Source organism: Prionailurus viverrinus, chromosome D3 (assembly GCF_022837055.1).
Source record: "Prionailurus viverrinus isolate Anna chromosome D3, UM_Priviv_1.0, whole genome shotgun sequence".
Lineage (NCBI taxonomy): Eukaryota > Metazoa > Chordata > Mammalia > Carnivora > Felidae > Prionailurus > Prionailurus viverrinus.
Window position 1 is genome coordinate 80570191 of NC_062572.1, and position 144179 is coordinate 80714369.

A 144179-nucleotide genomic window follows, 5' to 3' on the forward strand; every position below is an offset into this window, starting at 1 on the left:
TTGGCAAGGTCCTGATCTATTCGAGGCAGAATGAAGTGCGTGTGTGTGTGTGTGTGGTTTGCTTATTCTACTTCAAAGCTTCTCTGTTTTCTTTGTCCTCTTCTACACCATCAATTTCCCCACCTCTGCCACCAAGCTTCTAGCACATCCACACTCCCACCTAACAAATCAAATTCAGACTCCAGAATTGATTCTAGCACCACCAGAATCACATTCAATCAAAGTATGGATTAAGCGCCTATTATGTGTCGGCAGTTGAAACTACAACAGTGATCAAGACGCAGTCCCTGCCCGGAAGGAGCTTACATTTCACATCTTAGTGTGAATTTGGGCTGTGTGCTGCCTTCTCAAGAGTATTTTGGAAGTAAACCCTGTTTCTTGTAAATCAAATTTCATGTATGGCTAAGATGCTGGTAATAGTTTCAGTGATAAAAGAGCCTTCTTGCTGCCCTCTCAAATCTCTCTCCCTCCCTCCTTTGTCTCTCTTGCTCTCTCTCATCTTCTATCCCAAGACACATTCTCAATACCTATATTAAGACTTCACAACCGCCCCCCCCCCGCCCCCGCTGCCAGTGTTTTCTAATTTGCTATGAAGGAAAAGTATATTGAGTGTCAAATTCACCATACTATTTATCCAATGAAGAAATCAACAATAAAATGCTTTTCCAATGTAAAGTCTGTGTTGCATAAAAATGAGGAGTATCTAAATGAAAATAGAGACAGAACAACACTGTGGAAAATATATTTTGAAACTGTACTCACACAGTGAATAACTTATGACGGCTATAGACCATTCTAACCTTTATCTTCAGAAGGGAGCAATTACTCACAGCCACGTGGTGTATATGAATTATCATTACTCACTTGTGAAAGCAAACGTGTAAATGTCACTGTAGGCCCTAACAGTCACGCAATATCACTTTACTTTTAATAGAATATTTGTGCTGATACAGTTAATAAATTTAAAAAGATATTACTTTTATGCCATAAAGAAACTATTTTATTATAAGGGAAAGGCAAAAGAGAGAAAAACAAAAATCAACATGGAAGAAGACAGGGAAGAGATGAAAAGTAGAGAAGAAACATAATATAACTCATACTTAAGTGGTTGGGAATGCTAGGTGTTTTTACATGGATTACCTCATCCAATATTTATTTCTGGATCCATAAAATAAGTGTTATTTATCTATGTGTTAGTGTTTCCAGAGAAACAGAACCAACAGAATGTATATATGTAGTATGTATACATAGAGAGAGAGGCAGAGACAGAGACAGAGATACAGACACAGAAAAAGAGACATTTTAAGGACCTGGTTCACTGGATTGGTAAATCTGAAATCTGAAGGGCAAGCCAGAAAGCTGGAAAATCCAGCAAGTTGATTTTGTCTGTAATTTTGAGTTTGAAGGCCAGAAACTCAGGTAGAATTACTATGTTGTGGGCTACAGGCAAAATTTCCTCTGTTTCGGAAGACCTCAGTCTTTTCTCTTAAGGTCTCCAACTAACTGGATGAGGCCTACCCACAATATGGAGGATAATCTGCTTTACTCAGAGTATACTGACTGAAAAGTTAATCACATCTTAAAAATACTTTCACCACAGCATCTACACTGGTATTTGACCAAATAGCTGGGCGTCACAGCCTAGCCAATTTGACACACAGAGCTAATCATCACAGCCTCATTTTGAGAAATGGGAAAATGGAGGCTCAGAGATGTTAGTAACTTATCCAAGGGCACACAGCAATTTCAGGAAAGGAGCAGTGTACAAGCTTTGGGAAATGGTCTAGGAACACATCCCAGCTGCAATAGTTACAAGCTGTGGGAACTGGGGAATGAACATGCTCATACCCTAGTTCTCCCTGCTGTAAACAGGATTAGTTAGCATACTCCCCGTGGTTCTTCTAAGGACTCAATGAGATAAAGTGAGTAGGTACTATGCATGGAATACACGAGGCCTCTGATAAGCGGGTGCTTCTCTTTTACCATCCCTCACAGGGCAGAACCAGATTCAAATTCAAGGTTGGCTACTAGCTTCAAGCTAGTCTGCTAATTAATAAAATACCTATCCCAATGTCAAGAATATAAAATAGCAATTGGTTTCACACAGAGTTATCATATGCTGTGTAATTATGCTATTCCTTTAGCGAACCTTGGTGTACATCACCTCATGGGGACCTGACGCCTCCCATCAGGTCTGAGAAGAGAAGGATAGAGGGCAGCATACAGAATAATCATCCAAGGTAGTCAGTACAGGGTTATTACCCTCAGAGGAGCTTACAGTCTAGTCTGGAAGAAAGCCATGTTTGTAGCACATGAGGTCCAGAACTGGGCAGCTCATGGGCACACCGGAGCCCTGTTATCAAGGCACATGCCACATTCAAATATCCCCTCATCAAAATGATTGACACCAATAAAAAAAGAATCATGGGTCCATTATCATTTCCAATATTTTTGTGGAAACAGTCTCTGCAGGGATATAAGGACTCAGCTCGGAAAGGCATGGTAAACACAACGTATACAGCAAATAAAACCGTTAGGCCGTTATAGATGTTCATGATACCATAGTAATACCCCTAAGAAATTACAGTGGTTAATGACCGGCTTGCTTAGCAGTAGTGCCCACTTTTTACTTGTGTGTTAAATAACAAGCATTAACCTGCTAGTCATGATCTGTTCTGTTGGGATTATTATTTAGGAAAGCGTACTTTCGGTGTAGATGTAGGTAGGTGCAAAGGTACAGCGCTTTGCAGTGAGCAATCTGTTTTCCTCATTCTTCAGTTTAAATAATACATGTGACAGGAATGCTGCTCTGCTTTATGTTTTAACCCATTACATGCACGAAAGAAGAGAAAAAAATAAAAGCAGTTAACTACAAATTTACAAACCCCCCTGGTCAAAACCCCCTAAAAGGACAACGGACCGCTCTCCTCCATGTTGCGGACACCTTCCTACATCTCACAGGTGATCACCGTATTAATTAATAATCATAACGCCCTGCTATTTAAACACAAAGTGGAACTTCACTCACAAAGGCTTATGTTCTCTTTGAGCCTAATGTCATTTATCGTAAGTAAATGACCGTTCCAGTGCAATCTTCGGCTCCCCACTCTCTCCTACTCCATGCTGTCCACCCTCCCTCGGGTGAACTTGTGTTTGGAGACATTATTCAGTTATTCCCTCCTCTTCAAAGTTTTTTTACACCCGTTCCCCCCGTATCCAACCAAACGGTGGCACTGATTTCTCCCCCGTGCGGACCCCTTGTACACTGTATGTATAAAAGTGTATCGAAAACACTTTATAGCACTCTTTTGTTATGTGGCTGATTCCTAGCAGACTGTATGTTTCTGGGGGCCAGAGACTATATATTTGATTCATCTTCTATCCCCAATGCCTCAAGTGTATCTGGAATACATTAAGTAACTAACAATATTTGATAAATAAATAAATGAGAGGGAATATCATAGTTGCTCCCCAAAGTGCTTGGACTGCTTCCAGCTAGTAGCTTTTGCACTGGAGAATTCATTGTGATGGATGTGAGCCTTGTGAGTCACAATATTAGAGACAGAAGAGACTTCAAGAATCATCCAGTGCCTCATCTTGCAAATAAGGGAACCTTAGCCCTCAAAGATTACTTTTCTAAGGTGACCCAGATTGCAGGTACCACTGCCAGGGCCAGAATTTACATCCCCTAACAATTTGTCAGATACTCTTGACCCTCTACTATGTTGTCTCTCTTGAAAGGAAAATGAAGTGCATTTCCTTTCAAAGATGTTGTATACGGATGTACCTATTAATTCACAACAGCCTCCTCTCACTTACAATCAACAAGCTTGTGATTACAGCATTAATTCTGCTTTTTCCCCCCAAAGATCATCTCTTCTTAAAAAGATGCCTTGAGCTAGAGCTCCTTAAAGAGACCTACTCAGACTTTTGAGTTCCTGTCTTACCCATAAATACTGAGTAGATAATGTCATTCTTCTAGGACAGATGTAATACATGTGTAAAATACACACATTTTACCAATGTAGGTCTTTTTAAAAAACAATAGTATGTAGCCTGCTGTGCTCACATCATAGTGTGCACTTAGGGACATCTTTTGTTACTGTCTATTGTACTAGCCTCAATTGTAAAAATAACAGCTTTTTTAGTTTTTAAACTAACAGTTCACTTTACTGAAGTAAATTTATCTGCACAGTAGGGCTTTTCCAACTTTTGAAAATTGAGTCCTTTATGATTTAATGGCTAACATCATCATCTCTAGGTCTGGTAATTCCAGGACTTTGATTCCCACGTGTGCTGGTAAGACCCAAGAGTAGCATGCAGGCACCCTCAGCAAGAATAGAGATCTCAAGATGATAGATGATAAAATGCCAGTGAGAGGATTCTTTCTTTTAAAATGTTTCAAACACATTTCAAAATCTAAATTGTTGGGGTGCCTGGGTGGCTCAGTCGGTTAAGCATCCGACTTTGGCTCAGGTCATGATCTTGCAGTTTGTGAGTTTGAGCCCCGCATCTGGCTCTGTGCTGACTGCTCTGAGCCTGGAGCCTGCGTCAGATTCTGTCTCTCTCTCTCTTTCTCTCTGCCCCTCCTCTGCTTGTGCTCTGTTTCTCTCAAAAATAAAGAAACATTAAAATCTGAATTGTCAATTTCAAAAGAGAACACTTTTATATGTTTTTATATTTATATTTTTATATTTGTTGAGGTTTAAAAGTTTCTATCACGTCAGCTTTAAAATGACAAGGAACTGTTGGCCTTCAAATAACAAACCAAGATGTAGGTTTGGAGTTGTTAGGATGTCAGTCATTTTGACTGACGAATTTCACTGCTGAATTAAGCTTTAAATTCTCTATACATTTGACTGCCAGTTGCAGTGTTTGATGTAGTCCCCGATTCTTTGTAAAAATGCTGTTTTCAATGGGGAGTCAAAAATGTTGCATGGCTAGTAATGGCGGTACGTGCATACGTCAGATTTGCTGCTGGACTGCTGCCCACATGTCATTTCATGGGGCGAAGTGACCACCTTTTCACTGAACTCAATCGAACATTTTCATTCTGAACACCAGCACACTAAGAAAGCACTGACAGAAAACTGTACTGTGTAGCACAGAAGTTGAAAGACAAATCATTAAAATTATCAAACACAACCCCCAACATACCACAGACAGAAGTGAACAAACACATCACTAGTAAGTGCCACGATGGGGCCAAAACCAGTTTTCCCAATTCTCTCCCTGATGCTCTCTCCTCAGACCTTTTTCATGTCCACACTCTCTTATGACAATTCTTGCCTTAAAATGTCTTAGGTATATCCCCTCTTTAATAATTTAGTAGCATAGGGGCGCCTGGGTGGCGCAGTCGGTTAAGCGTCCGACTTCAGCCAGGTCACGATCTCGCGGCCCGTGAGTTCGAGCCCCGCGTCAGGCTCTGGGCTGATGGCTCAGAGCCTGGAGCCTGTTTCCGATTCTGTGTCTCCCTCTCTCTCTGCCCCTCCCCCGTTCGTGCTCTGTCTCTCTCTGTCCCGAAAATAAATAAACGTTGAAAAAAAAATTTAAAAAAAAAAAAAAATAATAATAATTTAGTAGCATATGTTTTAAATATATTTTTTAATATTTATTTTTGAGAGAGAGAGTGTGAGTCGGGGAGAGGGAGACACAGAATCTGAAGCAGGCTCCAGGCTCTGAGCTGTCAGCACAGAGCGACGTGGGACTCAAACTCATGAACTGTGAGATCATGACCTGAGCCAAAGTCAGTCGCTCAACCGACTGAGCCACCCAAGAGCCCCCGTAGCATCTGTTTTAGAGTGAACGGAAATATCCGAACCACGTACCCAAACAGAGAATTCAGAGATGGAATTCCAGGCCACAGTTTGTGGAAGATTTCAGCTGAAACACTTGATATCAGTCTTGAAAAACAAAATAAGAATAGATTTTAGTTTTTCAGCACATTTGATGAAATGTATTTGTTTGTCCCTCAACAGCGAGGGAGACTGTTGACATGGCATGACCTCTGGAAGAACTGGAACGCAGGGTAGTGACCATGAAATGAATTCCTGTCAAAGATATATCTCGATGATCTAAAAATTAATGTGCTTGTTTATAAAGCAACTAGACGGTAGCCTGTAAGTGTAAACAGTAGGAGAGGCAAAAGATCACAGTCTCTATCATCTGTGCTGTGTTTTGAGTTTCAGAAAAATACAAATTCTCAGTAGAAACGTAGAATATATTTACATGTGTGTAAAGTTAACCTAAAATTATTTTACTCAAGAAGCGGAAAGCCCAAGTAAATGATTTGCATAGATAATTTACAGAGTACACACAACTGATGATAAACATAGGAAAAGATGCTTGACCTTACTACCAGTTGGGCAAAAGTCAAATAAGACACAAGTTTTCACCGATACTACTGCAGAAACTATAAAGATTAGCAATAATTACTATGAATGTATTATGGGGAATCAGGCATTGACATTTGGAGAGGGTGAACATAAAAAACAGACCGAGCTTCTTGGAGAGCAATTTAGTATCATCAATCCAAATTTTAAAATGTACATACCCTCTGATCAAGCAATTACATTTCCAGGGATCTCTCCTCCAGAAATATTCACATGTGAACAAAGCTATGTCTTTAAAAATGGTCATTATAGGGGCGCCTGGGTGGCTCAGTCGGTTAAGCGTCCGACTTTGGCTCCGGTTAAGATCTCACGGTTCGTGGGTTTGAGCCCCGCATTGGGCTCTGTACTGACAGCTCAGAGCCTGGAGCCTGTTTCAGATTCTGTGTCTCCCTCGCTCTCTGCCCCTCTCCCCGCTCACACTCTGTCTATCCCTGTCTCTCAAAAATAAATAAAAAAAAAACATCTAAAAAAATAAAAATAAAAATGGCCATTACAGTATTGTCAAAGTATAACTTTAAGAACATTCTAAACGGCTTCTGATAAATACAGCATTGTGCATATATGTGGAATACTATGAAGCCAGTGAGAGAGATGAGGAGATCATACATGTGCAAACGTGGAAAGATCAAAAAGATCCATGAAACAAAAACAGCCACAATATAATTCAGCCACAAATATACTTTTACATACTTTAAAAACTACACTCGCATGCCCACATCTATCATTTAAAACATGTTTTCTGGGGGCACCTGGGTGGCTCAGTCGGTTAAGCCTCCGACTTCAGCTCAGGTCATGATCTCATGGTCCGTGAGTTCGAGCCCCGCGTCGGGCTCTGTGCTGACAGCTCAGAGCCTGGAGCCTGTTTCCGATTCTGTGTCTCCCTCTCTCTCAGACCCTGCCCCGTTCATGCTCTGTCTCTCTCTGTCTCAAAAATAAATAAACGTTAAAAAAAAAAAAATTAAAAAAAATAAATAAAACATGTTTTCTGTACACTTATGTTTCTGTAAACATGTTCTATGTTTATAGAAATATAACTGTACAGAAAAGGTCTAGAAGTATATACAACCAAGTGTTAACAGTAATTGCCTCTGAGGAAGAAAATTGAAACTGAATAAAGAAAGGAAATGCATTCACTTTTACTATCATATAAAAATAAACTGCTCTAATTTTTTTACAACACGCATTCATTCATTACATATATATGTTTGGACACACACAGATTTTTATTTTTTTTAACGTTTTTTTATTTATTTCTGAGACGGAGAGAGACAGAGCATGAGTGGGGGAGGGGCAGAGAGAGAGGGAGACGCAGAATCCAAAGCAGGCTCCAGACTCCGAGCGGTCAGCACAGAGCCTGACACGGGGCTCAAACCCACAAACCGCGAGATCATGACCTGAGCCGAAGTCGGACACTTAACCGACTGAGCCACCCTGGCGCTCCACACAGATTTAAACCACATTAACCAAGCGCTGACTGGTTTTTCTAATTCATACAAGTTATAAGTAATTAGCACAGAAATTACTTATATTTAACAAGCCAGGTGAAATTTTCAGAGGGTGCTTAAAACAAGTTTTCTAACAAGATAGGCTCTCTAGGAGTTTGCTTATATAATTTAGACTCATAACCTATAAAGGATTTGTGAAGTATATGGAAGTTTCTATTCAAATTCTGTCATCATTACTAAAAGTCCCAAATTTCTAGAGCCAAGATTAATGGGAATTTACTGAAATGATGCCATTTGCATTTGTGGATATTAGTGAAAAGAAGACTTGAACCTGCCTGTGTAAAATATATAAGGCTACAAAGTTTCCTCTAATATGGTTTTAGCTACATTCTACTTTAAAAAATTATTTGATTCTCCTTTTTGGAATTTTTTTATGATCTAGGTGGAAAGTGGCCAAACTCTTGACAGATGACCTTTAATTATTAATCAAAAAAAGACTAAAAATAAAGACTAAAGACTACTCAACCTAATAGGTTATAAAAATAACAATAAAAATTAAACTAAAATTGAAGAAGAGACATAATTCTAAAAAAAGTCTAAAAGTTAAAATTAAGAAAGCACTGATATAAAACTGCACTGTGCAGCACATGAGTTGAAAGACAGATCATTAAAATTATCAAACACGACCCCAACCATGTTTTATTCATCATAGAACCAAAACCAGCTCTTTTGAAAGATTAAAAACATAGTGGAAGGCGTGATAAAGTATCAGACAAAAGGAAGTATTTGCAATGGACGAGAGAAAAGATAAACAGGAATCATATGTGAGATGAGTACAAAATTAGGAAGAGATGAATAACCTAATAGCTTTTAATCAGAATTGTGGATGTGAGCGTTGAAGCAATTCACTGCAACATCCCCTTGCTCCCCATTGTTTTACATCTGTCTGGTTCCTTTTTTTACTTCAGCTACCTGGCCCCTGAAACAACTGAACTATAAAACCCTGGGCAAAAAATATGAACAGGCAATTTACAGGAGAAAACTATAAAAGACGTAAATAAATTCCAGAAAACACATATTATCTCTCACTCAGCAAGTTGGCAAAAATAAAACTATTGACATTAACCAACAAATACTGGTGCGGTTGCGAGGAACAGAGAATTCTTTACTTTATTACATCACTGCCATTTTTTGGAGGACATCTGGTCAGTGTTTATTAAAGATTTTCAATATGTACCACCTTCAAATCCGAGATTCCACTTTCAGGTACTTACTCATAGAAATCATACAAATTCACAATGATATCAATTTATGCATTTTTGATGATAGTAAAAAAATAAAAATAACTTTAATGTCCACCAAGAAGGGGCTGGTTGAATAAATGAAATGAAATACTGAGTACTATTCAATCATTAAATAAAATTAAATAGATCTGTACTACTGTATGGGAAAAAGTTGCAGAAAATGTTCACGATACGGTCTTACTCTAAAGAAACTAAATGACACAACTCTGCTACAAACACCAAGTAAATGGGATATTGCAGGCTGCTCAGCTGGCCAATCACAGGACCCAATCCCGCTGGCCAAGTTAATTTGCCAAATATGAACAAATGACTTTCTGGCTGAGACTATCAGGAAAAACTAGCCGCCTCCAAGGACGCCCCCTTTATGCAAATAAAAGTACTCTTTAAAAATTCTAACCAGTGTGCAAAAATAGTCAATAAACATATGAAAAGGTGATTATTCCACTGGCCATGAGGGAAAAGAAAATTAAAACCATAATGCAATACTATTACACACACAAGAGAATGGCTAAATGGAAAAGAGAAAACATTTGTAAATGTTGGTGAAGATATTACGCCACCAGACTCTCCTACCTGATGGTGGAATACAGTTGATTTGATCACTTTAGAAAATTGTGTCTACCACAAGTGATCATTTGCATATATTTTTATTTTGGACACAAGAGCATTTAACCAACCAAAATGTGTACTCTCCCCAAAACATACACTGGAATATTCATAGCAGCACGACTGCCATAGCCACAAACTGAAAACTATAGAAATGTCCATTTACCAAAGGTATAGTATAGAGTGCCCCAAAAGAATTCCGTTATCAAGCTGAAGATTTTAAATGTAAGTAAATTGGATGATGATCATGAAGAAGCAGAGTTAAAAGAGGAAGTGTTTATTTCATCCTGTGGTCTGCTTATGTAAAGATAACTATGTAGCGGACCAATACACCTTAAAGAATTCCAGAATCCTATTGCTAAATACTAAATAATGGAGGACGTCAGGGGGAAAGCAATATAAAAATCATCGCCCCCTTTTATTCTCTGCTCCTCTGCTGTCTGCTCTACACATGATATGGCAGAGGAATTCTAATTTTGTCACTTAGTCGACAATATCATGCATCATTTGGCAGACACGGAGTTTTCCAGCATCTAAAGGAAATAATACGTATGAGGTAGTCAGAGCAGTTCTTGGCGCATAGTGAACACTCACATTAAACATGAATTGCTCTTCTCTTTCCTATGCTAAGATATGGCTGAAATAATGATTTGGGGATGGTTAGATGAGATCAGATGTCGTTATCTTGTCATCTAACTCTTGTTTCATCAGTCCCTGAAAGATGCACTCAGCGAGCTCTTTGCTTTCTTCCTCTGGAGCTTCTGTGTCTCACTTTATTTCACAAAATTAGTCTCATCCATTGACTTCCAGTAACATCCAGAAAACACCTGGGCTGTGTGGGATGTTTGCACTCCTAGAGAACACTGGACACTGACAGTGAGCAGGGACCAGGGTAGGGAAGCGGCTTTTGTGCAATCTGTGTATTCTACTTCGTGACCCGATTCCAAATAAAACAACCCATTTTATCTTACACTGCATGATAATAACCACCTTTATTTTACAATAAGTAATGAATATAGCATTAATTATTGTTACTTAATCATTTTAGAATACTATAAATGTTTCAATAAGAATTGCTATGCTAATCAAAATATTTCCTGTTTCATTAAAACTATGAACTGTCCCTCATGACTGCAAAATGAGCAATAAAGTTTGACAGCATTGGCACAGCCAAGATTGCCTATTGGATAAGGGTGATTCTTCTCAAAATGTGTTATGTGAATGCATTAAATATTTGATGCTTAATAAAAGCAAAATAACATCCCTTTCCACTAAGCTGCCTCAAATACCAATTATATAAGAAAGATTTGCTACACTAATGATTTTCTAAGTAGCCGCAAATGCTTCTTTAATTCCTGATGTGTTCTTTGTTCCTCAGAATGAATGTGAGTTGTTGTTTTCAATATTTGGTGGCATCACTTTTTTAGAGCAAGGATTTACTTAGCAAAGCATTTTATTCTGCCTTGGATTTCATACTGATGCTTCTAACAGTGAACTAGCAGGGAACCCTACCTCAGACATGAAAGCATCAACACAAATCCAGGACTTCTGTATCTCTTCACTCGAATTATGTGTCTGGACTGGTCTGTCTTCATCATATTTGAGGACATGCCAATATTTGTAAAGGATATGGCTCCTAGTCTATCGTTGCCTTGTTCCCTTAATGACTCACTTCTCCTGGCATCTCCCTCCTTGTGGAATCCCCTCCCTCTCAATGATTCTGGGATCGGCTAGGGAACCTTCTAGCAAATGCAGTGCAAACAGAAGCTAGATAAGCGCATACCCATTAGGTCTTACCTTCTGGGGGGACCTCTCTGCCATGTGGAGCCACCACATGGATTAGCACTAAGGTAGGCTGGCTGACTGCCGCAAGCAACCGTCAAGGAGTGAAGTGGCTCAGCACAGGCCGGCCCCAGCCTACCTACGAAATAAACACAAATGCACACCTGAGCCCACATCACGTGGAGCAGGGATGAAACCATCCTTGACGAAGCCAAATTGCTGACCAGCAGAACTGGGAGCAAAGAAATGGTTCCTGTGTCAAACCACTAAACATCACAAGACTCCCACTCTGTTTTTCCCTGTTTCTCTGAGCCAGAATAGGGACATGGGGCTGATGAGCAAGGCTCAGTTGGAGGGACCTCTCAAGACAGAAATGTAGAGTGTTTTACCTGACCAGGATAGGTCAAATAATGGGTGACGGGCATCTCATCGGGGGCCAATGTGACTAATACCTGTCATCAGACTGGTGTACTAATATAAGTACTGAACACTCTGTCAATATGTCAGCCACCTGAAATTAAATCTAACTCAGTGAGAGCGACACCAAATTGTTCTAATTGTTTCTACCAGCTGAATCAGTTCTCAAAATAGAAATCAGGCTAGGAAAGATAGTTATTTTTTGTACCCCTAATTTATAGGATAGTTATACAACACTTCAAGTGCCTGATTTCTCTCACTAAAAACACAGCTACTGGAGGACATACAATTCTTTGTGTTCCCCCACTGCACCAGCATATAACTGATCAATTACATGTGACCATTACTGACTGACCCTGGCAGTGCTCTCTTCTTTCTTCCTTATTCCAAACATTTAACAATTATTTCCTGTGTGTCTTCCATGTGCCCAGCACTGAGCTAGATATAGATAGAGAAGAGAAGCAAGGTCCTCACGGAACTTCCATCCTGGAGGACAAAAATGGACAATTACCCCAAACACTTTAGAAACAAGATTATTGGGGCACCTGGGTGGCTCAGTCTTAGTTAAGTATCCAACTCTCGGTTTTGGCTCAGGTCACAATCTCATGGTTTCATGAGTTCAAGCCCCATGTCAGGCTCTGCGCTGATGGTGCACAGCCTGCTTGGGATTCTCTCTCTCTCCATCTCTGCCCCTCCCCTGCTCGTGCTATCTCTGTCTCTCTCAAAATAAATACATTTTAAATAAAATAAAATAAAATAAAATAAAATAAAATAAAATAAAATAAAATAAAATAAAATAAAATAAAATAAAATAAACAAGATTATTAAATATCAGAAGTGTTCTTAAGGAATGAAACAAAGAGATTTTGAGAGACAGAGTGCTTAGAGAGAAGGCTTCCTTAAAGGGGTATCAACAAAGACCTGTCTGAGGACAAGATGTTTAAGATATAAAGCATGAGAGGGAGCCATCCAAGTATAGTCATCCCAGATAACTGTAGGTCTAAAAGTTGTCATGATAATGACATGTCCAATGCGGCCTCACTTTCACACACTGTCAGCCAACAGTGAACATGGCAGAGAAAGACAAGGCCCTCTTGCTGTAATCAGGGAAACTTGACAATTTATTTTAAAAATATCTGATATTACGCAGATCAAATTACCTGGTTGGATTGGGTGGGGTGTTTGTTTGTTTTTTTTTTCACTTTTCAACCAGCTGTGATGAAGTTTTATGAAAAGACAAGCCTATCTTTATGTTGCTATGTTACTTCTACTAAGTTGTCTATTTACAAATGTTACTTATGATAAAGCTAGACTCCTTCTCTAAATCAGTTCACTTGCATGAATCCTTCCAATGAGTTTGAGTTGATAATACTATATATATATAGATGTCTACTGTACCATTTTGCAGGTCAAAAAAATGAAGCAAATTATGAGATGTCTATTCCAGAATGAGAATTGGCACGGGTTTGTTTTGCACATGAAATGAAGAGTCTAGATCTCTTGACTTCTAACATTCAGCTCATCAATCTGAACCTTTTCCTCATATTCTTCTTAAAAGTGTTAGTTTCACCCAAGAGAAGAATGTTATATTTATATTTTGGACATAAGAGAGAATTCTTATATAAATCCTTGGCTGAACTAAGTCCATAGAAAAGAAACATCCCAAGTGTAAAAATAGAGTGTAGAAGCAAGCCGTGTACAGTAATAGCTATTTCACACTTCCAGAAAGTTGATTCCAGCATGGTTTGCAATTACAGGAACAGAGAGACATAAGCTAATTAGTTATTGAGTCTCTATGTTCTTCTTTAAAGAACGCCATTGATCTTTGCCCTCAGAAAGTTATTTTTACACAGTCACATGTGCAAGCTAGTGGGTGACAGACCTCCTGTGGGGTCCTACTTTCAGCTTTGGTCTTTGAAATGAAAATAATCATATTTTTATTTACAGAGCGTTTGAGTCTTCCAAATAGTCTGAAATATGGCTATAGTCAGCAAGTGAACCATATTTAATTACCTATGGCTAATTACTTGCGTAGCACTCAAATTTATTTAATATTATCATTTCAAAGCGGTGTGGGAAGTCTTTTAACTGTGTCCCTTTAAATCTTGATAGCAAGAGTCCTGTGGCTATAGTTGTGTGTATTATTGCCTCCAAAATGCTGAGAAGAGAAGAAAATCAGATAAGAAGGTTTAAGAAGAAACCTATTTGGCCACTATGAGCTTAATAAGAGATTACATCTACTTTAACACTAAAGATACTTTTGTTCTAATATAGTTCCTTTGAAACTTTGTGTGTTTCTAGCCCAAGTGTGCGCTCATTATCTTAAAAATAAGACAGATTAATGTACTTATACATTCTGCAGTCTGCAATTATATAAAAGTAAATTTTCTTACACAGAATATTTCAATGCATTCGATTTCTCATCCTCTATTCTATTACATTACCAAAACTTTTGACTAACATTGAAGGTCTAGCAATCGTTTATTAGAGGCTGCTTGGAAGTAGAGTGAGGTCTGGGCTCTGTAGCTACTACACCTAGAGATGAAGGCAGGATCACACAAGGTTCTGGCTCCCTACCCTGGTATCCATCAGAAAGAGAAAGCATAGAGAGAATTCCCTTAAGGCATCACTGGACCGAGCTCCTTCCCATGGTGTCTCACTTCCACTGCCTGATGAGCCTCAAATGGTGAGAGCAACTCCCCCTGGTAGGAAGCGGCCAGAGTCACTTTGCCATACCAACTGCATGGGACTTTAAGAGACTGTGTCGACTGTCAAAAACGCAGGTCGTAGTGATCCCAGGGCTTGTACCATCTTTGCGATCCCCACGGGAAGCTCTACTCATTTGTGTCACAGCCCACATCTGATTCTTCAGTGTTACTAGGGGAAAGTGATGAAAGAGAGAGTCCTAGGCTCTCCTTCTCTTATAGTTCAGACTGTACATTGACATTGCTTACTTTCGTTACTTTTTTATTCAGCTGAATGGGCTTAAAATAGAAGCCAGAGGTCTTCCTGTTCTCCTAAAGGAAGGAGATGGGTGGCATAGCCAAAACGCCTTTTCAGCAGCGTGCAAGGTATTCCTGAGTCCAACAAGATGGACAGGTCAGTCCCATGGATCTTCAGAAATGTCTCCTGAAATAAAAATTTTAATCTGCTTCCCAGGCTCTCCCTAAGCTTCTAGAGCCTCCATGCTAAATTCCCTTTGTTTATTTCTATCTCACTTTTTAACTGAATCAAGTTTATGAAGCAAAGTTGCAGCATGGCTGACAGATAACACCCGAATCCAAGAGATGTAACATCATCTCATAAAATATGCCAATTTTCCCCATCCCAGAATCCTCTCCTCTTTTCTAGTCAGCCCTTTGTTCCACCAAGAAACTAATGCTCAATCAAATAAATCTTGGACCCGTTCACACAAGTAAGTATGTGTCAAGTAAGTGTAAGAAATGGGCAAAAGCATCCCACACTAGCATTTTCATTACCAAATTCCCAGTGTTCCCCCTACTCCAAGCCTACTGTACCCATCTCCTGCCCCACCTCAGGAGATGCTCATTCCTTCCTTACGGATTCTCACACCAACACACTTCGTTCCTGTCTTTCTCTCATGCTGCACGTCCTTCCATCAGCAAATCCTACTACGCTACCTTCAGTACAATACCCCCCAATCCAGCCACTCCTCCCCACCACCGCTACCCATTCCACTGCTACCACACCAGACACAGCCTCCGCTTTTCCACCCTTGCTCCCTTACACACAAACGCTACAAACTCGAGAGTGTGTAGCCAAACTCTGTAGTCAAATGATCAACTCGTGCCATCTCTCCACTCGGATCCTTCACGCATCTCCCCATTTCACTAACCTAAAATCCAGAATCCTTACAGCCGCTGAAAGTATTCCTCGATGCCTCTCAGATCTCATTTTCTGCTACTCCCCCCCCACCCCCTGCCACGATGGCCTCTCACATTCCTCTAACGCACTAAGCACCTCTGTCTGGAAGGCTCACCCTCTCCATCAGACCTGCCCGAGAAGGCTAACCTCTCACTCATTCAAGTCGTTGCTTAAATGTCATTTTCTAAATGAAACCTATTCACAATGCCCAGTTCAACACTGCAGACTGCACCCAGACCTTCACCCCTAGCATGCTAATCCTTCTTACCCCACTCATTTTTCCCCCAACACATATTTCTTTTTACATTTTTATTGTTTGTCACATTCCACCAGAATACAAGTTCTAGGAGATAAGGATCTTGGCTATGACCACATAGAAGAATGCCTGACACAAAGCAGGTGCCTCCCCAGCATCTGTTGACTAAATTGTCTCTGATCTGGCTCCATCTCAGCTTGGAGGGAGTCTCACCCCAGTTCCCGGATGGGGTCTGGGTCTTTTCTTGAGCAACAGCAGTCTGGGGCAACTGTAGCCCTGAACACTTCCACTGAAAGTTATGACGGACTCCTCCAAATTGTTGAGAGTTCCCAGGAGTTGTCAAAATACATATAAATAAGACCCATAAGATTTGGAAACACACACAATGTCAGAACTAAACATGATCAGCATAGCAGTCTGCAATTTTGAAGATAGTTCTATTATTTTAAAGTCTAGACCAAGAAATCTCACATTTATGTTTGGTGACAATGCTGGTGAGATATGACTGTCACATATGCAGAGCACTTCCATCTGTGTGCCTGAGATTATGCATAATTCCTTGCCTGATGACACTACGCCAGTAAGGCTTCCGCCTCTGTCCTGGAACCCAACAGAGAAGTGAGAAGTCCCTATTCTGAACTCTCCTCTTTCCTGTGAACAGGACAAACCCCATTATAGCATGCGAGCTTCTAAACCCCAGGCCCTGATGTTCTCTGCGGTCCCTATCTTTGGCTCTTCTTTCAGAATCTCTCCACCAGAGTACAAAGTCTGACCAATTCTGCCATTCCTATAATCATAACTCTCGTTCAGAACTGTTTTCAGCTTGTCATTTCCAATTACCCAAGTAAAATCTCCACGTTATGTCCACATGTGGGTTGAATGCCTCTCCATAGGCTTCAGAATTGGGCACACCACTCTTGTTTCTTCCTAAGTCTTCCCTCCCAAGAAACCATGAGAAAAATGCACGATACTCCCCTCCCGCTGCTCTCCCAAACGGCTTCTCTCAGCTTTGAAATTCACTAGGACATGAACAACTTCTGTTTTGATGGTCACATAAAAATTGCTAGGTTAGCCGCTTCTGCAGCTACATATGGATCTGACCCTTCTTCCCTGAGGTCCTAGGTTCACTCAGGTGTTCCCTTATCCCTTCCACTGGGCTTTATAAACCTTAAAACTATTAATAGAGTAGGAAGAGCACCATCTTCCGAATCTGAATGTCTCCTGACCCTGCTTTTGTTTCCCAGAGATTCTATATTGAATTCAATAATCATTTTTTTTTCATTGATCCTCTTTCTTCTTGAATTCCCAGAGATCTCCGTTCAAACTCAAAGCAACAATTTTGTTCACATGCAAATAACCATATTATGTGGTCAAGAAAACTTTCACAGTTCCCTCCAGTTCTAGGAACTGGGTTTCCTCAGCAGCAAGAAGTCACAAATTCTGGTTCTCTTAGAAGTTCTCATTGAACTGTGAACTGAAATAAGTAAATCGTTGGTTTAAAAAAAAATCAAGAAAATCCCCTTTATAACAAAAGTCCCCCATGGTGGATAGTCTGGATCCCCAAATTTGGATTCTCATAATGAGAGCAGAAAAACATCTCATTTCTCACCCCTGGCTAAAACTTAGGAAAACAGAAAAGATAACACGGGGTAACGAAGGCATCCCAGTCAGCAAACCCAAATATATGCGCAATGAAAGTTTGCTGGATCTGGTGTGAGCCCTCTCTGGAAAACAAATTTCCATCCCTTCCAAGACTCCATTCCTCCTTATTCTATGTGGGATGTTACCCAGCAGACATGCAGATGCTCTCGCAGAGTCTGTTCTGGCACAGAAAATGAATTTCCACCCCTGTCCACATGAGTTTCTGCCTATCCTTCTTCCAGCACAAGAACCACATTTCCTCCATATGGAACATTACCTATAAAATTTACAGCTGTTTCCATGGTTTGAGGTTCCCAGGAAGATCTCCTTCCCAAATTCCAGACCTCTGTGCATGTATTTCCCTTACTCCACCAATTTATGGCAGTCATTAGCATCTCCAACTTCCCTGTCAACTAAGCCTGTTGCCAATTCGCATCAGGGTTGTGCAGAGGGCACACAAGCATACTGACCTTGTTCATTACGATCCGTGTCTTTGAGCCCTAGTACCAATGTGTTTCACAGGCTGAATTAGACTGGAAGTGAACCACAGAACTTCTTGACCCATCAACTTTAAAGCCCACATAAGAGATAAACCAGGGAGTCACTTTGATCCTTTCCCTTAGGTCTCACTGATGTTCTAGCCTTCTGAATCCCATCATTCTGATAATGAGACAGAGACATGGACATGCTAGTATAAAAAGAGTCAAGTTTATCATAAATTATTAAACTAGGCAGTTACTTGGAGCCTCACCTATGTAAGGGCAAGGCTAGATTTCAGGCATAGAGTAAGATAAACATAAACATCCTCAAGAATGCAAATTGTTGTCCATGAAAATAGTTCCACTCCACTCCTCAAGTGACTCTCATGTTAATTATACATATATGCATGATATATTTCTGAGATGAAATACATACCCATCTCTGAGTAGATACAGCAAAAATAATACTATCGGTGACACAGTTTGCACAGAGTACAATGAAAACTTACAAGCTTAAGACTAGTGAGAAGAGACAAAGACACAGTATTACAGTAACTTTCCCCAGCATCATGCTTACATTCTTTTTTTTTAATTTTTTTTTCAACGTTTATTTATTTTTGCGACAGAGAGAGACAGAGCATGAACGGGGGAAGGGCAGAGAGAGAGGGAGACACAGAATCAGAAACAGGCTCCAGGCTCTGAGCCATCAGCCCAGAGCCCGACGCGGGGCTCGAATTCACAGACCGCGAGATCGTGACCTGGCTGAAGTCGGACGCTTAACCGACTGCGCCACCCAGGCGCCCCATCATGCTTACATTCTCTTAAGCAACCCACGTGGAACGGCTCTCTGTCTTTTCCATATGCCTTGGCTCCTCATACCCCTAATGTGTTTGTTTATTTATCTTTATTTATTATTCCTCTTCCCGTTCTCCAAACCTGAATCTCAAGTGTATTTATTATCATGTTTAATGGCATCTCTGTGTATACTCCAGTGCCCACACAAGGAACATCAAATCCTCAATGTCTCTCATCCAACAGCTTATACATTGATCAGTTATTTTCTGAGCCCTATGTTGGATATGGAGATACACAGATGGAAGAGAACCAAATCTCTGCCTTCCAGACCCACACAATCAATTATTATAACACAACTGAGAAAGGCACTATGGGAACACAAAGAGAAATTGCTTAACTCTGCCAACAAGCACAAAAAATGTCTTCCCAGTAGAGCCAACATTTGAGGTGATTCCAGAATGAGATCAACCTACAGATAAAAGGATACCTGCCATTATTGACAGAGGCAAGCATGTGGCAAGGGCACAGAAGCATAAGACAACACAAGATGTTGGGGAAACTGTAAGTTTTGTGAGGACACCCAAAGTCATCAACCTGACTTTCACACAAGTCTTAGTGGGGAAAAGTGGTGGATGAGATAGAAAAGGCAAGTGGCAGAGAACAGCCTTAGGTATCATAGTATGAAATGTGAATTTGATTTTATGGGGATTTAAGAAAGACTTCTAATGAAATTTTAAACAAGTAAAGTGATTGAAAAGATCTGCTTTATAAAAATCCCTCTGGTCTCAGTATGGAAGGTAGAAGTAGGTTGGTGGAGACTAGAGGCAGGGCTTGAATTAAAGCAGTATGACTGCGAAGCCATTGTGAAGTGCAGGAGGGGTATCATTAAAAGGCTTATCATAGCTCATGTGCAACAGGGGTAACTAATCCCCCCTAGAATCCTTTGTCATGGAGTACTTCAGGAAAGAACAGTCACCCTACCATCAAGCAAGGACTCCAGAATATCAATTGACCTGATGACCCACATTTCTCTAAAATTCTACCACATAACTTCTTCCCCTCCTCTCAAATGTACTAACCTTCCTTACTCTATAGACTTCAACTCTGATTCCACCCCCTCCATATTGATGGGAAGAACTGTCCCCAACTCCTCAAAAAAGAAAATCCCTCAACCTGTACTTCAAATCCCACCCATCCATGAACTTCTCTTCTATAGGTTTATCTTCCACAAGCCTAAATCTTTCCCAATTTACAAGCTCATTGTTTTCAGCCTATAAACTTGCTGTAACAAATGTCCTTTCTTTACATTTTTCCCCTAAATTCCCCTCCAGGCAGGTCAATGCTCTCTACTTTCCTTCCCCCAAAGTCTTCCTTTCAAAAGGTGGTTACATTGTTGTCTCTATCTTACATTTCCTTCTTAAAATTATGAAGTAGGCGAATATATAATATGATTATCTACCATCACCCCTCAGGCCCTCAGGCCTTGGATCTCACCCTCCCAATTGCTCACATGCATCACATACCCTAAAGCCTCCATGTTTTTGTTTGTTTTGTTACGCCAGCACAGAGTGTCTTTTTCAACCTCCTCTTCCTATGAAAATGTCATTAATCATTCAAAGCGTAGTTTAGAAACCAACTATTCCATAAAATCTTTCCTGGTTTCTCCAGTCAGATTAACAATTTTTCTCGTCACTTGCTTTTACCTCTGTTGTTATGCCCTTGCCTATTCTTCCTGGAATTACAGTTTATAATTCAAGGCTGAAGGTCATATTTCATAATTTATAATTCAAGGTCATAGGTCTGACACCCAAAATGAATTATAAGCTTGTACAAGAAGGACACTTATCTTCATTTCCCCCATAGTAGAATCTAGGACTATGCCCAGCTTGTAACAGATGCTTGTTTACTTACATGGTCGTTAATTAATTAAGAGTGAATCAAGAGAAGGATGAAGATACATAAATTACTAAATAAAATCGCTTCTGCTCAGCTTTTGGATTTAATAACATTAGATTTTTCTATACTGGAATTGTTTTCTTCAAAATGGTTCTAGATATTTAATACTGTCAAAATAACGTGATCAAAATTTATCAGGTCCTTACTTATTCAGTGTACTATTGGTTAATACTGAGCATAAAAAGAGAAGCTGAGAGTGAAATGTTCTTCTACAGGGAAAAAGAGAGAGAAATACAGACTGACTGACTTCCAAATAGCCAACGAATGTCCCATCTTCAAATTATAAGTCTGTAATTTTAAACCTAGGAAGGAACTAAGGTAATAATTAATTCAGTCCATTGAGCTATATCTGATACATTTACTTTTTTAAGTTTATTTATTTTGAGAGAGAGAGAGAGAGAGAGAGAGAGAGAGAGAGGGAGAGAGGGAGAAGGAGGGAGCACCTGTGCACACAAGTTGGGTAAGGGCAGAGAGAGGGAGAGAGAGAATGCCAATCAGCCTCTGCACTGTCAGCACGGAGTCTAACACAGGGCTCAGTCTCGTGAACCATGAGATCACGACCTGAGCTGAAATCAAGACTTGGACGCTTAACCAACTGAGCCACCCAGGGGCCCCTGGTACATTTAAACATAATATTTATTTCTCAAGATTGATTTTGCTTTACAAGTTTAAATGATGCATGTTAGCTTTGAATGCCTAATGAACCACCCCAAATCCTAGAGGCTTTCAAAAGTCAACAATTTATTTAGCTAATGATTCTGTGGGTTGGCAATTTGAGGTGGGCTCAGCTGGGTGGTTCTTCAGTTTGGGCTGTGCTTGCTCATGTGCCTACAATCAGTAACCAAGTCCAAGGAAGGCTGATTGGTCTAGGATGGCCTCAAGTGGAAAGATGCATTTCTGATTCTGTGTCCTCTCTCATCTCCAGCAAGCTAGCCTAGGCTTATTCACTGGGAAGCTGGGTAAGGATTGCAGAGAGAAACTGGAGTTCACAAAGTCTCCCGAGGCCTAGGTGCTGAGCTGACACATCACTTCTGATACATTCTATTGATCAAAGAAAGTCACATAACCAGCCCAATGTCAAGAAGGGAGGGAACAGACTACCTCTAATAGGAGATACTGCAAAGCCACAGTGCAAAGGGTATGAACATAGGGAGGAGTAAAGCCATATCTACCACAAAGAGTCAAAACTCTGCAATTATATATTGAACACTTAATATGAGATTGTCCTTAACTTCAAGAAATTATAGCTTAGTATGGAAAATAGGCATTTTAACAGTGTGAAAAGTGGTATATGGCTGTTTCCTCTGCTTAGAACACTCTTTCTCCTTCAGTTCTCATGGTGTCCCCTTAAGATCTCAAATAAACATCCCTTCTTCTGGAAAGCCATGACAGAGAACAATCTTGTCCTAGCAGTCCAAACTGGCTATTTGGCTATTTCCCACATGACAAAATTTTTCATGTGAATCTATACAGAATTGTCACTTAGAAGGTGTGGTACAGTGAAAGATAGGCCATTCTACTGCCAGAAATCCATTTTAGAAAGTTATAATAGAAAGAAAATGAAATCAAAATGTTCCTCATTCGTTGTCATACATTATATCATGAGAATTTTGTATCTGTGCCATGGTAATACTATCTCCGTTAGACAACAGATGGAAGGCACAGAGGTTTTAAATAGCAGGGGGTGTTATTTAATCCAATTTGTACATAAGAAAAATCATTTGTCCTGGATTGTATGCAGAGAACCTTTTAGAAGCAAATACTACAATCTCAGTGAGAAATTAATGGGGCTGTTTGAAGACAGAAAGAAATTGCAAATTTTGAGAGCTATGTCTGATGTTAAACCCACACAACACGACTGGTTGACTGGACGTTGACAGTGCCAAGGGAAATAAAAGCAAAAATGACTTCCTCGATTCCAGCTCAGGACACCGAGACCAATCAAGCTCCTCAATGAGTGGGAATTTTAAAATACATGTAAACTTGAGAGGATACAATGAACTCTTTCAGAAAGGGCTAACTTCCTGATTTGGGCACTAGATATGGGTTAATGAACTTATGAACAAAATGTGGCTTATCACTGTCATCACCATGATACTTTATTGGTGATGAGCAGAGGTCTTAAACATTTAGGGTATGAGCTCTTTAGTGAACTCGATAAAAACAAAGGACTCTGTCACCAGAAAAAAATATCGTGAACCACACAACTTAGTAAGTTCACCAGCCCCTCGGTCCTGGACCATTGAATCCTATATCAAAATTCCCTGTTTGGGAAACTAGATGTTTTAACAATAATGGAAGCTGGATCCCCTCCCAAGAAGAGAACACGTATGAGTAAAATTAATAACTCGGTAAATTCACGTGTGAGTGAATTAATAACTCGGTCTAGTAGTTTTATCATCCAATAATGATTTTTAGGACACTAAAAATATCCAATCCTATGCTTAATTTTTTTATTTACTTCATTTCTGTCAACACCTTATCTATAATGAGATTGGGACTCAACCATTTTTGTTTAAAGAAGATCTGTTCAAATGTTTCTGCAAAAGTGAGCATCTGAGTCCCTTTTTCATGCGTCATCACCACCAGGCTCCCCTCCTCCCTGAAGAAAGCATTTTTGGAAGTCTGTGGAATGTCCATGCATTGAAGGGTTACACAGGGCTGAAGAATGTGCTAGCAAACAGACGAATTCATTGTCCTACTTGAATAAGAATGCTAAGGTTAAAGTCACTGGGATTTAACCCTATAAAAATGCAACACCTTATTTAACATACTAAATCCTATCAATTAATCACTGAAAAATAAAATAATTACTTTTCACATTCGTGACCTGGATTCCAATGAAAGCACAGTATTGTAATTTTAAGTTGTACATCAAGAGCAAAACAGCCTTGGAGGAATGATAAAATTAATCAAATTTAGACCCATTCTCTAGCAAACAATTCTCTGTTTTTCATACAAAGTCCACAATACCTAGGTTCGTTCAAGCAGAATTCACATGAAGTGGATGTTGATGATCAGGTCATTAAACAGGTAACCCGGACAGTGAGAAATTGGCTTTTTATAGTGCCAAAGACATTGGGGGGCAGCTCAGCTCAATATTTTCTAAACCAGCTCACAGATGGGAGCTTTAATGATTGAATCAATGTTCTGAAGGAAGAGCATCCAGTTTTTAAATTATTGCTTTTACCCAACATATTTATAATGCTTTTCCTTTTCGGTATATAAACTATCATGATGACATATCACAATGATTTAGTCAGGAACAAAAAATGTTCAAATCCCTCCCTTGTGAATTTCTATGTAAGGAATAATGAAAATACAGTCATTTTTGTTTGCATAGCTATTTCATGTTCTGTTGAATGATCTTTAAGGGAGTTACTATATTTATGCTCTTTTTTTTGTCTTTTACAAAAGAAATTTCTCATCTATAATTAGTTATATAGTAAAGGATTTTCTTATTGAATTTTCTTTTTTGACAGAATTGATTTCTTTATTGACTCCAGAAGTGAAAACCAGTAAGCAGACTCTGGCATAAAAGGAGTATTTGGCCATATGCTTGTATCATTTGCTATAATCTGATCTCAACTGGAATAGTAATTGCTTTTGGCCTCCCATCCAGATGTAAGGGCACATTTACCAAAGGAAGAGTTAGTGACTATTCCAAACAGGTAGATAAATCCACTCCAAGAGTCACTGGGATCTTTAACTGAAGAAATTATGCAAAGGAAAACCAAACAAGAGATATTTGCTTGGCACGGTTAGCACCATTCTGGCTGGAAGAGAATTAGCACGTAGTACAAGAAACTAGATACAACACTGTTCCCGTCTGCTTTTGTTATACGGCTTACAAATGAAGACAATGAATGGCCATGGCCAGGATACTGGTTGGCTGGAAAACAACCCAGGAGGTCCAAATAACTCTCTTCATTTCTGGATGCAGAAGAAGGGCCAAGGTTTCTAACAAAGATGCAAATTGAGCCTTAAGAAAGGCTTCCTTGGAGACTAAAGATGTCTCAGTTTATCTCTGCGAACAGTATGAGAAAAATAAAAGGCACTACTAAAACAATATGGTATTTGGAGGGTTATTGTTATGTCGAAGGGATATGTTCCATCTGGTGAAGGCCAGTTCTCCTAGTTTGAAATGAGTTTGGTATCCTTGTCAATTTGGCACTATTCGCTGTTCCCTGAGATTGGTGATGATAAGCTTATTTGTAATCATGCGAATTCCTTCCTGCCTTTTGACAGGCAAGCTTTGAGTTATTTGAGGTGATGAGGGTAATGATTTACCAGTGACACTGTACTGTCCCTTCAAGAAAAAATGGCATAATTCTTACATGATGCAGACATGAAAAAGATGCAGCCAGCTGAAGACTGTGACAGAAGAGGTCTCCTAATAAAACAGCAGACCATGATGCACTGCGTTTTGACTGTATTCGTATTGTTATAACAATGGCATTTCTTTGTCTTTGAACTGTAATAGGCTCTTATGTAATTCTGAGACACGTGAACCTGCAATGTCATATGTTTTCCTCATAATGACAGTTATTAGCAACAATAAAAGGTTCATTTACTGGTTCAACATGAAGCTGTAACACACTCATTTTGACTCAATATCCTGCTCTCTCAAAAAAATTAAAGCCATTTGTAGCAGGTATGGCCCTGCTTAAATACACAGACAGATTTTTCTTAAAAAATAAAAATAAAAACAGTAGTCAAATTTTAGGGGACGGGCAAGTTAGGTAAAAGAAAAATGGGAGGAAATACATTTTATTGAGCCAAATAATAAAAGATGTTTTTGTGTTTCTTGGGTTATATTGTGGAACATTCTGTATCCACCAATAACTGTTCTTGTTGATTTAAATGGTGACTCTGAAAATGGGCAAGGGCATAACTCTGATGCTTATTCTACTGAAAGCATGAATAAATATCAATATACCACAATCTCGGGTAGAATCAGTGCTGAGAATTTACTCCCTCTGAAGGGCTGCTCTGTGTCAAGGTTAATTCTGGGCAAAAGAATAGTTTAAAAGCAACGCTAACCACTATACCTCTCAAAAACACCTCTACGTGGATAGTAATAGTGTACTAAGATCCACGCATCCTCAATAACCTTGGTCCCTTATGCTACCAGACAGCACAAAACTAATACAAATAATATTTGCCTTCCAGAAGCTTAGAAACCATGTGTCTACTTGAACTTCACTATACCACCAAAGCAATGTCTGGGTACAACCTGAAGCGAGAAAATTACACCTTCATTAAAAATTCATGATCTATGTTATTACACTGACTTTTTTTTAAGCTTATTTATTTAGAGAGAGAGAGAGCACACAAGTGCACAAGCAGGGGAGGGGCAGAGAGACAGAGAGAGGGAAGGGGGGAATTCCAAGTGCTGACAGCACACAGCCCCACGTGGGGCTCAATTCCACAAACCACAAGATCATGACCCGAGCTGAAACCAAGAGTCGGACACTTGAACCCACTGAGCCACCCAGGCGTCCCTACACTGCCTTTTTTTTCTGCTTTCAACTAGTTCCTTCTATGACCTAGGATCTCAGAATACAAAAGGATCATGGAATAAAGTTTCTCACAGCTCCATGTTCATGTATCTTTTGATATCCCATGACTTCCAATATTGCCAAAATATTAATATTATGCTTTTAAGGGTCCATGTTTTCTGAACTCGCATATTAGTTAGTGATACTAGATTGACGTGGAAAAAATGTAGGAAAAATAGGAGTTACTTTCTCAAAATAAATTGTTGAGGCAATAAAGAACCAGCTAGAAGACTATTCTGCAATAATACGGGCACTCTAGGCTATTTTACCTTACGTAGAAAATATCAAATGTTTAGCAAAGTAGGTACAGATGTTAGGGATTCACATATTTTTGCCTTTCTGTGTTCGTATTGTTCATTTAAAATATTAAATCTCCTAGTGATCTCTGTAATAATTCCTATACTACTTAATTAATATTCCTTCACATTTGGTGTGAATCTAAGCCATTCAAGCAAGGGAAAGGAGGAAATCAAAAGGGAAAAGAAAGAAAAGTTTGTATCAGTGGCATATCTCCAACAGTGCTAAAAGCTATCAATTCTTTCAGGGGATTTTAGACCAAACAATGGAGATTATAAGAGATAGTCTACCCAAATATTCTATTGAGACCCAAAAACTGGCTAGAGGTTCTGAAGAAAGTTAAAAGTGACTGTGAGAGAGACAGAGAGAGAAGGCCTAGCTAGCATGGACCATAGTGCATTCTAGTCATGATTTTTTTTTTTTTTTTACTTAATGATTTCCCAGGATAGAAAAAGCACAGATTTAGAGTCATGCAACTCTGTCTTAGAGATCATCCAAATGGTTTAGAACACAGAAATCATCATCTTTAAAAACTAGTTACATTATTATAACTTAAAAAAAAAAATTGGGAAACAGTTACTATACAAAATCACTTAGGTCCCGATGTCTCAACAGAATATTGACATTCGTGAACCAAATTTGGCAAATAGTATTACAATTTCATTTGAATATTGAGTTTGCCAATTAAAAACTGTCCATTTATGTCCCTCGGTGTTGCACTTTTCAGTTCACAGTAATCCCATATTCAGCTTTTACTTTGAGGTTTGCCAGTATAAACCTGTAAGGGCTCTTCCAGGAATACTGCTGGCTCCCTATGCCCTAAAGCCAAAGCAAGCCAACTCCTAAGCTCCATAAATGAGCAGACAGTAACATTTCATTGACAGAAACAGTCAGATTTCAGATATAAGAAAACAGTCCTGAATCTTCCTCTCACCTGGAAAAAAAAAAAATCTGCACTAAGAAATGGGTCCACAGAGCGTATTCTATGGCTCACACAGAACATCTCTAAATTAAAACAATCTGGATCCTCTATCTTTCCCCTCAACTACCGATTTGTACCGCCATCCAACAAATTAGAGGAGCATGTAATACTACATGCATCGAGGACATGGAAAAAGGAAGACCAGAATCCACAGTCCCATCAAACTTTTTAGTCAACTTTTAATTTAGTCTTGGAACTGCACAGCACTTTCCATCATTTGGGGATTTTCAACATTGCCCTCCAACTTACTTTTGGAGTACCTCTAGAGCTTTCTTGATTGATTCCTTTTTTTTTTAACTCCAAAAAAGTATTTTCTTTCCCCCTAAAGCAATAATGTCATTTTTTCCTTCTCCATTAAGAAAGTTTTTTCTCAGTTTTTATAAGCACAATGAGAACACTCCCTCCAGTGCTTACTTTAATTTCTCTCATGATACAATAGCTGCACTAACCTTTAGAATAAAAACAGTTCAGAACAGGCCCATCTTTTTTGATATTGAACTTTCTTTCGCGTTGGTATGATCTAGAGGCCTTGAAATAATGACTAAGCAGCATGAAAATCAGGACTTTCTTTTGATCCAGTGCAAGTCTCCCTGCCCACTTAAGTTTTCCAATTATTGGTCTCAAATACCAACACTCATTGATAGTATTATAAGACAGCCACTTCGGCAGATTCCCAGAGTTGCTACATTCTCTTGTAGTCGAGGATCCTTAGGATCTTGTGGTCTTAAGCGTTTTATCCAACCACGTCAGACACAGTAAAGCAAACACTACCATCAAATAGGAAAAATCTTTTAGGGCCACTTTTCACAAATGAGGTTAAGAACTACTGTTTTAATTTTCAAAAGAAGTCTTACTTCTCCTTCTTACCACCCACATATATATACATATATATCATTTCAGACAGTTCTTCAATAGAGCAGTAAGGACGTGATGTCTTTTTCCAGTTGATGGCTTCATAGATTCATTGCCTGTCCCAAATGTCTTGTTGAAAAGGTTAATATAACCTGCTCCATCATCATGTCCACACGTGGGGTTTTTGCACCTCTGTCACTCCATATCTAAGAAAGGAATCATACTATCTCTTTCTGTAATTCAATAACTTCAAACAAATATATAGGCCACTCTTTTTTCCTGCCAGAGACAATTTTGGGTGATTGCAAAGATTGAGTCACATACACTACATGAATCTAAATGTTACTGTATATCACAGTCAAAGGACAGTAAGAATCTAAAAGTCTATTCCATGAGAAATGTTACAGAAATTGAGTCTAAAACTAACTACTAAACCCAAACGACTTGAATGACTTATCTTGTGTTAAAATCTGCGACTTACTGAAAATCATAAAAATGATACTGTAAATCAGGAATTTATTAAAGGAATTTTGCTGCTGAAGTACAAGCAGTGTTGATTTAAGTAAACACATTTAAGATTCATCAAGAGATTTTCATTTTATTTCATGTAGTCCCCCTAGAAGTTAGACAGAAATTAATGGTGATGATAGGAGAGATACAACTTTCTTTTAATAAAAATTGTAGACATTAAGGTGTGCAATATGACAATTTCAAAAATAAATTTTTCAAAGTAATTCACGTACTAAATTTATGTTGTATTAAAAGGTTTATAATGAAAAATAGCAAACCCTGCCCCATTCCTCCCCACTCCAAATTTCCACACCCTCGGACCAATGACTGTTAACTCTTACGGTGTTTCTTCCATTATTTACCCCTGTATTTTCCTTCCAACCCCCTTTTATTTCTCTTACACAAACATCATCTCACTTGCACTTACCCATCTACCTATACACTCTCAACTAACATGTATGCGTATGTTAATAGACTAGATAAAAGTCATTTATTATTAGTCATATTATTACTTAATATGTAATTTAATAAACAGGCATACTACTGTTAATATAGATTACATAAAAGCTAATATATATTACATAAAAGCATTATCATGTCTAGAAAAGTACTATAGTCTTGAGTGATACCTACATAAATATGCACATACATATAAAATCTCATGCATCACTTCAGTTAATTTTCTCCTGCAGTTTTCCTCCCAGAGCCCCTCAAAAGTTTATTTCAATCTGGACTGTGTGCTTTTTGGCCCTGCTGCACTGTAGTGGTCCTAGGATTTCCCTTTACTGACATCCTTGGATGTCCCTGTGTTGGGTCCCCTCTTCATTTATCCTCTGTCTTCCACTTTTTTAGGTTATTCCTTATTCTGCTGAAGTAGAGCCCCCAGTTTATTTTTTTTTTAAGAAAAGTAAGTGTTAAAAGTTATGGGTCCTGAATTTTTGCATGCTTGAAAACATGTTTTTATTATCAATACAGTAACAATCGTTTTATTGTCTCTTGCTCCCAATTTCAGTGTTAAGAGATCTCGTTCCATTCAGATCATTTATATGTGGACTATCTTTCCCCCTTCTGGAAGCTTAAAAAAATCTTCTCTTTATTTCTAAGTTATTAAAATCTCATGATAATGTAGCTTAATGTTGGCTTTTTTTTTTCTTCCACTGTGCCAGACTTGTCACTTGGAGACTTCTGTCCCTCAGTTTGGAAAGTGTTTCTTGTATCATTTCTGTCATAACTTCCTTCACTTTGCTTTCATTGCTCTTTAGTCCAATTAGTCTATAATCCAATTAGCAAGACTTTGAATATCCTAAACCTCTATTCCGGTTTTAGTTTCCCTCTGGTCTTCTTGGGTTATTCTTTGAAATATTTCTTTGACCTTATCATCCAACATTTCAATTTTTTTTTTCATTTTGACTAGTCTATTTTTTTTAATTTAGGAGGGTTTTTTGTCATCTCAATGTACCTATTTCATTTCATCTTCATTTTGTTGGCAAAATTAGTATGTTTTATTTATCCAACTTAGAATACTCCTTGAAGATATTTTTAGATGTTTTCCCTATTCCTTCCTCCTCTGCTTCTTGCTTTTTTTCTTTTTTCGGTAGAAAGCTTTCCTCAAAAGTCTTGCGATTGTTGGTCATTCACTAATATTTAACCTGGAGCACGAATAAGTTAAGTGGATACCGAAAGGGAGGGAGGAGGGACTCCACTAATTATAATTGTAAAGGTATTTTTTTCTACTAAAAGGACATCCAAAGCACAGTATCCGGGTGCCTGTTTTCAGGGATCTGTCAGCTCTCTAAGAATAAAATCTCCATTTTTCTCCCTACTGAGGATATATGCCTGGCTGTAAGAATCCTGCCAGGAAGCATACCAGAACCCGTACCATTTGCTAATTCTTAGGTTCCAAGGTTCTGCAAAGGAAATCACCTGGCTTCTCATCAATATCTCCCTATAAAATCCATATGGCTGCTTCCTCCTCTCTGCTAAGCAGCTATTCTCCATGTGACTTCCATGGTAAAACAAAAACAAAAACAAAAACAACTATTGTGATCGCTTGTCTGATGTTATCTTCCCTCTCATTCTATTGGTCCTATTGCACTCATAAGTTTTTATACCTTTATTATCATTTAATTAAGTAAGTGTGTATGATCAATTGACCATGCACACTTATCCTGAAGCATTAATATTATTTTAACATATACAAAACAATTTTTAAAGATATTCACGTTATTTAACATTTTTAAACGCAATTCCTAAGATCTCAGGTTTAAAAGGGAGGGAAGGAGGAAGAGAATGCCTTTTACTTTAGAAAAAAATTAACTAATATGATAACTAATAAGAAACTCAGGTACTATTTTTCTTTTCTATTCCCCCAATGAAAAATTAAAATATAAAGAAGCCCACTGAGTTCAAAATACTTAATCTTTATCAGATAAAAACGCAACAATCCTGACTCCTTATAGCACTTTCCCAAGTAAGATGATAATTAACTCACAGAAGATATGAAGACAAGAACAAGGCAGGGTGATGATAGCAGTAAGGTTGTGGAAACTAAAAGTTCAATCATGAATATTACAGCATATTCCTAAGATGGAATACTGTATAGCCATTAAAGTATGACTGAGGTCAAAATTTTTAAATTGCTCTTCAAGACAACATTAAGAAAATAAAGATGCAGGCGCACCTGGGTGGCTCAGTCGGTTAAGCTTCCAACTTTGGCTCAGGTCATGATCTTACAGTTCACGGGTTCAAGTCCTGCCTTGGGCTCTGTGCTGACAGCTCAGAGCCTGGAGCCTGCTTTGCATTCTGTGTCTCCCTCTCTCTCGGTCCCTCCCCCATTCATGCTCTGTCTCTCTCTGTCTCTCAAAAATAAATAAATGTTAAAAAAAAAAGTAAAAAAAAACAAATAAAAGAAAAAAAAGATGCAAGTCAAGGTACAGGGTAGAAAAAAATCATTGCAAACATGTATACGATAAACGAGTTGTATGTGAAATACAACAGTAACTACTAGAGTTCAATCAGAAAATAAGCAGCTCTACTCAAAAGGAGTAAAATATTTTAATAGATACTTCATCAAAGAAGATACACGAGTGGAAAATAAGCACAAGTAGAAATATCCAACATTAGCAGTTAAGGAAAATGTAAATTAGCCTTCAACCATATAGCGCTACATACCTACTAAAATGAGCAAATTACAAAGACCCACAATACTAAGTAATAGCAAGGATGCGAAGCAACTGGAACTTAGAAACTGGTAGGAATACAAAATGGTACAGACACTTTGGAAAACAGTGGCAGTTTCTCATCATGTTAAACTTATAATTACTGTAAGACCCAAAGATCCCACTCTTAATCAGTTGCCCAAAATAAACGAAACATATGTCTACAACAAAACTTGTACTCTAATGTTCACAGAAGCCTTACTGATGGGAGAGCAAAAAACTGGAAATAAGCCAAACAGCCTACAACCAGTGAATGAAAAGCAAACTGCCATCTATTTCTACAATGGAGCATCACTCATCAATTAAAAGGAATACTGGATGCACACAACACCAGTGATTAATCTCAAAACCATTAAGCAAAATGAAAGAAGCCAGGCACAAAAGACATCTTGTATGATTCCATTTACGTGAAATCTTTTCTAAAAACGCAAAACCATAATGATGGAAAGGTCAGTAGTTGCAAGACGCTGGAATAGGGAGAGAGAGTTGTCCAAGAGCACAAGGGAATTTGAAGAGTAATGCAAATGTTTATCTCATGAGTGTGGTGGTGGTAGTTACATATCTGTATCTGTCCGCCAAAACTTATCAAGTTGCACACTTAAAACTGGTGAATGTTACTGTATGTAAATTACTCCTCAATAAAGATGATAAAAAAAAATGATGTAGGTCTTACAACATATGCCCATGGAAAAGCATTTGCAATATGTTAATAAAGTAAATGGGTTTATTAGAGGACTGCCAAGAAATGTGTACCTTTGTCAGGCTGTTTAATAGAAGAATTTCATTTGTGGGCACCAATTAATTAAGGTATGGGAAGAACAGAAAGGACAACTAGAGAAAAATCAACATCAGGAGGTTACTACAACACCTCAGGCAGAAATAAATTAAAAAAAAAAAAAGTTGTTATCAGATCTCAGGAGCAGGGCTGTTCCAGAGGATCTAGAATAAAAGCAGGGGTTTCCCTGCAAGAACACCATAGAGGGCAGGGCTCTCTGGAACCACTGCTAGAGACACTGACAATTTTATAGAGGAGAATGGCAAGAAATAGCCCAAGTTTCTCCTTCCTCCCACCTGCCCACCAGGGGCCTTCCTTTGGCTGAAACTAGAAGAAATCATTTGGCAAGGCAATCAGTGGAGGAGCTGGCAGGGTTCAGTTGCCTGTGACACACACCAGAGCAGAGCAGGGAAAGGATGATTTCAAGATGCACAGGGAAAAAAAGCAAAAATGTGGTCACAACCATTCTTACCTGTGGTGGAATTATGGGTAGTTCTTAATTCCTTTCTTATACTATGTCTTTTTTTTAAGTATTTTTTTAAGGTTTATTTATTTTTGAGAGAGAGAGAGAGAGAGAGAGAGAGAGAGAGAGAGAGAGAGAAACAGAGCATGAGCAGGGCAGGGGCAGAGAGGGAGGGAGACACAGAATCCGAAGCAGGCTCCAGGCTCTAAGCTGTCACCACAGAGCCCACCGTGGGGCTCGAACTCACAGACTGTGAGATCATGACCTGAGCCAAAGTCAGACACTTAACCGACTAAGCCACTCAGGCGTCCCTTTTTTTAAAAAAACATTCAATTCTTTTACAATGAATAAATGAACAAAAACCATACAAAATTCATTCAAGTAAGCTTGAGGAATTTTCTGTATTTTGATGAAATCAAAAGGATTGCAACAAAGAGTCCAAAGTTTTCCATAAAATTTTATTTTCTCTTCTTTAAAAATACAAAGATGAAGCTTCTAGGCTCAACTTCCAGACTTGACTCCAGCTAGCAAAGGCATTAAGTCTTCAGTCATCCCTACTAAATTACGTTATATGCAATGTTGTTTTAACATGTTCCAGCAGAGATTGGCAGGGTGCTGCTCTCCCATCCAGCCAGCTGGAAAGACCACCATTCCAGAACAGAGCCAGGGAAAGCGACAAGCACAAACAGGGAAGCACATGGGCAATCCACTCTGTGGCCAGCTGCCTTTCACAATTTAACCAAAGATACTAGGTAAAGATGATGAATTAGGGGCCAACCAGACCTCATGAAGTATATATGGGTGATTTTTGCATAGATTGATAAATAACATCTTCCTAATTTCACAAGCAATGATAATTGTTCTCAGCGTAAAACACATGTAAAGTGGGGTGACAGGATTATTTTTAAATCCCAGTGTATCTGTCAAAGGTCAACCACATCAACTTCTCCAACAGGAGTTACACACACACACACACACACACACACACACACACATACACACATATATACATATAGAGACGGGGAGAAAGAGATTTATTTTAAGGAATTGGCTTACACAATTGGAGAGCCTGGCTAAGCATTTCTGAGATCTGTGGGCATGCAGGCAGGAAGAGAAGGGCACAGGCAAGCTGGAGCCCTCCCGGTACAGGCCAAAGCTGCCGTCACAGGCAGGGAAGGGCAGATCCAGGAAAGGGAAAGCAACTGTAGACTCAGTGATGTCAGGACTCTCTTTTTCTAGGAAGAGTTCAGTCCCTTTTAAGGGCTTATCTGATGAGGTCTGGCCTAGCCAAGGATAATCTCCATAGTTTAGGGTCAACTCTTCAGGAACTTTCATTACACCTGCAATGTCTCTTCACAGAAACACCCAGATTAGTGTTTCATCGAATTAGTGGAAGAAAGTATGTGTATGCTACAAAATACTGCTGCCCTCTCCTTTATCCCCATAGTTTAGCCTACCTAATAAGTTGACACATCAAAAAAAGTCATCGTCAGAAACATATATTTAGGAATACATATAAACATATACATTATCATCCGTCATGGTTTTAAGAACCAAAATATCTCCCTACTATCAAACGGTACCTGTATTCTTTCTACTTGTAAGTCCCAATGGTGCATGGTAGGTGCTCAATAAATACTGAATAAATGAATGAACGACATATTCCTCTATAGGTGTTGCAACATCAAAATGCATGCTATGTCCACTACTTTAAAATCCACTTTATTTTGAAAACAAAATAAAAATTAGACTATACAAGATATAGAAAGAAAAAGTGGCATGAAAAATGGCATTCTTATTACCAAGAAGAGTGCTTTAGGCCTTTCCTTCTCATCCCATTCACTTCTGCTTCATTCCTTAAGCCTACCTGCACTTCTTCCAGCATCACTGATCCAGGACATGTATGTACTCTGTGTGGCCTACAGACAGTCTATTTCACAGAAGAGTTTCATAGTCCTATGAATCATTTAGGAGGCTTCTTTGGCTTTGTCTGTATTCCTTTTCATAACACAAAGTCTTTCCTTACACATGGTGCTTGACGTCCCTAAACCTATCCTCACTGTGAGTTGTATCAAGCTCTATTAGCATAGGCCATTGTCAGGGCACCTGGGTAGGTCAGTCGGTTAAGCACCCAACTTCAGTTCAGGTCATGATCTCACGGTCCGTGAGTTCAAGCCCTGCTTCGGGTTCTGTGCTGACAGCTCAGAGCCTGGAGCCTGCTTCAGATTCTGTGTCTCCCACTCTCTCTGCCCCTCCCCAGCTCATGCTCTGTCTGTCTCTCTCTCTCTCTCTCTCTCTCTCTCTCTCTCTCAAAAATGAATAAATGTTAAAAGAATAGGCCATTGTCTTGTGTATCTCAGCCCCTTCTGCTGTCAGCTCCTTGTCAACAGAGGCAATTTTGTTCACATGAGAGCCTAAACCCAAGCTCCTGGAACATACCAGGAGTTCACTGAATGAGTGAGACAGTGAACGAAGAATGAATTCTGCCCTTGCCTTAAAGTCCTGAAGAACCCTTGCTTCTTTAAATTGGTAAGTTCCTGAGTAAACCCTTTCCTTCTTACCTCAATCCCACCCATAATCCTAAAACAGGGACAAAAATAAATCTCAACTGTCCGTGGATGTGTTATTGGCCAGGAACGGATCTGCTATTTCTCCAAGGATTATGTATATACCTGGGAATTTTTTTTTAATTTTTTCAATTAAAAGTTTCTCATCTTGATGAGCTCTGCAGACTCAGTGTGAAAAAGCTAGGTATTGATTAATGGAGGCATTTAAGTCTGGGGGAACGTGGTCAAATAAATAAACTCCAGGAAAGACTCAATGAGTAGCCTCATATATCAAAGATAATCTCTTGAGAACACAAGTCTGGATTATGAAAGGTTTCATGCTTGTCTTCCCTGTCATACGCTCAATTTTCTCTCAGGAGAGCAATTGGGAAAAAAAAGAAAAAAAAAAAACTCAGGGATAGGAAAAACAACCCATAGTATATTTCAGGCTTCTTAGTGAAAAGCGCTAGCTAGCAAGCTTCATTCTGCTAACAAACTAATACCAGCATAAAGTCAGAAAGCTACCACATTTGGCATTTAAGTTCCCTGCATTTTCCCTTAGAAAATTTTTGAGGTTAACCAGGTGAATATTTAATTGAATTCCCAAATAAGATAACTTTCTACCAATTTGTTATGAAAGCTGAAGTTCTCAGTTACTAATTTATAAATAAGCCTATTGAGCTGAATGCATTCATCTGTTCTTTGAGTTTTGGGGTGTCTCATAGATGCTTACGTAGTGAAAGCTGCTAAGTTCACAGGGAGAATATTTTAAGAGACAGACATCTTATTAATTTCATAATTAAGGCATCAGAATGTCTTCTTCTGCTAACTGTTGGCAGGGAGAAACTTGCCTTTATTCTCAGATCCTAAAGCTAAGATGCCCTAGGCTCCCCTGCCCCCAAACGGAGTGTCGTTCCAGACTTCAGCCTCAGTCACTGGAGGTGGAACACTGAAAACACAAAGCTAAAACATACAGAATAGGGACTTCTAATACAGCCCCCTGCTCTTTGGAAAGGGGTGTGAGGACCTCAGTTGGCCCTTGATCCTCCAAGATTGTGACGGGGCCGAGTGCAACACACAAATAACCCAAAAGAGTAGCAACCAATCCATTCACAACTGATACCAAGAAGAGAATTAGTCATCTGCTGCTGTGTAACAAAAAGCCACAATCGTTCAGGTCATGCATTTTCTCTACAATCTACCTGAATCATCTCCTCTCTGAAGCCCTCCCAGGCTTCCAACAGTGTGTTCTAGGTCATCCTGGATTATTGATTCATTGTTTTCCCACAGATTGCTCATTTTTCAAAATTAATTATAAGCTTCTTGAGGATAGGGTATACAGCATCGAATTCTTCTGTCTCCCCCAAACCCAGGAAAGACAGTATCTTTAGACTATAAGGTGCAGTACAGAAGTCTCAGAGGTCAATTTAAAACTGATGGCTTGATTATACATAGAATTAGAACCATGAGACTTTATGATACAGATAAGTAAAAAAAAAAAAAGTAAAGGGATTTCATGGAGAAATGAATGACTAATGAAAATAGGTTTGTGTGGATCCCTTGTTTTACCCAATTAATCAGTTCAGAAAATGTCGTATGTAGTATGGCATGGTCCTGGAACCTCCAAAAAACAAAAACGAAACAAGAAAGTCCTCTGGGAATCACTTCCTTTGGTACCTGGAAGAAGAAATAATTTTTAAGAAAGTTTGAGGTCTAGTTTCCAGTCGTTAGTTTGTTGTGTGGCTTTGTTCAGATCCTTCCGTCACTAAGGCTTTATGCCTTCTGCAGCTGCAATGGGAAAGGCTGATATGGATGATTTTACTGTCCTGTACAACTGTGTATTTCCAGGCTAAGGATTTCTAACCTCACTCACAGTTTAGAAACTTGTACAGTGTGGCACTTAAACGGCAATGAGGGTGCAACTCAGACCACTGATGAGGGCTCTACCGTATACTCTGTTCCGTTGGCCATTGTGTTTCGAGTGATTGCCCGCAATGAGATGCCTTTAATTAGCTTCCTATGTACCCTAAGGTCTGCACCGAGACTGTAAAAGCTTTCCTTCTGTTTCAATGGCCTAGTTTGTTGTTGTTGTTTTGCTTTCTATCTTAAGTGCTTCTGCAGAGGACAATTTTAATACTTATATGTGTGTGCCTTCCTAAGCATACCTTTTCACCGACTTGGAAAATCAAGCAAATCATGAGAAAATGCCAGGAAATAGTGAAGTTTCTGAAATGAATGAGAAACAACGCAAGAAAGAAAGAGATTAAATACATTATTTACTGGTTCATACTAGATCATACCATCTCCCTGCTTTGAAAAAATTTTAAGAGAGATTCTTGTGCCCAGGTTCCTTGCTTGTTTCCAATCTTAGAGAAGTTCATATGTGGCATCAGATGGTGTTACAAGGTGTCACAATCTGACTGTCAAATGTCTGTGTCAAACAGAAAGCTTTTCAACCATCACTTGGAATTGACAACTTTTTTGGGGGGGTGGAAAGTGCTAGAGTTAACCAAGTAAGTCTAGAGAAGGCATGTGGTACAGTCAATCCCTAAATGTGAAGCAGAGCAAGGAGCCTGTGCACTTTTAAACCCCTAAATGGAGATTAGCAACTGAGTAAATACATATCAAACTATCTTTACCATCCAGAATGCAACTGTTACAGGGGACAAGCTCTGAAAGTTAGAGTCGCTTTAAAGTTGCCTCTGGTCAGCACCAGGTAGCGCTTGGCATAAAATGCCAAAACGGGACTTGCAGGGCCGCCTGCTACCGGCCTAAAAGAAAGGCACTTCTTCTGTTGAGAAAACAAATGCTTGATAAGTAGAATGTTGAGACTTGGTACTGATGACGGCCTCCAGCTTCATCTGTTTATAAAAGAGAGGCTATTTTAGAGCAAGTCATACACATACGCTAGTTGCAGGGAAGCAGGGTGGAGATGGAAAAGGATAATCTCCCTGAACATCTGTCATGATTACACATAAAACCTTACTACAAAGTCAAATGCGATCTGTTTGGTACTTTGGACTGTTCAGCCTCAGCTCTGCGAATGGGTGCTTGCTGTCCCCGCTACACGTTTTATCTGTTTTTATGACGCCTATCACTAGAGTCCCGGGCAATCAAGGGAGGCATAACCAACATAATCAACAGGTCAATAGAGAAGACGCATTTGACCATTTAAGACAGAGAATGAGGCACACATCATCCTATTCTCTTGTTCATTTCCAAAAGGAGTCAGGCGGAGAAGTAAACATTCTTGCCATTAGGGTAGCTGCCAATTTCCTACGCCTTTCTCAATTGATGAAGCTGCAGGGCACCGTCACTCTGCATCTTGTCAGCAAAGATGGCAGTGGAGGCACAGCAGCGGCCGCCTTCCCGTTCCCACCACGGTGAAGGAGGGATGGCGGTTCTCCCACAGAGACAGCACATGTGGTGCTAACTCAGACCCCAGCATGGCCCCTGCAGGCCTGGCTGTCTGCTACACAGTAAGGGCCTTTGTAATTTATTTAGAGGCACATTGACCTTATTTTCCTGGCACTGTCATAGGAGAACGTGTTCTTTTGAAGGATTTGGGGAATGGCGGGGGGGGGGGGGGGTTGCTCCTGGCACACCGTCTGGCTCAGTCCTCTCCAGTGCACCGGGACAGAGCAGCTGGCTGGCTGACTTACCTCCCTCCATCCCCCTCAGAGCATCACCATCTATGCTGGAGATGGTGTTTTCAAGCCTTCCATTTATATCAGAACTTTAAAACATGAGGAGACACAAAACAGAATATTTGGGCGTCATTTATTATGCTTTAGACACAAAAATCAAGTAATGGCTTTATTTTTCTTAACATATTTTCTGGCCAGGTTTTTTTTTTTTCCCAAAAGAACAAATGTTCCTGATTACAAAATAATCCTCCAAACCCAGAAAACCATGGGTATTTGAAATGGAACAACACTGTGATTCTTTTCTTAGACAGATACCCCATAATACTGAGTTTTAAAGGGCCCTCCCCTGTACTCTTGATAAACAGACATCCTTTTATGAATCATAACAGAAGCTGCCATGGCTTTCGAGTCAGTGTATCACCCTTTCTCAATCCATGGAAAAACATACAACAATTATCTTTTAAAAGGAGTTACTTCCTGATGACTTTTATTCTTTCCTCACATTATGCCACAGCTTATAACCTACAGGTAGTGTTTAAATTCGAGAATTCTTCTCACCCTGTATTTTTATATATTCAAACTGATAATCATTTATATTTAAAGCACAGCAATTATTTTACTTTATCACAAATTGCCAATGTCTATATTTTCAAAACCACTTCTGGACTAGGACGCGAAAGAAAGACACGTGTATCACATTTATGCTTGACATCAAAAGAGTTTGAATAGCTGTAATACTATGATCCAGTGGTTGTAACAGAGCTAGAAGGGACCCAGAGTTTAGTTCCTAGTCTTTCAATTCCTCCACGAGACACAGAAAAAATGAACTGGCCAAAATTACAAAATTAGTCTTCTGAATTTGGCCAGCATTTTCCATAATACCAGCATGCATGGCAGAGCCAGAACTAAGTGTACGTGTTGTATTAAGTCCTAATTGGAAATTTTTAATCTTAGCTCATTATCTCTCCCTCGTCTCCACTGTTGCTCTCAGACTTCCCACTGTTTTCTTTTCCCCCACTGCCCTTAGCGGCATGGAAAACTACACTGTGTATGTACTCAGCTGCTTGCTCATTTTCGATCTCCCCCTCTGGAACAGAAGTGCTATGGTGGCACGAATCATGCCTTCCTTCTTTCCTGCTATAGCCTCACCAATGAAAACAATGCCTCGCACGTAACAGGCACTCAGTAAACACTTGAAAAATTCATCAGTCAACTTACAGTTGAGATTTTAGAAGGCCAGCGTGCACTTCCCTGACCCCAGAAATCATGCAGCAGCCCCTTAGGAGGAAACCTGGATTGAAACCCAGCTTTCCCCCGTATCAACCTCAACGCAAACTGCAACCAAGTTCCCGCCCCTCCTACTCCACTGAAACCATGTATCATGAGTCCCCGCAAATATTCTGATTCCAATATTCCGTAGCCTTTTCTCCTCCTCGTTCTCTTTTGCTCTCTCACAGCATTCGCCCTGTCGGAACATATCTGCACGGTGGGTGGCCCCTCTCCTTTATGAGTGGATTCTGCTCTGATTTTCCTGATAGTCACCACCAATTCCCACTGTTCCCCTCCCTTCTATGCCTATCACCCCCAATCTCAGTTTCCAGCCTCGTCTTCCCCTAGAAGATCTAGGGCTTTATCTCTGAACTTTTTCAAGATATCTCTCTGACATACGTGGAGAGTATGTCAAACTCAACTCAAACTCAACATATCTAAAACTCTCAAACTCAACATATCTAAACTCAAACTCAACATTATCTCAAACTCAACATATCTAAAACTACCTATCACGGACACTTATTTTTATGCAAATACATCTCTTCCTCCCAACCAGATTAAAGGAAGAGTACATTATACTTTTTTGGATTCCTGTATCAGCAAGCAAGCCCAGTGCTTTGAGCTTTCTAAGTGCTTCATAAATAACCGTGTTTGACAAATACAAATATGGTAACTGTTATGATAGAACTCTGTTCCCCAATAAAGAGATACTGAAGCCCTAATCTCCAGGACATCAAAATGAGACCTTATTTCAAAATAGTGTTACTGCAAATGTAATTAGTTAGGATGAGGTCATGTTGACAGAGGGTGGGCGCTTAATCCAATATGACTGGGGTCCGTAAGAAGAGGAGACAGACAACACAGAGTGAAGAACACCAAGGACGGTGGATGCAGAGATTGGAGGAATATATCCCCTACATCTACTCTAAGCCAAGGAATGCCAAGGACTGCAGCAGATACCAGAAGCTAGACGAGACAAGGAAGGATCTTCCTGTGTATGTTTCAGATGCAGCACGGCCCTTGATTTCAAATCTCCAGCCCCCAGAACTATGGAAGAATACAATTCTGTTGTTTTAAGCCACAACAACAGTTTGTGGCCCTTTGTACAGCATCCTTAGGAAACTAATGCATGAGTAAGAGAGGAAGCTTTGGGATCAAGACAACTCTGAAGTCAATCCCAACTCTGCCATTTGACTACGTGAGCTTGGGAAACATTAACTTCCTTTTGGGTCTCAGTTTTCTTATCTGCAAAATGAGGATAATACCTCATTTTTCACAGGATTTTTATAAGAGTTACATCTGCAACATATATTACAAACTTCACATACAGCGTAGCACAGAGTATGTGCTCAAAAGTGGTATCTTATTTGCCCTTTGAATGTCTAACTGAGCCGTTTATTGACAGTAACCAGTGCATTCATTCAACCAATATTTATTGAAAGTCTTCTCAGGTTAGGCATTGCTCTGGGCAATACGTATACAGAAGTAAACTACACAGAAGGACACTTCCTCGGGGGGCTTTAATAAGCCTGTGGGGTTTTTTTTTTCTTTTAATGAATGGGCGAATGAACTAAAACTGTCATTACATCTGTCTTAAACTCTGTTTCAAGGAAGTATGTATTATGATAAGAAAGAAAGGAGTGAATTTGACTACAAAGTTACAGTAGATCCTTTTCAAGGTATCAAAATACTGTAAGCCATCATCATCGCATAATATCATGCTTGCCATGGCATAAAGCAACACAAACTGAGATTATCTTTTCATAAGAAACAAAAGGAGGAAGACAACATTTATTACTTCTCTTAACTGCAGTTCCGCAATTCAATGAGATGCTGTGAGAAACCAACTGAATTTAGCATACACAAGAAAGCAGCCCCACACGTGGATACTGAGCATTTGAAATGTGACTCTTCTAGACTGAGATGTGCTACAAGGGTAAAATGCACATCAATATTTGAGAACTTAGTATGAAAACAGAAATGTACCGTGCATAATATAGCAATATTTTATATTGATTACAATTTGAAATAAATTTTTGTCACATTTGGTTAAATAAAATATACTGTTGAAATTAAGCTCACCTGTGTCTTTGTACTTTTTTAATATGTCTACTAGGAAATTTCATATCTGCGGCTCACATTATACATCTATTGGACAATGTTGCTATTGTTTTGGAGACAGTCATGGGGAGTGGCAAGGGATTGTTGTGTTAAAAATCAGGAATCGAGCAATCAAACTAATGGATCGATCTGTACTTTTCTGTGTATCAGCTTTATTCAAACTATAAATCAACTATGGACTGACTTCTTCCACACAGCAGGAAACCTAGAAACACATTTTCATTTGACATTTTGTGAAACACGCCATCACTGAGTAACTAATATGCCCTCACCAGGCCAATGTACAGAAACCGGGGAAAGATCTCTGGCCTGATTTAAGTCGGGTGCCAAGCATGAGACCAATCAACTGCAGTCAAGTGGGTGGACCCTGTAGGAAAACGCAGGTCTCTGCTAACTGAAGGGTTGGAGGAGGAGTACCCTAAGAAGAATGATGATGCTTCTAGAAGAAGCAAAGGTACAGGGCAAGCAATTTAACAAACATCCATCACAGTATGAATGTGTTGACAATACTGCAAAAAAATCCTTGCACTGTGTTTCTATTTCTGAGAAGAACATATTGTTGCTCTGACGTAACATTGCTTCCTTTGCAGAACAGAGTTGTTCTATTTGCAATATTATCTATCCTACTCCAAGTTGTCTAATGAGCAGTCATAGTTAACACCCCCATCCTCACCCACTGGACAATGGGGAAGTGCATTTGACCCCGATGTAGGACCTAGTCAAGGATGGCATTACATTCCCCTGGAGACAACTATTATTCCAAAGTTAGCACATGAGTACAGGAAGCCATATAACACTCCCTCCAGAATCGAATTACAAAACTAGGAGGTCAAAGTTTTCCCTCCACTGTGACTGATGAAGGAAAAGGATGGGAATCCAGGACTACGAAGGGATATCATCTCTGTGTGCACAAAGGAGAACCATTTTCAATAGGACAGAACAAAGACAACACACAGAGGGAAGCAAAGCTGATAGAGAGAAACGGAAAACAAGAAAGAGAAGAGCTGGAAAAGAAAACTGGGTAAGCCCTGGGAACTAGCTATGCCTAAGGTCTGAACACTCTTGGACTTACAAGTTCTGTGCACCTATACATTCCCTATTTTGCTTGAGCTGACCTTGAGTCTAGATTAGATCTTTTGCATCAGAAAAATTCTATTCTGATTATCTTAATGATCCAATTGATTAAAGCTTTGACTTTCAATCTGAGCGTCAGCACTAAGTTGTCCTGAAAATGACAGAACGCTTAAAATAAGCCGGGCGTCATGAAATATAGACAAATTCTATACACAGAAGGCAAATGTAAGTATGATATCCCTTACCTTGAGATAACTGAATTGCATGTAATCCAAAGTACTTCATTTGTGGCAATGCTCACCTGTCTATCACCGCACTCTAAAACCTGATAGCAGGTATTTATTTACTTGTCTATCTCCACTACTGGACTTTCAGCCTCTCGAGGGCAAGACACTTTATTTACCTTTATAGTAGGATGACAGCCTAGCATGGTGCGAGGCAATGAATGCTTGTAGAAGGTGAGCGGAAAGGAATGAACATGGAAACAGAAAAGATACCACAGTTGAGGCAGGCACTTATTTGAACTATGCTTTCACAGTTATAAGATCATTTCTTGTTGTCTTTTTGTTTAACTATTGGGTTGTACGCCAATGGAGGGACGGTCTGCTCCTAATGAAAGGGTACTAGAATAATCACCATTATCATACCACCTGACATTCTGTGTGTGTTTTCTGGATCCCAGATGCTCTGCTAATTGCTTAGATCTTTTCCGCTTAGCATGCTGAATTTGGCACTAAGAAGATGAAAATGCTTTAGAATACTTTACAAGATACCGCTTTATAGTACTTCACAGTGTGCAGAATACTTCCATGTGTATCTTCTTGCTTGCGATTGTTTGCAATCCAGTGCGGTAGATGGGAAAATATCAGTATCTCATAATTCATCTGAAAAAAAGAACCCCGAGAACTCGAGACTCTTCTTAAGTAACAATATTAGTAAATCGGAGTAAGAATCCAGGTCTCGTGACTCCACGCCAGTACTTGTCCCACTACAGAAACAGCATCTAACATCATTACAAATTAACCTATGAAAGGCAGACGCCTGGAGAAATCTGTGAATCGTACTGGGAATGGTTTCGCCGGTGTCCCTTACTTCCCATTTTCCAGGCATTTCCAAGCTTCATTTCTGCATGGAAATTCATCCCCTCCAACTCCCTCCCATTCTCTTTTCTCTTAATAAGTCCGCTTACCAGAATGAAAGCAAATGCCATGATTGTAACTACTAGAAGGTTCCGCTTGCAAACAGGAAGCTACAGACCTTTCCCTAAAAGTAATGCCTGCTTCTTCTAAGTAAAAGACAATGAACTGTGACAGGGAAAACTCTTTCCCCATAATTCAAAAAAAAAAAAAAAAAACCATTCTCCTTGATATTCCTGTTAAGGTGGCTGGTTCTGATCGCAACAAACAACATCTAGGTCCATGCTAGCCTTAGTACGTTGCATAGAAGGTGCAGCAGAAGAGGGACAGATTTTGCCTTACTGCCCTCATATAATTCCTTACGTTAGGTACATTTTTAGCTACATGGTGGGCACACCATAAAATCTCACATGTATGCACATCATGCGTGTGTGTGTGTATGTGTGTGCGTGCACTTAGGTAAACAGAAGGATATGTAATTTACAGTTTGCTTTATATTGACACTGAAATCCTATGAAAGAGTAGGTGAATAGATTTCATTTGTCATGATTTTTTTTTTCACTTTTTAATGATAATTGTTAGGGTTTTGTATAGCTGCGACGATTTACCAGTCTAAATATTTCATTGAGGCCAGAAAAAAGAGAGATGGCACTCGAAGAGCACTATAATAATTTCATAAGAGCTATATTCATTTTTTTTTTTCAAAAGACTGTAAAAGAGTGGGAATCCCATTTTAGCCTGCCAGGAAAAGAAAGCTCAAGAGTAAATTCTGGGAACAACTAAAATTGTTTTTATCCTTCTGTAAAGAGCATTCCGGCTGCTGCTACCTTCAGTCAAGAGGTACAGAGTCCTACTATGTTCCCTGTGTCTGGGGCTAGAATTATCTTGGTGGATACGATACAATACATCTCCACACCTCCTGATATATAGCATTTAGCTATTCATTCAACAAATACTTGAGCATCCTGGATGTTCCAGGTATCACATCCCAAAAAAGCAACTAAACTCTACCTCTTTGTGGAACTGACATCCTGGTGGGGAAAAAAGATAAACAAATAAGTTTTAAGACAGACTATTCATTTATATTTAGAAACTGATAAGAGTTCTGAAGGGAAAAAAAAAGTCCAGAGTGCCTTTGGGAAGGGATTCTAGCTTAGATACTTAGATAAAGTGATTAGCAGAAACCCGTCAATGGACAATACCTGAGCGGGCCTCCGACAATGTCAAGAGTCACATTATGTGCAGATCTAGAAAAAGAGCACTGGACGCAGAGGCCACTGCACAGAGGACTGTCTGGCTGAAGTATACTGAACAAGGGGAACCCCAGCAGTAACGGATAACCCTGGAGAGATGGATAGGCAGAGGAGCTAATAAGAACTCCAGACTTTATTCTAAGTCTGATGTAAGACCATTTGGGAACTGAAGAAAGAAAGAAAGAAAGAAAGAAAGAAAGAAAGAAAGAAAGAAAGAAAGAAAGAAAGAAAGGAGGGAGGGAGGGAGGAAGGAAGGAGGAAGGAAGGAAGGAAGGAAGGAAGGAAGGAAGGAAGGAAGGAAGGAAGGAGGAAGGAAGGAAGGAAGGAAGGAAGGAAGGAAGGAAAGAAGGAAAGAAGGAAAGAAGGAAAGGAAAGGTAAGATGAGCTTGAAAAAGTTCACTCAGGTACTGTGTAACGAAACATCCGAAGGGTTGGCAAATGGAAGCAGAAAGAGCAATTTGAGGCTCTGCCGTAATTTAAGGGAGGGTTAACGGTGGCTTTGATTAGTGTGGCAGTGATAGAGATAGTGAGCATGATACTAATACAAATACCGCAGTGGTGTCATATATTGTTTTACTAAATTTAAATTTATGAATTTATTTGGATTCCCATATTCAATACTTGAGCCATTTAATAACAACCTTATAAAGTGCTATCATTAAACCCACTTTACAGCTATAAAGAAAGCAGAGTGAATTTAATTAAGTAGCATGTTCAAGACTACACACATAATAACTGATTAGGGGGATGTGAAAGTTTAGCCAACTGAAAAGTTAGAGGGAGAGCCCACACATAAGATTACCTTCACTCTGACACCAACTGCAAGTTCAGGGCACCCCAAGATCACCTTATGGTTCTATAATTCACTGGAAGGACTCACAGAACTCATTGAAGGCTGTTATGCTCATAGTTACGGTTAATCAGAGAGAAGGCATACAGATCGAAATAAGTCAAGGGAAAACTCATACAGGGTGAAGTCCACGAAAGTAGCAAACATGGAGCTACCAGGTGTCATCTCTTGTGGGGTTAAAACAGCATGAATTTGTCAGCATCCATGGGTGGAAATATACACAGAGTACTGCCAATCAGAGAAGTTCACTTGAGCCCCATGTTTAGAGTTTTAACTGAAGCTTCATCTCGTAGGCATGATTGATTGCCCAGGTAGGGATCTCAGTCCCTGGTCTTTCCAGAGATCTACTGATGCTGCATGATCCAACCCCTCCCCCCCATATTACATTGTTGGTCCTTCTGCTGCGGCCAGCCCCCACCCTAAATTATATTATTAGACTATCCTGACACAAGGTCCATAAGCAAAGACACTCCTATATACTCCTATCAGGCATAACATGCAAGGCCTTGGAGATAACCTTCCAGAAATTGAGGGCAAAGGCCAAACCTCTCCTTGGGCAATAGATTCTTTGTTGCACAGGGGAAGACCATGGATAAGAGAGAAACAAACTGTTTGTAGTCATGCTAAATTTGAGATGCTCATCTCATATCAAAATATAGATGTTGAGTGACAGTTAAAGAAACATACCTAGAGTTCAAGAATGAGAAGACTGGACTGGAAATTCAAATTTTGAAGCCTACAGATGGTATTTAAATGTCATGGCAGAGTTGCTGAATCACTATGTTGTACACCTGAAACTGATACAACATTGTGGGTCAACTATACTTCAGTATAAACAAATAGACAGACAAATGTATCTCACAGGATGGAATAAGATGAACTAGAAAATAATTTCAGAGGAATGAAGAGCATCAGGCCTGAGCCTTGGAGGATAGCCACATACATAGGTCAGGAAAAGGAAGAAAATCTAGCAAAGGAGATTGAGAAGGAATGGCCACTCTTGCAGGAGAAAAATGAGGAAAATATAGGAAATGTTTATCAAAAAAGTGAGTTATGTAGAGAAATGACCCAATATTTTGGAAATGCATTCTTAAGTATTTCTAGATGAAATAACATAACATCTACAACTTTCAAATGGTTCAGTAAAAATTAAAAAATAAAAATATATTTGTGGGGTGTTCGGATGGCTCAGTCAGTCAAGGGTCCAACTCTTGATTTCGGCTCAGGTCATGATCTGACGGTTTGTGAGACTGAGCCACACTTGGCACCACACTGACAGCACAGAGCCTACTTAGGATTCTCTCTCCTTCTCCCTCTGTTCCTCTCTTGCGTGCACTCTTTCTCTTTCTCTCTCAAAATGAACACACATTTAAAAACTATTTATATATATTTGCAAGCACAAGGGCAATACAACAACATGTGCTAAAAATTATTGAATCTAAGTGTACAGTGTATGGGGTGCTCCCTCTATTATTTATTCCACTTTTTGTATTTTTGAATACAAATGAGGTATTCACAAGGAAATGCCAGATGAGAAAAGACAGGGTACTAAGTAAGACCAGCGCCACAATGTTCCTGAAAAATCAGACAGTAAGGGCAGATGATGAACTCTGGGGATTTGGATTTTGGGATCTGGGATTTGGTAAAGTTAGGGAAATACAGAATGGGAAATGAGAACAAGCATGGAGATTTTCTCTAACGGAAAAACTGATCACGGGCTAAAATAATGTAGCAAGGACGCAAGTAGAGTGGCGACAACTAGCAGGGATAAAAGGGTGAAGCCTTCAGAAGGAGCAGACATTTGAGCTGTGCCTGCAAGAATCCGGAGGTTCTCACCAGAGTGAGGAAACGGGAAGGGAATTTCAGGCCAGAACAACATATGCGAAGGCACAGAGGTGCGAGAAAGGTATGATACAACACTTAGTCTGGTACCTACAGTTTGGCTAGGACTGAAGCTGAAAGATGAGGACAGGGTACCTCACAAAACAGCAGAGTTCTTCCTCTGAAGTTCCCAAAAGTGAGAATACCCTGGGGCACTGGTTAAAATGCAGATTTACAGATTCCACCAAAGACCCATTAAATCAGAATCCCTGCAGATGGAACTCAGACTGGGAAGGGGAACAGGAGGACTTGCGAGGCAGGACAGCATGTGAGTGTGTGTCCTCTCCACATCACATGGCTCTTCCGCTCTGCCATCCCCATTGATAGCTTTTCTCCATATTTCTTACCGCCGCCCACCCCCCCCCCCCCCAGCCACCTGAGTGCGCACAGTTTCTGCTCCCCAGAGCTCTGGTTTGCTTGTGGCTTCATCTTACATGATATTGACTCCAACTAACACCTTTCAGCACAAACATCCACCACAAACAGACATCTGCATCTAAATGTGTCTACCCCTTTTCATTCCTATTACAGAGAGAAACAGAAGGGAAAAGAGTGAGAAAAAAGGAGGAAGAAAGACTGACAGCTGCATAGAAGGAGTCACAAGTCCATGCCAGCTTCAATAAGCAGTGACTAGGGGAACATCACATGTACATAAGGCACATCTCATGTACACATGTACATAGCAATAGCAATGCTCCTCAAAATGCCAGTCCACAGTGAGAAAAGGGGCTTGTTCCAGAACGTAAATGAATGCACTGCTTCCTTCATCAATAAAGTCTTGCTATGGGAAAAAAAAAAAAAAAAACAAGTCAGCCGAACCGAATGCAGTGCTTAGTGACAGTTCATTTATACTCCAGCCCAAGCTCCTTATCTTACTCAGGACTGGTAACAAACAGTTCAAAGACCAGCAGTCGGTCCACAGACCACACTTTGAAGAACATGGCTCTCAACAGAACTGTGGATAAAACAGGCATTTAAAATAATGCCAGATACAACACATGTTGATGTTAGTGATCAAAAACCGTCCTTCTAGCAAACCCATGAAGAGAGTATTCTTAAAAAACACAAAACTGTGAGATAGACTTCATCCCCAAGCATGAGACCATATTTCTAAAAATAATGAGAAATCAGCTTCAAGTTTAGTTCCCCACTGAACATAACTCAGAATACCAGCCAGTAAAACGTGTGTTTTTATAAAGAAAAAAGACTGAACCCCAAGAGCGCCAGAGGTATGCCTTTATAGCTTATTTTTATTCGTCTCTACCAGCTACAGTCACTAGAGTGACCTGGGGAGCATAAAAGTCAGAGAACATTTTTTTAAACTCTCTTCAAGACTGTTAGGAGGTATAAAATACACACCTTGAGCAAAATAAATGTATGCACCTCAAGAAGGTAATAAATCACTTGTAGCTTTATTGTTGTCAGTCATTGGTTCTTGAAGGGCAAACTGTACTTGATTCTTGACTTGTTCTTTGCTTCACTGATCGGCAACTTTCCTTAGGAGTTGCAAAGTTTTCACTGTTGACAACTCTGGGATTCTTTTTAAAAGTCACACTATGTTTTCTAAATCTTACTCCGTGGCCATACTGGTGTGCAATTCAATTCTACATACTTCAATCGAAGGCCTACTGTGTGCTGGGAACTGCTTCCTCTCTGCTCTGGAGCAAATCCAGACAGGAATAAAATGTCATCGAGGAACTCATATAATCCCTTGGGGAGACCCACGTGTGAACATAAAAGTAGAAATTAATGTAGGCTGCAATTACTGTTGTAATTGGGCAAGAAACGGGAATGGTTAATTCCGACAATGGGAACACACAAAGACATCACAGAAGTCCTAGAAGGAGAAGTGGATTTCAAGAGGCAAGGAAAGAAAGAAGTAAAGAACATCCCAAGCATAGGAAATAATTGAACTCAGTCTTGGCAGAGTATGTTTCATTCGGGAAACTTCAAGTTACCTTCTAATAGCCCATAAAATGTGTTGAGGGAAGAGTAGACAGAGTGAGTAAGAGCATACAGACTTATACCTGCAAGTTGTGTTCATGGTATGTGAGCAGTCCAAGGCTACAAGATCAAGCTTGTGGAGAAGAGTGGCAGACTCGGACTGGGGTGCTGATTAGGGCTACATTATGAAAGGTTTGGAATGTCATTCTGAAGGACTCAGTGCAAGGAAGAAATGGCACTGTAAAATAATAGCCTTTGTAGTAGATCATAATATTTGAATTTTTCGTTCCCTCCTTATAGCAATTTTCTCTGCATCATTGCCTTTGGCCTCCATCATGTGATTTGCTTTGCTCTGTGATTTTCTAACAGAGTAGAATGCGAGCAGATATGCCCTATATCACTCTCAAGTGGAAACTTGGAGAAGCAATGAAGATTTTTGCCAGACTATTTGCTCTTGTAGCTTTGCCGTGGAGAGAGTCTACTTCTTTAGCTTGAGTCTTAGGATGGAAAGAATCATGGAACAGAACTCAACTCCTATTACCACATACTGGGTAAGACCCAGACTAGCTGACTGGAGGTCACCAACAAAGGTAAGGAAAAAAATACAAGTACCTGCTGTTGAAATTTAATGAGATTTCAAGATTTCTTTGTTACCCAGGATAATGCAGTAAAAGGTGACTTATTTACCCTTTTAAAATTACAAAATTAGGGGCCCCTGGGTGGCTCAGTCAGTTAAGCATCTGACTTCGGCTCAGGTCATGAGCTCACTGTTCATGAGTTCGAGCCCTGCATCACGCTCTATGCTGACAGCTCAGAGCCTGGAGCCTGCTTCAGATTCTGTCTCCCTCTCTCTCTGCCCCTTCCCTACTCATTCTCTCTCTCTCTCTCTCTCTCTCTCTCTCTCTCTCTCTCAAAAATAAATAAACATATTTATTTAAATATGTATTAAATATTTATTAATTTATTATTTATTAAATTATTTAATATTAAATATTTATTAAAATTTATTAAAATATTTAAAAATATTTTTTAAAATAAAATACAATCATAAAATTATAAATTTTTATTGTAAAACATAGTGAAAATTATAAAGAAAAATAAAATTACCTATAATCACAATCCCCAAAGATAATCACAGGTAACATTTTGACCATACCTTGTACTACCTATCAATCAAAAAGTAAAGCAGTGAAGTTTTTAGAAGCAAACATAGGAAAATATTTTCATTATCTTGGGGTAGGCAAAGATTTCTTACACAGGACACAAAACAGGGTAAAGTAAAAGACTGTGATATTGCACTACACTAAAATAAAAGATGCCTATTAACAAAAAACACCAGGAAAAGTGTGAAAAAGCAAGCCACAGAATGGTACAAAACATGTATAAGCTCTATGTCCATGTCCAACATAAGGGATCATGCTCAGGATGTGTAAAGAAGAAAGCAAATATGTCAGTAGAAAAATGGTCAAAACACTTGAACTGGCCTTTCAACCAACAATATGTTATTTCCTCTTCTGGTGCTGGTTATACTCGTGAGTTAACTTTGTAAAAATCAGTGCAGCTATATGCTTATTATAATCTGTGTGTGCGTGTGTATGATGTTATACCTCAATACAAATAAACATTAAAAATGATAGTATCCAAATTAGTGTAGATGTAAAGTCTTAATAAGCAACTTCTCAAAAGGGGAAGGATCCTTTCTTTCAGAAGTTTAGCACACACAGCACATTCAGCTACAAACTATTAGAGATTTCTGCAAAACTTTGTAATTGGCAACATAATATTGGTTGTCAGAGCTCTTGATATCTTACCCAGAGGATTTTAATGAATATAATTTGGAGATATACATCAGGCTTCACTAACCCTGCACAATCCTCTGGTCAGATAGCAACAAATGTGAAAGATAAATTTGCTTTTCATTTGCCTTATTCTTCCTTTAAGTACCACAGAAATAATATTTCAATCAATACATCTGATCTTTTCAAATTATATTATCTTCTTTTAGAGAGCCCAAATAAAAGATGTTTTGAATAGAGGAAGCAATTTGGTTTCTTTTACATTTTTGTAATAAAATCTATTTAAATGCAATCCCTTTACCAATTAAATTATGTCACTAGTTGCTGTTAGTTGTTATTCTTTTTTTAAAAAAAAATCAAAACTAAAATTCAAAGTGATATTCCAAGATTTTATCACTTAATAGTTTAAAAAAACTCTTTCATAAAATAAAAACTTTTTGATATATTTAGGCTATTACAAATTAATTTTTAGGATAGTTCACTCATCTGTTACTGTTTTCTTTTACATCACTGGAGATATAATGTAGTAATGATCATAAAATGATTTATTTATTCAAAAAATATTTATTCAGGGGCATCTGAGTGGCTCAGTGGGTTAAGTGTCTGACTTCAGCTCAGGTCATCTCACGATTTATGAGTTCAAGCCCCACGTCGGGCTCTGTGCTGACACCTCAGAGACTGGAGCCTGCTTCAAATTCTGTGTCTCCCTCTCTCTCTCTGTCCCTCCTCTGCTCATGCTCTGTCTCTCTCTCTCAAAAAATAAACATTAAAAAATTTTTTTTTAATTTATTTAGTACCTACTGTGTACCAGCATTGGGAGGCTGGGGGTAAACAGAGAGACAAGGTCCCTTTTCAAAGTGCTTACCTTTTACAGGAGAGCAATAATCAGGATATGTGGAAAGAAGGACACTGATGTATGAGAGGGGCTTGGGGGGACTCCCCCAGCTGCACAGACAGAGGATCCCTGAGGAACTGGGATCTGGATCATAGGAGGACCTGTATTCATTTGCTTGGATTGCCAGGCAAAGTCCCACAAGCCGAGTAGCTAAAACCAAAGTGAATTGTCTCACAGCTCTAGAAGCTAGAAATCAGAGATCAAGGTATTGGCAGGTTTGGTTCCTTCTGAGCTTTGTGAGGGAGAATCCATTCCATGTCTCTCCCCTTGCTTCTGGTGGTCTGCTGACAATATTTGGCTTTCCTTGGCTTGTCGAAGGAACACTCGGATCTCTGCCTTCACCCTCACATGACATTCTCTCTGTATGTATGTCTGTCTCTGTGTCCAGATTTTCTCCTGCCAGTGCCTTGATCTCGAATTTCCAGCCTCCAGAATTGTGAGTCAATGGATTCCTGTTGTCCAAGCCTCCTAATCAGTGGCATTTTGTTAACAGCAGCCCTAGCGAATTAATACATGCATAATGATACCCAGTAATTAGTCTTTTTTAACTCCTAGTTTAGGGAATTCTAATGAAAACTTAAAAGAAAGCCCACAAGTTACTATCTAGAAGCAAGTTCTCTAAAGGGCAAATAAAAAATTCTTTTGAAGAAATAGCCTCTGTCTTTTGGGCTATTCAAATCAATGAATACTTGTCATTACGTTGATGGTAAGATCATCTATCTTCTTTTCATTCGGATATTTTGATACTGAGGTAGACACATTCTAATTGCACATTTCATAATTAGAATAAGTTAGTGGAATCATTAGAATTCATGTATTTGCCAATAGCAATTTAGATACTGAATAAAGCTGTTACTCTTTATCTAAAGCTTTTTTTATACTAAATTGACATGACCTGTTGACCACATGAAAGCTGTTTAAAAAAGTGACAACAGGCCCCAAATGGAGTCGCCTATGTTAAAACCACGTCACCAAACCAAGGTTTAATACCTAACTTACCACCTTCTCTAGAAATGTAGTCTTAACCAGTCAGTGTGGAATTTTCTGGTCAGCACCAATGAGGTAATCTGTTACACAGACACCTGAGGAAGATGAGGTAATCTGCTTTTTCCTTAGCCCTTCCTCCTTCTGCCTATAAAAACCTTCCACTTTGTACAGCCCTTTCCAGGTCCTTTCTACTTGCTAGATGGGATGCTGTCCAATTCGTGAGTCGTTGAAAAAAGCCAATTGGATCTGTACATTTACTCAGTTGAGTTTTGCTATTTGACAAAGCTGGGGACAATCTTTAATTGTTGCCATAAAACTCGTAAAAGAAGCCTCCACTATCACTTGCCAGCGAAAAAGGCAAATTCTCTTCCTTATCTCTGAAACCAAAGCCTACCTATCCCCACAGAAAGTTTAGGAACATGGTTGAATTAAGAGTTTAGCCCTCACTCTTTTCCTTGTGGATGGCCACAGCCAGAATGCAGGGCAGAATTGTGACCACCTTTAGCCCCTAGCCGGGAGATCCTGTATCTGATCCATTAATAACAAAGCGACTGTTCTTTCCAACAAGCTACAGGAAGTTCAGAGTCAGCCAAGGTGGAGATTTCCCTTTGAGATCAGCCCTAGGGCCCGCCAAAGCCGGGTGAAAAACTGACAAGAGCAGAAAAAAGCTCCAGAGAGTTTCCCTTTTAAAATGCCAGGATCAATATGTCTGTCATCTGACTTAGCCTAAAAAATGAAAGCTCATGAATCTCAGGGAGCACAATTACCCTCTTGCACCATATTCCACTGCCCCGAAGTGGCTACCACTTAATTGCCTTTAGGTTGGAGCATCAGTATCTGTAAATGGAAGTAGATCTCTCTCTTAATTTCTGACTGAAATTCTTTTGTCTTTCCCTGCTCTCTGTGACAAAGGCTCTATAGTTCTTCTGAGATGAATAGCAGAAGACAGTGCAACAAATTAATACAAATGAAGTCATTCCTGAGTGACTCCATCTGCTTTAGAAATAAGGCTCGGACAATAATGTGGCCAAGATCCAGATAATTAGGCCTGACTCCAAATGAAGGCACACAGGTAACTTATAGCTTCATTAACTCTCTTCAAGAAGGCAGACATCCAAAAACTAACCTTAATAGAGGCAGCATATGATCCATTGACAATCTGTTTGATATTAAAAAATGAACTTTGTTTTTGCAACGTTGCACGAACAGTAGGCAAATAACATATGCAAGTCAAAATACCATGGACCAAGGCATGGTTTAGCCTCCTAGATGCCAGGCTCAAAATTCAGAGAACAAAGACCTTAATTTTTGTTTACAGAATTTAATCAAAAGGCATTAATAATCTAGCAACTAAGAAAGGCACATAAGGTGTCTGCAAGTGTCTTTTCTCTGTAATCAACAGGAAGATTATTAGGTAATAACAAATGTTATTCATCTTCATAATGGCTAAATGACAGCCTGTTTAAAAATAACAAATGACTACTCCTCATTGACTATTACAGGGTGAGCATGACCTTCACGTATTTTAAGCAAACAAGTCCTCTTTTCAAAGGCTTCAGGAGTCCTTTAATTGATAATGATGAGATGTTTTATCTTTACCAAGGGATGCTAAACCTTTTAAGATGCTATTTAAATTAAGATAATTTTATACAGCCCCCTGAGTTAGAAAAGACCCTGAAGGTCTCACACTGATTTTTTTTTCATAAACAAGATATTAATGAACCACAAATGTAATTAGCTAACAGTATATAGAAACTTTGTATAGAAATGTTTCTTCTTTGTCCTTCCTGATGTTTCTATCGTGAAACAGTTGAGTTTCCATTCACAGGTCAAAAAAATAAGTAGAAGACTTCAAAAATAGATTCTTAAAGATTATATTTATCTCCTTGGAAGCACAAGCATTATACATATCTACTTACTGAACATATCAGGGCTTCAACTGAAAGCTCTCTGTGGCTTCTGAATGGTTGTGACAATCACGCTGCGCACGACTCACAAACACATCTTCCGGTACCTTGTTTTCAGCTTTCCACATCTCCCAACCCACACTTTCAGAGATACCACATGATCAGCGGCTCCAACGCGACGCAGCAGCCATGACGTGCAGAATTTAGTTAGGGAAACCTTCGCGGATAACCTGCTGGCCTTCCTGTCACATAACCGAGTAAACCGAGCAGCTAAAAACACTGCTGTCACGGTTTCAAGATCCGGGCCAAACCGCCAGAGCTATTGGAGGCCCCAGTCCTTCCCCAGGGCCCTACCGTAATGATCAGAGCAATGGTCCCTCAAAGATGTGCACGCCCCAATCCCTGAAACCTATGAAAATGTTACCATAATGATAAAGGACACTTTTCAGATGCATTTAGTTAATGATCCTGAGATGGAAGAGGATGAAATGATGGACTTTGAAGACGGAGGAAGGGGCCACAAGCCGGAGAATGCAGGCGGCCTCTAGGAGCTGGGAAAGCAAGGAAACAGATCTTCCCTTCAGCCTCCAGAAGGGGCACAGCCCTGCTGCTGCCTTAATTTTAGACCAACTATAACTGATTTTGGACCTCTGACCTCCAGGAATGTAAGATAATGCATCTGCATTGTTTTAAGCCACTGTGTTTGCGGTGACGTGTTACAGCAGCCGTGGACACCAGTGCACCTACATGTGTCTTTGGACTCAGAACCTAAAAACGAGCCAGTGGCTGGGGCTCCTCATTAGTAAGGTATTCCTCCCTCTTGGTAATAAAAGCATCACCATAGATAAAAAGCAATGGCAGAGTTCCATGGAAGAACTTTTTTTTAAGCCCAAAATTATGCTGCTTTCTTCTTTTCTCTGTCAGACAAAAATTTTCAAGTGTCACCAAGGGGCGCCTGGGTGGCTCAGTCGGTTGAGCGTCCGACTTCGGCTCAGGTCACGATCTCGCGGTCCGTGAGTTCGAGCCCCGCGTCGGGCTCTGGGCTGACGGCTCAGAGCCTGGAGCCTGTTTCCGATTCTGTGTCTCCCTCTCTCTCTGCCCCTCCCCCGTTCATGCTCTGTCTCTCTCTGTCTCAAGAATAAATAAATGTTAAAAAAAAAAAAATTTAAAGTGTCACCAAACTTTCTTGACGCTGGAGCCCCTTAACCATGTTATAAAAAAGAAGTAAGTCTTTTATCTGACAATGGGCAGCATACTTTACATTTTACGCCTTCACTTCCTCCTCTGTAACTGACCGGGTTCAACCAAATGTTCTCCAAATTTATTCCTGAGGTTCTAGCTTACACCAGAGTCTTTGACTAATTTCCATAATGTGAAAATACATATTACTCTTACCCAACAAAGAGGCAAGCTTTCCTTTGTGCTCCGTTTGATGATAATCTTGATTATTTCACCTCAGGTCCCATTTCTTCCAGAGGGAAATTTTTTGCTACAAATCAGCAAAGGTTATTTATCATCGACCCGCCTTTTCTCAGGGATGAGTATACACATTGATTTTGTAACATGGTTATCAAATTGTCTCCATAAATCAGCTAATAGCCAAACAAATAATGTCACAAACAAAAGTAAAAGATACCTCGGTCTTCACAGGAAGGAGTGAGCCTTGACTTCCAAAAAGCTACACGATGTACACCAACCACTACAACTAAAAGCATCTTTAGAAGTCCTTGTCCCACACTCAGGCCGAACTGGGAGACTGTCATCCTAAAGCCTGTGGCTTTTCTAAATGCATGTATCTAAAGTAGCCTGCCAGCTGGGAGATGGAGGAGTTGTTTTCTGATAAAGCTTTAGGCACATAGTTTAAGTTAACGAGACATGGCAAGAGCAGGTGGGTAATTCGATGTTCACACACTGTAATGGGCCAAAGGCTAATTACTATTCACTGTAAAATGAACATAAAAGTAGCAATTACGCCTTCATCCTAGTGGATGTGATGTATTAAAAGCTATCAGCTTCACCTTCTGTAATAACAACTTTTGTCTGTTTGTACCAGGATGTTGGAAAATAAGATGGACGTGGCAAGGGGGAGCTCTGTGGCTTCCACACAAGAACAAACGTTGGATCCTCACTGTCCCTCCTTGTGTGCTCGACACACAAAGGATAGATGAAGCCTTTGGCTTAGAAATCATTTGTACATGTGATGCTTTTCTTCCCCGGCTGTGAAATGCTGCTAAATTAATGGTTCACATAAAGATTTTCCTGTGCCACCTCCTCCAGTCACCTGTGAACCACAGATAAATATTGAGTTCACAAGGGGAACGTCTCAACCACCAAGTTCAAATGGTCAGTTAGGAACACATGTGAGTGGCGCTGGCAGGCAGGGCTGAGTGGCCATCATTTTCATCTTTGCCAAAAGCATCCAAAAACAGGACTAATCCATCCCCTCGTCTTATAACAACGAAAATCTGTGAAGAGTACACATAGGAGATTCAGAAAAGAAAGATAAAGAGTAAGGTTCAGAGATGCCAATATCACAGAATAAATCATCTTTGGTACTAGAATGAAAATCTTAAGTGTTCTGACAGAAAAGAACCATGATCTCCCAAGTAGAGAAAAAGAACGCGGGATAGCTGAACACGAATCGCAAAGGGAATTCTTATTTCCAGATCCGGGAAATGGAAATCAACTTCGGTCTTGTCCGTCAAGATCCTACCGCGTGAATGCTTCTAAGATATACCTATTTAGTGAATTTCTAACCAGACATGAAAGGACTATTCTGTGCAGCCTGGACGCTGCATCCATGCTTTTACTCTGTCTCAGCTTGTTCTGTGATTAACCCTCAACTTTTCACCCAGAGCCTCTCACTGGTTTATAGAGAGTCTCCTCTGTCATGTACCAGCATCATGCAGGGGAACCTGCCAGCTCTTTGTTGTCTCTGGCTTGACTTCAGGCTCAAGAGCTACCCCTCGAGCTGTCCTGGAAAAGGTGGCCAGGTAGATCCAGCACCTCCCCACGTACTCAGCAGACATTAGAAAACTGTGCATGAAATGCCAATTCGTTTATAAACTGGGAACTGTAACATATTATGGTGATGTACTAGTTTACCTATGTACACAGTCAATGCAATGCTTTTTACTTAGTCCAAGATGTAATTCCCTAAACAATGTAAGGATAACTTTACAGGGAAAAGGACTTAAATTTGGTATTAAAAGACATCAGCCTAGAGTAAGGTTTCTGCCCAGCTGCCCAGCTTCTTTCTTTTTTTTCTCTCTCTCTCTGTTTTTTTTTTTTTTTTTAGAGAGAGAGAGAGAGAGAGAGAGAGAGAGAGAGAGAGAGAGAGAGAATATCTCAAGCAGGTTCCATGCTCAGATCCCATTACCCTGGGATCATGACCTAAGCTGAAATCAAGACCTGGCCACTCAACTGACTGAGCCACCCAGGTGCCCGCCCCAGCTTATTTCTATCTTTGCCTCAATCTACACTTCTCTTGGACTCTTCTTCTTATTACCAAATTTTAAAAGAAAATCCCACCTGCAGTTTACTGAGGGAGACATAGTTTGACATATCTTACTCTCCAAAGCCTCCAGGCATTTCCTTGGAACTTCGGGGTTGGCTTAAAGTATCGCTCCCGGAGATGACGGGGCAGAGCACTGAGGAAGTTTTGATCTGTGCCAGGAAAACATCAGTGCCCATGATAGCTGAGCCACCTGGCCCCTCTTCGAGCTCTCTGCCCAGCAGGCTTCCTTGCCAAGAGACGTCCCAAACCATTATGCGGCTGCCAATGTGCCCACCTCCCACATCTATCCTTAGGATAAAGAAAGTTAGGAAATGTGACGACCCTACAAGCTTCTCAGAGATACACGCAAACCACACGATTTTCATTTTGTCACTTGCAAGACAAGTTGAGAGGGCTGTGAATATGTCTACGGTACAAATTATATCCCAATGTTCTAAATGCATTCTACTCTGTGGGTGTTGCAATCCAATATTGATTTTATTTAGAGCAAAAAGAATTATTTGATGACAAAATTTAAATTTATACTACATAAAAATTCAATTTTTTAGAAAAGCTTTACTTCCAGATATATTACAACTATTCTGCAGCTACAGGCTTCTGACTTCCTTAACTCCTTCAAGGCAATGATCTGAATCTCAAATGCAGTTAATGACTTCTTTTCATTCTTTAAACAGTGATTTCCCTCATCAAGATAAAGCTGGAGACCACCCAATGTCTCCTGACCTCCCTGGTCTAATTATGGTTGCATGGTTTTCTTTAATCTTACCGCTTTAAGATTTGTCTGAAACAGGCTTTACAGCATTTACCTTCCCATCATTCTTAGCTTACTTCCTGATTTTATGTACCCTTGTCTGCTCAAGGAGATTACTAAGGTTACTGATGTGTTTTTAATGTAAATATTCCCCCTTTGTCATGAAAAGGGAAAATTACAAAGATGTCGAGTAATATTGAATGTAAATAAGCCTTTCTCACCTCAGCTAATGCTGAATTTCTGTCACTTAGTAAATAAGCTGGTATCAGAGTAGGATTAATGTCAACAATCCACTGAAGGTTGCTAGTTTGAGGCAAAACAATAAAGCAAAGACTACAAAATACTAATGACTCTTCTGGGTGTCGGTACTCCTGGCTTTCCACAGGATTCATAGATCTAAATTCTGTCTTTCTGATATTAACATGGCTGTGGACCATTAAAATATGAACACGGGTAACTTAAAAATAAACAACTCTCTGGAGATTAGGTATATGACCCAGGTGTTAGCAGTAATGCTGAGCCTCACATTTTCAGTTTATTCCCAGAAATTTAAAGGCGCTGAAAGGTATGCCATTCATTCAGGGCCATTCATCATTAGCAACTAAACGCTAGAGAGGGACAGGCAGACATTAGTATCAAAACACACAGGTGAATCAGAAGTAAAGGCAAATGGAACTATGTCCTAAACCAGGGGTCAGCAAAGCGTCAGAGACTTGTATGTGGCCTGCAAAGCCCAAAATATTTACTGTCTGAACCCTATCTATTCTACACTCAAACCTAAATGTGAAAACCAGTTTATGTGTGACCTCGGAGCTGCAGGGAACTGGGGACCTTCTGCAGAGTCCAAGCCCAGGTGTGTGTATGCACCTTACTAAGGAACCCCAAAAGCAGACGTTGAGATGAGAGTTTGGGTGCTCCCAGGAGAAACCAGAAAGGGAGGGGGAAGCATGACAGAGAAGGGAAAGAAACGAAGCAAGTGTGAAATTTCAGGCCAAGCCCCAGCCTCAGCCTGATCCTATAGAGAATTCAGGAGTGTAAATGATACCTCAGAGGCGCTCCCACCCCCAGGCAAAAGAGATGGGCTTCCACAATCAGGCACCAATCATCGGCTGAGGGAGGAGGGTGGACAAAAAAACTCCTAGCCACTTTCTTCTATCTGGGTGTACAGGCAAAGCAATGCCATCACACCAAGGGCAGGGCTCCGAAGAAAGTTACAGGCGTGAGTCATTCAAAGCAAAGCATATGGAAGCTGGACGATGGGCACAGGAGCCCACAGGACAGCAGAAGGGAACTGAGGGGATCTAGGTGGAGCACGGGCCCAGTCCGATACTAGATGTGTGTGCACATGCACACAGTAGGGATGTGGCAGAGAAGATTCAGTGTTGAGTGGCAAAGGATTGTCCTGATGAATGTCCTTATCAGACTCATGGAGAGGCCTTGGTTCCACCCTTGTCTTAGTGAAACACCTCTGTCCCAGGCTTGAAGCACGATGATAATAATAACAAGGTTAATATTTATTGAGCACTGTCAAAACGTACTAAACTCTTTCGATATATTATTTTATGCCATACTCATACCAACTCTTCAAAGTTGGTATCATTTCCCCTTGTTTAGAGATAAGCAACATAGGACTCAAAAGGGTTATTTAAATGACACAAAGAGGGGCTCCTGGAAGGCCCAGTGGTTTAAGCATCTGACTCTTGATTTCGGCTCAGGTCATGATCTCACAGTTCATGAGATGGAGCCCTCTGTCAGGCTCTGTGCTAACAGCAGGGAGCCTGCTTGGGATTTTCTCTCTCTCTTCCCTTGCGCACACTTGGGCGCACGCATGTGCACACTCTTTCTCAAAATAAACAAACATATAAAATAAAACAAAATAAAATAAAATAGCCAAAGATATAGAAGGAAACAGGAGAGATGAAATGTGGACCTAAGTCTGTCTTACTCTAAAGCCCCCAGTCTTCCTATTCTCTCACCTCTTGAGCTGCTAAAATCAGAGAATATGCCATTCCCTAGAACAGATGTGAACAAATCTCAACAAGTAAGTACGTTTGTGCCACGGTACCTGTAAAAATCTCAGAGAAGAAAAGCACAAACAGAGAGAGAGAAAGGAAAGAGAGAGAAAGAGCTGCTTTACCCATCTCATTCAAGAGGGTTCCTGGGCTCGAAGGGCAACTAGAATGGAATGACTACTGCGCTTTAGGTTTTTCAAACTATTTTTAATAAACAGAATCTATTTCTTATATAATTCAGTTTGCAGATTTGTATGCTAAGGGAAAGGGCCTGTGTGTGTTTTAGAGCAGTAGTGCTCAAACTTTAATGTACTCCTTATTTACTTGGGGAGTACATTTAAATGCACGTTCCCAGACCCGGTTCTCCAGGTTCCTGTTTCAGTCAGTGTCTCGAGGTGAGACCCAGGCATCTGAATTCCTTACGGGAAACTCAAAGCAGACGGTGCACAGATTGCACTTTGAGAAACCCTGTTTCCGAGGAATGGGCAAGAATACAAAAAGAACCCACTCGCCCCAGGACTTTTTTTGCCTGACCTGATATCATGGTAACTTCATAGGTGATACATACACAGATAATCTCTCCAGACTGACCACACAGGTACGTAAGAGTTTTCACTTACAGAAGAATTAGCCATAGGTGACCTCTCCGTATGCAATCTAATTACTGTTGTTAACTGAAAATTAAAGTTGTTAACTTTCGATATCAAATGCAATGGACAACAGCCAGGTATATTTTTGAATATAAATATGTGCACCAATTCAGGGGTGGTTGTGGATTGTTGTGGTTTTTTTGTTTGGTTTGGTTTTTGGTTTTTGTTTTTGTTTTTGTTTTTTTGTTTTTGCTCCCCCTCCCCCGCCCCCAGAAATTCCAAAATGAGTAGGAGGAAGAGGAGTTTGGTGTTCTGGCCAAGTTCTATTCTGGGGTAATTAAAATCCACCTGCTTAAAATTCTTTTCATAAATCTCAGTAGCTACGGCCTTCTTCCTCACTTCCTGCTCTCAAGGCCCATAAAGCAGTGCCATTGTTAGCTGATTCCCCCCAGGGACACTCTTTGTAGCAAATGCAGGGTGGCCATGTGTAAATCCAAATGTGAAGCAGATACGCTGCTAGCATCAACATATTACATAGAAACATGGGCAGTTAACATGTCCATCTGGCTTTGATGCCAGAACCTCAAAAAGTAGATTTCTAATGTTATTATATTTGGATCTTGTAAGGATAGCTTGATAGAGTCAAGTAAATTCACACTAAATTAATATACATGATTTATTGAGAGTGCATCTCATTACCTAGATAAATAGCAACTTGTCATAGAAAGGGCAATCTTGTGCTGGTTTTTTCTTTTTTTTCCCTCCCAAATGATTCCAGTGTGGCCTTAGAATGTTTACTCAGAGTAAGAGGCTTATGTCCCTTCTCTTTCTAAGGACTTTCAAATACTTTGCACACAGTAGTGATTGACTCTGACAGTGTCCTTAATAAGACTTAAGTGGATGAGAGCGGTGGGCAAAATGAATAGAGAGAGAGAGACAGACAGAGAGACAGAGAGAGAGAAACTACCACGTGGTCCCTAAATGAAGAGGAAAGAAAAACACGCCACCAGATGGTATGTGGGGCAGCCGTCGCTTACAGCCATTAGAAGCAAAAGCATTCACTCTAATTTCTGGTATTGTATTTCTGTCTAAATATGGCAATAGAGCCTCCTTTGACTGGCTTTAGCTTTTGTGATGCAGCAAGAAAATTTGTTTGGCAGAAGGAGAACCCGCAGAAGAAACAGAAGGCAAGATCCCACAGGGACAACACAGGTTTGCCAACATAGAAATCACACAAAGGCAATAGATTTGGATGGCTGATCTGGAAACGCTGCAGAGGACCATCTTGCACTGTAGAATGAAAATTCACAAAGTCATCAAGATAGAGGCAGACTTTGCTTCCCCTAGTTCAAGTTACTCCACCTTGTATCAACAGGCTTATTTCAGCCAACACTAACTCTCAGAGGTGGTTCTCAAGAAAACAGACTATGATTGCTCTTCTGAACTCTTATGTAAACTTAAGCTTTTCAGACACCTGACCAAGCCTGTTTTTTAGCAACTATGACGTTTAGAAACCTAAGTAGACTTCATGTCAAAATAGAGTATTCGAATCTAGATGTAGATGAACATAAGAGCAAAAGGGAGGTGAGTTTAAATATCAAAGGACACAAAATTAAAATAACATTAAAAATACCAAAGACTCAAAAATATCTTAAATACCTCATTTTGTTGATATTTGTAGAGTTTTGCATTGTAGAGGAATTAATATTTTTATAAGAAATGAGAGCATCCAATTCTAACAAGCCAAAGGTGTTTATAACACAAAAAGGTTGAACAGAGGGCTTCTGGTTCAGAAATATGCAGCTTTTTATTTGAAAATGCTCAGTAATGTCTTGGTTGATTGAAATTGCTAATCAAGGTAAAAGATGTATGATTCAAGCAATTACAGAGCAAATATAGTTTCTTATTTGCAAGACACACAGTGGATGCCTAAACAGGATTTTAATAAACATTTTGCAATACTTCACACCTTAGATGTTTTCAATTATTTACTATTTATTCTTTCTTCCTTTTTTCCCCTCTTTTTTCCCTTTATCTCTACTATATGACTAGCTAGCTAATCCTAAAACAGTATGTCCTAAATCTTCCATCATCCCAGATATATATTAGAATACCAGTAAGTCTTTGGTATGTGAATAAATACATGGTGAATGAATGGATGGTGGGCAAATAGAGAAGTAAATAGATGAATAAATAGGCAAAGGAATGAGTGCAGTCTTAAGTCAGGTGCCATGGGGTACAGACTAAGATGGAGACTTGTGTGTGGGAGACTGGTGTGCTCTCTCACTCCTAAAGGAGAGAGGGAAGTGGATGGGATGAGGGAGGAGCTAAGCTGTGATGTAGTTTCAACAGAAACTTGCAGGCCTCCTTGGAGGTCCCAAAAGGAGCTCTGGAGCTGGGATAGCCCTTCAGAGCTGTCTCATGCTGAGGCACAGGACATGGGCCTTTACATCCCACATCAACCAAGACAGAAGGGGGCATAACTCTAGACAAACAAGTCTTTCAATGGAGGATAGGTACCAGAGAAGGACCCAGCTGAGAGGCACTGTTAGCCACCCTCCCAGAAACTGAAGAATGGATGCCTTGGTTGGGAAGGGGGAACAGGGTGGTGTCCAACAGCACCCGCAAGAGTACCTTTACACAAATCTCCACCAGTGAACCTTAAAAGGGACTAATGAAAACACTGAAGTTAGCAGCATGTTCAAATTTCCAAAAGCAACTAAATGTTGGCTTTTGGATTAGGCGGCTTCCAAGCTACCCCAGCAAGGACCGCACAAACTTAGGCATCAGACTGAAAGACTCAGGTTTTAGTCCCAGCCCTATAACTTACCATTTATGTGATCTTGGGAAGTTATGAAAACTCTCTCAGTCACAGTTTCCATGATATACAAATAAGATAACTTAGAAAGATTTTTGAGAACTAAAGAGGACAACTTATGTAAAATACCTAGGACAATGCTTATGTAGAGCAGGAGCCCCATAAATGTTAGTTCCCCTACTTAAACTGCCTATCAAACTGCCACTGCTTAGTAGACATGAAGCCATTGATTATCATCACAGATAAGAGCCTCCTAGTTAATTGGGATTTTATTATACAATTAGAATTTATTGTATTCTTGTATCCAAGGATAGGATAGGATAGGATAGGATAGGATAGGATAGGATAGATGGATGCATGGATGGATGGATGGATGGATGGATGGATGGATGGATAGATATTGCATCAGGTGGATAAAAGAATACAATCACTATTTTAAAAATGTCATTAGAAATGTATGTTATTTAGTTACACTTCAATACTACAAAGGCTTTGGTGTGGTCTTCAGAAAGTCCATACCATAATACATAAATAAATGTATACATTCCTATAGGCACACATACATATAAAGGGACCAGACAACATATAAATTAGGATGGGAAACAGAGGAAAAATAACACTGACAGCAGACCATGAAGTCTTTTGACAGAGCCATAAAGTACATACAATTTTATAGAATACAAAATCGAGGCATAGAGAAAGTAAAATGACTTGCCCAAGATCTACCAGCAATAAAAGGATTCACAATTCTTTCAATTTATCTTAAGTTGTTGTAAGGGGAGGAGGCATTTACTGTCCAGTTGAACTTCCTGTGTAGCCGAAAGGCCAGGTGGAGCCAAGGCCTCAGACCACATCATCAGGATCTAGCATTTCTCCATCTCTTACTTGTATTTCCACCACCACCACCCCACTTTGGCTATATTGGCAGGACCTTCGTTCGCAGTGCAACCTGACTGCTAGCAGCCCAAATGTCATAACTCCACCATTCTAAATTTTTAAAAAAACCAGTGCCTCTTATTTTTCTAGAAGTACTGAAACTAGCTTCAGTCGAGTCACATCCCCATCCTTGAACCAAATATTGTAGTAAGGTACACGAGATACCCTGATTGGCCGGACCCCTCCTCACATGGGAAAAGAGAATCTGCTCCACTCAGCCACATAAACTAAGGGCAGAATTGCTCAGTGGATACTTGATTGGGTATGATCAAGTATCTGAAATGGTTAGGATTTCCAGAAGTAGGAGGAATAGGTATGCAAAAACTCTAAGTCTTCCCTTTTTTAAAAGAGGATTAAGTGCTGGGTCCCTAGATCAGATTTATCTGATTTCAAATCTTATAATCAGGACTAATAACAGCCCTATAGCAAACTAATAGCAGTTTCACTAGTCAGGCTTTTCAGCTGTGTCCTGAAAAATTCAGACAGAATATCAAAATGGAACTCAGTTAAAGCAACTGTGTGACTATACATGAAACTTTCTGAAATCATTTTGAGCTTAAGTCATAGATGTACTAAATGCATGCCCTTTACAAAAAATCCTATAAAGGCAGTTACTCTACCTCATGAAAACATGGATCACAACCCAATTCTGCATACCTGAGATGGAATGAATATAAAACAAGTATCATTATCACTCTCCACTTGACTTTGATAAAAGCTTTGCAATTTAAGGTTATATCTTTGCCAACAGCCTGGGTGAAGCATTTCTATGCTGGTGACTGAGGGCAGATCCATATACTGTAGACAAACCTAGAAAAGTAACCTAAAAGTTCATGGATGGACACAGGAATCTCATTGAGCTTCCCACTGGCATGGAAGGACAAGGACAGGCAAAATCAGGATTTTTTTCTTCAGATATAGTTCTCAGTCCACTCTGCTTCTTGAGTGAATAATTAAGCCCTCAAAATTTGGAAGACGGCCGGATGATTTTAGTCTGGAAAGGAAACTGCACCTTGTAACCCCACATAATTTTGAGAACAATGATGAAAGCACAAATTAAAATCAGATTATTAGCTTTCTTCCCTACATCGTGGGTTGCTGTCAATGATTTGAAGACATGACTCTTTAGTGTTTCCACATTCTGAAGATTACGCCCGACCACAAAGCCAGCACCCTTACTGCAGATCATTTAAGCCATATATATGATGTTTCAGTAATAAATCAAGGTATGTGTAATCTCAGTGTTTAAACTGTGTTTTATAATAATACTTATAAACTATAACCATTATAGTTTTAAGTAATCAGACAGTAGTAAAACTTCACCAATGGCTTTGAAGCTTATTTATCTCGCTGTAACCCCTATGTTCAGATGCACACTATGAAACTACTACAGGCTAAAAGTGACAGGTTTTAGCTGCCAGAGGCACCTCTGATTTGAACCCTAGGTTTAGTTCGCTCCAGGATGAAGCCGTGCCTCTCCCAAACAGGCAACGGTCAGATGTTTTATAACTTCTATTGCTAAAGAAGGTCAAGCTCACCCTGTACCCCCCAAGGTAATCAACACAAAGACAGAAAGGAGTGGGGGCCGGGGGAGGGCAGAAGGTTAAATTCCACAGATCCATGTATATAGGTTAGACCTTGTACCAATCACCTTACTATAACTACACTATTCCCAGAGACACCCCTATTGATGGGAGTTTGTCTTAATACAAAAGCCTTCTCAATACCTGATACAAAAAAAAAAAAAAAGAAAAAGAAAAAAAATCCATCATCCACTATTTGTGAGCAGATTAATTCTGCCCAAGTATGAGCCTGCATGAATTATACCGAAAGTTCTCATTAGGAGTCTTTTTCACAGAGAGTAACGTTTCAACATATATAACTTTGTGGAAAAATGAAAAGTACATGGAATTATTTGGCATACAGAGGCGACCCTAACCTGCTGTCATGAAGGGGTGATTTGTGGGTAACACTTCTCCTGACACGCCAATTCTCCTAATCACTACAAATTCTTTTTTTTAATTTTTTTTTAACGTTTATTTATTTTTGAGACAGAGAGAGACAGAGCATGAATGGGGGAGGGTCAGAGAGAGGGAGACACAGAATCTGAAACAGGCTCCAGGCTCTGAGCTGTCAGCACAGAGCCTGACATGGGGCTCAAACTCACGGACGACAAGATCATGACCTGAGCCGAAGTCGACCACTTAACCGACTGAGCCACCCAGGCGCCCCTCACTACAAATTCTGAAGGAGCCTAAAATGACGTAGGTCTAGATTTTCAGCCCAACACTATCATGGTCTGTTCACCAACCAGTTACTGCAATTATTACATGTGGGAAATATTATCCCTAATGGTTTCCATGTTCCTGTATTAGCTAAGTGATAAAGCCAATGGCTAACTTCTTTCCTTTTCAGGTGATATTTGTGTGGCATAAAATTCAAATGTAGAAGTGATCCCATTGCAGAAATAATGTCACACTTAGGACATGTTTTCATTTTTATTCCCACTAATTTCAATCCTGGGATTTTATATGAAAATCTAAAAAACAATGAAAGATGTACTCTTTAAAGTCACTTTAAAAAGAACAAAGAATAATAAAATAAACTTAGCAAATGCCAAGAATTTTGCTTCAATTTCCAGGCTATCGGCAATGCTTTTTGGTTTGTAAAAGTACCTATTTTATAACATTCAAATAAAGATGGATAGTTCACACTGGACTACAATAAAATCCTGAAAATACTTTTGGAATCCAATGTCACCTCACATAAGTTACTGAAGATTAATGTTACCACTGCGAATTCTAAAACAAATTACTGCAAAAAATCTAATTAGTATAAATGTCTTTTATTCTTAAGATAGTCTAGGTAACCACATAATTTTTTTCCTGTTTCAAAATGCAACCATAATTAAAGCTTGGGAGAGTTCCCCAGTTTCCAAAATTGATCCTTCAAAGAATGCCATAAAGGTTTAATATTACTTGCAGTACAGAGAGCAACTGATGGCATTATTTTTTATTAGATCCTTTATCAAATAAGTCAAATATAGATGTTATAAGTTTATGAGTTCAATATATCCCTGGGCTTGTTGACTTTAGAATCTAGTCTACCTGGGAGATGGTGCTCAATTATTGCTTGTGTCAAACAGCCAAAGTATACAGTTGTCCAATTATTTGCTTAATTTAGAAGCCCCTAACTCACAAACAAAGGGATTCTATTTCAAAAGAACAAATTGTAAATTCCTAATTCCAAGGACGACGTTGGTTATTTGGCCACAGAAAGCACAGGATAGAACAGTGGTCACAAAAGCGGATCAAGGAGTCAGACTTGCTGGATCTGAATCCCACCGTGGCCACTGATAAGCCTTTAAAACCTTTAAAGTTATTGAACCTCTCTTGACCTCAGTTTTCATTGTAACATGGGATAAAAACAAAACCTGCTCCATAGAGCTGCAAGGATTACATCAATTAGCACATGTAATATTCTTAGTATAGCACCCTGTGATCAATAGATGTATAGGCTCTTTTAAATACAAAACAGGGACACCTGGCTGGTTCAGTCGGTTAAGCGTCCGACTTTGACTCAGGTCATGATCTCACAGTCTGTGAGTTTGAGCCTTGCATCAGGCTCTGTGCTGACAGCTCAGAGCCTGGAGCCTGCTTCAAATTCTATGTCTCCCTCTCTCTCTGCCACTCCCCCGCTCATGCTCTCTCTCTCTCTCTCTCTCTCTCTCTCTCTCTCTCTCTCTCAAAAATAAATAAACATTAAAAAAATTTTTTTTAATAAAATAAATACAAAACATATTTCTTTTCTACGTTAATGCATGTGACTTGAAAACTCAGAAACTATTTCATATATGAAATCACGGACTTTATTTTAAATGTATACATTACTCTGCCTAATATTTGGCAGAAACCATGCAAGAAAGATTCAATTCTGAACCTACTCTGAGGCCTTCCCCAGGTTCCAGTAACGAAGGTCATACCTAATATACTATTTGTATGATTCAGTCTTGTTCCCTATTTTAGTAATTGTGCTTCTATCTTACTGCTCCAAATCTGAAATCTTGTCTTCACTTAGATCCAGAAAATCCCCTATACCTGCAGGCCTCACACAATGAGAGTATTGCTAACTGAGCCTTAGCTCAGTTTTAACTTCTTCCTGACACTCTCTGCTTATTTCTCCTAGCATTAATTCATGGCTTCAACTATCAAATATTTATTTAGCATTTATTATGTTAAAGGGACTGGCTCAAACTCAGTGGTATGGAAAGGAAAAAGCCAACACATGAAGTCAGTCTCTTTCTGTAGGGCTTTACCCTCCTAATTAGACAGCTACCAGGCACTAACACCCCAGATCTTCCTACTCTGACTGCCTGTCCAGAACCCCTTCCTTTCTTGTTTCTGTGATCTGTCTTAATTAACCTGTCAAACTAATTTGTTGCAATTCCTCCAAGAAGTCAAAGACCCCATGGATGCCCTCAAAGACACATAAAAATCTTTATCGGAAATCAAGGTACATGAGGGGACAAATGTGGCTTTCTATTCTGCACTGAGGCTCCTCAGACTTCCTAGAGTTTGGGACCAGGGCACTGCCTGTTTAAACATGAATATAATCTACCCACTGGCCTGCTGGCACCAAATCACTCCAAACCTCTGAATGTATCCATTGTTTCTCCTCTGCTAAGAAGCACTGGATATGACTCATGATGGCACCTTTGCCCACCTGCCTTCCCCTGAGTCCCAAGCTCAATAAGCCACCTTGATTCAAAGGCCATCACTATCATCTAGGACCATGTGTACCCACAAAGATGAGTCTGATGAAGTTAGTGACCTCTGCCCTTAGCCCAACTCTTCAGAAACACAGGGATTCAGAAGAAGAGGCCCAAAAGGAACACCATCACTTTGTTGCAGTCCCTCCAAAGAATGAGACTTTCCTTTTGGGAGCTCTTATTTCCCAAGACACATACAATCCAGCAAAGAAACACCGTACATCACAGAGAGCGAGCCTGTGGGAGGGGGTGCGGCATGAGGGAAACCAGCTTTTTCTGGAGACATCCCAATGTGCAGGGCAATGTAATTGATATGATTCATATTTAACCCCACTTACTCCTCATAACACCTTGAATTACTTACATCAAGCTGTGTTTTCCTGAAGAAGTAGACTTAGAGACATAAGCAGTTGGGTCAAGGCCACAAAGATCCTGAGTAGCACGACTGGGACTCTCTTTCCACAATATAAGACCACCCCCTAGGAAGAGCACAAACTCTGCAGGACAGTGTTTTATTGCAGAGGTGAGCCAGTGATTAACTTCAGGTGCTGAATGAAGCCAGCGGGAGCTCTGATAGCTTGCATTATAAAATCAACTAGGAGCTTCTGGGTAACAGAGACATTATCAGCTTCTGCCTGAGCCTGCCAGTAAGCACGACCCAGATGGTCCTATCTGATCAGAAAGAACAGGAATAATTGGAGCTGGGTGATTCCCAGGCTCCAGTCTGCTCCTCAACGAACACACACAAGTCTTAGAACTATTTCCCCTCCATTTTATAAGAGGTACTGACCCTCAATTCATGTTTCAAGTAGTGTCTCTTCAACTTTATTTGACACTAAATTTATCAATTTAACAACCAGCAACTGTTTTAAGTCATGATAGAGGTTCTTGGCCTCTAGAGATGAAATAAACAAGACTACAAAATCCTCCCGAATGTTGACGTTCCAGTGATGGACACAAGCAATTGAACAGCTAAGCTCGCCATCATTTGAACGGTGTTACAGAAGAGGCGTGAGCTGAGGGTTCCATGGAATCAAAGGAGGGTTGGGGTTGAGGAAGGTCGCACTGAAAGGTAACATCCAAGCCCTCTGCGAAGAATGAGTGAGGTGTGCATACATTAATTTGGGTCTTTGGGTGGTGATTACAATCCTGGAGATCAGAGATAAGTACCAAGCCAAGTGGCAAAGTTTTCTTTAGGAACGTGTATAACAAACTTCTTACCTTGAATTGAATGGAGGTGCGAGTACTCAATCCATTTTTATCCCAAACCCTTCAATATATTCTCCAAACCCTATAACTCTGGCTAAGGTAGCACTTGGAATATCAGCCTCCACAGCCCACACAATTTTAATCCAGGCTCCAGCTTGACACACTACTCCTTAAACCCGGAGCATATTTATTTTCATAGAGTTTCCAATGTCAAACAAACAAACAAACAAGCAAACAAAAAACTAGTTAGGATGCTTTTATGTAACATTCTCATATAAAAATTGTCTCTTATCTTGGTTTGAAACTTTAAAACAGACTGGCAAATATTTCCTGGCCAAAAGATAAATATTCCAACTGTTAGAACAACAAATGCAAAAGCTTTAACACTCACACCTATCTGATTAATGCTGAGAACTTAAGAGGTTCTTGGTATGGAAACTGTAGGGCATGCACTATCTGTAGGTCCTGGGGGTAGAAGCCAGACCTCAACGTTCTAAAGACTGAAAGATAACATTTTCAAGTCACCATGGAGCCTTCCTGGAAGGCAAGGTAAATTCTCCCACGAAGAGAATATATGCAGATTTAGCGAGTTTCCAAAGGGAAAGATGAGCTGCAGAGGGTTATACCATTTGGAGGTTATATTTGCCCACTGGGAAGACCAGTTAAAGGAGAATTACAGGAGTTTAAGCTTGAAAAAAAGAAAAAAAAAGGGAAAGCAATGAATCAACACTCTTAGGTTTTGAACAGTGCTTTTAGGCTTAATGTTACAGCACATTATTTCTCCCCTAGAGGAAAAGAAATATTTTAAATTATATTATTATTGTGATGCATAAATAAGAATATGGCACTGAGTTATTTTAATCCGACACTGATGTGACCAGCAACTACTATTTACCATTGCAACAAGAGGTGCTACTATAAGAGGTGTTAAAAAAAAAAAAAAAGCAGGCATGAATAGTGTCAATTTATTAGTATTTTGATTAAGTCTATTTTAAAAAGGAATGAATAAAAAATAAATCTAGTCATTAATGATTCTGATGTTCTGAATAATGTTCTGTCTAATTAAAGACAACAGTGTGGTCTTGATTCTGTTGTTGGTGTTGGGTTTGTCTGCTTGTTTGTTGTTTCTGTTTTCATTTGACAGCATTTGTCGGTAAGGGAACAAATAAAAAAGGAAAAAAACTTGATGGTCTCAACAAAGTTCAAACTTAGTACCTTTAGGTTCTGACTTGACATTGGGGGCAAAGGTTCTAATCAAACCAGAGATTACCAAGTAAGGCCAAATTCAGTTGAGTTCTTCACATTTTAAGGACTGTTCTTATTCCTTTGCTTAGCATCCTAGTTGCCTGATCATAAAGCAGATAACATTTTTAAAGACATTGAAGATGCCGATGTAAAACCAAACTGAACTCCTGAAATCTATTCTACACGGATCAGGTAGTTTGGCTTTCAGGGTTTGTACAAAGTTAACATCATGGGGTATTTTAAGTATCCTCTGTAACTATCCTGTTCAAAATCCAGAAACTCCTATACCTGGATCTCCCCAATGTGCCCTTGTGGGTTATTTTTAGCAATTCTCCAAAGAGCTAAATGCTATCAGTTATCGGTGGGTGATTCATCATCCATAATATAAATCTGATCAATATATGAATCTATTTCAATAATTGGAATTTAAGATGAAAGACAGACAGTGCATCACTTTCCTCAGTACAGTGGAAACTATTCCAAGGAAGAGGTGTAATAATGGAGGCATGTCCATATTCACTCCCATCAGAGGGGAGTGAAAAGAGAGGAAAGTATTCAAAATCAGATTAGAAGAGTTTGCTCTCATGGTAACTATTGTTGATGTTGCTACAGAAGTAGGATTATCCAGATGTACACGTGTCACTAAAAAGAAATATCTTTGCCCAAACAGGCCCCCGGTTGAGTGCACGCACTATGGATGAAATAAACTTCCCTTTACACAAAGAAGACTGTATGAAATTCTATTCTGAAAACATGGTTTGGAACTAAAATATCTGTCCCTGGTCTCAAACGTACTATGTCCCTGCTCTATCAAGCTATAATTCCCCAGCTTCTAGCCCTGCTCTAGGAGACACAAAATAACTGTTTACGAATAAACAAATGCACTACTGAAATAGGCCAAATGAGTCTAATTACCTAAAAGCAAATAAGAGGGGCACCTGGGTGGCTCAGTGAGTTAAGCATCCAACTCTTGATTTGGGCTCAGATCATGACCTCACAATTCATGAGACTGAGCCCCAAGTCAGTCTCTGTGCTGACAGCACAGATCCTGCTTGGGATTCTCTCTCTCTGCCCCTCCCCCAATCTCTCTCTCAAATAATAAATAAATAAACTTTATAAATAAATAAAAGCAAGTAAGAGTTACACAGTTAGGTAACCACTTACAAAACCCTGGATATTTATATTTCCAGTCATCTTCACTTTATTCTATGGCCTTTCTTTTATGTTTGAACAGCTCTACTCTAGAATTTCTCCTCAAAAACAGGGCAAATCCACTATGCCCGAGATGTATATGATAAAAAGAAAACAAAACAAAACGAAAGACAAACGCACACACGTTCTATCACCTACTGAAGACCGCATCCAGCACCCTGGGAAAGGCATTCCAGTAGACAGATATCACAACTGGAAATAAGGCTGGATACTAAAATACTAAGCCCTAAAAGAACCTTGTTCTTTTCTAAAAGAAAAAGTCTGAACAATATATTTAACATATATATTTTGTTTATTTTATTTCCTCACATAGCCCCTAGCACAGGGTCCCGCAAGGAGCAAAGACATATCCAATGTCTTTGAAGATGCAAACATCCCTTCAGGCTCACTTCCTAGACACACTAGAGAGTCTTTTCCCCTAAGATCTTGCTTTTTCCTCACAGTCCAATTCTACCCTAAGGACCCACCGATAATTCCCATTTGCCCATTTTAGGGGAATCTCATCCTTCTGGTCTCACTGTCCCTCCCCCAAAATGCCCTTCTTTACATTCCCTTTCTAAGATACACAGTATCATTTCTTCAAAGAGTTTTGGCATATAGTTTCAAGTAGTTCCTTCTTTCTGCCCCTTTACTTTAAACTTTGCCCGAGGGAAGATATTGCAAGGTCTGGATACCTACTTGAAAAAGCAGGAGGGAGAAAGGTAGTAAGAAAACAAACAAACATATCAACAAATGTATCTCAGTAAGATTCACAGCTGGTCTACTTCTTTTATGTCCAAAACAATGCCCGCGCCCTTGACCACCAAAATCACCCTTCTACTCATTCATTCAACAAGAATGGATTAAGCACTTCCTGTGTACCCAGCACTGCATCAGTCCAACATGGTTCCTGCTCTCTCAGATTTCACTGTCTAGTGAGGGAGAGACAAGTCAATAAGAAACAGAAGACATTTAAAAGGAAATATACGGGGAACTCTCAGAGTCCTAGAAGGGAGGTGAAGTGCCGGCATGGCGAATGGCACCCAAGAAGGCCTCCCAAAGGAAGCGACATCTAAGACAACCCTGGAGGAACAACAAGGGCCAGGCGTGAAAAGGAGGGAATGAAGAGACAAAAAGGGATCAAAGGAAAATGAAGAAAGGAGGATTTCAGGCTTTAAAAATAGCCTGTGCACAAGTTTAAAAGTAAAGGAAAAGGAGCCAAAGATTTAGAAATCAGTTCAATATGCCTGGAGAAGGGAAACCAGGAGATGGGACTAGAGAGGAAGCAGGTGTAAAATCAGGAAGGGGTCTTCAGCCGAGTAAAAAGGTTCGGGCTTCCTACTGAGGGCAATGGGAGATCTTAAGCAAGTGGAGAACAGCATCCTAGTCATGGGTATGGAGCATATCCCAGCAGAGGCAAAAGTAGAATCAGGGAGTCCAGCATGGAGGCAGTTACAGCTGTCCAGGTGAGAGACAATGGAGCATGGACTAGAGTACTGATGGTGCAGAAGGCAGGGAGGGGAGAGATTCGAGAGAGGCAGCAGAGAGAACTGACAGAACTGGGAGCCTGGAAGTTTCACTGAAGGGGTGAGGAGCTAGGATTAATCCACCCACTTAATAAGAAATATTTACCGAGCACCCACTATGTGCCAAGCACTGGTCTAGGCGCCAAGAAGACAAGGGTAGAGAGTCATGCTTCCTCACTAAGGTAAAAGTATTAAGAGAGTCACATACTAAACCCATGACCACAAGTAAATTTATCCGTAAAACTTATGTCACAAGCTATGAAAGACAACTAAAGAATATGGCAAGAGATCTCAGCAAGGGACTGATTTAGACTAGAAGATTAGAGAAGACTTGTCTGAAGGGGCAACGTTTAAGCTGAGTCCTCAAGGATTGCGCCAAGTGACAAAGAAGAAGAAGAACGCCCGGGGCAGAAGAAATAATGTGGAGAGAAGCATCAGTATTGAGATTTATTCAAAAGGAGAATCGCTACACCTGGTGACAGGCTGGATGTGGAACTGAGGGAGGAGGAAGCGTAAGGGATGACTCCCAGTTTTCAGCTTTGAACAACAATCAGACGGTGATTAGCTCCCTCCACACACTCTCTTTCTTCACAACAAATGCCCGAAAGCCAGTCACCGGGCACCGCTTCCTCTCCAGGCCATTCTCTGCCCTGTGGTGCAGCCCCTTGTCTTCAGAGAGGTTGGCCAAACCAAGAATCAGAGAAAAAATGGATACAGGATCTTTTTGTCCTTACATGGGGAACTCATCTCTGTCTTTTCAGCTCTCCTCCCAATTTTGACCACGTCACCTTCTTTGAGTCTCTACAAACACAAGGACCAAGGCCTTCAACCCAGCTCTAGACACTTCCAAGTTCTACTTGGGAAGGATCTGACTGATTGGTAATGGCCAATAAGGTATTAGCCCTTTCAGATTAATGATTGATACTTTAAAGGGAATATTCTATGCCTTAATCTACTAATTTTCACCTATTTTAAAGAACAGAATCCTTTTATCAAGTGTACAAACTTATTCTTGCAAAGATGCCCAACCTAGAGAACAGATGGAAAGGGAAGCATTCTGGTAGTAGCTGCAGTGAATGGTCCAGAGCCTCATCCACTCTGGTCTTTACCCCCCACCCCTTCCAAAGTAATCCCTCTGGAACATTGAGGGTTTGCCTCAATTCAAACTTAAGCTGGGAAAAACAGCAGGAAAAGTCTGGGATCGAGTAAGAAACAGAGTTTCTCAAATCCTAATGTGTAAGTTAGAAAGAAATAAAAGGAGTAAGCCAATGATTCCTACAATCCTTTTCTCATTATGAAAATAACATTTTGAATATGCATTATATTTTTTTGTGCTAAATGACAAAACAGAGTATCAACCAGGGTTCTGGCAAAAGCAGATGGGATTCAGACAAGGTAATCTGAGGGAAGTTTAATAAATGTGTAAAAAATCTGAGAGGCTACAAAAGATAACAGGGAATCCCATGAGGGGTGCCTGGGTGGCTCGGTCGGTTAAGCATCCGATTTCAGCTCAGGTCATGATCTTGCAGTTCGTAAGTTCAAGCCCCACATCGGGCTCTGTGCTAACAGCTCAGAGTCTGGAGCCTGCTTCAGATTCTGTGTCTCCCTCTCTCTCTGCCCCTCTCCTGCTCACGCTGTCTCTCTCTCTCTCAAAAATAAAAATAAACATTTAAAAAAATTAGAACAGGTAGAAGGTACCACCCCCAGGCTGTGAGGAGAGGCCCCCACAGTAACCGGGTCCTTAGTTGGGGAGTAACCAGCATGGGAAGGCCCTCAGCGAGAAAGCTGAGGAAAAAGACTGCGATCCCACTCAGATTACCCTCTGCTCTCCTGCAGCAGAAGCCAGAAGACAAGGAACCCTGAGACAGACCCTCATGGAGGAGTGAGGAAGAGCAGAAAGTAGATCTGGAACAACAAACAGGAGAAACGCAGCAGAGACAGTTTGCCTGATTTGCAGGTAAGTGAATATTTTAGTGTAATTTTCATCCTTGGATTACAGTAAAATAGAAGACCACTTCGCATGTGACATAATGTAAGATGGCAATTTATTTGGTGTTAACTTCAGGAAAATGATGTAATAAGCTCCTAAGTGTTCCAAATAGTATCTGTGACATCATAGGACAATGATGTGGGTTTTTAAATATTTCTCCCTGGGGTGTCTAGGAAAATTTTGTTTGACCTTTAGCTAAAGACTGTCTCAGGCAGACAATTGATTGTATCTGCCCTGAAAGGTGATCCAAAACACAGTTTTGTGGCCCAATCGCTATAAAGCTTTTTCATCAGGTTTTTCTTCAAGTCATTTGGTTACAAACGCAGGTGAGGGCAACATCGCCAGATGCCTCCAAAAATCCCCCCTCCAAATTTTGAGGGCCTTAGTACTTAAGTGGCTCTGCAGATGTCTTTGTGTAGCCAGTGTCTCCAAGGACCAGCATGTACATATGTATGTAATCGGCATGCTGACGAGGCACATGGTAGATGCAATTAAAATACAACTTATTTTCTCTTTCCCAAAATTCCTTTGGATTTGCTGAGTGGGGTGATCATCCCCAGCCAAGATTAAAAACTCCAGGGGACCCGGACTCCTGATGCCTTCTCAGGTAGTAGGCAGGCCTATCGTCCCTCTTAGGGAGGGAGCTGTTGTCCGTTCCTGCATTCTCTCTCTGCTCATCTTCCCCCCACTGGCCGGGGTGAGATTGGGAATGGGGGAAACAAGGAGGGAATGAGCACAAGAGCCTTGCCGGCTGATAACTGCTCCGGCTGTAAACACGCTTGGAGCTCCTGGCCCCAGCAGCCTTGTGAGGCTTACTCTGCCTCCACGGGAGCTTCGAGAGATTCTTGCAAGGGTCCCAGCTAGACCCCTTTCTGACCAAGACCCTTCTGTCTTGGCTTCTGGTCCGCTGTGCCAACATGGCATCTGGTCCACCGGCATCCCTCAACTCACAGCGCTCTTGGTTAGGGCATCTACAGGCTGGCTCTCCTCCCACACACCCACAGGGAGTCTTCAGGGACCCCATCCTGTCCCATGGGAGGTAGTTAATCCCCAGTACAGCTTACTCCCCCCATCTCTCTCTTTCCCTCTCTCCCTCTCTTTCCCCCCTCTCCCCCATTTCCTCCTCTCATTTCCTGCCCCCGCCACACACACGCCATGTTCCATGTTGCTTTTGCTTCCTCACATGTGAGTCGGACACCAGACCCCACAGCCCCAGCTCCAGGAAACTGGGCTTTTCAAGCATCCCCTCCCAGCTCTGCACTTGCAAGAGGAGGAGGTACTGTCACAAGATAGTCACAGAGCTCTCCGAAGAGATCTAGTCGGGAGCCCCGTTCCCCACCTTCTCCAACCATCTCAGCAGCTCGGAGTCACGGACACTGAAATACCCACTTAGAGTTTGGCACTCCATTTTCAAATTTCACATCTATTCTATTCTGCTGCCTGGAACAAAACTTAAAGATACATTTACATGTACATTCAGGCAGACATCTATATTCCATTTTATACTCTATACCTGTACAGCTTTTAGGGTTTAAATAGTTCAACTCTGGGACTCCTCAAACTACTAAAAATCACTAGTGGAGGCTTTTGTAAAGCAAATTGGAGCAAGACTAAAACCTCTGCCTACCTATTTATGCATCATTTCCTGCCAAAGGAATTTACAGAGGGCTGCAAATAATGCAATAATATGTTTTTCGTGGACAAAATTAGGAGAAAGTAAGCACTAATTGATTTCATATAATCCTCCGAGTTTGGGTTGCATTATATTTAATGACTTGAATAGAAATAATTTTAAATAGGTGATTATTCTGTACCATTGGTTCTTTTGCACGTATAAGAATCACATGGAGGGCATTAAAATTAAGATTCCGGGAGATATGCCCAAATATCGAGATTTTAATAGGTGATTCTCTTGCATGAGTTCAAAGAACACATTTGAGAAAGTCTACTATCTACTCTGGTGAAGGACAAAAATAGAACTGTATTTTTGTGAGTATGACATGTGGACACCACACCTCCATATACCTAAAAGAAACCCTCTTACCTGCCCTGATCTGTATCCTGACTATTCAATCAAGAAAATTATTTAAAGCTTAAATCACAAAAATCGTTTAAAAATCTGCACTTTAATTTGAAATATGACATTTGTTTATTTACCAGTCTTTTTTTTTTTATGGGGTTAAGTCTCTTTTTCGAGTATGGTTCCTCTAAAGATGTCCTAAAGAACCATTCTTTCCTAAACCATACCTCTAATGCATTCTCTGTAATTCATACTCTGGCTTCTTTAAAATGGAGTCTAAATCTAAATACAAAATGAATGCAAAATCTTTCTGCATTTTTAGTATTTCCTTCTAGTACTTTGTGGTCATATTGTACATACCTACTTCCACACCAGTATCTTCTGCTTCTCACCCCACAACTTGACAAAACACTCAACTTAGTCTTCGTGACGATAAAATTCCAAGTCCCTCTTTCTTTATTTGACTGCATGACACTGGTTGATACAGATGCAATTCGGTTAAATGATTGCAATAAGAGGAACAGCTGGAAAAAAAAAAGTTTGGGAAAGAAAACCACTGACTCTTCATAAGGATATAACTCACTGAGGGTTGGAGGGGGTGGGAAGTACAGAGTTGGACTAGAGCAAGGTTGGCAAACCATCGCTCACAAGGCTACACAGTAAGTATTTTAGACCATCTCAACTATTCAATTCTGCCTGTGGCACAAAAGTAGCTATAAGCTATAAGTAAACAAATAAGCAAGGCTGTATTTCAATAAAACTTTATTCACAACACCAAGCAGCTGGCCTGCAGTCAACGGTTTGCCAACTTCTGGACTAGAGCCCTGATTCTCAAACATTAGCATCCGTCAAAATCAAGTAGAATTTTTGATTCAGGAAGGCTCTTAAAGCCTAAGAGTTCATATTTCCAACAAATCCCTAGATGATGTTGATCCTGTTGATCCCAGGACCACATTCTGAGAAACACCATACTATATAGTTTAACTTAGTGGCTTTGGGTGTCCAGTGTGCTACGAGCAAGGGTCAGTATACTTAATGAGGTGTTTTATCCCAGATTCCCTTGAAAATTGAGCTCTACGAAAAACTTACTAGCTATTGCTTTGGGGAATGAAGGGGGGAGACCCAGGGGAGCAAAAATAAGGGGAAAAAAGAATAGGAGAAATGAGAGAGTAAAAGCATGGGGATGTGTTGCGGCACTGGCCACAGATTCAAAGCAAACACAGCTGGTTGCTCAATCTCGCCAGTTGTCTCCACAGGGCCGGTGAAACCACTATTTCTTGAAATAGTCCTTGTTGGAAAGGAAGGTGAGAAATAGATCTGCTGGCTTCTCTCCTTCTCTATCTCTTATTGATCAAAGTCCACAGCGGGTCTAGCTTGTGTTGGATCTCTGTGCAGCTGCAGAGATAGCTAGAGCCCCCCATGTCCTCTCCCACCACTGTTCAGGGACATTGGACACCTCTGTTTCACCACCTTAGCCTACACCTTAAAACCTCTGTCTTTTCTCACCCATTAAAAGTAGGGATTCCTAAAAGGTTATGTACGCATTTTAAATTTATTTTTTCAGTGATGTTATCCATGCTCATAACTCCAAGTAACATGGCTCTGTGAATTATTCAAATGACCGTCTATATCTCTGATAACTTTCCCAAGTATATTAGCCAAAGCAAGCCTCAGCATTTTGTCAGGCCTGTAGCAATTCCAAAGGAAATTGTTCTTGATGTTTAGAAGGTTATATTTTATATCACATGATTCTGCCACCTCTAGTCATAACTCATCAGACAAAACGGTGGCACCTGACCCAAAGCAATCAATCCATAGGCTAGCAGTGGCCTATGCCTTGTCCTGATGAGAAGAGATAGGATGACCAAGCAGATTCCTCCGGGGAATGTGATTATTCGATGCCCAAAGGCTGAGCAGTTGGCATCAGGTGTTGAAGCTCACAGGACCCAAAGAGATAAAGCCAAGATACATACGCCCAAAAAGCAAGTTGAAGTGAAGAAGAGAAAAAAATGATGAACAGGAAGAAAAAAACCTCGTAATGCAGAAAGGGAAAGACAGCAGAACACAAAGAAGGGGAGAGAAGTCTGGGGCACTGGGCTCCTGGAGGTCTCTGTGCCCAGTACCCATGTAGGGTGGTCATACCCTAATCCACATACCCTAACCATTCACTAGTCTCCAGCATGACCCTACCAGAATGCATCATTCCCTTAAACTGCTGCCTGCTTTTGCCTACACGGCTTCCTCCACCCCTGGCATCTTCCACCAAAATCCAAATGCCATCAATTAAGATTCTCCCCATCCTGCTTATGATGCTTTCCTCATGGTACCAACGTGAAGTAACTCCTCTCCCCCTCCTCTATGGAGTTCTCATCAGGTATATGAATCTTAAACACACTTATCACTTGCATGTCTTACAAATTGTAACGTCTCAGGAAACAGAAAAAACCATAAACGTTTTTGATCCACTAGATGGCTTACACGTAATAGATTTTCTATTAATACTGGCTAAATATTTTTTGAATAATCATTCTAATTCTTTTATATATTAATTATGTTCCTCCAGACATCCCTAATATTATTCCATTTGATCACAATCCTTATAAGGCAACATGATATATGCCAGCCCTGTTCTTTAGCACTTGATACGTATTATCTTTTTTAGACCTCATGGCAGCCCTCTGAGGCACCATTACTGTGCAGCCCTCATTTTGTTGGCAAGGAAAGTGAGAGACTAAAAGTTTAAATAGCCTGCATGAGGTCACATGGGGCCCTGGGATTTGAGCCCAAGAGGTCAGGTGTCGGCATCTACACCTGTAGCCATGATGTCATCCTGCTAGATAGGGGCTGAGGCTGCAATGAGCCAAGTATGGTCACGTGACGATTGGCACTGGAGAAAAACGAGACACAGCACTAACAGAGAGAAGATGCACAAGCCTAAATCAGATAAAACTGTCCCAATTCCAGCCCAAGTGCCAGTAACCTGGGTGATACAGGCATGATAGAGAAAGCAAAGACACAGATAATAATGGACCCGGAGTCAAAACGCTCCCCTTCCGTACACCAAGGCTAGAGAAGCCCCGCTGACCAGCTGCCCTAAAACTCAATTCATTTGGAGCTAGAGCAGTAGGAAACCGTGTCTGAGCAGAGCAGATAAATCCAAAGCGTTTACTTTTTTTCTTGTCAATAAGGATCAGAATATTCTATCCAAATTCCCAACATGTTTGCATGTTTCCTTGGAAACAGTGCAGCAGGTCTGGTGGAAGGGGGAGGGCAGGGAGGGACTCAGGAGCAGCTGCTGACAGTAAATCACCTGGAAGGGCATTGTAGGCACATAAATCCCTCCCCCCCACCCCCACCCACTATGACCGCTTCATCTTGGAGGAAGGATGGATATCCAGACTTTTTGACTACGAGCTCCTGTTTCACTTTCTCCAAGCGCCCTACTGACAATGCGAGAAACATCATCCAACCGTTCAGCGTGGTGTCAGAGTTCAGGCTCTAGAGTTGCCATTCTTGGAGTGAATCCTAACTCTGCCCCTTGTCAGCTGTTGAGTCTTAAGCACATCATTTTACCCTCTGGCGCTCAGCTGACTCGCCTATGAAACGGGGATGATAATCATACCGCTTCCTCTTGGAGGGGGTGGACTCACACTAAAGAATGCATTTTGTAGAGCTCTTCTCTGGGATAGCTTTTAACTATGCATCTAAGATGTTTTAGCTAATTCTAGCTGTGTACACTTGAAAAAGCTTGATTAACCTCTCAAACGTAGAGAAATAACATAAGTAAAACTATATTACTTGTTATTTGGTAGGCACTAAAGTGATGTGAACTAATCCTCAACTTTTTCATGTATTGGTTCATAGACAAGACCTCAGAAAAATGGTTCTACTCCTATCAATCCTTACATAAATTCTCCAGGTTCTTATGAAAAAAAAAAAGCATTTTGAATGAGTTTTCTTATTCTCGAGAAGCCTGCCAAAACAATTACTGCAATTAATAGGCCGGTTAAAAAAACCTATAGGTCACTAATTCTTTATAAATGTTTTGAGTCGTCTTCTGAATAACTCAGTGCTACTGAAACTTTTTTAATACCAGCAAATCAAATCAGCATTTGATTAGATATTTACTCTTATGTATTAATTTCAAACAAACAACTTAGAACAAAAGCTTTGAAACAAAAGACGCTGAACAAAGAGCTAACAAACAACCAGTGACTTAAAAACTCAGGGGAAAAGCATCAGTGTTTGCTAACCAAGCGATACATCATTCTGCACAAAACTTCAGTTTGTCCTCAGAATATAAGGAAAAGAATTATCACAGTATTAGATCTGTAGACGTTGTTCATATTTAAACAAGCCCCATAATGCCCATTGATCTGCATTTAGACAAGTTCTGAATTTAGACAAGGGCCAGCATCTGGGCGGAAATGAAGAATCGTGAGACAGTAAATTATATCCCCAAATTGCATAACCTCTGTTCTTTGGGGCTCCAGATGAAGACAATGAGCAATTACATGCCTATCAGATGCTCAAGATAATGGTAGATTACCAGAAATCAGGGAGATTAACTATTTTGTTCTGTCAGATCAGACACAGAAATTTATAAATGAAGAAGGATAAAGATCAAGGCTTCAGAAGAATAAAAGAATACCATAAAAATCCCAAACCATTCAAAATATTTACTAATTTTTAGCTCTCTCTACAGGCACTTCAAGGTCATCGAACAAAAACTAAAATAATGAAACTACACCTGCAGTCTAAGAGCTTTCCAGTATAAAGCAAGATTTTAAAACAGTGAAATCAAGACAGAAGGGTAATATGTAGAAATCCTACAGAAGGGACAGCAGGGAATTATGGGAGGAGAATTGGCACACTGTGAGGCAATTAATAGCTATGCTTTTTCTCAGACCCCGACACTCTGGCCTCAAGGTTAAGTTATTTAGAAGATATAAAAATGTTTTCTCCGGAGGACCCTAGGTGGCTCAGTCAGTTGAGCATCTATCTGACTCTTGATTTTGACTCCGGCCATGATCTCATGGTCTTGGGATCAAGCCCCAGAGCATGGAGCCTGCTTGGGATTCTCTCTCTCTCTTTCCCTCTGCCCTTCCTCCACTCATTCTCTCCCTCCCCCCACCACCCCTCAAATAAAATTAGGGGCACCTCAGTGGCTCAGTTGGTTGAGCGTCCGACTTCAGCTCCGGTCATGATCCCATGACCCATGATCAGTCCATGGGTCTGAGCCCCACATTGGACTCTCTGTTGTCAGGGTGGAGCCTACTTCAGATTCTCTGCCCCCCTCTCTTTGCACCTCCTCCACGCACACACGCTCTCTCTCTCTCTCTCAAAAATAAATAAACATTTAAAAAGTAAAATGAAGTTAAATTAAACTAAATTAAATTAAAATTTTAAAAAGAAAAATGTGTTTTCTGTGTACCTAACATAGGCAGACGAGATTAAAACCTTCTATAGCTCAGAAACAAAATCATTACAAACTCAGTTTCTGGGCCATGATGACCCCTATCTTCCCAGCATAGAACCTCCTGACTCTGCCCATGCCACTGGACGCTACTTTAAAGACCCCTTCAGGTGGCATGCTCTCTTTTTTCACCTTGGCCTCTGTGTATAAGCAGGAACTTGTTTCAAAACTCAAAGCCAAGGATGATTTTTGCATTGGCAGATAGGCAAGAAGCCACAACTGCATTGATCAAAATGGCCTTAATGTCCCCTCAGCTTGACAGACTGCAGACAGGCTTCTTCCTACCTATAGGCCACTGACTTCCCTTTTCTTAGAACATTTATTTTAGAAAACTTGTAATTGCAAATTCTTTCTCTGCTCCTTTGAAATGTAGATAAACCTTGTCCGGCCTCTTAACGTTTTACAAACCAGGACTATCTTTCTTAAGAACCTGGGAGCGATCCCTTTGAAATGTAATCATGAAGAAAGATAGCACCCCTGGGTACTACTGGGTGGCTCAGTTGGTTAAGCATCTGACTTCTGCTCAGGTTGTGATCTCAGGGTTTGTGGGTTCAAGCCCCGCATCAGGCTCTGTGCTGCCAGATCAGAGCCTGGACCCTGCTTCCAATTCTGTGTCCCCCTCTCTATCTGCCCCAACCCCACTTGTGCTCGCTCGCTCTCTCTCTCTCTCTCTCCCCCAAATAAAAACTTTTTAAATACATACATACGTAAATATGTAAATAAATAAATACATAAATAAAAATAAAGACAGCACCCCAATCTCTGTAGGAGAGGAGAAGGCTAACTTAAACAAGAGACAATTTGCCAATGTGGATGGATCAGCTGCAGTGAACAACCTCCCCCACTAATGTCCTCCAGAACTTCCACGAGCTCAAGCCAGAACGTGAAAACCATGCCACCTTTTGTTTCTTCCCACTTCACTTCAATCTCTCTCCTCTATCACAACATTCTTGAAACAAGTCTTCCTTGCCTGTTTAACTCTGTCCGGTGGGAATTTTCTCTGACAGCATAAAGGATTTCTAATGAATCACTTTGAGGTCTTTTGCCCTGTTCAAAGATCCTATCATTGAGTCAAAAAAAAAAAAAATTAAAATATATATGCATAATACATTTCATGCCAAAATTTTAACCGACAAAAATGATGACTCTTATATGTTGAAAAAACTTACAAGCAAAGTATAAGAGATGGTCAGTTATCTATCAAGGAACACAGAAGTGTCCTGTCTGGAAAGCCAAGGGGATAAAGAAATTTTAGAAAGATGGAGTGGTCAACAGGATCCTATGCACAGAACCGGCCAGTAAGATATGGCAGGAAATGACAAAAGCATTTGTCAAGCAATTCCAGTTAAATGATGCCATTGAATGTAAGACAGAAGAGAAAGGAAAAAAGGAACAAGCCAACTGCTCATGAAAACCACTGAATTAATGATGAATCTAGTGTTTTTGTGAGGGGACTATAGTTTCTGAAAGACAGTGCCCAGAACGTGAGCCTCACATGGGTGAGGGTAGCATGTATTTCCAAATGTAGCAACCAATAATCCAAATGTGATATTTTACACTTTGCTTTCCAAGCCAGTGTCCAGACCACAGAGGTAGCTTAACAATTGGTAAAACAGTTGAGTGGGAAGGAGCCAGACATACCCAGAAAGGAACAGCAGCTTGCACTGATAGCGAAATTTTAACAAATGACAGAAGAAAAAGAAACTGTTCATCCTCAGAGAGATACCACAAACAAACATTGGGAAGACAGAAATGAAGCTCATGTTGGTGTAGACATTGTCAGAGAACAGCTGATAGTTCTCACTCTTCTCTCCATGGAGCGATCCAGCGGGGACCCTGTGACTTTGTTATAGTGAGTGCAAACATTTTCGAAAAGTCACAAAGGGGAGAAGTTGTAGAGAACACAAAGGTAATTCTAATCTGAAAAATGACCAGAACTCAAAATATTGATCCACAGAGTAGTTTTTAAGTACAAATGAGAAAAGGTACCTTCAGAGTGGAGAAACCAGGTGGAAACAACCTTACCAAGATTTCAAATTAAAATCAACAACAACCGGGTAAACTAACATGCCTGTCCTGTCACATGAGGACACGTCACCAAGGCAGCATTTTTGCCAAAATCTGATCATGAGGAAACAATCAGACTGATACAAATTGAGGAGCATTTTGAAAAACAATAGGGTTAATGTCTTCATAAATCTTCAGTGTCATGAAAGCTGTAAAAGGCAGAGAAACATCTAGATTAAGGGAGATCAAAGAGGTATGCCACGTAAATGCAACACACTAGCCTTACTTGGATCCTGTCGCAAAGAACATCACTGTGGTGACAGGTGAAATCTGAATATGAAACATATATTAGATAATAGAGTAATGATAAACTTCTTGAGAGTAATAAACATATTGTTATACATAAAAAATGTTCTTTGAAACTGTCTTCCTCATTCTCGACAGTTCTGCAAAATATTACATAGACGTATTGTTAAAAAAAAAAAAAAGAAGTAACAGACCCCAAATGGAGTCCCTTGTGGTAAGCCCCACATCAGCAAACCAAAACTTAATACCTAAACTAATTTTGCTTTCAGCTTCTCCCAGGAATGTCACCTGTAACCAGTCAGTCACTTAGTCAAAATATCACTATCCAGAGTCGTTTTTAAACACAAATGAGAAAAGGTAATTTTTGTGGTTAGCACTAGCAAGGCAATCCACCTGATAGAGACCTGTGCCTTCTCCAGAAGGAAGGTGACCTTACCTGAAGTAATCCTTTCTTTTCTTTATGACTTCCTTGTCCCACCCCTTTAAAAAACCTTCCATTTTGTACAGCTTCTCAGAGCCCCTTTCTACTTGCTAGATGGGATGCTGTCCAAGTCATGAATTACGGAATGAAGCCAATTAGAACTTCAAATTTACTGAGTTGAATTTTGTTTTTTAACAGTATATTATATATTATAATTTTAAGCAAGATTCTATTTTAAGACTAGTTAGCAAGAACTAAGAAGAAACCCTGTTTACTAGAAGCCAGCTGCATGTTTACTAAATTAAGTTAGACTAATTTTTGAAAGCTTTAGAAGACAAGATATTTTAGGGAAATGGAATAGAATTTAGTATGTTTCTTTCAAAAGTCAAAAATGCCAATTAATGTCTACCTTGATATCATGTAGACAAACTAAAGAAATATGAGTTGAATGGTCATATGACAAAACTAATTCAATCTTATCTGAACGGATATAATTCAAAGGGTTGGCATCAGCCTAGAGGGAGTTCCGAGTATTAAGATACAGGATTCCAGCCATCAAGTGGATAAGGACATGAATGGCATGGTAATAAAACCTGTCAGTGACAATGGGAAATATTCTCAGTGACACAGTTATGAATCCCAAAGTTGGGATGGACTAAATGGGTCAAAACAACAACACGATATTTGAAGTCCCATTACTATCAATTAGTCAATACATGCGTTTTGAACATGGGCCAGGAACTGGGAATAAAAAGGTAAACAGAAAGGTCATGGAATTGTAATCTTGCATGAAAATTATGCATTTAAAATGGTTACAAGTGAGATAAATTCATGGGAGTGGAAGCACAGAGCTTTGGAAGTGTGTATTACAGAGACTTAATAAAAACAGAAAATCAGGAAGGGCTGCCCACGGGAGGCAACACATGCATGGAAAACTTTAGGGTGCTCTAGGAATAACCAATCAAATGGGAAGGCATTACCGAGGGGTAAGGGGAATTTGAGCTGGGAAATGAATATACCAGCCTGTCAGAGGGAGTGCACGTGTAAAGGCTGCAAGCAGCAGACATGGCCATAGCAGAGTAACCACCCCAGAGAAATCCAGTATACTTAGAGCAGAGAGAGCAAGAGACAGCCTCAAAGAAATGGAGGATATAAGAGATACTCCTAACAGCCCCATAAGTCGAAAAGCTTTACAGGTTTAATGGGCTCTACTTTCAGTATGATTCAATAATGCTGTGTGGTTCTTCAAGGGACACAATATCCAGGACGAGGATGGTGAGGTCCTGTTCTGCTCACTGCTGATCACACCCAACTGTAAATTTGTTCTTAGTTCAAGTACATTCAGAGCGATCTGTATGTTGAAGCCAACTGAAATCCTGACGAAGTGTTGAAGAAGTTTGAAGGAGGTCACCTAAAGAGGAGAAGAGGGAAGATTCCAGGAGGCATGATATCTACCTTCAAATATCTGAAGGGTCATCATGGGAAACAGAAATAACAGCAGGTATGTATGTACCAAGAGTTAATGAATGGGGGTCCTAACAATGCACATTTAGTTCAGTCTTAGGAAGTCCCTCCTAACAGATCCTAGCTGAAGACAGAGTGGCTGTCTGGGGAAATGCTCAATCTCCCAGGCTGACTGATAAATAGACAAGGAATTTGTAGAGAGAATTCAAGTCCTTGAACTAGATAATTAATAGGCCTTCCTCCAACCCTGATAATCCATAATTCTACGACAGTGGCATTTCCATTACACTGGCAACATACTGAAGAGCTATTCAGAATATTCTAGTAGGAAACATTTGAATAGGGCCAAACTGATAAATCTGTAAAAATAACATCCGTACCACAAAGTTAAGACGGAATCTCAAAAGTAACTTCAAAAAACTAAAACCTCAAAATGTAAACTAAAGCCATTTTTGAGATGAAGGTAGCCTAGCCATTAAGAATGTGGACTTTGGAGCAGACCTGCATGGCCCTGGACAAATTCGCCAGCCTTTCTGTGTCTTGGTTCCTGATCTACGTAGTAAAGATCTTTTTTTTTTTTTTTTTTTTAAGTAGCTGGCTTACAGGATTACTGCGAGAATTAGTGCGTTAACAAATAGAAAATGCTCAGAACAGTGCCTGGCACATAGTAAACACTACAGAAGTGTTTGATATCTGTGATCAATCACAGTTAGTTAGATGAGAAATTCTGGAGTCAGACAAACTTGGAGTAAATCCAAGTTCCATTGCTAACTAGTTAGGTGACCTCTCCTTTCCTATAAAACGGGGATCAAAGAATCTACCAGTCAAGGCTCACTTTCAAATATCGGAAACCATCCTGGCCAGCATAATCAGATGCAGAGTTAGTGCAGGGAATTAGGAATTTACAAAAGTTTGTGAGGGACGGCTGAAGGGCAGGTTCTGGACTGAGCTTTCAGGATCATACCAAACAACTGGTCCTCCCCTGGAGTTGCTGTCTGGCACAATTTGGGATCAAGGGAATCAGGAACCCACTTCCCAACTGCTAATCTGCACCACTTTTGCTAGGATCTGGAAATCCAAAGCTTCTACCACAGCTGTAGACTTCCAGAACATACCACTAGAGAACGGATACCTACACTCTACCTCTCTATGACCCCCACCCATTGTCATTGTTGCAAGACAACAAATGCCTCCACCACAGTATTTGGGGGGGGGGGGCAACAGAGTGTAGACTTCACCTCATGTCTGGATTCCAAACAGCATGGGAGAACATCAGTTAACACACAAACCTGAGTTGGAAGAAAGTCTGAAAAACGCAGACTAACTCTTCAGCTACCACAGCAACTGAACATTCTAAAAGGGAGCCAGGGTGGAGATAAAAGACCTAATCTGCAATATCTATCATCCTATCTCTTATCACCAGGGTAACAATCAGACAGGATATAAGGCACGTGTAGCATTTAGCCCTCTGTCTGACAGACAGTAACCATTCAACAAATTACTAATTGACTTCCAGTATAAACATGACTAAGAATTACCTTTCCATTTCTTCTCCAAAAGTCAAGGGGAAAAAAATGAACACAACCACTTAAAACTCCATTTTCAGTAAAACTAAGAGAAGTACACAACCCACTGACTCATGAACATACACAGAGCCTTCCAAAATTAGCAGAAATAAAACGAGGGCCACACACGAAGTCAGGCAGAAAGGAAACAACTGGAGTGCTGACAGGGCCCAGTGACCCCGATCACATAAAGTGCTAGGAGAAACAACCTTCCTGTATGGGAAGCCCCACACCAAAGTGGGAAAGCTGTATACCTGGCTTGTGAAAATGGGTGCAGACATGGAAGTGAGACAGCTCACAAAATGAACTCTCCTGGATGACTTTCATTTTATTTTGAGAAACAGCGAGACAGGCACCCCCATGATTCACTCTCAGGAGCTCACAGTTGCGGAAAGCAGTCCCTTTCTGTGACAGCAGGGCAGGACAGAGCTTTTGGGTTGAGAAGCCTGGAAGGCTGCCATGGGCACCACACACACACACACACACACACACACACACACACACAGAGAGAGAGAGAGAGAGAGAGAGAGAGAGAGAGAGAGAAGCCCTCCTATTCAGAGAGACAATTCAGGAAAATTCAAATCTTTCAATGAATAACATAAAAAAAAAATGCCCACAGGATCAATATGAAAATACTATAGGTAAAAAATCTGGGAGGAAAACAGTAAATTGTGCCATTATATGAAGAACCAGAAAATAAGCAGATAAAAATAACTAAATAATTTGACAAGAATTAAAATGAGAAGAATTCAATAGAATAATCACCTATTATGGGCTGAATTATGTCCCCCACCAAAACTCACATAGTCAAGCCCTCATCTCTAGTACCTCAGAATGTGACCATATTTGGAGGCAGGGCCTTTAAAGAGGAAAGCTCAATGAGGTCACTGTGATGAGCCCTAATCTAATCTGACTGTTGGTCTTCTAAGAAGAGGATACAAGGACACAGACACACACAGAGGAAGAACCACGTGAAGACATAGGAGGAAGATGACCATCTGTAAGCCAAGCAGAGAAGCCTCAGAAGAAATCAACTCTACCAACACCCTGATGTTGGACCTCTGGCCTTGAGAGCTGTGAGAAAGTGAATTTCTGATGTTTAAGCCACTCAGTCTGTGACACTTTGTTATGGAAGCCCTAGCGAACTAAAACTTCACCTTTACAAAGAAAGATCACAAAGGAAAGATGCAAAACTCAGGTAAAAGATGGCGAGACCACAAAAGACACTGAAATGTGAGCAGACAGAACTCAGGAAATAAGTATAAGGGAGGGAATACAGGCAACAGTGGAATAACCACAAAACAGTGAACAAACAGACCCCATGGAAAACACCATTAGAGACATTTAGGACAGAAATAATAAAATGAACAAAATTCAGAGAAAGTAAGGAAAAGGTTTTAAAGGGTTCGAGGGAAGATGATTCTGTAAAGCAGTCAAAGCAAATCTAAAACGCACATAATCGGAGATGCTGAAGGACACCAAGACAATTCAATAGAATAAATATTTAAGCACACAATTCAAGGCAAGTTTCCTGACTCTCCATACCAAAGGGCTCACCATGTGCCCGTCAGGATGGTTAACAAGATACATCCTAGTAGAGTTACTGGAGTAGCAAGATAAAGACAGGTGCTTTGGGCAGGCAGGCAAAGAGATTAAGTTGTTCTCAGAGGGAAAAGTTGCAAAGTAGTCTCAAATTTCTCTACAGCAACATACGATACCAAAAGTGGAACAACACTTACGGATAGTCAAGAAAAAGAGTGTGAATCCAGGATTCCGTGTGCATCCGCTCATGGAAGCTTCAGGCACAAAGCTGTAGCCAAACAATTGAACATGCAAGTCTTCTAGAAATATGACACCCACAGGTTCTTCCTGGGCACTGGACCTGAAAAGCAACCTTAGTCAACCAAGAAATGCCTAGGAAAGAAAAAAGGTAACAGAGCTGGCAATGAAACCGAATATACTTAACTGTAAAATTAAGACTAAAGCAAAGATGAAGATGATAAAAGAAAATGAAAATGTTACATCTCCCCACAATTCAGTAATCATACAACTATTTGGAGAAGAAAGAGGTTAAAAGGTAGGATGTGGGGGAAGTTCACAGTTTCACCTGTGTAGTTAACAGTCAAAGGATTTCACACAATAATGCCATTAAAATGATAAAACAGAAGTATGGTTAACAATACAATGTAAACACTAAGAAAATACTAACGATTAAAATTGAGTTGTAAAAAAAAAGAACATGGAAAAGGAAACATGGCTGTTCATTGTAGAAATCAATAAATATTGAGTAAAGAAACAAGACTGAGACAGTTATTATATAAAGATTTAATTATAAAGATAACCATAGAACAAAAATATAAACCTCTCTAAATGCCGTAAGAAAAACACATACACACACACAAACTAATAGGCCAACAGGGAACACCATTAAGACTTTAAAAACATAAAATAGGGGCACCTGAGTGGCTCAGTTGGTTAAGTGTCTGACTTCGGCTCAGGTCATGATCTCATGGCCAAGCCCCGCATGAGTTCAAGCCCCGCATTGGGCTCTGTGCTGAAAGCTCAGGGCCTGGAGCCTGCTTTGGATTCTGTGTCTCCATCTCTCTCTCTTTGCCCCTCCCCTGCTTGTGCTCTGTCTCTCTCTCTCTCTCAAAGATAAATAAACATTAAAAAAATGTTTTTAAACATTACAAAACAAAAATATTATGTAAAGTATCATGACAAAACTAAGATCAAATACAACTTCTGTGTCAAATCAGTAAATGTAAATAAGCTTAACTGAGGTACAAAAAAGGAAAAAAAAGAACTTTTAACATGAGATCACAAAGGAAAACTCAACTCCCAAGTTTTACAAAAGATAAAACAAAGAGAGACAGAAAGACTGAAAACAAAACAATGGGCAGAAGTATACTGGGAGATGAATGTCCAGCTGTAGCAAGGTGAAGAAATCAGCAAACCTTCACACACACACACACACACACACACACACACACACACACACACAATTAAAACTGGTTGAGATTGTCAAAAATAACTACCCCAGGGCTCTGGAAAACGGACAACACATTGGAAAGTACTTGATTGGAAAGCAGACAACACATTGGAAAGACAACACATTGGAAGAACTATTATAGCTTCAGGTAAGAAGAATCTATGGCCTCGTTGCCTGGGGTTGGTTGCATACCCAACCCCAAACTCAACAGACAAGAGTAGTTGTATTACCAGCATTGAAATTGCTGTAGACCAACCACTCTGATCTGAAAAGGGGCAATCTTTATTTGAATCAGGACCAAAGAGGTGAGGGTAGGGAACTCATGGCTTTCTCCCTATAAGTGGTGGCTGCAGTAGGAGGCAATTATGAAAAAACTACCTGTTTTCTAGCTTGCGGTTGTGCTCACAGATGGAGTAAATGCTGGAAATGAGAGAGCCACAAAAGGGCTCCACAAGCTCTCCGCATATCTTGGGACTGCAAGACACACAGATGTGCAGGGGAAACCCAAGAGAGCCCAGTGGAAAAGAAAAGCCAGAAGAGATTTAAAAATGGCTGAACTCCACACTTCCAACCGCAGCAGAGGGTTGAAGTCTTATTGGCTCAAAGAGTCTGAGCACAGCCTCTGTCCAAGTTATCGGCTGGTCAATAAACTATGCAGACACAGGAGCCATCCCTCTAAAGCCTGGCTAAAAAGTGAAAAAGAGAATAAACTGACCAGAGACATAAGTGGCTGCACTCAATGCAAGAAGTACGATTCCACAGATTAAGTTCAGGTAACTTGCCAAAAAACAAGAAAACAAACAAAATAAATAAATCGGAATCCCGAGTAGCTACAAAATGTTAATTAAAATGTCCAGAATTTGTTCAACCAAAGATTATAAATATGCAAAGAAGCAAGAAAATGTGACCCATACTCAGGGGAAAAATCATTTAATAAAAACTAACTCCAAGTAGACAGAGATGCTGGATTTATTAGATAATAAATTTCAAAGCATTTATTATAAATATTTTGAAGAATGTTTTAAAAACATGATAATGGCCATTCAACAAATAGTGAACTTCAATAGAGAAATACAACACATGTATATTTTTTTAATGTTTATTCATTTTAGAGAGAGTGCATGAGCAGGGGAGGGACAGAGAGAGGGGGAGACAGAATCCCAAGCAGGCTCCATGCTGCCAGCAAAGAGCTGGACATGGAGCTTGAATTCATGAACCATGAGATCATGACCTAAGCAGAAGTCGGACACTAACTGACTGAGCCACCCAGGCACCCCCAACACATATTTTAAAAATGGAAACTCCAGAGTTCAAAAGTAGAATAGCCAAAATGAAAAATTCACTATATGATAGGGTCAACAGCAGATTGGAGATTAGAGAATACAGTATGAGTGAACAATAGAACAATAAAAATTATCCCATCCAAAGAACAGAAAGGAAAAACATTAAAGAAAAATGGACAGAACCTCAGAGACCTGAGGGTCAAGATAAAGCAGGACAACATATATATAATGGGTATCCCAGAAAAAGAGAGATAAAAGGACAGAAAAGCTATCTGAAGAGACTATGGTTTTGAACTTCTCAAATTTGATAGAAAACATTAATCTACATATCCAAAACTCCACAAAATCCAGATAAACACAAAGATAATACACACCTAGACACATCATAACTAAACTAGTGGAAGTCAAAGGAAAGAAGGAAGGAAAGGAAGGAAAGAAAATAAGGAAGGAAGGAAAGAAAATAAAGAGAAGGAAGGAAGGAAGGAAGGAAGGAAGGAAGGAGAAAGGGAGGGGGAAAGAAAAAGAGAAATTTTGGAAGTAGGAAGAGAAAATCAACTTATCATTTCAAAAGAATACAATATGAATAATGGCTGACTTCCCATCAGAAAGTATGGGGGCAAGAAGTCAGAGGAATCACATAAAGTGCTAAAGAAGAAAAACTGTCAACCAAGAATTCTATCTCCAGCAAAACCAGCCTTCAAAAATGAATGTGAAATAGTGACACTCCCAAAATAAAATAAAAATAACATGATATTTGTTGTGAGCAGACCTGCCCTATAAGATATACTAAAATCCATCACACTAAAAGGAAATAACCCCGGATAGGAACTCATCTCCACAGGAAATAATGAAGAGCACTGGAAACAGCAGATATGTGAGTAAATACAAAAGAACAACCAGCCAGGAGAAACCTCAGCACCTGCGTACTGACTACATTGGACTTGCATGAGCTTCTCCAAAAGCTACTTACAGGGGCTAGTAATTCAACTCAGAACCTTGAGGGACTTAATGTCGCCAAGAGCACACCCCAACCAATGGAAAATAAGACAGGCGGAAGTAGGAAGACAGACTGCTTGCCTGTCTACTTCCCACCCACCCTCCCTTCACAGAGGACTGTTCTGTAAATGTCATCTCTGTTTCCTTCCCTGAAGAACCAGGTGTGTTCTTGTAAAGCTGTGGCTTCCTTAGTGGCACACCCTCTTGTATTTCTTCTTTCTTCCTCACTTCATTTCCCTTTATCCTTCACTTGTTTCCCTAGGATGACACCCCCCACCTTCCAATAAGGTCTCTTTTTCAGGGAACAAAGCTATGAGAGCTGCTACCAAGAGTGGCCCCACAATGTAACACTCACAGAAATGGAATTTGGGAGTTGAATTAGCAACCTGTCCAGAAATAACAGGGAGCCCATCTCTGGTGGTCCGTGTGGCAGTGATTATTGTTATTTGTTATTATCCTGCACCACAAATTATTGTTATTTGTTATTATCCTGCACCACAAATCTTTCATTTAACAGTGTATTTTCCATATCAATGTACAGTGAACATTCTCATTCTAGTTTTTTTTTCATTGTATTAACAAGAGTTCATTTCAAAGGAACCAGAATATTTATTTATTTTTATTCACTATCCAGCAAAATTTTTAAAATTTTTTTAAATGTTCATTTATTTTTGAGAGAGCACATGTGAGCAGGGGAGAGGCAGAGAGAGAGAGAGAGAGAGAGAGAGAGAGAGAGAGAGAGAGAGAGAGTCCCAAGCAGGCTCTGCACTGACAGCAGCAAGCCCAATAAGGGGCTTGAACTCATGAACCATGAAATCATTCCCTGAGCCAAAAGCAAGATTTGGGCATTTAACCAACTGAGCCACCCAGGTGCCCCTAACAAAACTTTTCTGATTGTCCCACTGTGTGCCAGGATCTATCATTGGAACGACCCAAATGGGTGGGGCGGGGGGAGTCCTTATCCTCAAGGATCCAATGAGATGATGAAAGCAATGGTAATGATTCCTGGCATGCAATGGCACCACAATGTCTACACCTTTCACCTGCAGTTGCTTGGGATGAGGTGCAGGTGGAAGGTGTGGCAAGGGGCTCCTTGGAAGGGGCTGCTGCATGTCATAGGTAAGGGGCCAGCATAATGACAAGTATTGTGGAAAGGGTTGTCCACTTTCAAGGAATTGAAACCCTTGCATAAAAACAAACTGATACGGTCAGCAGTTCAAATAGCATAGATAATGAAAATAGAAAATAATAGAACAAAATCCGAAATAAAAAAGTTCTTCCATGGGACACCGAGGTGGCTCAGTCGGTTAAGTGTCCAACTCTTGATGTCAGCTCAGGTCATGACCTCACGGTTCCTGAGTTCAAGCCCCATGTCAGGCTCTGCACTGACAGTTCAGAGCCTGCTTGGGATTCTCTCTCTCTGTCTCTCTCTCTCTGCCCCTCCCCTGCTCATGCCCCCTCTCTCTCAAAATAAATAAATTAGCTTAAAAAAGAAAAAAGAAATAAAATACCCTTCCGATACAGACACACACAGCCCGCATGCACACAGCAGGGGTACCTGACTCTAACAACCAGCACCTTAGCCCACGGAGAGAGTTAAGGCTCAAACAGAGGACGCTTTCCACCTCAGATTCCCATAACCTGCCACGAAGATCACAAAAGATTATCTAAAGTGTTCAGTGCAAGTCCAGGCTGCTCTGGAACCGGGTCCTGTTCCAGAACCACACAGAACAAATTAGGTATTAACTCTGGGTGGAAGTCTGGACCTACACTCACACACACACAAACACATGCACACACTGAGAGTTCACTTGGGATTACAAGGGGGATGGTGAATACATAACGATTTGTCCTTCAGCAGGTGGAGCAGTCAAAACTCTCACCAGCGATAAACAACTAGAAAAGCTGAACTGGTGCTTAACGGAGGAAAATGAACGTCACTGTTCCAAGTATTTCCTGCCTCAAGTGAACTTCTGAAAGTCTCACAGGTTCCCAGTGGTCAAACCTGGAGAAACTGCCCAGTCAGAAGGAATGGGCTGCGCCGGGGAGGGGGGAGGCCACAACCAAAGAAAGGGAAGTGTAAGCCCCTGTCCTCTGTCTCCCTGCTCCACCTGAGGACGGGAAGAAGCCACCCACCCCCCGTTGCTCTCACTCAACAGACTGCAGCTTTCTGTACCTTGTGGAGTCTTGTTGCCTCCACTCCCCAGCCTGCTCCTCTTTCCTCCCTGAGCCCCACACCTTCTGTGGGCCCTGCCTCTTCCATAGGTGTGTTCCTCTTCCCCTTCAGCTCCATCACCATCCACTTTCAAGTGGTGGCTCAGCTGTCACCGCACTTGGGCTTCCCTCGTTCCTCTTCATTTCAAAGCACCCGCAGTCTTGGATAAACAGGACTGCCTTCAGAAAGTTCCCTATCCAGCCCGTCCCGGACTGGAGGATGGAATCCAGACATAAATATGCCAATTGAATTATGGGCAAAGAAGTAAAGGTCAAAATTGCTTTGGCCTAGAGTAGCAGAAAACAGATCCAAGAATTTTGCAAGGATGGTTTTTGTACAGATTTAAAGGCCAGATTTATATGAACCCAGAAGTTATTTCCTAAATAGTTCTACAGATCATAACAACCTCTCTAAAAAATGAGGTAGCTATTTTTTTCACAGCAAAGCTATAACTTCCAAAGATGCCCTGGCTTCAGTTATTTATGTATTTAACCAGGGCTCTCGGTAAACATTTGCCAAACGGTGAATAAATGGGTGAATGCTTGTGTTGCTGATTAGACAGAGGATGGCAGTTGGTCCTTTCATGGCAGTTGAAAGAGACAACAATGCTGTTTTGAATTCTTTTAAAACTACACCTCTGGAATTATGGATAGGAGAGGCCTAAAACCTGATGGGCCGGAAGATTCCACTGAAGAACTGGATCCATTGGCACTAGTTATATCTCTGAGGACTTCCACACCAACACTTCCACCCCGGGCTGTGACTGAAGCTTACAAAATCAGAAAGGTAGAGGTGTGGGTGGTTCTTGACCCTACTTTAGCCTCTCACTACAATTCATAGGTAAGCCTTCCTTCCGGCTCCCTGCATAGGCTGTGTTATTCCTCAACCTATTGGTTTTGCCACTTTCCTCTTTTTTCTAGTTTTCTTCCTCTAATCTCTACTTATTTCAGAATGAACGTCAGAATCTTTTCTACCTTCTAACTCCTTAAGAGCTTCGCTCTGCTCTCGGTCAGTTAGCCAGTCATCCGTCGATCCTAATGGGGTGTTCTCTTCATGAGGTATTTTTTTTAAATAACTTTTTAATGTTTATATAGAGAGAGCATACACATGAGCAGGGGAGGGGCAGAGGGAGTAGGGGACAGAGGATCCAAAGCTGGTTCTGCACTGACAGCAGCGAGCCCGATGCGGGGCTCGATCTTGCAAATTGTGAGATCGTGACCTGAGCCGAAGTTGGACGCTCAACCGACTAGAGCCACCCAGGCTCTACCTTTCCATGAGGTATGAAATGCACTCCTGGCCCACAGCTACGGGTTTTTGTTTAGGCTCTGGCAGCTAGTATTTCCCAAGTAAGCCCTGGTGTGATTCCAGGGTCAGCAGGACCACTGGCAAGTCAGACATCCCTCAAAACCCATGAAAGGGCAGTAACTGTAGGGCACACGAACCCAAATGTTACACCATTCTAAATGTGACAATTCTGAGGAAAACACATACATCTAACCAATAATTAAGAATGGATTATAAAGCCTCATGCTGACAGTATAAAGCTTTGCCTGTTAGGAAAATACCTGTTGATAAAATATCTGTTGACAAGAGAGCCTGCCTTGGAAGACTTTAGTCTGTCAAAAATCTACCAAAGATCATCTCCATCTTTTTTTTTTCTCTAGTTAACATCCATCATCATACACAGTTACCAAAAAAAAAGAACATTTCTTTTCTTGCGATGAGAACTTTTCAGATCTACTCTCTTAGCAACTTTTGAATATGCAATACATTCTTATTAGCTACAGTCACAACATACATTATATTCCCAAGACTTGTGCCTTTTGACTCCCTTCATCCTGACACACCAGGAAGACAGATCTATACAGTTCTCCCACATCTGTCTGACAGCTTCTACTTAGGAAGAGTGGTAGTTTCGTATAGCAGTTGGGTGTGCAAGCCCTACACCCAGAGCCTGGGTTTGAGTTTCAGCTCTGTTGCTTACTTGGTAAAGCTATTTAATGCTCTTTGCCTCAGTTTCCCCAGCCATAAAATGGAGATAACAGGAGCACCTACCTAAAAGTGTCTTTGTGACATGTGAACAAGTTAATACATATAGAGAACCCAGAATAGAGCTTAGCACTTGGTAAATATGGGGATCTGATTTCATTCAGCAAATATTTATTAAGTATGTACCGCAAAATGGCACTGTGTATTAGGAAATGGAAATATAATAGTGAACAAGACACAATGTCTGTTCTCCAAAAGCCTGTAGTCTAATGGCTTCATAGGAGATTATTTTTATTTTCTTATATTAAAATAATATCTAAGTACCTGGCAAACTGTCACAAACACTGTAACTATTTCTAGGACAGTCTGACCATGAAAAATATGAGCTTTTTTCCTAAGAAATCTTGAAAGCAAATGGGAAAATTGCAGTTATTATTTGTGCCCACCAATGAACTACATATTTCATTTAGACCAAAATGCTTTTCACCTTCATTACTTGGAGAATTTTCTAAGTCCATACTTCCAGAAGCATGTCTGAACGAAGTTCAGAGATTCAAATGTTAATTCTTTATACTGCTGCCAATTTCTCACTGCATCTAACCTTGTAAGAAACAGAATGTGATTGATACGTCACCCCCAAACTTGTGCAGGTACTGAAAAAAAAGAGATAAAATTTCACATAATCCAGCTTCAGTGGGAGAAATCCCTAGGTTCCGACATAGATCTCTGATTAACAGAATTATAGAAAGAAAGTTGCAAAGTTAAATCAGGGAAGATAGCATGATTGAAACCTCTGAATCCAGCACTTTCCTCCCTGAAATTATAAAACTGTAATTACAAAAAATGAAAATGACTACAATCCACTTATCTTTGGGGGTTGGTTTACAGATTATTCCATAATAGGCATACCAAATAATTGCAGCCACGGAAGCTGCAACAAGGTAATATTAAATAGGCCTCCCACCTGAAATCTCCAAAGATGTAAGAAATCATTTCTTTCAAATATAATAATGTCCAAATTTGCTACATTGTTATAAATGTTAATGTCTGAGAACCAGGTTAAAGGGAACATGAAATTTTCCTCGGCAATCCTTCCTGCAGAATAAACAAATGTGATATAAAAGATGTTATAATGCCTCTTTCATGGGAACTGTCCTGTAAAAGCACAATTCTCCTGTAGGACCAAGTGTTGGGATGTTGTAATTGCGATGCTGTGTGGGCATCCAGTCTGCCTAAGAATTCCCTATCGTAATTTAATCAGTAATAGAAATAGCGAGTAGCCTAAAGGGACAAGGTGGTGGCCTTGGGAGTAGAAAGGATGGTGCACCTACCCCTCCAAGACAAAGGGCTGGGGGTCAAAAGAGACACCCAAGAAGATGGGGGATGAAAGAGGGAAGCTGGCCTGTCACTCTCAAACTGAGCGCTTATAAATGTACAGAAGGCCTCTCAGCTCTGTCATCAGAGCAGAATGTAGCAACGGGGTTCTTGAGCAAGCATGACATGGACACTGGAGTTTGGGCATATGTGAGCACAGAGACACATGGACCCCCTTGTCTGGAGAATTTTGAAGGGAGGCAACAACCCATAACAACAAAACAGAAAAAGGCCTGCAGTGGGCCAGTCTGAACTTCCACTATGGAGAACAGCAAAGATGGTCTTGTTTTCCTTGGGTCAAGTCAGTAGTTGGAGAGTAGCAGGACTGGGCCCCCATTGCAGATACCTTATCCACGAGGGTGAGAATGAGGAGACCTCATCCTCCTCTACAAGGTTACAGAATATATTGCAAGGGGCACAAAGCAAGAGTGTGTGCAAATTAGTCAACCAAAGAGTGTGAAGCCAGTATACTGGAAGCGTGCGATATGGTGGTCTTTCCAAAGACCACCTTCCAAGGGCCTCCAAATTACCAAACAAATGACCCTGCCCATGTAGGTGCCCATGAGGCAAGACTACCACATGAAGCATCCACCCCCAGAGCAGAACAGCACCACTGATGTGATGTTTCATCCCCTTGTTCCTCTAATTGCCTGCCTACCCAAAAGTCAGAAAAGCAGATGAACAAGGAAAAAGAATGAAATATGACAGAGTGTATCTTCTTCCCAGTGCAAAGAGATACTGTTTCATGTGATAAATATTTTTTTTTATTTAGACTGGACTCTTTTTTTAATGTTTGAAAAAGTCACAATTACAGAAAAGGGCCTGATCTTCATTATAGAAAAGAGACCAGAACGTTATATAATCTTGATCACTGAGATGTGAAGAACATCTTAGATGGGTTGAAAAACTAATACAGCCATTTTCTAATAGTGGTCCAATACTCTCCCATAATCAGTCAATCAGGAAGTTTTTACTGAGCACAAAATATGTGAGAAACAGCATGCTCCCACACAAATAACTTATACTGCCTTTACCCCATTTGGCAAAATTGGGGTAGACAGTGAATAGAACTATACTGCCTAGTGACAGAGATACCCTGCCCTATCCTTTTAAATGAGAATCAGCAAAGGGGTAGGCATTTGCTAGACTGATATTCCTGAGGGCTGTCTGGACCAATAACAGTGGCTCACATTAATGTGCCTTCCAAAGATGGGAAAGTTTAGGTTACAATCTATGACAAACGTAGAGGGGGAAAACAAAAGTAGCTGAGGGTAAAGGAATGAATAAGCGGATATGGAACAAGGGAGATCCAATATCACATTAGTACCCTGACAGAGATTCAGAGCAAGAGGATGACATTGTCTCCCAGCACAATTATGCCAGATGCCCAAAACGATGCAACCATGTTTGCCAAGACCACCCCTGCTTTTGGAATCTGACAAGGCCTAATGGCAGCCTGCAAACCCGAATGGCATCACTCTGGGAACCATCGTGGTCATACCATGTGGTGATGAACTGGACAAATTGTTGATGAGGCTGGAATTCCAGTAACATGCCAGTATCTTTTGACACTCATTTTTCAGGTGACAATACTATAAATGATATCACTGGGGAAGAAATTTCTGGTAACTACGTAGTATAAAGCTCCTGGCAGACTAATCACTGTGCAACTATAATCCTTGATAAAACAAATGCTAAGAAAGGTCCCTGGTCATAATGAGAAAACAGACCAGCTTCATGCTTGACAAGTCATCGTGTGCTATGTACAAGTACATATTGCTCTCATTTTTGTGGGTGAAAAGCTATTAATCAGAATAGAAGAACCAATGGGTTTCTGATGAGAATTAAGCAGTAGGCTTCACACAGTGGGTCCAAATTCCCCTGGGGAGCAGCCCAACCCTGAGATGAGGAAAGCTATGCGAAGCATTACGGCATATTCAAACTATATCACATCTAGGCATTCACTACCACTCATTTAACCCAACATTCAAGACACCCAAATTTCGGCATACAACACCTGTATCCTCACAGCATTCAGACCATCAGTACACAATCGCAACAACACGCATCGTGGGTTAAACAACACTGGCCCAAAGACAGAAGTGTTTTAGAGGAGACAAGTGCCAGTCTAGACACCATGGGACAAGCTGAATTCACTTTCAGTGAGGAACAATATTCAAAGGAAAAAGATGTATTACCTAGAATAAGCAGATTAGAGGGAATTCTCTTCCAGGAGGAGGATTAAGGACTGGGAGTCAGCCTGAAAAGATGACAAGGATTTAGGGAAATGGGTCAGGGCAACTCAACAAACAATTCTAGATAATGCAAGGACCCAGCATTGAGAAAGGACTTGCATCCCCACCTACCAGTGCCTCTCACCTGTTTTAATACAGAGTAAGACTAAAGCAGCCATGGGGCGATGGCCTTCCACCCAGCTACTGATGCTTAAGAAGGGTGCTTATGGGATGTCATAGATCCCCAAACCTAGGAAATTTCTCTGGGGAAGCTGTAATTTACATGGATGTACACTGACTGCTCTCACTCCAAGAATAGATCAGAATAAAATATAACCCGTGACACAGAGAGCAGAGAGAAGGACTATTCTGAGTAACATTGGTGTCCTCTCCACAGAAGAAGTGGACTTAGCTACAAAAGAACACCCAATGGAAACCTGTCTCAATACAAAACATGTACTAAGGCAAGGTAACTGGCTTTCTCCCTAACTTAGAATCCAGAAATAAACAAACCATAGCCAATTGTAATCATTCCTGTCAATAATAATCTAGTATATGGACATGTGTCAATTCTGCCGGGAAGACATAGCAAATACCAATACGATTCTTACTGATTTGTTTTTTAATAAAACTGAATTGTATCGTGACTATACTGCAATATAGTTTAATAGTGGTATTATCAGTAAGATTCAACTGCTTAATATAAATAAGTTATATAATAATACTCATGTTAATGATCAAATGTTTCAGAAGCTGGAGTTAAAGCCTCTTCAGGATGTAATGCTGATGGAGAATGACTGTCCTGAGAAAAACTGGATTTAGCTAAACATCAGTTAGTTACTATGCTAAATAGGTCTGCACAAATTTATCACCAGGTTTAAATAACAATAGATCAGGGGGGCAGCAAGTAATCAAATTTGTGCAAATATATACCAATGTATGTAATGACTTCACAGGATGGATTGGTTGTTTAAGTTCGTCCCTACTCCTACCCCACACTGGATCTTTGAAATGTTAGGTAGGGGCGCCTGGGTGGCGCAGTCGGTTAAGCGTCCGACTTCAGCCAGGTCACGATCTCGCAGTCCGTGAGTTCGAGCCCCGCGTCAGGCTCTGGGCTGATGGCTCGGAGCCTGGAGCCTGTTTCCGATTCTGTGTCTCCCTCTCTCTCTGCCCCTCCCCCGTTCATGCTCTGTCTCTCTCTGTCCCAAAAATAAATAAATGTTGAAAAAAAAATTAAAAAAAAAAAAAAAAAGAAATGTTAGGTATATATTCATGCTTATCCTGTTGCTGTATGTGTTATATAAATGCTATACTAAATGTAGATACTCATAAAAATATGATCACTTTAGGAAGAGAGCCTAGGCCAAGGACTAGGAGTGTAGTCTTTGTGGGAAAGAGAGAACTCAGCAGGCCTGCATTGTTCAAACTCTATACATTTCCAAGAACTGCCTACTTCAGGATTGGTCCTTAGCTGGCTCCTACAAGACAAGCTCTGAGTCCCTGGAATATTCTGCCTGTTTAGCTAAATACTGCCAGTATCAGTTCAATCAGATAGTTTATGCTAACAACGTGATTTGGGGTGATGCCTATTTTTGCTCTGGGATGCTGGAGGCTGAGTAGTTGAGGTCAGTTGCCCATGTGACTAAACCCCAATAGAAAATTTGAATACCAAGGCTCAGCCCTTCCCCTGCTGGCTATATTGCATGTGTCATCACACATAATTGCTGGGAGAATGAAGCACATCCGTGTGATTCTTCTGGGAGAGGACACCTTGAAACTTGTGTATGGTTTCTTCTGAACTTTGCCACCCATGCCTTTTCCCTTTGCTTATTTTAATCTTCATCCTTTCACTGTAATAAACTAACCATGAGTATAACTGCTTTTTCTGTTCCCCATGAGTCTCTCTAGTGAAGCATGAAGCTTGAAAGTGGTCTTAGGGTTCCCCAACCCATGGAGCAATCAGGGTATACAGAGGAGGTCAAATGTGAGCTGAGACCTGAAGGACGGGTAGATATCCTAAGGAAAGATACATCATTCAAGACAAGAGGGAGGTTGGACAGTAGGAGAAAGTTCTCTACTGAATTAAGAATCATGAAAGGGAATAATGAATTTCATCTCATCTAAGAGCCTTTGGACTGCCTTATAGCTTCCTGGAAATCTCTTTATGACTACTTTCTAACCCTGGGAAAAAAATAGCACAAAATGCATTTTTTTTAATTTCTAAATTATGCTCCAGAAGTTTAGAAGCTCATCATGAACAATTCTCCAGTTCACTCATCCTCCCTAAAACAGCACTGAAACTTTTTTTCTATTGTGAATGTTGGTAAGTTGTGAATTCTATTTTTCATGGAACCTAGATCTTTTATTTTTACATATAAAACCCACAAACACAGGCCTCTGTTGACTGTCACTTGTTTTGAGAAAATTCACAAATTGTGCCACGTGACAGACCATGTACTATAAAAAGTTATTCCACATCAGCTGTCACCAAAAGCATCTGAATTCTTTTTGTTTGACCAAGGCTTTTTGCCAAGCAGCTAAAAATGTTCTGTCATGGACACTTGATTTCCTAATAAAGCTTCTAGTTCATATCTATGAAAAAAAACCTCTGTAAATTATTTGTATGATCTGGTCCAAATCTGCCTGATGTTCATGCCAAGGTCTATACCACAAGACATCTTCTTCTGAATATTTCTTATGACTGCTGGTCTTCTCTCTGACTCCTAGTTTGAAGAAATTCTTGTCTTGGTTCTCTAGCTCCCAAATCCAACACTTGGAGCTGTCAAAATGAAGACCTTCTACAGATACATCAGAATTTTTTTTTTCTCTGAAACACCATGAAAATTCTGGTGAACTTCCCACAGAAGCTTTTCTCCGCATTATATATGGAAAAATATAAAATAGGATTGAAGAGGGAAGGTAACTTTATAGCAGATAGTCAATTTCTGAGTATTTCTCCTGAAAGAACACTGAGATCAACCAATTCCTCTGATTCGCTTCCTGTTTAAGATGTACCTTTCAAGGACCTAACAGTTCTCTTGAGTTCATATAAATAACAAGACTTGCAGGAGCACAAGCCAGCTGGCTAAACAACAGATTGGAAACGCCACGGCTATCAGTTCTCATTCTTGTATTAAAATATTATAATTTGGTGCGAGTCCAGTGACCTCTTTCTGCTTGTGTCCAGGAGTCTGCACTGATCTCACTGGATTGCTTGAAAGATTATTAATGAGGGAAATTTCAAAGAGTTCTCCCAGCACCATACCAATGCTAAGTAAAAATACATGAATGATTTTGAAATATCATGGTGAAAAGTGTGCTATAGTGGAGATTATAACCACCTCCCACATTTTGTGTTTACACTGGCAAGAATAATAATGTTGGCATATAACCTTGGTGAAAGTAACAACAGTCAGCCAAGGGCTTGCCTTGAATCTTGAAGCGAAGCAGAATGTCTTAGGTACTTCTGAAGTTGGCACTCTTGACCACAATCCATCCCTAAGTCCAGCAAATACATATAGCATACATGAATTAGTCGAAATGGAGAGAATCTTACCTGCGATTTGCCTGAGTGATTTGTTCTGTTCCTTCGGCACCTGGCACCTGCCAGATTCTAATTTCAATATTTTAAAATCATTAGTAAGATTGCACTAAGCTTTAATTTCAAATGCCTTTAATCACTTGGTATAATCTGTCTCAACATAATTTTTCTATTTTTAATACCTTTTGACTGTAAGGAATGAGTGAGAAGTAGCTTCTTTGTCCAACATTTATCCAGAGCTTTTTTTTCTTTCATGAGAAAGAGAAGAAACCTGAATTTAAGCAAGCATAAACAACAACAGAAAACAATAAATCTGCATACAAAAAAAAAAACCCTATTGAAAATCTAGGATCAGATAATCTCTTTACAAGTCAAATAAATTCTCCTTTAATGCCTCCTTTGTAGTTTCCCAAACTTACAAGCGCAGAAAGCATTGGATTCTGAGTTCTACCTATACAGAACATACTGAGAATGATGCTCTTTTCAATCACATGAGAGTCTGTACAAGGACTCCATTACACTCAATGCCCAATTTCCAAACTGCATCACTGAGGAGTTCAGACTTAGTAGACTGACATGCCAATAATGTAAATATACAAAAAGTGGCAAAGGGCACCTGCATTCCCACACCTCTCTCTGCAGCCCCTGCTCCTCAAACATGGGAGATGTTCTACTTGTCCATCCTTTACAGCTTGCTGCCATGGTTCTACACTCCTAACCTGAAGGGAAAGAAAAGGAAATCGAATTCCCTGTAGTCTGTACACACATATACATAGTACAAACAGATTTGCTTAAACATGAATGTATATAAGCAGGATCCCAATTTTAGTAAGAGAAGCAACAGTCAGAGCCAAAAATTTAATTAGATTAACTATTACATTTCTGCCGAGGTTGGGGTATAAGAAGGATCCTACAGGGAAGAGAAGGATGGCAAGAAGTAAAAAGGAAGCAATTAGTGAGTGGTCTGTGAGTTCCTCATCCTGGGTATAGCACACCTGCCCAGAAAAGTTTGATTTTACCTAACAGCACAACTTAGCACTCTACTAAAGACTTTGGCTCCACTTTTTACATTTGGCTGCTGATAGCTTTCAAGTTCCACCCTCCCTCTTCCCCTTCTGCTCTACATCTGAGCAAGCTGCTAAGAAAGCCTGGGTGCACCCTCCTTTAGTGCCAGCAAGAAGTTCAAATGTTTAAGCCCCAGCCCACATGAGCAAACCTTCACCCCAGTCCCACCTCTCCGCAACCATAAAAAAAGCCAAGCCAATCTCCTTTCCTAGCTCTCTCACCCCATTTTCAGAGCTGCCTGGAAGCCTGCCCTGCTCTCCCCAGAAGGCCTCAGTATGTGAGTAATAAATATGTGAGTAACAAACCTTTTCATACCCTCTTGGTACATGTGTGGCATCAGTCAGTTTCAACATGAGAACCAAATTTTGAGTGAGGGAAGAGTACACCCTGTCTTTGTGCAGGAGACCAGAATGAGCACCATCTAAGCTAAGCATGGTCGTTGTCATCATCAACATCATCATCATCATCATCATCATCATCATCATCATGACAGAGAGAGAGAGAGAGAGAGAGAAAGAGAGAGAGTGCATGAGTGGGGGAGAGGGGCAGAGGAAAAGGAATATGGGGAGACAGGGAGATAGGCAGAGAGGTGGGGGAGTGGGGAGAGGGATAGAGAGAGTGTGTGCATCTTAAGCAGGCTCCACGCTCAGCACGGAGCCCAACATGGGGCTTGATCCCATGACCCTGGAATCATGACCTGAGCTGAAATCAAGAGTCAGACACTCAACCAACTGAGTCACCCAGGTGCCCTGAGCATGGCCATTATTAATTGGATGGACTAGTAACAGGTTGAACTAGGATTAGAGTAGTTTCTTACTCCCACTATTCAGGCTAGCAGAAGAACTGATAACAAGCATTTTATAGCATTATCCATGTAAAACTGGTTGTAACCTTTTTATCAGAAGGGACTAAGGGAATTAAGTGCCCTAATTTGTCTATGGGTGTGTCACAATTACCCCAGTTTAAGCCTCTGTCCAGATATCTAGAGAAACGTCACTGGGCAGCCCAGAAGGGCACCTACACTGTGAATACACAAAGAATAAAGCATAAGATGGAGGCCTTTAGTGAAATAAAACCCAGAACAAGTAAGTACTGATTATATCATCTCGTATCACAACCTACCATATACTGTTTTCTATACCAATTATTAAATTCCTTCCAAAGAATAGATGAGCCTTGATGAATATAGAGATTATTTAGTGCTATTGACAATCAAAGGAATTGGGCTTTTATGAGATCTCAATCTGTTCGCATCTTAATAAAGGCAGAAAAAAAATTGAAAACGACTCAACAGGAGATACATAAGGACAAACTGCAGCACCTCCTGTGCCTCCAGCTACGTGTTTACAAAGAAGGGAGAAGAAAAAGGCTGAAAGAAATTTGAAGAGCAGACTCTAGTACTGTACCCGTGTAGGGCTGCAGAGGGTACCTCCCTTCCTTAAAAACCTGAGGCCACAGTGGTACTGGGTATACAAATCACAATAGTGACAAGTAGCTTTCAGAGTATGAGCATCATACAACTTTAAGTTGTATGTACTTTAAGTACTCAAAGTGCCTCTTAAAGCTGAGCACTGCTTAATTCGAAGTTAGTTGTGCCTGTGTCCATCTTTCCTCCATCCTACACGGATCTCTCAAGAAGTCATGATAATGTAAGTCATAAAGGAAGTTTGGCTTGGTAGAACTTTTTTTATTACCCTTTCATTTGTCTCCTTGAATACCTTTACATGTTTGCAACAAGCAGATGTTGCGTATTTGTTAAAGAGAACTAAAAACAATAAATACAAGTTTAAAGGGGTCTATTTTGTCAAGCTAGGAGAAAAGGAATTTCTAATTACAGCTGCTCTACAAAGAAATGGCCTTTCTCAACAAAGGATCGAGCTTCCGAAGCCTGGAAATGCTCAAGTAGAAGCCATCTGTCATGAGGTTGTAAACTGCATTTCTGCATTGGGAGAAAGACTGGAATGCATGATTTGTAAGGTGCCCTTCCACTTCCAAAATATGATGTGGACAGGAAAATGTGCTGTGAATCTGAGAATTATTTGGTCCTCTTAAGAAAATGTTTTAATCTTTTGTTCAAAATGGTGTTTCCTAAGGAGTGTGACATTGATGGTCTCCTAGAGGAGACTAAAGACAACAACCTACCCCCAATTTCTCTTCTCTAAAACATAATTTCCAAGTAAGACCAGGCACCAGATCCAACCTGCATGCTTCATGGTCAACACACTGTTCTTAACATTTTTAACTTAGGCAGTTAGGCAGGACATGCACCTCTCCATTCACCAGGCCACCACCCTCATACTCAGCCCAGTTAACATATTTACATCAAACACCTAAGCCTTATAGGCAGTGGCATTTTTGAGGTTCTAATCTAAATATAAAAGATTAATAGCAACAACAGGATAAGATGGTATAGTTACTTTTAAATAAATGTCACAAATAAGTATTAGAAGGGTTTTGAGGAGGGCAAGATCAGTGTGGGCTGAGTCTTCTTCAAGACGTCATGGAGAAAGGAAAATTTAAGAAATCTCTACACCCAACGTGGGGCTTGAACTCACAATCCCGAGACCAAGAGTCGCACACTCTAACGACTGGGCCAGCCAGGTGCCCCCTAGAAAGGAAATTGTAATCTGAAATACATACATACATACATACATACATACAGTTATTTATTATGTTTATGTATTTTCTTTTTTTTGAGAGAAAGAGACATAGCATGAGCAGGAGAGGGGCAGAGAGAGAGAGGGAGACACAGAATCTGAAGCAGGCTCCAGGCTCAGAGCTATCAGCACAGAGCCAGATGCGGGCTCAAACCCACAAACTGCAAGATCATGACCTGAACCGAAGTCGGATGCTTAACCGACTAAGCCACCCAGGTGCCCTGTAATCTGACTTTTAAAGAACTGAGAGGACTTAAACAAGCAGAAAGAAGAGGAAATGCCATCCCAGATACGATAATGACAGGAATCAAAGTCAAGGGTGGGAAAGTGCAACCCCAGCTGGGGGGAGGTGCTGAGAACAGTGGAGAGCCTAAGAAAGAAGTGGGGGTGGGAAGTAAGATTCGATCACAGTTGTACAAGGTTTGAAAGCCAAGTCATAGTTATCAAAAATCCTGACAGAAAGTGACAGAAATCCAAACCAAAGGAGTCTCCTCAAAAAATAGAAATTTCTTGGCGAGCACAACTGATAAATAAATTCAGACACAGCTGGGTCCAAGCACTCAAACGATATTATCAGCATTTTCCCTCTTCTCACTCTTGCAATTACTTCTAATTTCTTCCATGTGTTGTGTATTTTTTCTGTCTTGTTGCAGATGGGCTACCACCATGAGATCCAGGATCTTGGCCTCCAGGAGACTCAACTTCTCCAGCTTCATAACCCAGCAGAAAGAAAGTCCCTTTCTCTCTGGATATTCATTTATGAGCTGAAGAGAAGGATTCTTAGTCCAGGGAAATGGGGTCCTGAAAAATCACATGACCAAAACACTCTCTTAAGAAATTTAAGTGATGAAGGGCCCCTGGGTGGCTCAGTCGGTTAAGCATCCAACTCTGGATTTCAGTTCAGGTCATGATCTCACAGTTCATGAGATTGAGCCCCACACTGGGCTCTGTGCTGACAGCCTGAAGCCTGCTTGAGATTTTCTCTCTCTGACTCTCCCCCACTTGCACTCTCTCTCTCAAAATAAAAAAAAAAAATTTTAAAGAAGTTTATGTGATGAATTGGAGGGAGAGGCAAAGGAATATGGGAGGCCAGTTAGGAGGCTCATCCAGCAGCCTAGGACTGAAGACATAAAGTTCAGACTAAAATGGAAAAGGATAATGAAAAATAGATAGACGCAAGAAATATTTAGGAAGGGAAAAGATAGAATATGGAAATTGACTGAATGTAAGAGGGGAGGGTTTCAACGATACTTCATTCCGTAAACATTCATTCAGTTTCAGCTACCGTTCCAGGTACAAGTGACTATGGTAGACAAGATGTCTGCATCAGAGTTCATGCTCCTCTGGAGAATATGGAAGAGGGACACAAAAACTGAAAATTAAGTAACATAATTTCAGTTCCTAATAAATGCTATGAAGGGGAGAAAAAAATGTGTCCATGGCACAGAGACAGTGGTGAGTGGAAGCTGCTAGTTACATAAAGAGGGGACACTTGAGCTGAGAGCTAGATGGTGAGAAGGAAGCAGCCATATAAGGATCTGGGAGGGAAGCTGGTCAGGGAGCTGGACAAGCAAGTGAGGACTCTAGGCCAGGAAGAGAAGAGAAGAGAAGAGACTGGTGCTGGACAAGGCAAGATCCCAGTAGGACTGCCAAAGGCATGGAAAGGAGATAGGATTTTATTCTCATTGTCATGGAAATTCAGTGGAGGATGTAGACCAAGGAAGAGACTTCATCTCTTTTGGGCTCTTCCCAGACCACCCAGGCTTCAGTGTAGAGAATGGACCACAAGAATGGAGTCAGAACCATTGTCAGGTTTCTAGGGTGTTCCAGACAAGGGAAGATGGCGGGGGTGGAAATGGTGCTAGGTGCTCAAAGAAATCAAGGTTTTCTGCCGGAGTAAAATACGGTATTTTCAGGAAGGGAAACACAAAAGTGGTTAAAGATTTTTTCATACTTTACATCTGAACACATCTAGCACTCCGGTGATGTCTAAACTGTTGGATGATACTCCTTGTCCAAGAGCAAAGGCCCACAAGTGCTTCCTTCCAACTATGCAGATAGGGAAAAACATGTGAACGTGTACCTCAGAATTGTTTCTGACTGGAAGTTTTAACCAACAGTGGAAAACTGTTGACAATAACTATTTGTGATATGGGAAAAGCCTTAAAGGATGCCCCTAAAGAGAAAGAAAGGATGAGAAAGGAATATAAAAAATAAATCAAAATGAAATTTTTAAAAGAAAAATTATTTCACAGAGGAATTCTTGAAAACTTCATAGAAAAAAAATGAGCTCCTTTGGCCTCTGGCTTTCACAAATTTTGCACAACAAAAAAGGCATGACTCCCTCCCTCTTCTGCACTTTCTTCTATCTATTGAATTTTTGGTGATTTTTCAGAACAAAAAATATGACATGTACTGCTGTTTAAAGAGTAAATGTCTACAGATTTTCTGAAGAGGGTTTGGGCAGAATGTATAAATGTAAAACATATTTATATCCTTTATTTGTTCTGCTAGTTACAGGCATTTATCCTAAAGAAACCCAAATATGGAAAATATTTATTAAAAATTTATTATTTACAAACTGGATACAGTCTATATATATATTTATGTGTATAAATATATATATATATAAAGTATACAGACTATAGAGACTATATATAGAATATACACATTACATATATACATGTGTGTGTGTGTGTGTATATATATATATGTTAAAAGTGTGAAATAAAAGTGTGAAATAATCTAAACGAACAATAGGGCATTGACATGGACACAACGATAAGTTTCCTGTATCATTTTTGTATTGGATTATAAATGCACATGGGCAGAAAGGAAACCTGGAGAAATCCAAGGGAAAGGCCCTTCCAGAGTTTCACTGGGTAAGAAATACTCTTCATGTGGTACCCGGTTCATGACCCTACAGTAGCAAGTTCTGGCTTTGCAAAAAGAAATCCCTGCATCTTTGTCATTTCAGACATCAAATTCCAGTTTTTAAAGCAAAGTAGCAAATAAAAAAGAAAGGGCCAGGCACCTGGGTAGCTCAGTCAGTTAAGGGTCTGACTTCGGCTCAGGTCATGATCTCATGGTTCACGGGTTCGAGCCCAGCGTTGGGCTCGGTGCTGACAGCTCGGAGCCTGGAGCCTGCTTTGGATTCTGTGTCTCCCCCTCTCTCTGCCCCTCCCCTGCTCGTTCGCTCTCTTTCTCTCTCTCTCTCTCAAAAATAAGCATTTAAAAAAATTAAAGTAAAAAAAGTTCCAAAAGAATAAATTCAAAAATCTCGTGCAACTATAGGTTCATCATTTGGGGACTGAAGGCAGTAGACTGGCGCCTGGAGCTAAAGATGCAGCAGCTCGTTGTACTTGTATCCTGGAACCGGCTGCGTTTTGCAGTGTTGCTCTTCTCACGCCTTGTCTGGCCCTATGAGGTAGCTATTGCTGTTTTGTTCCTTGAAATGCCCCAAAATCTCGAGTCTTAGTCTCTGTCTTGTTGAAAGAAGGGACCCAAGAAGCCAAAACAAAGAGGATACCAAGAACTGGTTGTCACGGCCTGCTTCAGTTTCACGTTGGGAGAGAGAGAGACAGAGAGAGGAGACGAAGGTGGGCAAAAATGAACAAAACCATTCTGCAACTACGTCAACAGTTGTCTGTGACCGCAGCATCCCATCTCCTTTGGACCACCTCTGCATTATTTCTCACAATTAATGGAGAACTGAAGAAATAAATTAATTAAATTAATTAATTAAATAAATATTTTTAAATAAATAAATGGCAGAAAATGTAATTGCAGCTACTAACCCTGAATATAATACTTAAGGCAGAGAAGATAATGTGATGGCTTCATAGACTGAATCAAAAAGGAAAGAAAACATGGGTTTATAGTCAATGTTTTCATTTTTAAAGAGCGACTTTAAAGATTTCTTTAGAAAACTAAATCTGGCCCTTTGAATACCATATAATTTTAACTAGCTTCCAGATTTCTCCAATATTTTAAAGAATGTGTTTAGGGCTTATTTTGTGCTTTGAGTGGTACACATCTAAACACAGTATGACAAAACCCACTTTACAGCTTTTCAAAAAAAAATACGTGTTATAGTTAAAGAGTTACATTTTGGTGACTCTGGCTTAAAATTTATTTAAAAGGTAACCACGTGCCCTTGGTTATAGTGACATTTGTACCACACTCATTTGGCAAAATTCTTTAGAGAGACCATTTATGTTTAACAAAACATACTTGGTACAACAGAGCTGTATTCTAATGTCCTCATTTGTGGTATTGTCTCATAACGTTGGCCTCTGCTTTGGATATTGAGAAAAAAGAAACAAACAATCTAGGTCCCTTTTTTTTCTGTTTCCTCTGACATTTAGTAGTTTGCCATGATTGCAAAATATGACTTTTTGTTTCTTTATGCATGATGATATAGGGTCTTGCCTGGAGACTTTTTACATCAGCCAATTTCATATACCAGGAGGAGAGGATGTTAACACTGCCATGGGAGTGTTTGAAGGGACATTTCCATCTTAATGACAGAAATGCATCTAATGCTTACATTAAAAGGAAGTAGCCAAAGATAAACCAAGTGCAGTGAGAGATACCATCATCATTTAAGCTGTGTGAACAATTCTCACCAGTGTAACTGAGACACCAATGACTTCGTTGGTTGAGCAAGCAATTACCCAAAGGTCACGTTGCTCCCATGGTGTCAAGATAGCCAAAGCCCAGGGGCGCCTGGGTGGCGCAGTCGGTTGAGCGTCCGACTTCAGCCAGGTCACGATCTCGCGGTCCGGGAGTCCGGGAGTTCGAGCCCCACGTCGGGCTCTGGGCTGATGGCTCAGAGCCTGGAGCCTGTTTCCGATTCTGTGTCTCCCTCTCTCTCTGCCCCTCCCCCGTTCATGCTCTGTCTCTCTCTGTCCCAAAAATAAATAAACGTTGAAAAAAAAAATTTAAAAAAAAGATAGCCAAAGCCCTATATGATAACAGTTTGACATCGATTGAAAAATCTGAAACTTACCTAGCATGGCTTGAGAGTATTTATTTTGGGAAATACAGTGGTGACTGACTGTGGCCATTAACTTTTTCCAGTTGTGACGTTCCTGCTTTTTTTCTTTTCTTTTTCCCTTTTGTGTGAGATTAATTTGTGACTGAGATTTATTAGCTTAAAGGAGGCTGGGGTTGATGAGATTTTGCTGATATACTGTGTAGAACACACATCAAGTCAAAGGGAAAAGATGAAAAATTGAAATGATGCAGTCGCATTGCTAGCTTGTTGCTGAGGTAATTGAAGTGGCTTGTGTTGTGCTGTGCTGTGATGGGTAGAAATAAAACGTGTACAAATTTATCTAGATCATCCTTCTGAAGAAAAGGACTACAAAATATATTCCCTCTCTATTTATGTATTGAGGAAATCTCCCAGTTCTTTTTTTGACAGTGATAGTGAAGCAAAACAAAATGAAACCCATTCAGAATGAGCTCCAGAAGTAAAGCCAGCTTGAAGTTATCCATGGAAATAGGCATCAGGGTTAGCATAGATAATTGAAATATGAGCATAATGTAAAAACAGCATTTTGTCTATTAGGTGAAACCACAACTCCATAAAATTTCTTTTTTAACAGAACTGAAATAGCAAAATGAATTCAATTTTTTTAACCTGCCCGCATTTCCCTCTGATGGAGATTCTAATTATCAGTGAAATGCCGAAAAAATACACACTCCCCAGAATATTTAAAAAGAAATAAAAAAAAAAAAAAGCAAGGGCCATGACATTCATAAAGCACTAGAATATTGGCTCCACGAGAACAGGGATTTTTAGCTCACTGATGTGTTCCACGTGTCTGGAATTGTGCTGGGCAAATGAAAGGTGCCCAGTGGACCTTTGTGCATTCACACAGTGCCCAGGCAATCCTTTACCACTAGAACTAACTAGTTGTGTGGGTCAGATCACACAGATTTCTTCACTTTTGAGGACTGTTTGGCAGATACATGCGTCACATGGAAATCTGGCGGTCTACGGGAGTTCACCAGAACATGACCCTGGATAGTGGACAATAATCCAAGTCTAGTGGGCATGCATTTTCCTTGAAGGCAGTGTGACTAAAGAGGAGACACCCCCCCCCCCCACATCTACCAGCAGCACAGTTACAGAGATTTCCAAGCTAGACTGGCTCTCCCTGCCCCTGAAGCCCATGATGATATTCCAGGACTTTCGACACCACCTTGATTCTCGAGCTCTGTAATTCGCTCAAACACCCAACACTGACCACGTGTTACAGGCCCTTCACAGAGTTAGGCAAATGAGAGCCCACACGTCACTGTCTTCTCCGTCCCTTTTTCAACCTACTATTCTCACACAAGTAAAATAAAGTTTAAATCGGCCAAACGCCCTAACAGGAGGGAAAACAGCACAAAAGGAAAATTCGAGGGAGATTTATAAAAGCTAACGTGCTTCCTTTTGGTGAGTGGGGGCTGTGAGGACTGACTGCATACATGAGACTCCAGATTTCAGAGGAGGCATGGGGAGAGAGCTTTCTCGTACCTGTGGGAACCATCTCCTTCCGCTTCAGACTGTCCTCCACATCACCTTGACAACAAACCAGGAGTTTCTATCCCCACAGTGAGTTTACTTGCAGTGCCCCAAGGAAAATTCTGACCTTAATCCAGAGAAAAACCTACCAGTTTCAGTACCTATGTATTTTGGTTCTCCTCATAACACCTGTGCTCCAAACATGCTTCACATCCAGAACATGCTTCACATTTTGCATGAAAGCTTAGCCGACAAGGACCCCATCATGGCCCTGCTCTCTCCCATGACAGCTCTACGAAAACAGGGAATACCTGAGACGCTCTTCTGCATCGGTCTTTACAAGGACACCAAAGTCGCAAACTGCCAGAGACTAAAGAGACGTCTCACCAACAGAGAAATGTCTAAGAGTCCTGGTTCTGGACACTTACTAGCAAGGTGACCTTGGGTAAGTCCCCTAATTACTGTGAGGCTTATTCTGTTCATATGTTAAATGGAAATACAACAGAACCCATCTCCGAATTAACTGTGCCTAAGATACTCAGCACAGAAAAAGTACCGATACATGCTATAACTTCGATGAGCCTTGGAAACATTACACTGAGTGAAAGACACCAGTCACAAAGACCATAACCCCTATGATCCCGTTCATTTGAAAGTCCAGAAGAAGAAATCTCCACACACAGAAAGTAGACTAGTAGTTGCTCAGGGCTGGCAGTGAGGGAGAGGGGGAGGGAGAGATAAAGGGTTTCTTTTTTGAAGCGATGAAAATGTCCTAAAATCGATGGTGTTGATGGTGGCACGTATCTGCAAATATACTAAAAACCACTGAATTGCACACTTTCAGTGGATGAACTGTAAATACGTAAATTGTATCTCCATAAAGTCACTTTTAAAAAGATATTTAGCACGGTGCCTGTCACATAATTAAACTTGGAGAAATGTTTGCCATTATTTATTCATTTGTTCAACAGGTATTTACGGAGTTCCCATTCTAAATCCGGCACTGCACTGTTCTTGTTCTCATTCTTCTTATTATTTGTCTGCCGTTCGTACATTTTAAACTTTGTGCATGTGTGAAACACGCAAAGGCTTTTTAAGAATGCAGGAAAACTCCATAATGTTATTAGGACTAAAATGCCTCTCCTAAAAAGATAAGATTAATTTAGGTGAATAAAATGTTTTAGGTTATAAAGTTTTTACCTGAGAAAAAGTCACTGAAACCCTGAAACCAGATAGGCATCTTGAGAATAGCAACAACAAAAAAAAGTCTTCATTTATTCAAAATTAGAGTTAACTTATTTACAGTCAACTTAGAAAGTTTTCCAAATGAGAAATACATAATTTAGTGACAGCAGAGCAGAGAGCAGAGTTCCACGTTTCTGTGGAATTGAACAGTTCATACTGAAGAAACCTAGAAATGAAATCCTGCATCGAATGGCTTAAGTCAAATAAACAAAATCTAAAAGCCATACTGGAATTTCAGAAGACATTAGACAATTATTCTAAGTAGCTCTACAAATGCCACCACCCCAGGGCGCCTGGGTGGCTCAGTCAGTTAAGCCTCTGACATCGGCTCAGGTCATGATCTCACAGTTCATGGGTTCGAGCCCCGCGTCGGGCTCTGCGCTGACAGCTCAGAGCCTGGAGCCTGCTTCAGATTCTGTGTCTCCCTCTCTCTCTGCTCCTCCCTTGCGTGCATGCTCTCTCTCTCTCTCTCTCTCTCTCAAAAATAAACATTAAACACACACACACACACACACACACACACACACACACAAATACTAAAATGCCATCATCCCTACACTTCCCATGACTTTTGATAAAACGGCCAAATTCTACTTCCTCTTGGCCTTCACTTTCCATCAGCTTCATTTCCATCTTCCATCCAAAATTCCGGGGAACAGGTAAAGTAATAGATTTGTAGCCAAAACGTTATAGAAAAGAGAAGAAAAAACAGGACTCTAAAAATCTATCTCCACGTGGGAAATTCTTTTACAAAAAAAAAAACGTTTGGATCTGCTTCAGCAAGTGCAGAGATTTAAATGGGGTTGGGCGATGCCACGCCAGCCTGCATGCCAACTCAAAGCTGGCTGTTTCAACCATAATTGGGACGGGACCCTGAGCACAAAAGAGAATAAAGAAGCAAACTCAACAACAAAGCAGCCAGCAGCCACTCACCCTGTGAAACCGAACTCCTTTGTTTTGTTCATTTCAGATCAGATAGGTTGCTCACCAGATTGCTCCCTTGACTTTCTAGTAAATTCCCCGAAACCAGGGCTGAATAGAAAAGCATTGAAGGCACCTGTTAAACCCAATTTCTCTTAGAGATTCACTGGTATCCTGGCTGCCAGGGCTGGAATCCAGGTCGGAAAAGTAAGTCTGTGCTGGTGAAGGATTTTTATTTTAAAATAATGCTCTCCTGGTGTCCTCCCTTCCTCCATAAACACTCCATGGGTTTGTTCATTTGCACCGTTTTCTAAACTACCAAAAGCCATTAAAAAGGGGGGCGGGGGATTGCCCTAAAAGTATCCTGGGAAGTTTCTTTTTCCATATATTCAGGATTCCTTCCCAAGCACAGATCCTGAAGCAAACCAAAGGAAAGCAATTGGAAAAAACTAAAAGAGGAGGGATTTACTCAAGGTCTCTAGGCAAATCTCCACGAGGATCACACCCATTTCTCTTCTCCTTAAACACTGGGCTAACTTACTTAGCCTGCTATATTAATCACATAGTGTATTTAAGTCATTAAAATGTTTAAATTATTTATAGAAGAAAACTGTAGGTTTTATTTTTATAGATAGACCCACCGATATATAAAGCAAAGTAGTGATAATAATCACGAGGGATTTTTTTCCTCCTGTTAAGATGTAAATTTTTTGATGGATTAAATTTCCTGTGTTACTGATACAACTATGTCCTTGCGAACAGAATTACATTTACCTGAATACAATTACTTGTCCAGGATTCTTGACAACTGCCTTCCTCCCATGGCTTTTGCTTTATGATAGCTTGCTAGCTCAACCCAAGGTTTCTTGAGGAAAGTGACTGTTTCCCTTATTTATTTATTTCTATTCCTCTTGCCTCACATAGCGTCTAGCACACTGTATAGATTTAGAAATTACTTGTGAAATAAGTGAATTAGCACCTGATTACTAATGTATACTTGGCATCATTTCAGACATCTGTAACCACTTAAGGCAACATCTCTCATAAAATGTCAGCCTAAACCATTACAATTTTTTTTAATTTTTAAAATTTTTTTTAAGTTTATTTATTTATTTTGAGAGAGACAGAGACAGCGCAAGAGGGGGAGGGGCAGAGAGAGGGGGAGGAGAAGGAGAGAGAGTCCCCAGCAGGCTTCGCACTGCCGGCGCAGAGCCCGATTCAGGGCTTGAACCCACGAAGCAGTGAGATCATGACCTGAGCCGAAACCAAGAGGCAGATGCTTAACCAACTGAGCCACCCAGATGCCCCACCATTACAAATTTTTATGGAATGATGCCCAAATTATCGTTGATGAGGGAATTTCACTATGCTCCCCTTTTTGTAGGTTTTGATGTTGATGGGAAAGAGAAAAGTCATTCATGGGTCATTTTTATCCATTTCAGCAAAATATTTCCTATTACCTTTGGGATTCAGATATGATGAGAATATCTTAGCTGGCCTATTAACGTCTCCCCAAATTGCACCTGCCTACTATTTCCCATTTGGCTCCCAGACCCAGCACCCCATCGTCGAGGGAACCCAGATCAGGGTAGGCGGATATGCGGACACATGCTCTTCCTCTTTGCTTGCAATCAAAGCCCCTGGCAGTGAGCCTGGAATGAATGGAACACACACCCAGGGCTCCTGACAACGGCTGGACCCATATCCTGTCTCTCCTTCTCTTTTGCATGCTTCATTCTTTGCTTTCTGTTAAGGATATGTATTGACTTTGTGAAACCACTGCAGCGAGTTGTAAATGATGCATTTAATGAAAAATCCTTGCCTGGCGCTCTGAGAGAGCACAAACGACGCGGGGCGATCATGGCTGGGCACTGACGAGTATTGTAATATCACATGCATCTGCTTTACCAGCAAGATAGATGTGTCCTCGGCTGTATGTCAGAGTAGACATATAGTAAAAGGTATTAACTAATCTTTTAATCATGTTCATTATCTGTTGTTTCTCCTGTCCCTGTCACAGTAATCCTTTATTCTTAAAGACTGGTGACTCTTTTGTCTGAACATCCCAAATCCTGTATCACGAAAAGATACACAAAAGGATTCTGAATGATTACTTTTTTGGAGGAAGTATATTAAATTTGTATTTCTGCGGAGCTCTGTAGTTATTGCTGCCATCCTTGTATTTCAATATGGAACTTCAGGTTATTGAAAAGACTATTTTTCTCCCAGTTTCTCTTTCTTCCTCTGTATTTCTCACTTAAAAAAAAAAAAATAGGATAAAATAAACAGGATTTGGCTTTTTCCCCACAATGCCAGGAAGTACAATCCAAGTGACAGAGTCTAATCGAAACTGGCACCTACCATAACAGAGAATCGGCATGGCAGAGCCCGCCTTGGCGCAGAATGGACACAACTGCCAAGGCCCCGCGGCCCCCGCCCCGCGGTTCACACTGACGGCGAGGAAAGGGCTGTCCCTGGATTTCACACCCTCCGGGAAGACCACACACGACGCCCCGGCACGCCGAGCGTGCCTTTCCTGCCGTAGCCTGCCATGCAGTCCACCGGCAAGTGTACCGAAAGGCGCCCCACGCTGCTGACCAGCGCTGAGACCAGAGCGACCAGCACAGCCAACAGCCGCCACGGGTGAGCCCAGGACCTTTCAGCCAGCTCCTCAGGGCCACGCTGCTGGCCTGGGGCTCGCTGGGCTGGACGAGAAGAGCCGGCGTGGTGACGGCAGCCGGCAGGGGCCTGGGCCCGCTCATCCTGATGAGACAGGCTGTCTGCTTGTCCCCTGCCATTACCAGAAGTCACACAGGTACCAGTCGACTTGTGTTCCTGTTACCTGAGGCCCGTCCTCCGGAGACAGTATCTTCCCGCGATGCTCATTCCTCTAAGAGACGGCCTGTCCAGACTGCAGTCCAGTGCTTTTCCTTTATTGTAATTGATATTCGCTATATTAAAGGACGAACTTTCTAATGGGTTTCAGTGTTTGTTTGTTTGTTCTGCATAATCCCATCATGAGAGCACATGACCAAGTGACTTCAAAAATATCCTCTGTATGATACCTAAAGAGCTGGCCAATTCTGGTGGGGGAAAAAAAGGAGTCACCCATGGTCTGGGTCTCGTCTAAAGGAAATAACTGACCGACAGGATTCTGTTGTTGTCTGTTATTTTGGCTGAACACAGCTACAGTTTGAGTTATGGAAATGGACAATAATTTTTTTTCCAGTTTTGACAGATTTTCTGGAGCCTCCAGAATGATGAGCTGCACCTCCAGACATCCAGGAATATACTTGAGTCTTCAGAGAAACCTAATTAAAACTGTGGCTAGAAAAATCTTATTATCAAGCATATCTAATCATAGAAATGTTGTCATGGGGAGACCATGCCTAGGATCCTATTAATTGCAAATATTAGAGGTTTCCTCATGTTTCTAAGTTTTTATTGAAATGACTCCCTTAATTTCCGACCACTGAATACATTATCAAAATAGTTAATAATTTCTAGATTTATATTTTCCCCAAACTGCATTTCTAGAAATAAGCCATATCAATTTCTTCTAACATCAATCTACCCATATTTCATTGTATTTAAACCATCACTTGTTTCATCTTTATTCTTTTTTTTTTATGCATCTTACTAGTACTTCTGGAGTCCAATAAATCACTCCTAGTTTCCCCACATTTAAACTACCCCAGGCTAAAGAGACATCATCAACCTCACATCTTGTTTCCATGGTCTTTCTCTTTCTCTTGAAAAAAGAACCTTCTTTCAGTCACTTCCACTTGCCTCTTCTTTCCCTGATAATCTTGCCTACTTGAGTCCAAAAATATTTTGCTGTGTGGTATCTGGGGAGATGAGATGTTTCATCATGCTCCGGAACACTGTTCCTGGATGAATGGGGTCTCCTCAGGAACATCACGCTGGCTGTATGCAGAAACCTGATGTATAAAACATCACACATGACATCCATAACTCTGCCCTACTTCTATTTCCTGAAGCTGTTAGAGGATGATTTGAATGTTCTCCCTCTAAATCCCTCAATTTCTGTCTTCTAAACACAAACCTTCTTTGGCACTTCTTAGTGAAACTTTGTTGCTCTCCCTGTAAGAGATCCAACCTTTATCTCCCTGTTCCATCACATCCCTCGTCACATCCCTCCTGCCCTCTGTCTATTCCTGCTTTCCAAAACGTGTGTTCTCCTGCAGACAATGCTTTCCACCAGGCAGGTAAAACAGTTATCACATCCCACTCTCCTCACAGAGAATCATACAAAATCTGGTAGCAACCAACCACTACTTACAGCCTGTAGCAAAATGTTTCATCCAATTTGCCCAGATTTCCCATAAGGCTCAACATAAAATTTTCAACAAGCAAAATTAATTACGTGTTCTCTAATAATGGCTTGTGAATGTCCGATATTTATTTATTTCTACATCTTTATTTTCATTTCTATTCAATTTTGCCTCTTTGAATCAGTCTAAACCACACACCCAAACTCTTACTGACTTGCCCTCACTGGATGCATCTTCAATCCTTTCCATTTTCCTACATATTTAGGATATTTCCCTCTGGGGATCACACAGTCTGTTTTCCCGACATAATTCTCATATTTCAAATGCTGACTCTTTTTTTTTTTTTGTCTTATTGCCAGTGGGATACTGTCTGCATATGTTAATACAGGATTGAGGCTACCCTACTGTTTCTTTTCTAGCTTTATAATCCACCAGCCTTAAATAACTAGTTATTTCCTTGGGAAAAAAAAATCTGAAATCCACAATATGACAAGGGCTATGACAACCTCTTATTCCTGCAGCGTTTTTTTCCTCTCCACCATTGGGAGTAAAGATGGATGCCTTTCACTTTTGTATGGACTCCTCATACATTACAGTAACTTGGCTGGCACTCACACTTTGAATGATCTTACAAAAAGACTGTGTTTGCTGATCCAAACATTGTTCTCAGTCTAAACCCAATAAAATTCTCTCCTTTGGCACCTTCCTTTGTTTTTTCCCTAAGACCAACATCAGTCATCAGTCTTCTGTCACATAAACGAGATCTGTGGAAGTGTTTAGAAACCTGTTTAACACTCTTTGGTTTTGCCAAGCTTCCCATAGGCAGAATTCTCCCACAAATTCTTTAATCAGCGTTCAAAATATCTGAAATCAGGGTGCCTGGGTGGCTCAGTCAGTTGAGCGTCTGACTCTTGATTTCGGCTCAGGTCATGATCCCAGGGGCTCAGGAATTGAGCCCCACATCAGGCTCCACACTGAGCGTGGAGCCTGCTTGGGATTCTCCCTTTTCCCCTCTGTCCCTTTCCCCTGCTCGGACTCCCTCTCTCTAAAATTAAAAAAAAAAAAAAATCAATGAAATCATGTTGCAATATATGCCTTCTCCTCCTCTCTACCTGTCACCTCACTTCTCTCCCATGGGCCATGAAGAGCTGTGAACATTTGTCCAGAGCTTTGCTGGGCTTCAAAACTGCAGAGAGAAGCCACCGAAGTTGGAATTGTTTGCCATCCCTGAGAATGTGATAACACTGCAAACCCTGAGCTGTGAGTAAATGAGATTTCAAAAAATACTATCAATAACATTCTTTGTAGAACTGTTTCAATTTTTTTAAATGTTTATTTATTTTTGTGAGAGAGTGAGAGACATAAAGAGTAGGCAGGGGAGGGGCAGAGAGAGACGGAGACACAGAATCCGAAGCAGGCTCCAGGCTCCGCACTATCAGCACACAGCCAGTTGCAGGGCTCAAACCCACGAACCATGAGAACATGACCTGAGCTGAAGTCAGACACTTAACCAACTGAGCCATCCAGGCGTCCCTATAGAACTGTTTCAAGGGCAAAAAAACTGACTGGCTTCCTTTAACACAGACACACACACACACAGACACACACACAGACACACACACAGACACACACACACACACACACACACACACACAACTTTACACAATTAGGCCCTCTTAGGTTCTTCTCTCTTGCTGATAATGACCGTCTTCTAAGCCTGGAGTATCTGGGCTTGACTTTACAAAGGGTGCTGGGTGTAACCAGTGAGACGAGTGAGATGACCAGGAGAATCCCAAGGAGCAGGTGCCTCACGAGGTACCTGAGTCAGGACAAGGTCCAGCCAACCATCCTCCCGTGGACAAGCTACTCTTTCCAATTCTCAGAGGCTGAAGGTTTCTTTGCCATTAACTTCTCTGCTTCTTTGGCCTTAATTCTGTCATTGTTCCATGTCCCCTAATCTCAGAATGTTACTCTTCCTGCTCTGGAAGCATTTCGTAGAAAGTACTTCATTATTCACAGTATCTCTTTCAGCACCATTTAATCTACTGGTACTCTACAGTCGAGAACCCATTTTTTTTTCTTGCAAATCAGACGGATTGCCATTGCTTGACTTCCTTTCTATCAACTTCATCCATTCAGAAGTTCTTCCTTTATTTGTTGTTTGATTCCTATTACTCATGCTCTGATTTCTTCAGTTTTCCTATACAAATAAGTGCCTTTCTTTTTTTATTTTTTTTATATCTTATTTATTTTTGAGACAGAGAGAGACAGAGCATGAGCGAGGGAGGGGCAGAGAGCGAGGGAGTCAAAGAATCTGAAGCAGCTCCAGGTTCTGAGCTGTCAGCACAGAGCCTGACACAGGGTTTGAACCCACGAACCATGAGATCATGACACAAGCTGAAGTCAGATACTTAACCAACTGAGCCACCCACGCGCCCCCCAAATAAGTGCCTTTCTGAATGCCTTTAGTTTCAGCTCTTCATCTTGCAAGCATTCTCTCTCCTTCATTACACGTCCCACCCTCCCACAACCTTTTTAGATGGAGCTTTGGCTTATATTTTTTAATTTCAACATATTCTAAAATGCATTTGTTCCTCTCCTATGGTAAAACTAAACTACATTTTCCAGATTTCACAAATTAACTTGGTTTTTCCCTTAAAATTGTAAGGGAAAAGCAATATTCACTCAGATGTTAGGAAATGTTTTCCAAACAATATTTACTTACTATCTCTGTCTAGAACATACTTGTTTTGTGCTATCAATGACTGGTGTTGTGGTTGGACCAGCCCTGGTGGCTCTTATTATGACTGCTAGATACCCTTCAGCAATATCCATGAGGAAAGTTTGAAAAAATAAAAGTTTACTACTTACAGGACCTGGAAATCACACAGCACACCTGGGGCCACAGAGTAAGGTCATAGGAAATGAGAGAGAGCATGGGTCTAGGATTCTGCTTTTACTGGGGTTGAGGGTAGGATCTAGGGTTTCTCGGGCTCACTCTTTATTGGTGAATTTAAAATATAAGAGTGGGAGGGGCACCTGGGTGGCTCAATCAGTTGGGCCTCCCACTTCAGCTCAGGTCATGATCTCATGGTCCATGAGTTCAAACCCCACATCAGGCTCTATGCTGACAGCTCAGAGCCTAAAGCCTGCTTCAGATTCTATGTCTCCGTCTCTCTCTTCCCCTCCCCTGCTTGCACTCTCTCTCTCTCTCTCTCTCAAAAATAAATAAATGTTTAAAAAAAATTTTTTTTAATGTAAGAGTGGGAATTTAAAGCACCAGAAGAAAAACAAACAAACAAACAAACAAACAAACAACAACAACAACAAAAAGCAGAGTCCCAAATGGTCAGTTAATCAAAATCAACCAAGATCTCTAAAATAAAGCAAGGGGAGGGGAATGCGGTTGGCCTGGCTCTTCATCTGCCCAGGTGGCTGGCAATGTGTTTATTCAAGATGGCCCTCTTTGAAGTGGATGCTTTGGCAATCAAAGCTTAAGTCAGGCACTTGCATCACAAAAAGAAAAGCCAATGCCAGAGCTTACGCTACAATACAGCACTAGGCATTTGGGATGTACAGACACTACTCTGCACACTCACAGTTTCAACCTTGACTGTGGAGCGAGGTGTGCAAAAGAACAACTGCATCCAATGCAGCACATACCGCCGTAAAGGGAGGTCTGAGAGGTCTCCATTGGTGGGAAGTGATCAAAGAGGTCCCAGCAGAAGAGAAAAATCAAGGGTTGAAGGGGGACCCCATTTGCCAATTCAGTAAGCCACAGAGCAAGTGGTAAAGTGGAAGAGAGCACTCCAAGCAAAAAGAAAAACTCATGTTCAAAATCCAAGAACAGCAGAGAATAACCTATTTAGAGAACTGCATGTGCTAATTATCTTAACAGATAAAGCCAATTATGCAGCCAGCCCATTAGCAACCATGACCCCCATTTGTGGAAAACCTAGCAGTTTATGTTATCTCATTTAATCCTAACCACTTTGCAAAGAAGGTATTATTTCCATTTTATGGATGAAGAAACTGAGGCTCAGAGATTTTTTCAGTGCACCCAACCTCAATCAGCTATAACTGGTAGAGTCAGAACTGAACCCAGTTGTGTCTGATTCCATAGTCCATATTTCTACTACACCCGTATCTCTTCCAGATTTCATTCTGTAGGTGTTGGAGAGCCAGCATATAGTTTTCTATAAAAAAGGACTTGATCAGATTTGCTTTTTGGAGAAAACTGGTTTGAGAGGGGATGAATCGTAGATAGGAAGCCCTTTAAGAAGACTATTTTAATAACCCAAGGAAGAGATGATGAGGACCTTCACTGAGATAGCATTTGTAAGGATAGGAGAGGCTGTAACTTCAAAAAATGATTAGGAATTAAAAGGGACAGCCCATAATGATTGGCTGGGCACGGAAGATGACTGAGAGGAAAGCATTCCAGGAGCATCTCTTGGATTTCTGAGCGTACAACTTGGTGAACAGCTGTACCGTTCTCCGAGATAGACAAAAGTCATGGGTGAGAAAATGTGGGTGATGGACTTGTTTTTTTTTTAGCCAGACTGGCCATGGGACAGGCTAGGCTGTCCAGCAGGCAAAGAATCTGTAGCCAGGGCACAAGGGTGTAAGAGCACCTGTCTCCAGGAGTCCCAAACAGACCAGGTTTGGCTACTCACCAAGACAAAATCCAAAGGCAGAGAAGCCAGGGGTGGTGAAACAAGAAAGGAATTTATTTCTGTGACACTAACACCAGAAAGACAGTGGACAAGCATTGTAATGACTATCTCCAAAGTGCTGAAAATACTTCCAGGTTCATCTAAGGAACATAGGGGGCAAAGGTCGGTGGGTATGTGCAGGTGGGCAGTAAAGGTCAAGTCCAATACTGTATTGGGGTCAGTCATGCAGGGTCTTGCAGGCTTAGGGAGACCTTATTGCTTGAGGAGCTAGTTTTGGTTCCCATCAAGGGATGCTCCCCCGGGGGGGGGTCTTTTGCCTGAGTTAAGAGATAAGCTGGAAGGACGAACTTCATCAATTAGAAAGTACAGACTGAGGCTGAAATGGAGGTAGCTGATGTCCTCTTCCACATCAGGTGGGGGCTCAAGACTGAGGTCAGAGCCAGACATAAAAGGAACCCAGTATATGTTTGAAGCCATAAGTATGTAGAATACTGACCAGAGAGGATACAAAGTTTAGGGGGGTGGGGGGTGGGGAGACATACAAGGACACAGCAAAGGGGTGAGCAGAAAGGGAAGTTATTAAAGGATCCTAAAGGCCACCATCAATGTAGAAAGAGAAAAAGAGGAGGGTGGAGCTGGAGATACAGAAAGAGGAGCGGTTACTAAGGAAGGGGGTATGATAATGGCCGCAGTCATAATGTTCTCCAATGATCCCACCTCCTCATGTTCAAGCCATGTGTAATCCTCTCACTTGAGTGGGGGTGCTCAATTCAGCAGCTTGCTTCTAACTAAAAGAACACAACAAAAGTGAGGGAGGTGAGTTTATTAAAAGATGGCCAGTTCCATCTGGAGCACTCACTCTGGTGGATGTCCGGACAAAGTCTTAGAGAAAGAGAAGCCAGCCACCATGTTAGAAAGGGTGGCCCAAGTCGCAACGTAGCAAAGCCTGTCAGTAGCCCCTGGGAGTACATTTACAAACAAATAACACACCCCCACCCCGCAACTGTTGAGCCTTCACACACACACAAAAATAAATAATAATAATAATAAATTAAAAACTAAAATTAAAATTAAAAACCCCTGAAATAAATACATGTTGTTTTAAGCCACTAAGTTTGGGATCATCTGCTGTGTAGCTACTGAGAACGAATGCAATCACCCTGCAAATACAGCCAAAAATAAGACAGGACGAAAAGGACCCCTGCTCACTTTGCAGTCGCAATTTATATTTTTGTGAGACACACATCGGTCAATGTCGAGGGCTCATTCATCATTTTGGTAACGCATTCTGGCCTGCAACAAGCACATAGGTGTGCACTGAGAAGCAGTACGTGGTAGTGGTAAAGGGCAGAGGCTCTGGAATCAGAGCCCTGGAGTGCAAATTCCTGTTTACCTCTTATTCCCTGTGGAGCCCGGGGCACATGTGACTTCACCTGTCTGGCTTTGGTGCCCTTATCTTGTAAAGAATCGTAATAGCTGCCCCTGTAGGGTGACCAGGACGCAGACATGAGTCAGTGCATGAGACACTGTGAAACCAGTTCCCGAAGCACCGCAGGCACTCAGGCCACATTAACTAGTATTATCGTGGCTGTGAGAGTGTGCATGTGCAGAGAGAAAGAGAGTGAGAGAGAGATTTCAATCTATATTCCCACATTGACTAAACTGTCACCTCCATTGGGCACTCTTTGTTTATTTTCAATTCTATCATGTTTTTCCCCCTGAGATACAGTTCCTTATTCAATATATTTACAAACCTGACCTTTTTCTTCCTTGGTGGAGGTTCATTATCATGTGAACTCCACCACAGATTTCACTTCATACCCCTTTAGAACAATCATTGATTTAACCCTAACCCTGAACCTAACCAACCCATCTCTCACCATAGACTTCATCCTATTGACAAGTGTTACAAAACCACACATCTAATTTCTTAATCTGCAGGAATGATGGTATTGAACCCTGTCCTTATTCCACACCTTTGCCTGGTGTTGCCCATCACGGCTGCCTCCAGGAGCCACCTTCCATGGCTTCCTACCTTTCTGAGTTACATGCTTTACACATTGTATAAAGGCATAGGTGACTTTTCTTAGGTTCCCAAGACTTCCTCCCTCTTCTGTTTCCTCCAGGGAATATCATAGTTCTCTTCTCTCTTATTCTCACCTTGGGATTCAGGTCCCATGTTCTACAGATGAATCACTTTTACTGTCTTGATCTCTCCAGGTCATGCCTGCTGAAGGCCCCTCCTTTCCTTTGTTCCACTGCAGACCTGTCCTTTCTGGGGCAATCAACTCTTATCTCCTTTGTTGAGCAGGAGCTCTCTTGACCACACTGTTGGCAGCTCATCAGCTTGTCTGTGTTTGGTCTGTGCCTGCCTTTCACTACCCTCTCTTCCCTCAGGACATCAACCTTGCATTTTCCCCCCATTTTCTGTGGCCCCTCATACTATCTCACCTTCCACCTCTAGGTGGCGCCCTTGCCTCAATAAGGGCAGATAGCACAAGCTCTGTCCTCTCCGGACTCCTGAGCTGCCCTCTCAGACAGCGGCAGGGTGCTCCCTTCTTCCTCACAAAGATGCTGCACCATCAATATAGAGAGATCATTGCTGTGCCCTTGTTCTCCACACCTGAAAGACTTCCTCTAACAGCATATTTACTGAAGTAATTTCTTATACTGTACCAGTAATGTTTGTCTTTGGACTCTGGTAAAATCAGTTAACCTCTCAAAGCCTCACTAGAGTCATCTGTGGGGATAATAACAGTAGCCACCTTCAACACTGGCGATGCAGTTTCGATGACATAATAAATGCAAATGCTGGCCCATAGTAAATGGGCCATAAATGCTAGATTATTGGTGGTGTCAGCAGTGGCAGCTCTCCCATACACAGACTATACAGTCCTTTGTACTTTAGGCAAAAAAAACACAAAAAACAAAAAACGAAAAACAAACAAAAAAACCCCTAAAATGTGGTTTAACTCCATCTTCCCTGGGGTATGGTTCTACATCCCCAAATATGTCTTTTTCTTTTCCAAAAGATATCACCATCCCAAAAGAAGCCCTGATGGCTTCCATCCCGGTGTTTTATTTCTGGAAAGAATGGTGAGCATCTTTAGTCTTCAACATCTTTAGTCCTAAGTAAAACCACAACAAACTTCTTCGAAGAGTCCTGTCCCTTGTTCTCCCATAAGATTTCCAAAATAAATCCATTCGCTCTACTGATCTGAAGCTTAGCATCAAGCTTCTTACAGGGAAAAATCTGGTTTACTGAAAACTATTTCCCTCCGCTAGATCCTAACTGAACTGACAGTCTGGGTGTCCAGCCACATAATAGTCTCTTGTTGTGTTCCTGTCTCCTGTGAAAAGAATCCTCCCCGCAAACACACTTTGATTGGCACTGTTATGGCGCTGCCTTCTTCTTTCACAGACTTCCTAGACCTTCTTTACTTCTCTGTTTATTTCACTCCTAACTACATACGAACTGTGTGAAAGGCAAAACAGACATCATTCACTTCCTTTCCCCTCCTCAGTCTCTTGTTCCTGTACCTTTTTCACCCTCACCCAGCTCTTTCACATTTTGCTGTCTCTGCCCCCCACCAAGTTCACGCTGTCGTTGACTCTAATCAGGCTTACAAGTCATATCCAAAATCCTTCATCACTAAACAGGGGACTTGTGCTGATTACTGACCCCAAGCGGCTGTAAGAATCAGACCCACTCCTAGCCCTGCCTTTGTCTGCATCTTAGACCACTTTCACAACTGAAGTCACATCTGCAAATTCTGGCTCCTGTATCTCACAGCCGACTCTGTTTTGACCTCCTGACCACCCTGGGAGTTAGTTTGGTCAGATGTCAGATTTACAGATGAGAAAATGCAAGCCAAAGAAAAGAAGAACTTTCCGGGGGCCCGTTCGATGTGTAGAAACACGGATAAATTCACGACCCCACTCTTCCTGTAAGAAACAAGGGGACCCTCTCCAAATATTCTCAGTGGGACGGTTCCATGCACACCACCCTTGTGTGAAAAACATTTCAATTTCCACGATTTTGTCTCTCCCCACCCTGTGTGCCCCACACTAACAAAGTTTGCTCCCACTGGCAAGAGTGTGAATCAGACTAACTAGTTCTGTAAAGTTGATTTGCTTCATGAATCCACACAGAAAGGAGAATCACCCTATATGAACATGGAGAGAAAAAATGGTGTGACTTTGGACAAGTTCCTTTGATGCTCTACACCTCAGCTTTTTCAATAATAAAATGAGAGGGCTAGATCTGACCATGTCCAAGATCCCTTATATTCAAAAACTTCTGTGGTTTTATCATTTTAACAATGGTACAAGCTATATAAAGGAAATATTTCAATCTCCTTTCTGGACAAAGAGGACATTAAAAAGCATAAAAACACATGGATATTTATAACTCTTATTAATAACAGTGGGTCATCTTTAATGTTGCTTACTATGTGCCATAGGGTGCTAAACAATTGTCTCAGATTCTCTAATTTCATCCTCATCAGAACCCGAAGAGGCAAGTAGTACTATTTACACCCACTTTACAGACGAGGAAACAGAGGCACAACAGGATTGAATAATTTGCTCCAAGTCACTGGGTCGTAGCCGAGCCAAGACTCCGATTCAGGAGGTGAGACTCCCTGGGCGCCCTCTTAGCCATCACATTCTCCTGCTTGCGCTTTCTTAGTGCTTTTTTCCCCCTAATGTTTATTTTTGAGAGAGAGGGACAGAAAGAGACAGAGCATGAGCAGGGGAGGGGCAGAGAGAGAGGGAGACACAGAATCCGAAGCAGGCTCCAGGCTCTGAGCTGTCAGCACAGAGCCCAACGCGGGGCTCGAAACCACGAACTGTGAGATCATGACCTGAGCTGAAGTCAGACGCTCAGCCAACTGAGCCACTCAAGCGCCCCTCTTAACGCTTTATAATGAAAGAAAAATACGTAATTAGTGGCTATTAATTTTCCAGTGTAATACAGCACTAATCCTCTCATTTAAATCATCTACAACTTGGCCTCTGCTAAGTTATCAACAAGCATATTTAGAGATGTTTCTTGCAATTGTTTGTCGTATAAGGATTTCAGAATAATGTTAAGAATAACAAATAGTCTTTACTTACAAAGGGACTTGCAAACTGAGTTTCCTTCGTCTGTAAAACCTCGCCACATAAAATTAGTCATCCTATTTTATACTTTATTTTTAGGCTGTTTTATGTTCTCTTAACATTTGGTTAGTTAAATATCAAAATTCATAGCAATCTATCTGTATGTGAGGACTTACTTACCAGAGGCTCAAAATTTAATTTATAGTCCACGCTAATTTTAGGAATTAGTGTATTTTTAAATAACATGCACCTTGCCCAGCTTTTAAAGGATTTGTTACGAATAAGAAGTGATTATTATGCATATGTGTCATGCTTAGTGTGTATATGCGAATTTAACAGTGAATATATTTCAAGCATTTTTTCCTGCCATTTATTCTTTGATAAAGCATCAAAACGAAAATAATAAGTCAAAACCACACATTGCTAGGACACAGAAATCCCCACTCGGTTACTTATGGTTTTATGTGAAATATAACTTAATATCGTATTACTTACATTTTCTAATTATTAATCATCTCACATAACATCGGTGACACAAATAACAATAATGAATGTAAAAAAATTATTTAAATGCATTCTTTCAAAAGACATGCCACTTAAAAAATGAATTATAAACATGAAAATTCAAACCTGACTGTCTGATTTCCGCAAAGCACAAACAGGGTGACTCAAACAAGGTTACAGACACGCACTGTGATTTTTGAGCACTCACACTGTGTTTCACAACTCCTGAGACGCTAGTGTCACATCTATGAATACTGTCTGAGGGACTGCATAGGAAGCTTAATTTAAAACCACCAGCCTCCTCACTGCACACAGTATGACATAATCAAAGAACATACACTCTGACCTCACACCACTAACGCGGTCACAAATATTCAGACCAAGATTTGGAATTTTAGAACAAAACATATTTCTATGGTTGAATCTAAGACATCACACAAGACATAGCTTCTGGATTCTGGGGCACCATGTTCCCTAAAATACGATAATAAATCCAAAAGTGTAAGCAGGCTGGTTATCCTTCCGGATCAGTTTTCCATCACTATTAATACAAATTACTGCCTATTTAGTGGCTTAAAACAGCACCAATTCATTATCTCACAGTTCTGCAGGGCAAAGGTCTGGCATGTGTCCCACTGGGATAAAATCAGGGTGTTAACAGAGCTGTGTTCCCTTCTAGAGGCTCCAGGGAGAAGGTTTCCTTGCCTTTTCCAGCTTCTAGAGGCTACTCTCATTCTTTGGCTTATGGCCCCTCCCACCATCTTCAAAGCCAGCAATAGTCAGTAAAACCCTCACATCGTGTTACTCTGCTTCTGCCTTTTTTGTCTACCTTGAAAATTTTTAAGGGCCCTTGTGATTACACTGAGCCCCCTTGGATAATCCAGGATAACCCCCCTCATAGAATCAGCATCGTGAGTCCCACTCTGCCATGTAACCTAACGTAGTTAAGGGTTCTGAGGGTTAGAATGGAAACACCTTTGAGGGACCATGCCCAGCACACCATCTCTACAGTTAAAAGGAAACCTTGATAAAATGCCCTGAAGTTCACCTGAGTTTTGCTCGGCCCTGAGAGAGGAGATGTGCTCTCGCCATGAGGTTTTCCAACTGTACCCGCGATCGGCTCCACCAGATTTTTTCATCCTCTCAGACATTTCTATAATCAGAAGTCATCTTCAACCCCAGACATGCTCTTTATTCCAAAGCCAATTAATAAGGGACATAGGAGAACTTTCATAGTTTGCCTACCAAACTCCAGTAACAAGCCAGAATCAATATTTTGCAATTCTTCATTTTCTCTGACGCCCTTGTTTTTTATTCCATTCAGCAAACAATTATCTAGTGCCAACAAAATGCCTGGCACTGTGCTAGGTACCGAGACACAAAGGGAAAACTGCAAACTGCAATCTCGAAGAGCTCGCTGTCTGAGTGTTGCATATGCACACGCATATGCGTGTGTGTGCGTGGGTATGGAAATGTGCATGTGTATATGCATATCTGCTCATCTGTGTATGTGTGTGCATGTGTGCACATAGAGTGTGCCTGTGTGTGTGTGTGTGTGTGTGTGTGTGTGTGCATGAGGGAAGGGAAGGTTGTTGAGGTAAGAAACATCTAGAAAGAACAGGGATGCCTGGGCGGTTCAGTCGGTTAAGCATCCACCTCTTGATTTCAGCTCAGGTCACGATCTCACGGCTAGGGAGGTCGAGGCCCCATCAGGCTCTGCATTGACAGCGCCACGCCTGCTTGACATTCTGTCTCTCCCTGTCTCTCCGTCCCTCCCCTACTCATGCATACGCACGCGTGCTTTCTCTCTCTCTCTCTCAAAATAAATAAATAAACTTTTTTAAAAGAAAGAAAGAAAGAAATATCTAGGACAGGCAGAAACAAGACATTATTTCAACGTAATGGTGACGCGCCTGCCATGATGCTTTTCTACCTCTCGCCCCCTCTCAGGTCCTATTGTCACATTCCTGGCTCAGGCCATCAGCACATCTTGCTTCAGCTACTGCAAGTCTCCCAGCTGGTCCCCAGTCCATCAGCCCCCCGCCTCCAAAGGCTCCACACTCGAATATAAACGCAGCTGCAGTTTGTCAAACCCAGGCTCCAAAGCCACACCTTCCCCCTGGCCTCAGTTACACGTCTCTCCACCTGGCGCCCGAGGCCCTTTGGGCTCCACCTACCCTTCTAGGTGCATCTCCTTTTACTGCATGTGTGCTCAGGCTGATTGCAGGCACAGCAGGCCCCCAAACTCGCCCTGTGCTTTCTCAGTCCTCTGCCTCTGACCAATGACAGCCCCTCGCCCCCTCCCCCATTTCCAAGTAACGTCCAGTCTTCGGAACCCCACCAACCATCACTCCTTCCGTTGAGCATTCTTCTATCTCCACTGGAAAAAAAAAATGCCTAATTGGGCCTCCCACAGCACTTCATTTTTTATCCCTTCATAGAAACTATCCATTTCTGCCTTAGATCTTCTACTCTGCTAAATATCAAGGCCCTTCTCCCAGATGATAAACTCCTTGAGAGCAGTCACTGGTTTTATTTCTCTTTGAAACACCTATAACAACTAGCACAGCACCTTGCCCACAGCAAGGATACTGAATTCAAGTTTGTCAGATTCAACTGAATGGAACAGCAGCGTCAACGTCCAGGGTGTTGTCACAAGCGCCGATGTTTCTACAGCTCATTCTCCTTGGAGGTGACGCTGGTGGGCTGTGTTTGCCTGCACCGTCGTCACAAACACAGTGAAAGAGACAGGAACTGACAGACATCCAGCATAAGGGAACCAATTCCATTGAAGAATGACTGAAAGTCACTGATTAACCTACACATTCAAAGGACAAATCATATGTGTACATCACCCAAAAACAAAAGCAAAGTAACACAGAATTGCACATGGCCTCAGTAGAATCAGTATAGAAATATCATCTGACCCATTATATCAACGCTACAGAGAATACGGAACCTGTAAAAGAACAGGAATTGTTGATTTTGTGAATGTTTTTAATATAACAACTGTTCTGTAATGAATACTTAAGACAGGCTATGAAGCCACAAAAGTGTTTTTAAATTAAAAAAAATTTTTTTTGAAGTTTATTTATTTTTGAGAGAGAGAGACAGAGAGAGTGAGTGGGGGATGGGCAGACAGAGAGGAAGAGAGAGAATCCCAAGCAGGCTCTGCACTATCAGCACAGAGCCCCCCACGTGGGGCTCAAACCCACAAACCACAAGATCGTGACCTGAGCTAAAACCAAGAGTCAGACACTTAACTGAATGAGCCACCCAGGTGCCCCTCCACGAAAGTGTTTTTAATGTGTCACTGTCATCAGTTCTATGAAGTAATTATCATTATAAATCCAAAAAATATCTTGAATGGGTAAATCTGATAATCTAGATCATGGAATTGCACTGGAAGGGTATTAGCTGACTCAGGAGACTAATTATAACGAGGTATTGAGCTGCTTATCACTCATCTCAATTGTAAAACCATAAACCACACCGGATGGGCAGTGCCTGCCAATCAGGGTCGGCGTGGGGTAGCAAAAATAACACTGAACAAGGGGCAAATGCCCAAGCTCCCGTCATTAGCTCTGTGACCTTGGGAGCTCTTCATAAAGATCATCCCATAGGAAAAAAGCAGATCCCTTCCTTAGAGAAATATGGCTATGCCAGCAGTTGAAGCTGCTCATTCACAGAAAACACCCTAAAACTGCACAAAGATTACACACAGGCAAACACACACACACACACACACACACACACATACACTCACCTTTCCCAGACTAATACCTTCTTGCTTAATGGGCCAGTTTAGTACTACTATTAACCAGATGATTATAATTTGAGCAAGTGTTATCCATCCATGTCCTAAATAACAGTAGCTGACATAAAAATGATCGAACTGCTTTCTCACCCATAGAATTTATCAGCCAGAGGTCAAGGCTAAAGTTACTATATTTATTTCTGAATCTACTTTTGAACAATAATAATAATATCATTACATGGTATTTTTAAATTTCCCAAGCACCTGCCAACTATTCCATTTAATCCTAATAGCCCAGGAAAGTCAATGGGACACATTTTCTGAAGGGTGCAGAATTAGTGTTGGTGGCCTGAGTGCCTCCCACTAAGCTAAATTTGGGGATACAAAAGTGATTAAGACAAGGCTCCTGATTTCAGGTTGCTTTTCGTTAGTGGTAGAGACAACACATTGTGTTCTAATTATTTCTTTGTGCATCTTAGACGTCCTCAGGGAGCAAAAAGGAGAGGATTGTATTTCTATTGGGAAAAAAATGTGTGTGTGTGTGTGTGTGTGTGTGTGTGTGTGTGTGTGTGTGTTTATGGTGGGGGAGGGAGGCTGGGCAGAGGGAGATGTCAAAGATGGCTACGCTGAGAAGGTGACTTTGTCACCGGAGCAAAGTCCCCATTCTATCTGTTCCTAGGAGAAGCTCAGAGTGATACTGAATCTCTGTGAGCTTGATATTTCTTGTCAATTAAATATGGGTAACAACGCTGAATTCACAAGGAGGATGGAATTACTAGAAGGATGGACTGAGACAGCATATGGGAGAGCTTTTGTAAACCACTGAGCACCCAATTAATACAGTATTGTTATTTCCACTTTGCAGAGGTGCTAACTTGGTTAACTCAACAGCGAATGGCTTGCCCAGGATTGTGCCACACTCCCAACCCAGTGTCCCTCCTCAGACTGTGGTGGTCCTCACTCAACACTGTCCCCTGAAACCCTGGGGGACATATGGAAAGCACTCATCCTGATAATATTTTATGGGCCCTAAAATCATGTTAACATATTCATATAAATAAACATTCCAACATCTGAAGACTTTTCTGGGATATGTTGCCTCTAGATCCTAAGAGGATACTCTCCATGAAAGAAAGATCCAACAGAGCATTGTAAGGGAAAAATCGTGATGGAGTCAATCTTAAATATTTAATACAGGGATAAAACAGTATATATATTTTTTTACAAAGCATTTTAAACTGCCCAAAGTTTCAGAGCATAAAGTATGGCAGACCCTCAACTGTTTTAACTGATTTAACTGTGAACTGCAATAGAAAATGTTTGAATAGAAATGTGCCTTGCATTTAATAGGTATTCAATAACTGTTGAATTCAGAGATTTAGCTTGATTATTTTTACTCCTAATATTATAATATTAAAATTTGTCCCCTCTTATATCTATAAACTTTGCTTTATGCCAACCTACTATGGTCCATTGTTGAATTCTTCAAAGACAATATTTTACTTAAAATATTTTACATATTTTATATAAGCTTTTATGTAAAATATATATAATTATATATATATTTCATTTAAAATACATACATACATATACATGTGTGTGTGTGTGTATATATATATATATATATATATATAAAATTGTTCCTCCCTTATTAATAATCATTCCAGAAAACCTTAAGTAAAAAAAATGTATATTTATTGTATACTGGACAGTATGTGTTGGTAGATAGAAATATTCAGACATTTACAGGAAATTCACAAATAGTAGTATTTACTGAATGCATCCATCTGTATTAGTCAGGGTGCCCCAGAGAAACAAAACCAATAGGTGATAAATAATAAGGAACTGACTCATGCAGTTATGGAGGCTGGTAAGTCCAAAACACAGCTGATATCCCAGTTCCAAGGCCATCAGGCAGGAGGATTCTCTTATTCAGAGGAGGGTAAGCTTTTTTTATTCCATTCAGGACTTCAACTGATTACATAGGACCCACCCACCCTGGGAAGAGCAATCTGTTTTATTTAGTCTACCAATTTAAATGTTAATCTCCTCCAAAACACCCTCACAGAAACACCCAGAATAACACTGACCAAATATTCAGGTACCCTGTGGCCCAATCAAAGTAACACACTAAACTAACCATACCATCCCTCCCTGCCCCCACGCCCCCCAAAAAAACCTGGTTTTTGTTTGTTTTCTCTAAATGTTGGTAAGGAATTTATCACTAAGGAGAAATCACTTCAACCAAACACCAGCACACCAGCCCTCTTCTTAGATAAGAAGGCAATACAGGCTACTGGGGACCTGAAGACCCTAGCTGCTTTGAATCAAAGTTCATCTTCCCCACTTATACGTCAGGTGACCTGGACACACTACTTATCTTCCTGAGCCACCTTCCTCGTCTATTAAGATGGAAAAACAATAGTGTATACTGAACAGAGCAGTTGGAAAGATTAAATGAGATGACTGATGCAATGCCTGTCTGTCACAGAACACGTTCTCAATAAACACTGGCTGCTGTAATAATAATTGCTGTTATAACTGTGAGTTCCAATTCTAGGCCTTGCTGAAACCTACTTAAAATATGGCATAACTGCCTTAACCAGGATATTTACTTCCATCGGAGCACATGTGGGAATTTTATCAATTACTTAGACACATACTTTTATCAGTTGTTTATACTCATAGATCATTTGGCCACAAGTAAGAGAAAAAGTTACTCACCAATCAACTCAATCAAAATTAAGTTTCTGTATTTAGAAAATCAGTGATGGGGGAAGAAACCCTAAAAGCACTGCACCTGAAGACTGTAAAGAGAGAGAGAGAGGTAGATGCAGACCTGGGCAGGGATTGCCCCCTTTACCTGCTGGTTAAAACTAAATTGTAGTCAGTAACTTGTGAAGAACTTGAAATTCCAGGACTGGAGACAGGACAAAAGAGAGATTGTCTCTCCTGTCAACCTTGTCTGTTTGGCCCCAGAACCAAGAAGCTTGGACTATAGTCAGAAGTTGCCTTCTGGAATGGCCTGGTCATAGCTACTGTGTGATTCAGAAGGCTCTCTTCACCTGAGGGTGGGCTCAGCCTCCTTGGGGACTACTGACCTTTAAGGTAACTCTGCCCCATCTCTACTTCACGCGAAGACTTAACACTCTGTGGTTTTGCTAGGAGGACAAAGGAAGAAAATGAGAGCATTTGGAGAAATTCTTAAAAGTAAATGATAAGACGCTTTCCTCTTCATCTGCCATGTCTCCTCACTCCTCCTCCTCCTGAAAATTAGGTCTGTTGCATCCTCAAGGTCAAGGTTAAACCTAGGTTGCTATTCATCCCTTTCTGATCCTGTTTGCCTATCTTCCTGTTCTCACTAGCTGCCTCTTCTGGAATCCATAATCTACTCAGAATAAGTCACTTCAACTTCAGGGGGAGTTTGGGGGGTAGATACACGCCCCCCCCCACAGGACTACCCACCTCCTTTCTTCTTGCTTCCTCTCAACATTTCCTTACTCTCTCAGCCAATAGAGGAGTTTAAACATTTAAATGTGGTATCTAAACTGCATTTAAAGAATTAACCCATTTTGCCCCTCACTGCTCTAAACCACAGGGTGCCAACCGGACTCTAATTGCTTTCATCTGGTGGGGTTCCAGACAGCTCCTCAGAAGGAAGGAGCGCACATTCCTGGCACCAATTGGCTAATTCAATTTACTTCCACGGCATTAGCCTCTGTCAGAATATTCATGAGCAGGGGAATGAGGACCCGCGGCACAGGCAGGCGGCAGCCACTCGGGCTAGGGAAGGCGCGAGGGAGGGGAGGCGGACCGCGCGCCGCGCTCCGGGGACGGTGACCGCGACGAGGCGGCTCTTCTCCCCGGCCGGGCAGAGCGCAGGGGGCCACGGGAGGGCGGGGCAGGGCATCGGCGGGGTTGGCGCGCCTGGCATTGCCGCCCAACTCCCGGCGACCGCGCAGGGACTTTGCGAAAGATCTGAAGGCAGAAAAGCTGTGACACTTTTGATAGAGGGGGTCGGGGGGTGGGGGGCGGGGGCACGTCGCAAGCGGGGGCGAAGGGACCCAGCGGGACA